Source organism: Oncorhynchus masou, unplaced genomic scaffold, assembly GCF_036934945.1.
Source record: "Oncorhynchus masou masou isolate Uvic2021 unplaced genomic scaffold, UVic_Omas_1.1 unplaced_scaffold_1013, whole genome shotgun sequence".
In the NCBI taxonomy this organism is placed as follows: domain Eukaryota; kingdom Metazoa; phylum Chordata; class Actinopteri; order Salmoniformes; family Salmonidae; genus Oncorhynchus; species Oncorhynchus masou.
The window spans coordinates 103180-247358 of NW_026999833.1; the positions used below are offsets into that span (position 1 = coordinate 103180).

General features: G+C 45.1%; 1 protein-coding gene and 2 long non-coding RNA genes across 3 annotated transcripts; 1 reads left to right on the forward strand and 2 right to left on the reverse strand.

Moving 5' to 3' along the window:
* Window positions 1-19748: 19748 nt before the first annotated feature.
* Window positions 19749-23444, forward strand: LOC135528676 (uncharacterized). The gene is made up of 2 exons (XR_010453570.1): window positions 19749-20772; window positions 21956-23444. It is a non-coding gene; the product is annotated as an uncharacterized LOC135528676 (long non-coding RNA).
* Window positions 23445-51131: 27687 nt separating this feature from the next.
* Window positions 51132-99998, reverse strand: LOC135528677 (adhesion G protein-coupled receptor B3-like). Its single transcript, XM_064957791.1, has 9 exons — window positions 99918-99998; window positions 92225-92323; window positions 89068-89239; window positions 86312-86425; window positions 83200-83239; window positions 71140-71936; window positions 62324-62359; window positions 61278-61382; window positions 51132-52473 (listed from the first exon to the last, which is right to left on the reverse strand). Exons 1-9 carry the CDS (start codon window positions 99995-99997, stop codon window positions 52285-52287), a joined length of 1632 nt encoding a protein of 543 aa, XP_064813863.1. The 5' UTR covers window position 99998; the 3' UTR covers window positions 51132-52284.
* A 3145-nt stretch (window positions 99999-103143) lies between these two features.
* On the reverse strand, window positions 103144-114671 carry LOC135528678 (uncharacterized). Its single transcript, XR_010453571.1, has 3 exons — window positions 114502-114671; window positions 105624-105693; window positions 103144-103210 (listed from the first exon to the last, which is right to left on the reverse strand). It is a non-coding gene; the product is annotated as an uncharacterized LOC135528678 (long non-coding RNA).
* Between the last annotated feature and the right edge of the window lie 29508 nt (window positions 114672-144179).

The following is a 144179-nucleotide window of genomic DNA, read 5'->3' on the forward strand; positions in this document are numbered from 1 at the left end:
TGAGCAGGTGCTGAGTGCCAAGCTTCTCCATTATCTCCTCTAAGGTCATTACCACGGCTATTACTCACTCACTCAGCATATAATACAGACTAACGTTTCTTAGGCTGGTCTGAAATGGCACTAATGGTCTAATGCCACTGAGGATTTCACAAAAAGATAGGAAGCTATTTTGAAAAGAGTCTCTCTCTCTCCGGTCTCTCTCTCTCTGTCTGTCTCTCCTTACCTCCTCCCCATCGCCCACCTTTTCTTATCTTTGTTAGGAATCTGATTAGGTGCTATTGGGAATAGTGCTATCAGACTTCTGAGTGGCACCAGGTTTAGATGAACAGCCTGGGGTGGCGGGGAGAGATGGCAGTGCTGGGCTGGGGAGGGGGGGATTTTGGCCCTGCTGCTATTGGGTTGAGACCGTTTATTTTGGATTGAGAAAGTCCCTTAATTAACACCTTTAGGATTAAAACGGACGTGGAAGGCGAGGGCCCCAATTTAGGTTGTCATTCAGGTTTCAGGTTTTGTTTGTCTAAAATTGATTTTTGGGGGTTAGACCTTAAGACCTTAAAAACGTCTAAACTTGAGGGCATAGTTAGGCATTTAGCTGAATCAATTATTTATTGAATTGAGGCCATGCAGATGTCAATCAAAGATGTATCCAAGGGTTGCAAAGGGAAACTATTACTGGAAACTTTCAAAGTTTACAAGTAAACTACCAGAATTTTGGTAACTTTTATATCAAATATATAACATAAGATGGTTTTAAAATAAACATAACCCTACATATAAACCAACAACAAGGTTGGAGTTAAAACCTACAGGAGGGTCGTTCTCCAGGAGCAGGGTTGATCCAGGGTTAGGATCAGCACTTTATTTTAAGATTGTGAAATGTCAGAATAATAGCAGAGAGAATTATTTATTTCGGCTTTTATTTCTTTCATCACATTGCCAGTGTGTCAGAAGTTTACATACACTCAATTGGTATTTGGTAGCATTGCCTTTAAATTGTTTAACTTGGGTCAAACGTTTCGGGTAGCCTTCCACAAGCTTCCCACAATAAGTTGAGTGAATTTTGGCCCATTCCTCCTGACAGAGCTGGTGTAACTGAGTCAGGTTTGTAGGCCTCCTTGCTCGCACACGCTTTTTCAGTTCTGCCCACAAATGTTCTATGGGATTGAGGTCAGGGCTTTGTGATGGCCACTCCAATACCTTGACTTTGTTGTCCTTAACTCAAGCCATTTTGCCACAGCTTTGGGGTTTGCTTTGGGCCATTGTCCATTAGGAAGACCAATTTGCGACCATGCTTTAATTTCCTGACTGATGTCTTCAGATGTTTCTTCAATATATCCACATCATTTTCCCACCTCATGATGCCATCATTTTTGTGAAGTGCAACAGTCCCCCGTGCAGCAAAGCACCCCCACAACATGATGCTGCCACGCCCGTGCTTCACGGTTGGGATGGTGTTCTTCGGCTTGCAAGCCTCCCCCTTTTTCCTCCAAACATAACGATGGTCATTACGGCCAAACAGTTCTATTTTTGTTTCATCAAGCCAGAGGACATTTCTTCAAAAAGTACGAACTTTGTCGCCATGTGCAGTTGCAAACCGTAGTCTGACTATTTTATGGCGGGTTTGGGGCAGTGGCTTCTTCCTTGCTGAGCGGACTTTCAGGTTGTGTCGATATAGGACTTGTTTTACTGTGGATATAGATACTTTTGTACCTGTTTCCTCCAGCATCTTCACAAGGTCCTTTGCTGTTGTTCTGGGATTGATTTGCACTTTTCACACCAAAGTACGTTCAGCTCTAGGAGAGAACGCGTCTCCTTCCTGAGCGGTATGACGGCTGCGTGGTCCCATGGTGTTTATACTTGCGTACTATTGTTTGTACAGATGAACGTGGTATATTCAGGCGTTTGGAAATTGCTCCCAAGGATGAACCAGACTTGTGGAGGTCTACAATGTTTTTTCTGAGGTCTTGGCTGATTTCTTTTGATTTTCCATAACATCAAGCAAAGAGTCACTGAGTTTGAAGGTAGGCCTTGAAATGCATCCTCAGGTACACCTCCAACTGACTCAATGATGCCAATTAGCCTATCAGAAGCTTCGACAAGCCGTGACACCTTTTTCTGGGATTTTCCAAGCTGTTTAAAGGCACAGTCAAATTAGTGTATGTTATCTTCTGACCCACTGGAATTGTGATACAGGGAATTATAAGTGAAATAACCTGTCAACGATTGTTGGAAAAATGACTTGTGTCATGCACGAAGTAGATGTCCGAATGAACTTGCCAAAACTATAATTTGTTCACAAGAAATTTGTGGAATGGTTGAAAAACAAGTTTTAATGATTCCAACCTAAGTGTATGTAAACATATGACTTCAACTGTATAAAAATGGGCAGGCCATTATTTTGCCTGTCATGGCTATGCCCCCATAGAATGACAATGCCCCCATCACTGAATGGTTTGATGAGCATGACAACGATGACACCATATGCCATGGCTGTCTGTCAACGGATCTCAACACTTATGGAAGATTCTGGAGCGGCGCCTCAGACAGCATTTTCAACCACTATCAACAAAACACCAGATTATGGTCATTATCGTGGAATAATGGTGTCAAATCCCTCCAATAGAGTTCCAGACACTTGTACAATCTTTGCCAAGGTGCATTGAAGCTGTTCTGGCTCGTGGTAAACCAACGTCCTGTTAAGAGTCTTTATGTTGGTGTTTCCTTTATTTTGTTGTTTCCTTTATTTTGGCAGTTACCTGTATATCATCACTTTGGAAGACAAATGCTCCTTCAGAAGTGCAAACAGCAGAAGGAAACATGAGAAAACAATGCTGCATCGACTGCAGTGACTGTGCTTAGCTTGAGGAGACTGATGCAGTAACATGATGTTTTATATATATCTATTGCTGCCTCAGAGAAGGCAGGTGGGCCATTCTACAGGACAATATGAGCATCCCTCTTCCCAACAAATCAATTAGAATTGTGTCACTATCAAGAGGATTGTCTTTTGAATTGTATGACAATAGAATGTGTCAGTCAAGACTCCCTTCACTTTGTTCTTAGAGAAAGGAGGCCATCATGTCATCTTGCCTCTAGCTTGTCAAAACGGTGTGCTGTTATTCCAAGGCTTGTCTGTTTGTTTATGAATACGGAATACAGATTGATACATCCGGAGACCCTGACAATGGAGTAATTCAATATGATTAGGGGGAGTCATGTGTTTTGCTTGACGTCTGTATTGGTACAGGAATTTAAAAAATGTGTTTTAAAGATTCACTTTGAGCTTTTGACTGTTGCAAACAATGACAACCCACTCCCTAATAATTAACAGTCACTTACATAACTGTTGACAATGTCAACCCACTCCCTAATAATTAAGTCACTTACATAACTGTTAACAATGACAACCCACTCCCTAATAATTAACAGTCACTTACATAACTGTTGACAATGTCAACCCACTCCCTAATAATTAACAGTCACTTACATAACTGTTGACAATGACAACCCACTCCCTAATAATTAACAGTCACTTACATAACTGTTAACAATGACAACCCACTCCCTAATAATTAACAGTCACTTACATAACTGTTGACAATGTCAACCCACTCCCTAATAATTAACAGTCACTTACATAACTGTTGACAATGACAACCCACTCCCTAATAATTAACAGTCACTTACATAAGTGTTGACAATGACAACCCACTCCCTAATAATTAACAGTCACTTACATAACTGTTGACAATGTCAACCCACTCCCTAATAATTAACAGTCACTTACATAACTGTTGACAATGACAACCCACTCTCTAATAATTAACAGTCACTTACATAACTGTTGACAATGACAACCCACTCCCTAATAATTAACAGTAACTTACATAACTGTTGACAATGACAACCCACTCCCTAATAATTAACAGTCACTTACATAACTGTTAACAATGACAACCCACTCCCTAATAATTAACAGTCACTTACATAACTGTTGACAATGACAACCCACTCCTAATAATTAACAGTCACTTACATAACTGTTGACAATGACAACCCACTCCCTAATAATTAACAGTCACTTACATAACTGTTGACAATGACAACCCACTCTCTAATAATTAACAGTCACTTACATAACTGTTGACAATGTCAACCCACTCTCTAATAATTAACAGTCACTTACATAACTGTTGACAATGACAACCCACTCCCAAATAATTAATGGCCCCACAACTCTGACATTTCCAGCACCATGCTCTGAAGATACTAAGGGCCAGAATAAATTGTTTTTCTTTCAAGTTTTTATTACACTCATATAGTGGTCAATACAAACTGAATTCCATGAGCATACAACATATCAGAAAAAACATACAAACAGGTCAAAACAAAAGCAATTGTAAAAGGAGCTGAAGGATGGATTGTTTCTCTGGAAGTTGAAGCAGTTCAGATTGTATCAAGTGTGGAGGAAGTGTTGATGGTCTCGGAGGGAGCCAGTCAGTCGGCGTCAGAGACCTCAGCAACGGACCTCGCTGTCGCCTCACGTTCTCCGTCCTCCGGGTTTGCAGATGGTTAGCTAGATAGCCACTCCTCTCCACCAGCACTGGTTAGCACCCACTTGGCTGATGCTACTCAACAGCAGCCACAAAGGCACTGGAAGCTCACCACACGAGGTTCAAGGTCTCTACGAGGCATTGCAGTCCTCTCTCTTCTCTCCCCCTCAAGCTGTTGTCATGGAAATCCAAACTAACAGTCCTGCAGATAGCCTGCTTGCTAGTTTAACTTGCTAAGTGATTTGGATCATCAAAATGATTTTGTAAATGCAAATTCACTTAAAAAAATAACAGAAACAATTCCATAAAAAATAAAAGTAAACACCTAATGATGAAAAATATGTATAAAATGAACAGGAGCAATCACGATGCCGTTACAAAATGTTTTATTTAAAACTCTACACTGACCCATGCCATTGGTTCCTTCATAGAATTACTAGAACAGGAAAACAACTTAGACGACAGCAGTTAGACAGTACACTCAATATGGTCGCCGGTCCACCCATCACATATATTAACTTGACTTGGAATGTCCGTTTTAGAAATTCTAATTATTTGCTGCCATTGTCTAGAGATCACTAGGAGAGGTCATCTAGAGCATAGTCCATTCTCAGAGCCTCCATTGTCTAGCGATCACTAGGAGAGGTCATCTAGAGCATAGTCCATTCTCAGAGCCTCCATTTTCAAGAGATCACTAGGAGGGGTCATCTAGAGCATAGTCCATTCTCAGAGCCTCCATTGTCAAGAGATCACTAGGAGGGGTCATCTAGAGCATAGTCCATTCTCAGAGCCTCCATTGTCTAGAGATCACTAGGAGAGGTCATCTGGAGCATAGTCCATTCTCAGAGCCTCCATTGTCTAGCGATCACTAGGAGAGGTCATCTAGAGCATAGTCCATTCTCAGAGCCTCCATTGTCTAGAGATCACTAGGAGAGGTCATCTAGAGCATAGTCCATTCTCAGAGCCTCCATTGTCTAGAGATCACTAGGAGGGGTCATCTAGAGTATAGTCAATTCTCAGAGCCTCCATTTTCAAGAGATCACTAGAAGGGGTCATCTAGAGCATAGTCCATTCTCAGAGCCTCCATTGTCAAGAAATCACTAGGAGGGGTCATCTAGAGCATAGTCCATTCTCAGAGCCTCCATTGTCTAGAGATCCCTAGGAAAGGTCATCTAGAGCATAGTCCATTCTCAGAGCCTGCATTGTCTAGAGATCCCTAGGAAAGGTAATCTAGAGCATAGTCCATTCTCAGAGCCTCCATTGTCTAGAGAACACTAGGAGAGGTCATCTAGAGCATAGAGAGTTTCCATTGTCATCACTAGGAGGGGTCATCTAGCATAGTCCATTCTCAGAGCCTCCATTGTCTAGAGAACACTAGGAGAGGTCATCTAGAGCATAGTCCATTCTCAGAGCCTCCATTGTCTAGAGAACACTAGGAGGGGTCATCTAGAGCATAGTCCATTCTCAGAGCCTCCATTGTCTAGAGAACACTAGGAGAGGTCATCTAGAGCATAGTCCATTCTCAGAGCCTCCATTGTCTAGAGAACACTAGGAGAGGTCATCTAGAGCATAGTCCATTCTCAGAGCCTCCATTGTCTAGAGAACACTAGGAGAGGTCATCTAGAGCATAGTCCATTCTCAGAGCCTCCATTGTCTAGAGAACACTAGGAGAGGTCATCTAGAGCATAGTCCATTCCCTGAGCCCTCATTGTCTAGAGAACACTAGGAGAGGTCATCTAGAGCATAGTCCATTCCCTGAGCCTCCATTGTCTAGAGAACACTAGGAGAGGTCATCTAGAGCATAGTCCATTCTCAGAGCCTCCATTGTCTAGAGAACACTAGGAGAGGTCATCTAGAGCATAGTCCATTCTCAGAGCCTCCATTGTCTAGAGAACACTAGGAGAGGTCATCTAGAGCATAGTCCATTCCCTGAGCCTCCATTGTCTAGAGAACACTAGGAGAGGTCATCTAGAGCATAGTCCATTCCCTGAGCCTCCATTGTCTAGAGAACACTAGGAGAGGTCATCTAGAGCATAGTCCATTCTCAGAGCCTCCATTGTCTAGAGAACACTAGGAGAGGTCATCTAGAGCATAGTCCATTCCCTGAGCCTCCATTGTCTAGAGAACACTAGGAGAGGTCATCTAGAGCATAGTCCATTCTCAGAGCCTCCATTGTCTAGAGAACACTAGGAGAGGTCATCTAGAGCATAGTCCATTCTCAGAGCCTCCATTGTCTAGAGAACACTAGGTGAGGTCATCTAGAGCATAGTCCATTCCCTGAGCCTTCATAAATGAAGACCACTGATCTGGACATTACAGAGAACTCACTGACAGCATCCTAAATGACACCCTATTCCCTATTTAATCCATTACTTTTGACCAGAGCCCATAGGGTCCTACTACCATCAGGGCCCTGGTCAAAAGTAGAGCACTAGATAAGGTGCCATTTAGGACACCGACATTGTTCCCACTTCAACAGGATTCAGCCAGACTTATCTATGGCCGACATGAAAACGTCAGATGTGCCTTTATAAAGATGATTCTCTGTTAGATCTACTCCTGTGTCTTAGTGAGCCTGTAAACTACAGCAGGGTGAATCCCTCACACCACAGCGAGGCTGCTGTCTGTCTGTGGTCTTCATCCTGATAAGCTTTCATTTCTCCCATCGGAGCCCAGAGCTTTATCCCCAAATGGCAGTTTGACAAGCAACATCTGCGTTTATTGAGTCAAGTGGTCTTTCCTGCTCAGTTCCCTGAACAGAATATATTTCCCTCAGATAGTAAAGTGCTACTAGAATCAAATCAAATAAAATAAATTCAGTCAGCATCAGGTGAAACAGCACCTCTGTTCAGTCAGCATCAGGTGAAACAGCACCTCTGTTCAGTCAGCATCAGGTGAAACAGCACCTCTGTTCAGTCAGCATCCGGTGAAACAGCACCTCTGTTCAGTCAGCATCAGGTGAAACAGCACCTCTGTTCAGTCAGCATCCGGTGAAACAGCACCTCTGTTCAGTCAGCATTAGGTGAAACAGCACCTCTGTTCAGTCAGCATCAGGTGAAACAGCACCTCTGTTCAGTCAGCATCAGGTGAAACAGCACCTCTGTTCAGTCAGCATCAGGTGAAACAGCACCTCTGTTCAGTCAGCATCAGGTGAAACAGCACCTCTGTTCAGTCAGCATCAGGTGAAACAGCACCTCTGTTCAGTCAGCATCAGGTGAAATCCGCACCACTGTTCAGTCAGCATCAGGTGAAACAGCACCTCTGTTCAGTCAGCATCAGGTGAAACAGCACCTCTGTTCAGTCAGCATCAGGTGAAACAGCACCTCTGTTCAGTCAGCATCAGGTGAAACAGCACCTCTGTTCAGTCAGCATCAGGTAAACAGCACCTTGTTTTGCATGAGGTGAAACAGCACCTCTGTTCAGTCAGCAAGGTGAAACAGCACCTCTGTTCAGTCAGGATCAGGTGAAATCCGCACCACTGGTCACCCCAGGCATTTGGTGGAGGGCCATTGTTTTTGTTTTGTTGATGAAACAGTTAAAGATCTGTAACATATTGAGGCTGGTGGAGGGCCAGGTGAGGATGAGGGAGTCAGTTAAAGATCTGTAACATATTGAGGCTGGTGGAGGGCCAGGTGAGGATGAGGGAGTCAGTTAAAGATCTGGAACATATTGAGGCTGGTGGAGGGCCAGGTGAGGATGAGGGAGTCAGTTAAAGATCTGGAACATATTGAGGCTGTGGAGGGCCAGGTGAGGATGAGGGAGTCAGTTAAAGATCTGTAACATATTGAGGCTGGTGGAGGGCCAGGTGAGGATGAGGGAGTCAGTTAAAGATCTGGAACATATTGAGGCTGGTGGAGGGCCAGGTGAGGATGAGGGAGTCAGTTAAAGATCTGGAACATATTGAGGCTGGTGGAGGGCCAGGTGAGGATGAGGGAGTCAGTTAAAGATCTGGAACATATTGAGACTGGTGGAGGGCCAGGTGAGGATGAGGGAGTCAGTTAAAGATCTGGAACATATTCATATATTTCACATGTAATTATGGCCAAGCACTTCAACCCCCTCGCTCTAGACCCGGGTTCAAATACTATTTGCAATCATGTCAATTAATGTAACTGTGCTTGATTGAACTTGCCTGCTGCCATAGAACCATTAGAAAAGTATCAAAACTGCAAATCTGAACTTCAGGTGTCACTCCCTGACCTTAGAGAGCCTTTTTATTTCTCTATTTTTAGGTCAGGGTGTGATTTGGGTGGGCATTCTAGTTTGTCTATTTCTTTGTTGGCCGAGTATGGTTCCCAATCAGAGGCAGCTGTCTATTGTTGTCTCTGATTTGGGATCGTATTTAGGCAGCCCTTTTTCCCACCTTCAGTTGTGGGATCTTGTTTGTGTGTAGTGGCTTTCTGCACTACATATAGCTTTACGTTCATTTTGCATTTTGTTGTTTTTTGTTGCATTTAAAATAAAAGTATAATGTTACATCTACCACGCTGCACCTTGGTCTCCTTCTACCAATGGATGTAACCGAAGATGCCACCACCAAGGAACAAGCAATGTGGCCAGGAGGAGCAGGGATCCTAGGCCCGGGAGAAAAGTGAGTGGAGGACATCATGGACATGGGAGGAGGTTATGGTAGGGGACAAGACCCTGCCATGGAAGCAGGCGGAGGCAGCAAAGGAGGACCAACGGCGACTCCGAAGTTCACGAACACGAGGGAAGCCCGAGAGGGGCACACCGGTTGGTCGGTGAAGCCGAGGGGCGAGTTTGACTGGAGGGTTGTCTGTCTCAGTCTTCTTGTCTGTCTCAGTCCAGACTGGAGGGTTACTCTCTTCTTGTCTGTCTCAGTCCAGACGGGAGGGTTACTCTCTTCTTGTCTGTCTCTCAGTCCAGACTGGAGTGTTACTCTCTTCTTGTCTGTCTCTCAGTCTAGACTGGAGTGTTACTCTCTTCTTGTCTCTCTCAGTCTAGACTGGAGGGTTACTCTCTTCTTGTCTGTCTCTCAGTCTAGACTGGAAGGTTACTGTCTTGTCTGGCTCAGTCTGGTATGCAGTCTCACACTTTATAATGACCTCACTTTATAATGACGTGTGTGTGTGTGTGTGTGTGTGTGTGTGTGTGTGTGTGTGTGTGTGTGTGTGTGTGTGTGTGTGTGTGTGTGTGTGCGCTCTCCATGGAGATGGGGTGTGTGTGTGTGCTCTCCATGGAGATGGGATGTGATTGTGTGTGTGTGTGTGCTCCATGGAGATGGGGTGTGTGTGTGTGTGTGTGCTCTCCATGGAGATGGGGTGTGATTGTGTGTGTGTGTGCTCTCCATGGAGATGGGATATGCAGACCGACTGACTCTGACACTTCTCTAGCGGAGTTCTGATCAGGTAGACTGATGAGGGGACTTCATGGAATACATCTCACCATTCACACTGATTACTCTTGGTGGAGCGGCTCTTATCAGACCTGGGTTCAGATACTAATTGAAATCCTTTCAGATTCTTTGTCTGGGCATGATTGAGCTTGCCTGGCGCGATGGAACCAATAGAATAGTTTTAGGTAAATATGCAAATCCCACCCATCTGGCATTCCAGGCAGGCTTAAGCAACGCTACTATACTTTGAAAGATTTCTCACAGTAGTTCAAGTGAATCCAGGTCTACTGGGGAACTTACTTCAAGGAATAGATTCCACACTTTTGACACATTAGTCTGAGAAAAAGTTATTATTATTATTATTATTATTATTATTAATTGCAACTGACTGGTGAGAAAGCCACACACACACACACACATACACATTCACATACATACACACACACACACACCCTCTCTTCCTTATTTGACTTGAACAGACCAGACATGTTGCACTTTCTTTCAATTATTTAATTAAATGTCACTTTCCATCCTTCCTGCCCCTTTTTATTTTGAACATCACATTTGGTGTGACCATTGGACATTTCCCAGAAAGATTCACTCACAATTTTAACAGATTAGTAGAGCACTTCCGCTGTCAATTTTGTTGTTGAACCTTGTAATGCTATGAAAGCTTTTAACTAGGGAAGAAGGGGAGGGAGAGAGGGGGAGAGAGACTCTCTTGGGGCCCAGAAAGTCTGGTCTAGTAGAGTACTGTATCATGTCCAGGACCAGTGTGTGTTTTGATGGAGGAGAACGGAATTCAAAATGGAAGGAACCTTGAATGCTGGAACTAGTGTCCTTATTAGTACTGTGGGAAATATTGTCCTTGTTAGTACTGTGGGAAATAGTGTCCTTATTAGTACTGTGGGAAATAGTGTCCTTGTTAGTTCTGTGGGAAAGACTGTGATCCCCTTATAGATCTACTTGGCTGTCTGTATGTGTGTGTGTGTATAAAAGCTACCATACATAATGTATCATGTAAGAGAAGCCAGCCAGGCTCACCTTCCTCTCTCTCACCTCCCCTCACACGCACTCCCCTCGCCTCTGCATCTTTACTGAAGGTTGAATTACCTGATGTTCAAAAGTGGTCTGTGTTCCTCCTCTAGTCTAGGAACGGTAACAGTGCTCTCTCCACACACACGCACGCACACGGAACTGGAACAGTAGAGGTGTATTTCAAGGTGAAGTGGGTCAGGGGTGTACACAGTAATTTGTTTAGGCAGACCACTGTAGAGAGCCATCTGTGGAGGCGGAGACTCTGAGCCCTGTAATTCAGCAGGGCAGCTGGGGTGCTGCAGATGGCCGAAGAGGTGGAGAAAAAATAACCGGGAGAAGAGTTGGTTGTGGAGGAGAGAGAGGGGAGGAGGTGCAGGACAAAGAGAGAGGGAAGGTGGTGCAGGACACAGGTGCAGGACAAAGAGAGAGGGAAGGTGGTGCAGGACGGAACTGGAAGAGAGAGGGAAGTGGTGCAGGACAAGAGGGAAGGTGGTGCAGGACAGGGTCAGGGGGTGGTGCAGCACAGAAGGTGGTGCAGGACAGAGAGAGACCAGGTGGTGCAGGACTGTGGGACAAAGAGGAGGGAAGGTGGTGCAGGACAAAGAGAGAGGGAGGAGGTGCAGGACAAAGAGAGAGGGAAGGTGGTGCAGACAGGGAGGGAAGGTGGTGCAGGACAGAGAGAGAGGGAAGGTGGTGAGGACGGAGAGAAGGGGAAGTGGGCAGGACAAAAGAGAGGGAAGGTGTGCAGGACAAAGAGAGAGGGGAGGAGGTGCAGGACAAAGAGAGAGGGAAGGTGGTGCAGGACAAAGAGAGAGGGGAGGAGGTGCAGGACAAAGAGAGAGGGAAGGTGGTGCAGGACAGAGAGAGAGGGAAGGTGGTGCAGGACGGAGAGAGAGGGGAAGTGGTGCAGGACAAAGAGAGAGGGAAGGTGGTGCAGGACAAAGAGAGAGGGGAAGTGGTGCAGGACAGAGAGAGAGGGGAAGTGGTGCAGGACAAAGAGGGGAGGTGGTGGGAGAAACAGGATGGCTGGGTTGCTTTCCTATCATCTAAGTTAGTCCCTCATTGTTTACTGACATTAGAAATGGCTGTATTAGAAATAGAGGTATGAACATTTAAACCAAGTTGGGATCCTTAACCTTACGAAAAATCCCTCCCACAAAATGTAAATCACATTGCAGTTGTCACAAAGCCTATTATTTTCTGGTTTAATAGTCTAACTAGACGATAGTCTATAAAGGCCTGGGGAAAGCTGTCATTTAAATTAAACCAGAGAGGAAGTGGCGAACTTTGGTGAATTTGCGAAAAGACATTGTGACATGATTGACACTTTCTTCACATTTTTATCAGACCAATTGTGTTTATCTGACTGTTATTGAAATGTTCAAACAATAATAACACAATCAATTGTTGACTAAAGTCAAGAAGATGAATGCACAGTGCATTATTATAGGAAAGCATATCACATATCCGTGGTGGTAGATGGCCTCCCTTATCACCGCACAAACAATAATTGGGCCAGTTACGTAAGTGACAAGCTTCCATGATCAATGGGAAGTGTGAGAATCAAACTGATTAAGTAAAGTGAGCTTCGCTTTCAAAGGTTGGTCAAAGAGTATTCCCTCCAGTGTTCGGCTCTCTCACACACACACACAGGGACGACCATGTGTTTACGGTCCAGATAACAGCACTTGCTATTTACAAAATAAATCATGATAAAGGAGACATGCCAGTACTAACTGCTACTATACAATACAGCACACATAGCTAACTGCTATAATACAATACTTCACACGTAGCTAACTGCTACAATACAATACCGCACACATAGCTAACTGCTATAATACAATACTTCACACGTAGCTAACTGCTACAATACAATACTTCACACGTAGCTAACTGCTACAATACAATACCGCACACGTAGCTAACTGCTACAATACAATACTTCACATGTAGCTAACTGCTACAATACAATACAGCACACATAGCTAACTGCTATAATACAATACTTCACACGTAGCTAACTGCTACAATACAATACCGCACACATAGCTAACTGCTATAATACAATACGCACACGTAGCTAACTGCTACAATACAATACTTCACACGTAGCTAACTGCTACAATACAATACAATACCGCACACGTAGCTAACTGCTACAATACAATACTTCACATGTAGCTAACTGCTACAATACAATACTTCACACGTAGCTAACTGCTACATTACAATACTTCACACGTAGCTAACTGCTATAATACAATACTTCACACGTAGCTAACTGCTACAATACAATACTTCACACGTAGCTAACTGCTACAATACAATACCGCACACGTAGCTAACTGCTACAATACAATACTTCACACGTAGCTAACTGCACCAATACAATACCGCACACATAGCTAACTGCTACAATACAATACCGCACACATAGCTAACTGCTACAATACAATACCGCACACATAGCTAACTGCTACAATACAATACGTCATGCGTAGCTAACTGCTACAATACAATACCGCACACATAGCTAACTGCTACAATACAATACCGCACACATAGCTAACTGCTACAATACAATACCGCACACATAGCTAACTGCTACAATACAATACCGCACACATAGCTAACTGCTACAATACAATACCGCACACATAGCTAACTGCTATAATACAATACCGCACATAGCTAACTGCTACAATACAATACCGCACACATAGCTAACTGCTACAATACAATACCGCACACATAGCTAACTGCTACAATACAATACCGCACACATAGCTAACTGCTATAATACAATACCTCACACATAGCTAACTGCTACAATACAATACCGCACACATAGCTAACTGCTACAATACAATACCGCACACATAGCTAACTGCTACAATACAATACCGCACACATAGCTAACTGCTACAATACAATACCGCACACATAGCTAACTGCTACAATACAATACCGCACACATAGCTAACTGCTACAATACAATACCGCACACATAGCTAACTGCTATAATACAATACCGCACACATAGCTAACTGCTACAATACAATACCGCACACATAGCTAACTGCTACAATACAATACCGCACACATAGCTAACTGCTACAATACAATACCGCACACATAGCTAACTGCTATAATTCAATACCTCACACATAGCTATCTGCTATGATACAATACCTCACACATAGCTATCTGCTATGATACAATATTTCACAAGTAGCTAACTGCTACATTACAATACCTCACACATAGCTATCTGCTATGATACAATACCTCACACATAGCTATCTGCTATGATACAATATTTCACAAGTAGCTAACTGCAACAATGCAATACTTCACACGTAGCTAACTGCTGAAATACATGCTAAGCCGTCTTCAGTAGGCTCCAAGCACTGGTTTCTTTATTTTATGTTCTTCATTTTATGTCAGGGACCGAGCACAGTATTGAACAAATATTGCACCATATTTAGCTAAATATCTAATTACTATATTGCATCTCCAGCTTTTAGAATGGGCCTCAAATGTTATCCCATCCTCATCTCTTGACCCTTGTTGAATGCTTTCTCTCCAGAGTTGGGTTTATTTTTAAGTCCCTGGCAAAGCCTGTTTCCAATCGCATTGTTTGTACTTGTACTTAAGGTCTACCCATTCCTCTGCCCAACAGTATCTGTCCCTACAGCTCCTATTTATTACATCACAACTCCTTTCATTTCCTTCTTATCCATGTAAACTCCCTACCTTTCCCTCCCTGGGACCGGCTCATCAGGTAAGACTGGGGATTCCCCAAACTCTGACAATAGGACAACTCTGAAGCCTAAGGGCAATCTGACCGTCTCCTCTCTCTCCTCTTTTCTCCTCCTCCTCTTCCTTCCTGCCTCTCCTCCTCTCCATTTACAGCTGAATAGAGCAACTGACTGGCCACTCTCTTAGGCTCTATCCCAAATTGCACCGTATTTACTATAGAGTGCACTACTTATGACCCAGGCCCATAGGGCTCTCATCAGAAGTAGTTGAGAATGTAAGGACTAGAGTTCCATTTGGACAACAGCCTTAGCCTGTCATGGATACCTCAGGCCTGCAGACAAGTGAATTACACAGTTTACCCACTTCTTTTCAAATGCTATTTTTTTTTTCTTGTCTTTCTTTTTTGTTGCACTGTGGCGATTGGAGAGCAGCTTAGCTATTACCCAGGATTCTCCTTGTCTGCACACACCCCACACACACACACACACACACACACACACACACACACACACACACACACACACACACACACATAATGAACCTTCTTTAGAGCTGCAGCGACAGTCTCAGACGTTTTGCATGGTTAGTTCGTCGTGGGATTTCTGTGACTTGGATCTTCTTTTCTTTGCAGACACTTTGAAGTGACCTTAAATCTCCTGGCCAGATTCAGTATATCATAGTCAAACTGTTTTTCTATCGTGTTGGTTAAAGTTTGGGTTTTCTTCCTTAAAGGTCAGTCATTCTTTTATTTGTTTAAAATTCTAAAGAAAACAGCAGCAGTTGCTAGCTTGCCCATCCAGTCCCTCACCTCTCGGTCTTTAAAACACATTGCATAGATATAGATGGAAGCTTACAGTACATTAACTGTGATTAAAACATCCTATATTAGGTAGATACTTAAATTCCCATGCTTGTTCAATAAACCATAAACAATTAATGAACATGCACCTGCAGAACGGTCGTTAATTAAGACTCTAACAGCTTACAATTAAGTACAATTAGGTGGGCAATTAAGGTCACAGTTATGAAAACTTAGGACACTAAAGAGGCCTTTCTACTGACTCTGAAAAACACCAAAAGAAAGATGCCCAGGGTCCCTGCTCATCTGTGTGAACGTGCCTTAGACATGCTGCAAGGAGTCATGCAGATGTGGCCATGTCCGTACTGTGAGATGCCTAAGACAGCGCTACAGGGAGATGGGACGGACAGCTGATCATCCTCGCAGTGGTAGACCATGTATAACAACACCTGCACAGGATCAGTACATCCGGACATCACACCTGCAGGACAGGTAGAGGATGGCAACAACAAACACCTGAGTTACACCAGGAATGCACAATCCCTCCATAAGTGCTCAGACTGTCCCCAATAGGCTGAGAGAGGCTGGATTGAGGGCTTGTAGGCCTGTTGTAAGGCAGGTCCTCACCAGACATCACCGGCAACAACGTCGCCTATGGGCACAAACCCACCGTCGCTGGACCAGACAGGACTGGCAGAAAGTGCTCTTCATGACGAGTCGCGGTTTTGTCTCACCAGTTGTGATGGTCGGATTCGCGTTTATTGTCGACGGAATGAGCGTTACACCGAGGCCTGTACTCTGGGGCGAGATCGATTTGGATGTGGAGGGTCTGTCATGGTCTGGGGCGGTGTGTCACAGCATCATCGGACTGAGCTTGTTGTCATTGCAGGCAATCTCAACGCTGTGTGTTACAGGGAAGACAACCTCCTCCCTCATGTGGTACCCTTCCTACAGGCTCATCCTGACATGACCCTCCAGCATGACAATACCACCAGCCATACTGCTCATTCTGTGCATGATTTCCTCTAAGACAGGAGTGTCAGTGTTCTGGCCAGCGAAGAGCCCAGATCACAATCCCATGGAGCACATCTGCGACCTGTTGGATCGGAGGGTGAGGGCTAGGGCCATTCCCTCCAGAAATGTCCGGGAACTTGCAGGTGCCTTGGTGGAAGAGTGCGGTAACATCTCGCAGCGATAACTGGCAAATCTGCACTGCAGTACTTAATGCAGCTGATAGCCACACCAGATACTGACTGTTACTTTTGATTTTGACCCCCATCCTTTGTTCAGGGACACATTATTCCATTTCTGTTAGTCACATGGCTGGGGAACTTGTTCAGTTTATGTCTCAGTTGTTGAATCTTGTTATGCTCATACAAATATTTACACATGTTAAGTTTGCTGAAAATAAACGCAGTTGACAGTGAGAGGACGTTTCTTTTTTGCTGAGTTTATTACATGTAGGTATGCAGTACATTATGACATACGAGTGGTGTTTAAGATTCTGTCGACTGTGACTTCACAATGGAAGTTATCCAGGGATCAGCCCTGTCCACAGTGACAGTGACACAGCTTTCTACTTTACAAGAAGAGTTGTAGGCTCTTTCAGTTACCGTGACACAGTTAGCCCGAGGCTGGGTTCCTCTATGGCGTTAACAGCCCCTCTAAGGCACATCAGTCAGGACAGGGGCACTTAAAGTTCCATTCTGGGATTTGAAAAACAACAAAACGGTAGCCCTGCCACTTGTTTTGGTATACAGCTAAAGGATGGGCTAGGGAAATGTAACCCCTCGCAAATTCAAAAGGAATTCATTTAAAAAAAAATTTTTATTAAGAATCCATAGGTGCATATCAACAATTGGAATGACCATTGAACAGATTCTCAGATTGTCGTCTTAAGTGAGGACAGGGCCATCGTTAGTTACACAGTTGCACAGCAAGTGCTTTGCTTGGGTAATAAGACTGCATGCAAGTATTTGTATTTGTTAGGGATCCCCATTAGTTTCTACTAAGACAGCAGCTACTCTTCCTGGGGTTTATTATGGTTCCCCATTAGTTCCTACTAAGACAGCAACTACTCTCCCTGGGGTTTATTATGGATCCCCATTAGTTCCTACTAAGGCAGCAGCTACTCTTCCTGGGGTTTATTATGGATCCCCATTAGTTCCTACTAAGACAGCAGCTACTCTTCCTCGGGTTTATTATGGATCCCCATTAGTTTCTACTAAGACAGCAGCTACTCTTCCTCGGGTTTATTATGGATCCCCATTAGTTCCTACTAAGGCAGCAGCTACTCTTCCTGGGGTTTATTATGGATCCCCATTAGTTCCTGCCAAGGCAGCAGCTACTCTTCCTGGGGTTTATTATGGATCCCCATTAGTTCCTGCCAAGGCAGCAGCTACTCTTCCTGGGGTTTATTATGGATCCCCATTAGTTCCTGCCAAGGCAGCAGCTACTCTTCCTGGGGTTTATTATGGATCCCCATTAGTTCCTGCCAAGGCAGCAGCTACTCTTCCTGGGGTTTATTATGGATCCCCATTAGTTCCTGCCAAGGCAGCAGCTACTCTTCCTGGGGTTTATTATGGATCCCTATTAGTTCCTGCCAAGGCAGCAGCTACTCTTCCTGGGGTTTATTATGGATCCCCATTAGTTCCTGCCAAGGCAGCAGCTACTCTTCCTGGGGTTTATTATGGATTATTAGTTCCTACTAAGATACTCTTCCTCAGGTTTATTATGGATTATTAGTTCCTGCCAAGGCAGCAGCTACTCTTCCTGGGGTTTATTATGGATCCCTATTAGTTCCTGCCAAGGCAGCAGCTACTCTTCCTGGGGTTTATTATGGATCCCCATTAGTTCCTGCCAAGGCAGCAGCTACTCTTCCTGGGGTTTATTATGGATCCCCATTAATTCCTGCCAAGGCAGCAGCTACTCTTCCTGGGGTTTATTATGGATCCCTATTGCCAAGGCAGCAGTTCCTGGGGTTTATTATGGATCCCCATTAGTTCCTGCAGCAGCTACTCTTCCTGGGGTTTATTATGGATCCCCATTAGTTCCTGCCAAGGCAGCAGCTACTCTTCCTGGGGTTCAAACACATTAAGACACTTACATTACATATAAAGCAAAAGATAAAACAGTACATCATATGACATTATTACACCACTACATATCTACAATGCACAATGTTTTAATACCACCATACAACAATATTACAATGTATGTGTGTTTCTGTACCTTTGTGTGTGTCTCTTCACAGTCCCCACTGTTCCATAAGGTGTCTTTTTTTCTGACTTTTAAATCTGATTCTACTGCTTGCATCAGTTACCTGATGTGGAATAGAGTTCCATGTAGTCATGGCTCTATGTAGTACTGTGCACCTCCCATAGTCTGTTCTGGACTTGGGGACTGTGACTAATCCTCTTGTGGCATGTCTTTTGGGGTATGTATGGGTGTCTGAGCTGTGTGCTCGTTGTTTAGACAGACACCTTGGTACATTCAACTTGTCAACACTTCTTACAAAAACAAGTAGTGATGAAGTCAATCTCTCCTCCACTTTGAGCCAGGGGAGATTGACATGCATATTATTAATGTTAGCTCTCCGTGTACTTTTAAGTGCCAGCCATGCTGCCCTGTTCTGAGACAGCCATGCTGCCCTGTTCTGAGACAGCCATGCTGCCCTGTTCTGAGACAGCCATGCTGCCCTGTTCTGAGCCAACTGCAATTTCCCTAAGTCCCTCTTTGTGGCACCTGACCACACTGCAAGTGATTGCTTTGTCACACAATCGTACACACACTGCCACTCTGTGTTTCTTATGGACTTTCATTGACAGTTGAAACCTTCCAACTCACCCTGTTGTTTCTGACAACAACGTTTCTTCAACATGGAAAACAAAACCTACAAGTGAATAACTCCATATTCCCATTTCATGGAATACATTGCTACATACTGTAGTGAAGAACTCTCATTTTAAGTCAACTCATAACTAGAATAATAACATTGACTAAAAGCAAAGATATTCAAATATAATAATGGCCTGAAGATGTTCCACCCCCCCTCCGAAATCCTTTTACAGGGTCCAATCACACTGCTTCATCTTAACCTCGCAGTGACACTTGATGTAAACTTAATTTTCACTTAAACCTGTTCCATCTGCCTCGCCTTGGATTGAGAATATCGCCCGTGGACACAGTGTAGTTAGTTAGTTGTTACTTTGCCAGTTCTCCAACCCTCACACACTGACTCATACATAAGAACGTAGTCTAATATAAATGCATTATGATGCTGGATTCACACCAAGTTCTGCTGTTTATCTCCCTTCCCTGCTTTTGGAGTTATAATGTCAAACCCCTTTCTGACTCATAAGAAGGTACTGAAAGCATTCGTATGCTAAGTACATGCAGATTTCTGTTATTTGGTTTATTGAGTGCTTTACTTACATGCCATTAACTGTTGCATTGTATGATGGTAGTCTAAAATACATGCAGTAGGATGCTAGGTTCTTATTTCCCTATTTCCGTGTTACTTTCCTTTCTAAAAGCGTAAGAAGGTCCCTATTAGTTCTGAAACCGACAACCATTAGAATATCAATCTCAATGACAACCATTAGAATGTCCATTTCTGGTCTGCCTGTTCTTTTTACTGCATTTTGTTGATAATGGCTCCTACTTCCATCCCATTAACTGTTGCATTAACATCATGGATCAAACGGATGCTGCAGGGCCTGTAATTAATGTCGGAGGCGTCTCTTGGGGCTACCTTGTAATGGTGGTTGTGTTGGGTCACTACCAGTTAGTATAATGCCGTTAATTGCTCCCAGAATAAGATCCTTTAACATTTTAAAAACATAATGGCTGCATTTTCACAGGCAAGCCTGGTCAATAGACCAATTATTTAAAAAATTATCAGAATTGGGCTGCCTGTGTAAACGCAGCCATAGTAACTTCAGTGAACTCCTAAGGCTGGCCATGTTGTGCTGTTGTAACATATAAATATACATATAAATATATGCTTGTTTTTGTGTCATTTAATATACATTTGCCATTCCAAACACACAACACTTGAAGTCTAAACTAAGTTTAGAGAACTAAGATTATCTCCTGATGTCAAACTAATGCAGTGTTAGCAAAGACTCAATTATGTTCTTTCAATTTTTTTGTTTCTCACTTTTTCAGACGAATGCACAGTGACGAGGTCGTACCTTTTCCTCCACAAGTTCTGGTTCTTCAGTACCATCTACTACTTTGGTAACTGGGTGTTTATCGGGGTATGTGTTGTCAACCAAATCTTTGAGTTTCCAATGTTCTTGCAAAAATGTCACAGATAGTGTCAGTGCAATTTATAGTGTAAAGGCAGATCAGATTTACTGAGTACTGCTGAGTCTGCTAGAATTATAACTGCAATTAATTGATTGATTGGTTAAATTGTTTGGACATTAAAGATGACCGCCATACTAGTGTCCTACTTAAACTGCATACGCATTTATTTAAACCGTATACTCATTAACTTAAACCGCATGCTCATTTACTTAACCCATATACTAATTTACTTAAACTGCACACTCAAGTACTTAAACTGCGTACTAATTTACTTAAACTGCAAACCAATTTACTTAAACCGCGTACACATTTACATAAACTGTGTACTCATTTAAACCGCATACTCATTTACTTAAACTGCATACTCATTTACTTAAACTGCATACTCATTTAAACCGCATACTCATTTACTTAAACTGCATACTCATTTACTTAAACTGCGTACTCATTTACTTAAACTGCGTACTCATTTACTTAAACCGCATCCTCATTTACTTAAACCGCATCCTCATTTACTTAAACCGCATACTCATTTACTTAAACCGCGTACTCATGTATTTTAACTGCGTACTAATTTAAACTGCGTACTCATTTACTTAAACTGCATACTCATTTACTTAAACCGCAAACCAATTTACTTAAACCGCGTACTCATTTACTTAATCTGCGTACTCATTTACTTAATCTGCGTACTCATTTACTTAAACTGCGTACTCATTTACTTAAACAGTACTCATTTACTTAAACCGCGTACTCATGTATTTTAACTGCGTACTAATTTAAACGTGGTGTTTGATTGTAAATGTCCATGTTTTCCACCTGTAGGTTCTCCTCATTGGCCTGGTGGTGTTTGATTGTAAATGTCCATGTTTTCCACCTGTAGGTTCTCCTCATTGACCGGGTGGTGTTTGATTGATTGTAAATGTCCATGTTTTCCACCTGTAGGTTCTCCTCATTAACCTGGTGGTGTTTGATTGTACATGTCCATGTTTTCCACCTGTAGGTTCTCCTCATTGACCTGGTGGTGTTTGATTGTAAATGTCCATGTTTTCCACCTGTAGGTTCTCCTCATTGACCTGGTGGTGTTTGATTGATTGATTGATTGTAACTTTCCATGTTTTCCCCCTGTAGGTTTTCCTCATCGGCCTGTTGGTGTCATGTTGTAAGGGAAGGAAATCAGTGATCGAAGGAGAGGTGGAGGCAGATGACTCTGACATGAGTGAAGACGAATACATTCACTGACAAGACCACAGCCTGCCAGACCTGGGTTCAAATACTATTTGAAATGTTTTAAATACTTTTGAGCATTTGCTTTAGCCTGCCTGGGAGTGCCGGGTGGGCGGGGTTTGCATGTTCTGGACTTTTCTATGGGTTCACCTGCAAAAGGCAAGCTTAATCAAATACAATTGAAATATTTTAAAACATTTTAAACAGTGTGCCCTAATGAATATGACCCAGGTCTGCTACCTGCATAGACCAGGAGACATTTAAACCGGATTGGTTTCTGTTACAGCTGGTTTGCTATAACATAAGAATATGACATTTGGATTGTTCATACAAGGCAGTAAAACTTTAATTTGAACTGTTGTTTTCTGGTTTCTGCCTGAGATTGGTTAATATTCCACAACGTTGTGTTGATACTGATGTATTATAATGGGAGAGGGTGTTGGGAGGTAGCTTTTTTCTATTAGGGCAACTTTTTGTTTTTTGTTCAGTCAAGTGTCTTTGTTCAAAGCAGTATGTAAACCCTGAATGTATCCCAAATGGCACCCTATTTCAAATATAGTGCACTTCTTTTGACCAAAGCCCTATTGGACCCTGGTCAAAAGTAGTGCACTAAATAGGGAATAGTGTTCCATTTGAGATGCAACCCTGTTTGTGTTACTATGGGTATGTGCCTGTTGTTTCAAATGTCATCTCCACCAATTCCATATCTTTATGTTTTTCCAAAAAGAAAGATTTAGTGTTGCAAAATTCTGGTATATTTTCCAAAATGAAATGATTCTGAATTTCCTGCTTATTTCCCTCACTATTCTGGGAATCTTCAAATGGGGATGAAAAAGACAGAAAAACCATGTGATTTGTGGAAAGATCCCAACATTTTCCAACCCTAAGAAAGATCCCTGGTTGAGAACCAAACGGTGAGTTATTCAACAAGCCTGTGGTACTGGATGTTTTGGATCCTGAAAAGACAAGATGTTGTTGGGGAAACATAGTCCAGGATTACTTTGTTTCTTATTTATTTGAACTCAGCACATTTTTGTTGACATGTACATTTCTGTAATATATGGCTGGATAAATGTTTATTTTAGCCTTTAACAGATTTATTATTTTTAAGATTACTAACTTAGCACATTCAGCATGTTAACTTACAGCAACAAATATGGACATGTATTTGATACCATATTGATAATGCACATTGCTGAGTTAAAATATATATTCTCTTATCCCTGATTTTGGTGGTGTTTGTTTGGGCTTAACTTGACTAACTGTTGTTGCGTTGATGTATTGATTTTCTGTAAAGTTATCTTAACATGAACTGAGCATAATATCACTTGACTACTGATCACGATGTCAATTTACTTTATGAATTTGGAATAAATTATGAATTCTGAATTGACTATTGCTATGTTTATGTTGTTAATCTATCAATTTCTAGCGTTAATTCAGGGATTGCTTTGAACCTCCAACTTGGGGTTGGCGTAGCCATTTGTTTTTCAAGGACTAGACATTAGTGATATTTATTGTGTCCTCTTTAAAACTGTTGATAATAAAGAGGTTGGCCCATCTTATTTTGTGTGCCATGCACTTTTCATCACTGCACTAGATACCAGTGCATCGATTGAATCTGTCACTGGTCATTATTAGCCTACAAGATGGCATGTAGCTGGCTTCAGTACAGTATATATAAAAAAGTGCTGACTCATCGCAGGCTTTAGTATTTATTTACCTTCTAGTCATCACCACGGTGACGCTTAATCAATGGCTTCTAGTACTAATGCCTGTACACATATATACAATATGAAGGGTCAGCATAGTGGTGATCCCTGGGCTACATACTATAGATAAAAAGACTGGTGTTAAGATGTTAACTCTCCACTATCTCCATACACAGTGGTGATCCCTGGGATACATACTATAGATAAAAAGACTGGTGTTAAGATGTTAACTCTCCACTATCTCCATACACAGTGATGATCCCTGGGATACATACTATAGATTAAAAGACTGGTGTTAACTCTCCACTATCTCCATACACAGTGGTGATCCATGGGATACATACTATAGATAAAAAGACTGGTGTTAAGATGTTAACTCTCCACTATCTCCATACACAGTGGTGATCCCTGGGATACATACTGTAGATAGTGGAGAGTTAACATCTTAACACCAGTCTTTCTATCTCCATACACAGTGGTGATCCCTGGGATACATACTGTAGATAGAAAGACTGGTATTAAGATGTTAACTCTCCCCTGTACACTGATACACCCTCTTCATTCTCTGAAGCAGCTCAATTATCGGATGGTTGGTTGGTTGGTTGGTCCAAGAATGCACTGCAATGTGACATGAATCACATCTGTTCCAGGTGGGAACATGAAACACACACAACAGATGGGAAGGACCTGGAGAAGAAATAACAAGCACTATGGATGTGTTTACAGAAGCAGCCCAATTCTGATCTTTTGCCCATTTTTTTGGCTAAATATCGGACTGATTGGTCAAAAGACCAATTTTGTGGCGAAAGATCAGACTTGGGCTTCCTGTGTTAACACAGCCTATGTAGAAGTCTTTACCTAGCATCACCTTGGAGGAAATGACAACTGGTCCTACAGTAATAACTCTTCTTTTATGGTCATCCTTTGTTATTGTGTGGTTTTGTTGAGTTATGGAACAATGAGCCGATTCCTTCCACAGGCTTTCTTTGATAGGTTTTTCATAAGACACCGAAGGTCATCTTTCATTTCAGATAGGGGGTCAAAGGTGGGACAGAAATACTGACACGGGAAAACAATACAAGGCTCAAATCAAATCACAGTTTATTGGTTCATACACATATATTTTCAGATGTTGTTTATTGCAGGTTCAAATGTTTATATTTCTAACTCCAACAGTGCAGTAAAACTTCCAATACAAAACAATACACACATACAAATGTACAGTCAAGTTTCTGTTTCTGTTTTAGAACACACTTAGGAAGTGACTTAATATGTCAATATTCTGCACAGGTCACGTTTGTTTATTCTTGTTTGTCCAGTTTTCTATTCCATTGTTGTGGTCCTTTGCGATGGATAGAGACTGAAGAATACCTTTCTCACTATGAGAGACACTCAACGTCCTTCTACAACAGACATCCTGACCAGAGGGACCTTTAGGCTATGCTCAGAAATGTTTTCTTTGTGGTTTTTACAGACCCCAGAGCTTGCAGTACTCACAAACAGGCTGGCTGAGATCACTACACTTAAAAATAGGTCCATTTGTGTTGTTCCTTTGAGAGACCAGCATGGGGTTAGTGGTTCCCCCAGTTAAATCAACTCAACAACTTTGACATGTTGCCTTTCACTGCATAACATCCTCATTGTTTGATGAACGGATGAATGGAAGGATTACTAGTATTCTAAACAGTAATGGACTCTGACTTCACTGAGCTGAAAACAAGACTTATTACATGTACTGTGGATGGATGAACAGCCAATCTTTCACAACGTTGCTGGAGGCCTATTGGTTTCACGTTAGCTTACATTACATTGTCTATCTTGGCTTTTTGGGTCAGCTTTTTCCCCCATCTTTCAATAGCCAATAGTGTTCTAAGGCTCTTGTATATCACATGAAACGAAACATAAAGCTACAAGCCTTACGGCGTTAACGTCTGAGTCTATCACAACGTGTTCTCCATTTATAGGTTGCCATGGTATATTCTCAATTGCTCTGACAAGATGTACCCTACACGGTACCTAAACGTCTTCCAGCTTTATCATTATTTTGGAAGTTTTCTTCACCTACCAGAAAAAGTACAATGTTAGGGATGTCTTGTTGGGAGATGTATGGTACATTATATATATTATACTGTGTTAGGGATGTCTTGTTGGGAGATGTATGGTACATTATATATATATTAGACTGGGTTAGGGATGTCTTGTTGGGAGATGTATGGTACATTATATATATATTAGACTGGGTTAGGGATGTCTTGTTGGGAGATGTATGGTACATGATATATATTATACTGTGTTAGGGAAGTCTTGTTGGGAGATGTATGGTACATTATATATATATTAGACTGGAGTAGGGAAGTCTTGTTGGGAGATGTATGGTACATGATATATATTATACTGTGTTAGGGAAGTCTTGTTGAGAGATGTATGGTACATGATATATATTATAATGTGTTAGGGATGTCTTGTTGGGAGATGTATGGTACATGATATATATTATACTGTGTTAGTGGTGTCTTGTTAAGAGATGTATGGTACATGATATATATTATAATGTGTTAGGGATGTCTTGTTGGGAGATGTATGGTACATTATATATATTATACTGTGTTAGGGATGTCTTGTTAAGATATGTATGGTACATGATATATATTATAATGTGTTAGGGATGTCTTGTTGGGAGATGTATGGTACATTATATATAATAGACTGGGTTAGGGATGTCTTGTTGGGAGATGTATGGTACATGATATATATTATACTGTGTTAGGGAAGTCTTGTTGGGAGATGTATGGTACATGGTATATATATTAGACTGTGTTAGGGATGTCTTGTTGGGAGATGTGTGGTACATGATATATATAATACTGTGTTAGTGATGTCTTGTTGAGAGATGTATGGTACATTATATATATATATTAGACTGGAGTAGGGATGTCTTGTTGGGAGATGTATGGTACATGATATATATATTAGACTGGGTTAGGGATGTCTTGTTGGGAGATGTATGGTACATTATATATATTAGACTGGGTTAGGGATGTCTTGTTGGGAGATGTATGGTACATGATATATATTATAATGTGTTAGGGATGTCATTTTTCCAACAATTGTTTACAGACAGATTATATCACTTATAATTCACTGTATCACCATGGGACAACGCAGCCGTCATACCGCCCAGGAAGGAGACACATTCTGTCTCTTGGAGATTAACGTACTTTGGTGCGAAAGGTGCAAATCAATCCCAGAACAACAGCAACTGTTTGTGTTGTCTTGTGGCCTGGTACCAGAATCTCTTGCACTGACTCTGGACTCAACCAACTCACTCACACCTACTCCACCCACTCACTCACACCTACTCCACCCACTCACTCACACCTACTCCACACACTCACATACACTGACACCTATTCCACCCACTCACTCACACCTACTCCACCCACTCACTCACACCTACTCCACCCACTCACTCACACCTACTCCACCCACTCACTCACACCTACTCCACCCACTCACTCACACCTACTCCACCCACTCACTCACACCTACTCCACCCACTCACATACACTGACACCTCAACAAGCATTACACGCACACTACATCCATTAACACACACATGACATGCACACACACGCATACTGACACACACACACACACACACACACACACACACACACACACACACTCACTCACTCACTCACTCACTCACTCACTCACTCACTCACTCACTCACTCACTCACTCACTCACTCACTCACTCACTCACACTCACTCACTCACTCACTCACACACTCACTTTACCCCTACGTATAAGTACATAATTACCTCGTACCCCTGCACATCGACTCTGTACTGCTTATCTATCCTGTTGCCTAGTCACTTTACCCCTACGTATAAGTACATCATTACCTCGTACCCCTGCACATCGACTCTGTACTGCTTATCTATCCTGTTGCCTAGTCACTTTACCCCTACGTATAAGTACATCATTACCTCGTACCCCTGCACATCGACTCTGTACTGCTTATCTATCCTGTTGCCTAGTCACTTTACCCCTACGTATAAGTACATCATTACCTCGTACCCCTGCACATCGACTCTGTACTGCTTATCTATCCTGATGCCTAGTCACTTTACCCCTACGTATAAGTACATCATTACCTCGTACCCCTGCACATCGACTCTGTACTGCTTATCTATCCTGTTGCCTAGTCACTTTACCCCTACGTATAAGTACATCATTACCTCGTACCCCTGCACATCGACTCTGTACTGCTTATCTATCCTGTTGCCTAGTCACTTTACCCCGACGTATAAGTACATCATTACCTCGTACCCCTGCACATCGACTCTGTACTGCTTGTCTATCCTGTTGCCTAGTCACTTTACCCCTACGTATATAAGTACATCATTACCTCGTACCCCTGCACATCGACTCTGTACTGCTTATCTATCATGTTGCCTAGTCACTTTACCCCTACATATATGTACATCATTACCTCGTACCCCTGCACATCGACTCTGTACTGCTTATCTATCCTGTTGCCTAGTCACTTTACCCCTACGTATATAAGTACATAATTACCTCGTACCCCTGCACATCGACTCTGTACTGCTACTCCCTATATGTAGCCATTTTATTTACTCATTATTGTTATTCATTGTGTTTTCTTTCCTCGTTTCACTATTTCTATTTAAAATATATATTTTGTATCTTTATCTTTAACTCTGCATTGTTGGGAAGGGACTAGTAAGTGAGCACTGTTAGTCTACCTGTCACTTTACCCTTACGTATATAAGTACATAATTACCTCGTACCCCTGCACATCGACTCTGTACTGCTTATCTATCCAGTTGCCTAGTCACTTTACCCCTACGTATAAGTACATCATTACCTCGTACCCCTGCACATCGACTCTGTACTGCTTATCTATCCTGTTGCCTAGTCACTTTACCCCTACGTATAAGTACATCATTACCTCGTACCCCTGCACATCGACTCTGTACTGCTTATCTATCCTTTTGCCTAGTCACTTTACCCCTACGTATAAGTACATCATTACCTCGTACCCCTGCACATCGACTCTGTACTGCTTATCTATCCTGTTGCCTAGTCACTTTACCCCTACGTATAAGTACATCATTACCTCGTACCCCTGCACATCGACTCTGTACTGCTTGTCTATCCTGTTGCCTAGTCACTTTACCCCTACGTATATAAGTACATCATTACCTCGTACCCTGCACATCGACTCTGTACTGCTTATCTATCATGTTGCCTAGTCACTTTACCCCTACATATATGTACATCATTACCTCGTACCCCTGCACATCGACTCTGTACTGCTTATCTATCCTGTTGCCTAGTCACTTTACCCCTACGTATAAGTACATCATTACCTCGTACCCCTGCACATCGACTCTGTACTGCTTATCTATCCTGTTGCCTAGTCACTTTACCCCTACGTATATAAGTACATAATTACCTCGTACCCCTGCACATCGACTCTGTACTGCTACTCCCTATATGTAGCCATTTTATTTACTCATTATTGTTATTCATTGTGTTTTCTTTCCTCGTTTCACTATTTCTATTTAAAATATATATTTTGTATCTTTATCTTTAACTCTGCATTGTTGGGAAGGGACTAGTAAGTGAGCACTGTTAGTCTACCTGTCACTTTACCCCTACGTATATAAGTACATAATTACCTCGTACCCCTGCACATCGACTCTGTACTGCTTATCTATCCTGTTGCCTAGTCACTTTACCCCTACGTATAAGTACATCATTACCTCGTACCCCTGCACATCGACTCTGTACTGCTTATCTATCCTGTTGCCTAGTCACTTTACCCCTACGTATAAGTACATCATTACCTCGTACCCCTGCACATCGACTCTGTACTGCTTATCTATCCTGTTGCCTAGTCACTTTACCCCTACGTATAAGTACATCATTACCTCGTACCCCTGCACATCGACTCTGTACTGCTTATCTATCCTGTTGCCTAGTCACTTTACCCCTACGTATAAGTACATCATTACCTCGTACCCCTGCACATCGACTCTGTACTGCTTATCTATCCTGTTGCCTAGTCACTTTACCCCTACGTATAAGTACATCATTACCTCGTACCCCTGCACTTCGACTCTGTACTGCTTATCTATCCTGTTGCCTAGTCACTTTACCCCTACGTATATGTACATAATTACCTCGTACCCCTGCACATCGACTCTGTACTGCTTGTCTATCCTGTTGCCTAGTCACTTTACCCCTACGTATATAAGTACATCATTACCTCGTACCCCTGCACATCGACTCTGTACTGCTTATCTATCATGTTGCCTAGTCACTTTACCCCTACATATATGTACATCATTACCTCGTACCCCTGCACATCGACTCTGTACTGCTTATCTATCCTGTTGCCTAGTCACTTTACCCCTACGTATAAGTACATCATTACCTCGTACCCCTGCACATCGACTCTGTACTGCTTATCTATCCTGTTGCCTAGTCACTTTACCCCTACGTATATAAGTACATAATTACCTCGTACCCCTGCACATCGACTCTGTACTGCTACTCCCTATATGTAGCCATTTTATTTACTCATTATTGTTATTCATTGTGTTTTCTTTCCTCGTTTCACTATTTCTATTTAAAATATATATTTTGTATCTTTATCTTTAACTCTGCATTGTTGGGAAGGGACTAGTAAGTGAGCACTGTTAGTCTACCTGTCACTTTACCCCTACGTATATAAGTACATAATTACCTCGTACCCCTGCACATCGACTCTGTACTGCTTATCTATCCTGTTGCCTAGTCACTTTACCCCTACGTATAAGTACATCATTACCTCGTACCCCTGCACATCGACTCTGTACTGCTTATCTATCCTGTTGCCTAGTCACTTTACCCCTACGTATAAGTACATCATTACCTCGTACCCCTGCACATCGACTCTGTACTGCTTATCTATCCTGTTGCCTAGTCACTTTACCCCTACGTATAAGTACATCATTACCTCGTACCCCTGCACATCGACTCTGTACTGCTTATCTATCCTGTTGCCTAGTCACTTTACCCCTACGTATAAGTACATCATTACCTCGTACCCCTGCACAGATCTGGCACCATGCCATAGTGGACTACAGTAGGGTCCCTCCACTGAGACCCCTACAGACAGCACTAACAGATCTGGCACCAGGCCATAGTGGACTACAGTAGGGTCCCTCCACTGAGACCCCTACAGACAGCACTAACAGATCTGGCACCAGGCCATAGTGGACTACAGTAGGGTCCCTCCACTGAGACCCCTACAGACAGCACTAACAGATCTGGCACCAGGCCATAGTGGACTACAGTAGGGTCCCTCCACTGAGACGCCTGCTGTCTGATGACAGACTTCTAGTTCACACTACGTTTCCACTGTGTTACTCTCGCCTTCAGCAGGCCTCTGGAGAGTTGAACACTGGCAACGAGAGGGGAATTCAGGCAAGGCAGGGCAGGAGCAGTGTGGTTATGTTGATGCTGTGTTTTACAGCCCCTGGTTAACCTCTCTGCCCTCTACAACCGCTGGGAACTGACACAGTCTACCATAGTCATTTCCCCAATGAAGACTATTTGGCCCTGTCAACAAGCCTGTCAACATGCCACAGCTACATTTTCCCAGAGCTAGATAGTTGTACATACTGTATACTGAAGTCAATATATCACAGCTACATTTTCCCAGAGCTAGATAGTTGTACATACTGTATACTGAAGTCAATATATCACAGCTACATTTTCCCAGAGCTAGATAGTTGTACATACTGTATACTGAAGTCAATATATCACAGCTACATTTTCCCAGAGCTAGATAGTTGCACATACGGTGTACTGAAGTCAATATGGATGTAGTACACAGGCCTGTATGTTTCAGTATGCACGCTAGCATACCACTTACAATGCTAGTCCAATACATCGATAAATAATCACAATGCTAGTCCAATACATCGATAAATAATCACAATGCTAGCCCAATGCATCGATAAATAATCACAATGCTAGCCCAATGCATCGATAACTAATCACAATGCATTGTGATTAGTTATCTATGTATTGGGCTAGCATTGTGATTAGTTATCGATGTATTGGGCTAGCCCTAACTAACACTTGACTTTTTATTATTTTCCCTGACCTTACTAGCTGATAGCTACTTTACTGAGGAAAAGTGTACCTACTATGACCATGAAATGTGGTTGTCCCACCTAGCTATCTTAAGATGCATTTTGACTCGCTCTGGATAAGAGCCTCTGCTAACTGACTAAAATGTTCAAATTTAAATTGTAATAGTCTTGAAGCATTCTAAGTGGTATGCTAGTGTGGGGCCTGCGATAGTGTGTTGCTGAGCTCCCTGCAATTTTAGGAGACTAATTTTAGATATATCTGTTAGAACAAGTTTGGTGAGAAGTGAGAACAACATTTAAGTGCCTGAAGTCTGCCTACTCTCTCAGGCACATTGCCAATTCAGAAATAGCACACAATGCCACGGTGTTGTATTCATTTCCATCTCCCTATCGAAGAAGACATTAGTTCTTCAGTAGGTCAGGTCAAAAGGAAGACGAATCCATGGAATCGTTGATGCGGGACTAAATCAGCAAGATATCAAATCTGGGTTTAAATACTATTCAATATCTTTCAAATACTTTGAGCATTTGTTTTAGCCTGCCTTGAGTGCCAGATGAGCGGAGATTATACTTTTGCGACTATTCTATTGGTTCCGTGTTGCTGTGAGCCAGTGTTTACTTGCTAGTCAACTCAACGACCCCAGGCGGGGGCTTTCTACTCAGACTGCATTAGAAGGTGGAGGATGAGGACTTTTACACACACAAATCAACAGAAACGGCCATTTGAATAAATGATCAATAGCGTGTCTGAAGAGATGGACATTTTAACACAATTATGAAATGGAAGAATGTCACTATCAGTTTGTTCAGATGCAGAGAGAGCAGCCTACTTGGAGGACATAGGCTTGTTATTATCACTGACCAACATGTCTCAATTCAACCTCTTTGCCTTGAAACGGATTTGAATAATCCTCCTGGTAACATCATTATCGTTCGGCTGCAGGAAGGTCACCCACCAAGCTTCCTGCAGTGGCTACTGCTACCTTTCACTAGAAAGGTGAGCAATTGAATGTGTTTCTTTGAATCTCCCCTGGAAATAAGTTGTAAGCTACTATTGGTCTGGAATTTACTGAAGACCGCTTTTCTATAGTCAGGCAGAAGAGTGAGAGAGGGAGTGAGAGAGGAAGTGATCTATGAACGGTGTAGGATTGGAAGGGGTTTGAGCCTTGTTCTATAGAGAACCCCCACAAGAGTACATTTACTGGGATCAACGGGGGGCATCCGCCAATCAAGCTCAATCAAACATAGATCAAGTATTTGAATTGATTGGAAATAGTATTTGAACCCAGGTCTGCAACATACTGCTTGTGGTGAGAGTTGGCCTAATGGTTGCCATGGTGACAGTGATAATTACTAGAGAGATGGAGGTCACAAAAATAGAAAACCACTTCCCTATACACAGCTTTCTCTCTCTGCCATTCGTGCGTGCGTGCGTGCCTGCCTGCCTGCCTTTCTCTCTCTGCCATTCGTGCCTGCCTGCCTGCCTGCCTTTCTCTCTCTGCCATTCGTGCCTGCCTGCCTTTCTCTCTCTGCCATTCCTGCCATGCCATGCCATGCCATGCCCTGCCCTGCCTGCCTGCCTGCCTGCGTTGAGGAGGGGTCTTTGACGACCAATTTCTGTAGCGATCAAAGGGGACCAGTATGCTGATTAGATATATAGTAAACCTATTAGGTCTCCATCATCCCAGTAATGGTTTACTACAGTACTCTAACCACAAAACATTCATGATATATTCACAAGCATTCTATTAACATGTACAAGATAGTGTTCTTTACATGTCAGCTTCATGCCTAAACAAAGAGATGAAGAGATGAGCAGGTTGACAATCACCTGGTGTCACTTCACTTGGCATGAGGTCACACTCCGTTTCCCAAATGGCACCCTATTCCCTACACAGTGCACTACTTTTTACCAGAGCCCTATGAGCCCTGTATTGCACTATAGCCTCCCCTCCAGTCGGGCAGATGGCATCTCTTAACTTCAAAGAATCTCTCTCTCTCTCTCTCTCTCGCTCTCTCTCTCTCTCTCTCTCTCTCTCTCTCTCTCTCTCTCTCTCTCTCTCTCCTCCCTCCCTCCCCCTCCCTCCCTCCCTCCCTCCCTCCCTCCCTCCCTCCCTCCCTCCCTCCCTCCCTCCCTCCCTCTCTCTCTCTCTCTCTCTCTCTCTCTCTCTCTCCCTCCCTCCCTCCCTCCCTCCCTCCCTCCCTCCCTCCCTCCCTCCCTCCCTCCCTCCCTCCCTCCCTCCCTCCCTCCCTCCCTCCCTCCCTCCCTCCCTCCCTCCCTCCCTCCCTCCCTCCCTCCCTCGTTCCCTCTCTCTCTCGTTCTCTCTCTCTCTCTCACTCACTCTCTCTCTCTCTCCCCCCCTCCCTCCCTCCCTCCCTCCCTCCCTCCCTCCCTCTCTCTCTCTCTTCCCTCCCTCCCTCCCTCCCTCTCCTTGTCAGGAGTGAACATCTTCCCCTGGCTGTGCTAGTCCTTACATTAATGTCTGTGTCATTCAATATAGTTCATGAGGTGATTCTATATTTTTGAAACTCATAAACTAAACTTAAACATGAATGAGGTGCATACCATAGATATAAAACCATAGATATAAAACCATTATTACTTAATGGTACATACAGTACAAACTAGGCTATTCTATTCCATATTAAAAACTTCTTCAGGATTGGTGGGTCCCCTGCGGGACGGTTGAGCTAACGTAGGTTAATGTGATTAGCATGAGGTTGTAAGTAACAAGAACATTTCCCAGGACATATCTGATATTGGCAGAAAGGTTAAATTCTTGTTAATCTAACTGCAATGTCCAATTTACAGTAGCTATTACAGTGAAAGAATGCCATGATGTTATTTGAGGAGAGTGCACAGTTTTGAACTTGAACAGTTATTAATAAACAAATTAGGCACATTTGGGCAGTCTTTATACCAAATTTGGAACGTAAATGCAATAGTTCATTGGATCAGTCTGGATCAGTCTAAAACATTGCACAAACACTGCCATCCAGTGGCCATCTAGTGGCCAAAATCTAAATTGCAACTGGATTGGAATAATACATTATGGCCTTTCTCTTGCATTTCAAAGATAATTGTACAAAATTATTTTTTTTTTCTTTGTATTATCTTTCACCAGATCTAATGTGTTATATTCTCCTACATTCCTTTCACATTTCCACAAACTTCAAAGTGTTTACTTTCAAATGATAATGAAGAGAACATGCATATCCTTGCTTCAGGGCCTGAGCTACAGGCAGTTAGATTTGGGTATGTCCTTTCAGATGAAAATTGAAAGAAAGGGGCCAATCCTTAAGCATGATACACTGCTTTACTGCAGGCTGCTTTCCAAGGTCCTGAATACACTGAAGCACTGACTGGTCTGAATAACCCCAGTCAAAGGCTCTGATGTCTCATAACACAACACTGAAACACTGGTCTGAATAACCCCAGTCAAAGGCTCTGATGTCTCATAACACAACACTGAAACACTGGTCTGAATACCCCCAATCAGAGGCTCTGATGTCTCATAACACAACACTGAAACACTGGTCTGAATACCCCCAATCAGAGGCTCTGATGTCTCATAACACAACACTGAAACACTGGTCTGAATAACCCCAATCAGAGGCTCTGATGTCTCATAACACAACACTGAAACACTGGTCTGAATACCCCCAGTCAAAGGCTCTGATGTCTCATAACACAACACTGAAACACTGGTCTGAATAACCCCAATCAGAGGCTCTGATGTCTCATAACACAACACTGAAACACTGACTGGTCTGAATAACCCCAATCAGAGGCTCTGATGTCTCATAACACAACACTGAAACACTGGTCTGAATAACCCCAATCAGAGGCTCACAGTTTGCAGTAACTTAATAGGATGTAGCTCTTTAACCCTTAAGGATTAAGGTAAGTTCTACACAAGTACTCAAATGTGTAAAATGCCGTACCAAAGCATTTGTAATGATCTCAGTATAAGGCTCAGCAGAAGCCCACAGACCACAACCTTTATAATACACTAAGGACCAGAGAGGAGAGATGATAAATATATGCTTCAGTAACTAAGTAACTAACTAACTAACAACTCCCTCAATACAACAGATGGAAGGGAGAGACTGTGCACACACACACACACACACACACACACACACACACACACACACACACACACACACACACACACACACACACACACACACACACACACACACACACACACGCAGACTGACAACACACTTTTACACTCAGAATTGGCTGCTGTTACTCTGTTCTTTATTTTACTCTTATTATTATCTATCCTGAAGCCAAGTCAATTTATCCTGCCTTCCTGCTTTACCTCAAATACCTCAGACCACATTGATCTGGTACTGGTACTCCCTGTATATAGCTCCACATTGATCTGGTACTGGTACTCCCTGTATATAGCTCCACATTGATCTGGTACTGGTACTCCCTGTATATAGCTCCACATTGATCTGGTACTGGTACTCCCTGTATATATCTCCACATTGATCTGGTACTGGTACTCCCTGTATATAGCTCCACATTGATCTGGTACTGGTACTCCCTGTATATAGCTCCACATTGATCTGGTACTGGTACTCCCTGTATATAGCTCCACATTGATCTGGTACTGGTACTCCCTGTATATAGCTCCACATTGATCTGGTACTGGTACTCCCTGTATATAGCTCCACATTGATCTGGTACTGGTACTCCCTGTATATAGCTCCACATTGATCTGGTACTCCCTGTATATAGCTCCACATTGATCTGGTACTCCCTGTATATAGCTCCACATTGATCTGGTGGCTAGTATTTGATGGCTAGTATGTTTTCATTGACATTATTAAAATGATGACTTTATGTTGATGAAAGACATTATTATAAGGATGACTTTATGTTGATGGATGACATTATTATAAGGATGACATTATTATAAGGATGACTTTATGTTGATGGATGACATTATTATAAGGATGACTTTATGTTGATGGATGACATTATTATAAGGATGACATTATTATAAGGATGACTTTATGGTGATGGATGACATTATTATAAGGATGACTTTATGTTGATGGATGACATTATCATAAGGATTACATTATTATAAGGATGACTTTATGTTGATGAAAGACATTATTATAAGGATGACTTTATGTTGATGGATGACATTATTATAAAGATGACTTAATGTTGATGGATGACATTATCATAAGGATGACTATAAGGATGACTTTATGTTGATGGATGACATTATCATAAGGATGACTATAAGGATGACTTTATGTTGATGGATGACATTATCATAAGGATGACTTTATGTTGATGGATGACATTATTATAAGGATGACTTTATAAGGATGACTTTATGTTGATGGATGACATTATTATAAGGATGACTTAATGTTGATGGATGACATTATTATAAGGATGACATTATAATAAGGAGGAAATTATGATACGGATGTCACGCCCTGACCTTATAGAGCCTTTTTATGTCTCTATTTGGTTTGGTCAGGGTGTGATTTGAGGTGGGCATTCTATGTTTTTGATTTCTATGATGTTGTATTTCTATGATTTGGCCGGGTATGGTTCTCAATCAGGGACAGCTGTCTATCGTTGTCTCTGATTGGGAACCATACTTAGGTATCCCTCCTTTCAGTGTGGGAAGTTAACTTTGTTTGTGGCATTTTGCCCTGTAAGCTTCACGGTTGTTTTCTTGTTTGTTGTTTTGTTGGTGTCATTTTTATAATAAAAGGAAAATGTACGCTTAACGCTGCACCTTGGTCCACTTCTTTCAACGGCCGTGACAACGGATGACAATATAAGGAAAACATTATTATAAGGATGACATTAATATAAGGAAGACATTATGTTGACGGATGACATTATTATAAGGATGACATTATTATAAGGATGACATTATGTTGATGGATGACATTATTATAAGGATGACATTATTAAAAGGATGACATTATGTTGATGGATGACATTATTATAAGGATGACATTATTAAAAGGATGGCATTATATTGAAGGATGACATTATTATAAGGATGATATTATGTTGAAGGATGACATTATTTTTAGGATTACATTATTATAAGGATGACATTGTGTTGAGGGATGACATTATTCTAAGGATGGTATTATTGAAAGGATGACATTATTATAAGGATGACATTATAAGGATGGCAGTATTATAAGGATGACATTATAAGGATGACAGTATTATATGGATGACATTATAAGGATGACATTATGATAAGGATGACATTATAAGGATGACAGTATGATAAGGATGACATTATAATAAGGATGACATTATGTTGATGGATGACATTATAAGGATGACATTATGATAAGGATGACATTATAATAAGGATGACATTATGTTGATGGATGACATTATAAGGATGACATTATGATAAGGATGACATTATAATAAGGATGACATTATGTTGATGGATGACATTATAAGGATGACATTATGATAAGGATGACATTATAAGGATGACAGTATTATAAGGTTGACATTATGTTAACATTATAAGGATGACATTATTATAAGGATGACATTATGTTGATGGATGACATTATAAGGATGACATTATTGAAAGGATGACATTATTATAAGGGTGACATTATAAGGATGACATTATTATAAGGATGACATTATAAGGATGACATTATAAGGATGACAGTATTATATGGATGACATTATTATAAGGATGACATTATGTTGATGGATGACATTATAAGGATGACATTATGATAAGGATGACATTATAATAAGGATGACATTATAAGGATGACATTATTATAAGGATGACATTATAAGGATGACATTATGTTGATGGATGACATTATAAGGATGACATTATGATAAGGATGACATTATAATAAGGATGACATTATAAGGATGACAGTATTATAAGGTTGACATTATGTTAACATTATAAGGATGACATGTTGATGGATTTGGCTTTAGGGGAGAGGTTGCAGAGGTGTCTGGTCACACCAGGATACAGTGGAGGGTCGGAGGGGGAGGCTCAGGTTCCTCCCGCCCACCTTTCTCTCAAATGCACTTACTGTATTGAAAAGCAAAGGATGAGACAGTATTATTATATTTGATGGACGGGGTCTAGAGAAGAGGTAGAAGGGGTCTGGTCACATGAAAACAGAGAGGAGGGTTGGAGGGGAGGCGTAGGTTTCTTTCTCACGTATTTCTCCCAACTGTACTTACTCTGCAAAGGATGATATTATTACTCATGTTATTATTTTTGATGGACGGGGGTCTAGAGAAGAGGTAGACGGGGTCTGCTGTGGTCATACGAGGACACAGAGAAGGGGTGGATGGTGGGGGCTTGGTAGGAGATATGGGTGTTTTTCTGAGCAGATGCTCACTTCAGTCTGTGAACGTAAACATGTGTGTTGAAGCGCATGCGTGTGTGGGGGTGGGTGGGTGCCCGCATGCGTGCATGGGTCTGGTGTGCGTGCGTCCATCCGTGTGTGTATGTGTATTTGTGCGTATGTTTTTGTGTGTGTGTGTGCACGTGCATGGGTGTGTGTGTGTCTGTGTGTGTGTTCGTACGTGGGTGAGTGTGTGTTATTGTGCGTGTGTGCGTGTGTGTTTGTGTGTGTATGTGTGTGTATGTGTGTGTATTTGTGCGTGTTTGTGTGTATGTGTGTGTATGTGTGTGTATGTGTGTGTATTTGTGCGTGTGTGTGTGTGTTTGTGTGTATGTGTGTGTGTATGTGTGTGTATTTGTGTGTATTTGTGCGTGTGTATTTGTGTGTATTTGTGCGTGTGTGTTTGTGTGTATTTGTGCGTGTGTGTGTGTGTTTTGACAGACAGATGACTGGTATTAAACCAGGCCAATGAACAGTGATGAATTAATGGAGTGTAGTAAATAACACGTTTCATCAGGGATCCAAATGTGCAGTGAAACGTCCTTGTTTATTTCAGGATAAAAGCCATTGGCTGAAGTGGCATCCATTCTGACAGAAAATAACCCATGACATTGAGGCTTCTTTGAAGAATACAAGGCGCCCTGGTTCAACAGTGTTATTTCTACTAGCAGAAAGTAGAATAGCAAAGCTACTCTGAAACATGTATCCTCTTACCAAAGAAACCCTGATCCAGTGGCCATGGCTGATTGTTGAATTAGCTGGAAAAGGTGTATAATTATGATGAATATGCCAACCAACAGTAGCCTACCTGTACACTACCTGTTTTTTTTAATTTATTTTACCTTTATTTAACTAGGCAAGTCAGTTAAGAACAAATTCTTATTTTCAATGACGGCCTAGGAACAGTGGGTTAACTGCCTGTTCAGGGGCAGAACTACAGATTTGTACCTTGTTAGCTCAGGGGTTTGAACTTGCAACCTTCCGGTTACTAGTCCAATGCTCTAACCACTAGGCTACCCTGCCTGTACAACCAATCCATGTGTATAAGAGAAAAAACATTTTCTCAATCCCCTTCTAAAATACTGTTGAAACCATTGCACTTCTGAACACCAAAATAAATACAAGTTTTAATTTGAAGATTTAACCAAAATCAGTTGAAGCTGAAAAGAGCGGACTACCTATTTTAAAAGTGACATAGAATGAGCCCAGGTACAGAATGAACAGACAATTTCCTGTGATCTGGCCATTACACAGGGAACTCCCACTAGATCTATGGTGACTTTAATGCATACTAATGTCTGTCAATCAGAAGTTGGGGACTTCTAGACTGGGCGGAAAAGCTTTGAGGGTTTTGGGCACCAGGGGAATATGTCGATGACAGTGGGGTGAGCTTTGGATCACCGTTTTAAATGGCCGGCCGGCTGCTGGAGATCGTTGTTGTAGGGGACAAAGGGAGATGACTTTAACTTAGCCTGGGCTTTCAGCCCCTCCAGCGGGGCCTGAGGAGGTCGAGTGCTGTCAGGTACAGCCACAGGAAGACCATATGACTTTTCCACATCCTACCTCCTTTTCCTTTCCTCTACCTCCTCCTCTCACTCCTCCCCCTCCTCTATCTCCTCATCTCCTCCCCCATCAGATTGGCAGGCTTTCAATAATGTAGGCTCACCTTCTCCTTCTCCTTTTCTTCGTCTGTCTCCTCCTCCTTTTCTTCCTCTGTCTCCTCCTCCTTTTCTTCCTCTGTCTCCTCCTCCTTTTCTTCCTCTGTCTCCTCCTCCATTTCTTCCTCTGTCTCCTCCTCCTTTTCTTCATCTGTCTCCTCCTCCTTTTCTTCCTCTGTCTCCTCCTCCTTTTCTTCCTCTGTCTCCTCCTCCATTTCTTCCTCTGTCTCCTCCTCCTTTTCTTCATCTGTCTCCTCCTCCTTTTCTTCCTCTGTCTCCTCCTCCTTTTCTTTGTCTGTCTCCTCCTCCTTTTCTTCCTCTGTCTCCTCCTCCTTTTCTTCCTCTGTCTCCTCCTCCTTTTCTTCCTCTGTCTCCTCCTCCTTTTCTTCCTCTGTCTCCTCCTCCTTTTCTTCCTCTGTCTCCTTCTCCTGCTGGTGGGTGGATGTCTCTTCCCCTGAGAGGTAACACTGATGCTCTTTCAGTGTCTGCTGTCGTAATGCAGGCTAGGCCAGACCGGGCCCATCAGACAGGACAAACAAGATATCCCCCCCCCACACACACACAGAGACAAACACACAGAATGCAGGCTGCTAGACTGACAAACAGGGAGAGTAAGTGTCATGTCTTGTTATGTCTGTTCCTGTCCTTTCTCTTCATTCTCTCTCTCTGCTGGTCTTTTTAGGTTACCTTCTCTGTCTCTCATCCCTCAGCTGTTCTACATTTCCCCTAACTAGCTCATTCTCTCTTTCCCCACCTGTTCTCTCTTCCCCCTCTGATTAGGTCTCTATTTCTTTCTCTGTTCCTGCTACTTTCAGTGTCTGATTCTTGTTTGTGTTTTTTGATGCCAGAAGCAAGCTGTCGTCTCGTTTGCTTCCACCTTGTCCTGTCCTGTCGGAGTCTGCATGGCAGGTGCAACCTGCATTATACTACGTTCTTTGTTCCATTGACTACGTTGGAAGAGGATTTATGCCATTCCTGTTTTTTATTAAAGAACTCTGTTTTCTGTTAAAAACGCGTTTGGGTCTTCACTCAAGTTCATAACAGAAGAATCAGACCAAGAATGGACCCAGCGGCTCCGGACCCTTTTCACTCCGCCGTCGAGATCCAGGGAGCGATGCTAGGCAGACACGAGGAGGAATTGTGTGCTGCTCAACATGCCGTTGAGACCCTGGCCGTCCAAGTCTCCGACCTCTCAAGACGGGTTCACCAACTCCACCTCGATCCACCGCCCACTTCCAGGGTTTCCGAGTCTCCGGAGCCCAGGATCAACAACCCGCCGTGTTACTCTGGGGAGCCCACTGAGTGCCGCTCATTCCTCACTCAGTGTGATGTGGTGTTCTCTCTCCAGCCCAACACTTACTCCAGGAGCGCAGCCCGCATCGCCTACGTCATTTCTCTCCTTACCGGACGGGCGCGTGAGTGGGGCACGGCAGTCTGGGAGGCGAGGGCTGAGTGTATTAACCAGTATCAGGACTTTAAGGAGGAGATGATACGGGTTTTTGACCGTTCTGTTTTTGGCGAGGAGGCTTCCAGGGCCCTGTCTTCCCTATGTCAGGGGAATAGATCCATAACGGATTATTCTATTGAGTTTCGCACTCTCGCTGCCTCTAGTGACTGGAACGAGCCGGCTTTGCTCGCTCGTTTTCTGGAGGGTCTCCACGTCGAGGTTAAGGATGAGATCCTCTCCCGGGAGGTTCCTTCCAGTCTGGACTCCTTAATAGCTCGCTATTCGCATAGAGCGACGGTTTGATCTTCGTCGCCGAGCTCGTGGAAAGGAGCTCACGTTCTCCGTTGCTCCCCTCTCCACATCACTGCCACCTGCCGCATCACTGCCACCCTCCTCCGCCGGCTCGGATGCTGAGCCTATGCAGCTGGGGGGTATTCGCATCTCGGCCAAGGAGAGGGAACGGAGAATCACCAATCGCCTCTGTCTCTACTGCGGCTCCGCTGGTCATTTTGTCACCTCATGTCCAGTAAAAGCCAGAGCTCATCAGTAAGAGGAGGGCTACTGGTGAGCGCAACTACTCAGGCCTCTCCTTCTGGATCACGCACTACCTTTCCGGTCCATCTCCGCTGGCCCGGTTCATCTGCTTCCTGCAGTGCCTTGATAGACTCTGGGGCGGAGGGCTGTTTTATGGACGAGACCTGGGCTCGGGAACATGACATTCCTCTCAGACAGTTAGGGGAGCCCAGGGCCTTGTTCGCTTTAGATGGTAGTTCTCTCCCCAAGATTCAGCGTGAGACGCTGCCTTTAACCCTCACTGTCTCTGGTAATCATAGCGAAACCATTTCTTTTTTAATTTTTCGTTCACCTTTTACACCTGTTGTTTTGGGTCATCCCTGGCTAGTGCGCCATAACCCTTCTATTAATTGGTCTAGTAATACTATCCTATCCTGGAATGTTTCTTGTCATGTAACCTGTTTAATGTCTGCTATCCCTCCTGTTTCCTCTGTCTCTTCTTCACAGGAGGAGCCTGGCGATTTGACAGGGGTGCCGGAGGAGTATCACGATCTGCGCACGGTGTTCAGTCGTTCCAAGGCCACTTCTCTCCCTCCACACCGGTCGTATGACTGTAGTATTGATCTCCTTCCGGAACTACTCCCCCGGGGTAGATTATACTCTCTGTCGGCTCCCGAACGTAAGGCTCTCGAGGATTATTTGTCGGTTTCGCTCGACGCCGGTACCATAGTCTCCTCCTCCTCCCCGCCGGCGCGGGGTTCTTTTTTGTTCAGAAGAAGGACGGGTCCCTGCGCCCATGCGTGGATTATCGAGGGCTGAATGACATAACAGTTAAGAATCGTTATCCGCTTCCTCTTATGTCTTCAGCCTTCGAGATCCTGCAGGGAGCCAGGTTTTTCACCAAATTGGACCTTCGTAACGCCTACCATCTCGTGCGCATCAGGGAGGGGGACGAGTGGAAGACGGCGTTTAACACTCCGTTAGGGCACTTTGAATACCGGGTTCTTCCTTTCGGCCTCGTTAACGCTCCAGCTGTCTTTCAGGCACTAGTTAACGACGTCCTGAGAGACATGCTGAACATTTTTGTTTTCGTTTACATGGATGATATCCTGATTTTTTCACCGTCTCTCTCGATTCATGTTCAGCACGTGCGACGCGTCCTCCAGCGCCTTTTGGAGAACTGTCTTTATGTGAAGGCTGAGAAGTGCACTTTTCATGCCGCCTCTGTCCCTTTTCTCGGTTCCGTTATTTCCGCTGAGGGCATTAAGATGGATCCCGCTAAGGTCCAGGCTGTCATTGATTGGCCCGTTCCTAAGTCACGCGTCGAGCTGCAGCGCTTTCTGGGCTTCGCTAATTTCTACCGTCGTTTCATCCGTAATTTCGGTCAGGTGGCAGCTCCTCTCACAGCCCTTACTTCTGTTAAGACGTGCTTTAAGTGGTCCGTTTCCGCCCAGGGAGCTTTTGATCTTCTTAAGAATCGTTTTACATCCGCACCTATTCTTGTTACACCTGACATCTCTAGACAGTTTGTTGTTGAGGTTGACGCGTCAGAGGTGGGCGTGGGAGCCATTCTTTCTCAGCGCTCTCTCTCTGACGGCAAGGTCCATCCTTGCGCGTTTTTCTCTCATCGCTTATCGCCGTCAGAACGTAACTATGATGTTGGTAATCGCGAACTGCTCGCCATCCGCTTAGCCCTAGGCGAATGGCGACAGTGGTTGGAGGGGGCGACCGTTCCTTTTGTCGTTTGGACTGACCATAGGAACCTTGAGTACATCCGTTCAGCCAAACGACTTAATGCGCGTCAGGCTCGTTGGGCTCTGTTTTTCGCTCGTTTCGAGTTTGTTATTTCTTATCGTCCGGGCTCAAAAAACACCAAACCTGATGCTTTATCTCGTCTCTTCAGTTCTTCTGAGGTCTCCACCGACCCCGATGGGATTCTCCCTGAGGGGCGTGTTGTCGGGTTGACTGTCTGGGGAATTGAGAGGCAGGTAAAGCAAGCACTCGCTCACACTCCGTCGCCGCGAGCTTGTCCTAGGAACCTTCTGTTCGTTCCCGTTCCTACTCGTCCGGCCGTTCTTCAGTGGGCCCACTCTGCCAAGTTAGCCGGCCACCCCGGCCTTCGGGTACGCTCGCTTCCTTTCGCCAGCGTTTCTGGTGGCCCACTCGGGAACGTGACGCGTCGATTTGTCGCCGCTTGTTCGGTCTGCGCGCAGACTAAATCTGGGAACTCTCCTCCTGCCGGCCGTCTCAGACCGCTTCCCATTCCCTCTCGACCGTGGTCTCACATCGCTTTAGATTTTATCACCGGACTGCCTTCATCAGCGGGGAAGACAGTTATTCTTACGGTTGTCGATAGATTCTCTAAGGCGGCTCATTTCATTCCTCTCGATAAGCTCCCTTCTGCTAAGGAGACGGCTCAGATCATTATCGAGAATGTTTTCCGAATTCATGGCCTTCCGTCTGACGTCGTTTCCGACAGAGGCCCGCAGTTCACGTCTCAATTTTGGAGGGAGTTTTGCCGTTTGATTGGGGCTTCCGTCAGTCTCTCGTCCGGCTTTCATCCCCAGTCTAACGGTCAAGCCGAACGGGCCAATCAGACTGTTGGTCGCATTTTACGCAGTCTTTCTTTTCGTAACCCTGCGTCTTGGTCAGAACAGCTCCCCTGGGCAGAGTACGCCCACAACTCGCTTCCCTCGTCTGCTACCGGTCTATCCCCTTTTCAGTGTAGCCTCGGGTACCAGCCTCCGCTGTTCTCATCTCAGCTCGCCGAGTCCTGCGTCCCCTCCGCTCAGGCTTTTGTCCAGCGTTGCGAGCGCACCTGGAAGGGGGTCAGGTCGGCACTTTGCCGTAATAGGCGCAGACTGTGAGGGCCGCTAATAAGCGTAGGACCAAGAGTCCTAGATATTGTTGCGGTCAGAGAGTATGGCTCTCCACTCAGAACCTTCCCCTTAAGACAGCTTCTCGCAAGTTGGCCCCGCGGTTCATTGGTCCGTTCCGTATTTCCCAGGTCATTAATCCTGTCGCAGTGCGACTTCTTCTCCCAGCTATCTTCGTCGCGTTCACCCGGTCTTCCATGTCTCCTGTGTTAAGCCCGTTCTTCGCGCCCCGCTCGTCCCCCCCCATCCTTGTCGAGGGCGCACCCATCTACAGGGTTCGTAAGATTTTGGACATGCGCCCTCGGGGCCGTGGTCATCAGTACCTAGTGGATTGGGAGGGGTACGGTCCTGAGGAGAGGAGTTGGGTTCCCTCTCGGGACGTGCTGGACCGTTCGCTGATCGATGATTTCCTCCGTTGCCGCCAGGTTTCCTCCTCGAGTGCGCCAGGAGGCGCTCGGTGAGTGGGGGGTACTGTCATGTCTTGTTATGTCTGTTCCTGTCCTTTCTCTTCATTCTCTCTCTCTGCTGGTCTTTTTAGGTTACCTTCTCTGTCTCTCATCCCTCAGCTGTTCTACATTTCCCCTAACTAGCTCATTCTCTCTTTCCCCACCTGTTCTCTCTTCCCCCTCTGATTAGGTCTCTATTTCTTTCTCTGTTCCTGCTACTTTCAGTGTCTGATTCTTGTTTGTGTTTTTTGATGCCAGAAGCAAGCTGTCGTCTCGTTTGCTTCCACCTTGTCCTGTCCTGTCGGAGTCTGCATGGCAGGTGCAACCTGCATTATACTACGTTCTTTTGTTCCATTGACTACGTTGGAAGAGGATTTATGCCATTCCTGTTTTTTATTAAAGAACTCTGTTTTCTGTTAAAACCGCGTTTGGGTCTTCACTCAAGTTCATAACAGTAAGAGGTGAGGTGACAGATTAAAGGAGGGCAGCGATGACTACTAATCTCCAACCCCTGACATTTATTTCAGAGGACAGTGACAGTGAAGACAGAGTAGAAGGGCTCTGGGGCCAGTCATTTAAAACATATGGGGACATCCACTTCTGCACTGCAATTCATAGCTGCTCTATGTCACCTGTCTTCCTGTATTTAAAATAATGACAGAAATCTGCCAGTCCTTTTTAATTTGATTCCTAAAGAAACTACACAATCTGCTCATGATGTAGGATTCCACTGAGATGTGATAAATGATTTGACCCCTAACTATAAACTATTTTTCAACACTGCATCAAAACCATTACTGAATATGCAGTATACCACCACCAACATAAACCACCACCAACATATAACAGTATATATTTAAGCAATAAGGCACGAGGGGGTGTGGTATATGGCCAATACACCCCGCTAAGGGCTGTTCTTAGGCACGACGCATCGTATATACCACAAACCCCTGAGGTGCCTTGTTGCTGTTATAAACTGCTTACCAACGTAATTAAAGCAGTAAAAATAAATGTTTTGTCATACCCGTGGTATACAGTCTGATATATCACGGCTGTCAGCCAATCAGCATTCAGGGCTCTTACCACCCAGTTTATAAGTGCTTGTATAACTCTCTGACTGACCTAATAACTGTAGGTCTCCACTACCTCATATTAATGTTCTGTTCAATATCTCTCTGACCGTTCCTAATAGTAACTGTAGGTCTCCACTACCTCATATTAATGTTCTGTTCAGTATCTCTCTGACCGTTCCTAATAGTAACTGTAGGTCTCCACTACCTCATATTAATGTTCTGTTCAATATCTCTCTGACTGTTCCTAATAGTAACTGTAGGTCTCCACTACCTCATATTAATGTTCTGTTCAGTATCTCTCTGACCGTTCCTAATAGTAACTGTAGGTCTCCACTACCTCATATTAATGTTCTGTTCAATATCTCTCTGACCGTTCCTAATAGTAACTGTAGGTCTCCACTACCTCATATTAATGTTCTGTTCAATATCTCTCTGACCGTTCCTAATAGTAACTGTAGGTCTCCACTACCTCATATTAATGTTCTGTTCAATATCTCTCTGACCGTTCCTAATAGTAACTGTAAGTCTCCACTACCTCATATCAATGTTCTGTTCAGTATCTCTCTGACCGTTCCTAATAGTAACTGTAGGTCTCCACTACCTCATATTAATGTTCTGTTCAATATCTCTCTGACCGTTCCTAATAGTAACTGTAGGTCTCCACTACCTCATATTAATGTTCTGTTCAATATCTCTCTGACCGTTCCTAATAGTAACTGTAGGTCTCCACTACCTCATATTAATGTTCTGTTCAATATCTCTCTGACCGTTCCTAATAGTAACTGTAGGTCTCCACTACCTCATATGAATGTTCTGTTCAGTATCTCTCTGACTGTTCCTAATAGTAACTGTAGGTCTCCACTACCTCATATTAATGTTCTGTTCAATATCTCTCTGACCGTTCCTAATAGTAACTGTAGGTCTCCACTACCTCATATTAATGTTCTGTTCTTTCCATAGGTTTACACCACTGTATATCAATGTACAGTATAATGTCTTCACTCGTGTCTGTGACACGCTAACAACATTAATACAATGTTGTTACTAGTGTAATTGCAGAACTATTACAGAGGTATCAGAGAAACGTGGGTCTCTAGTCAGTCTGGATGGCTGAAGCGTTACAGATAAAAATGTAAAGGTCATTTCCCATTGAGTTGACATATGCAGCGTTTACCGTGGATGAAGTCTGATGGGGCAGCAGGTAGGTAGCCTAGTGGTTAGAGTGCTGGGCCAGTAACCAGCAGATAGGTGGCCTAGTGGTTAGAGTGCTGGGCCAGTAACCAGCAGATAGGTAGCCTAGTGGTTAGAGTGCTGGGCCAGTAACCAGCAGGTAGCCTAGTGGTTAGAGTGCTGGGCCAGTAACCAGCAGATAGGTAGCCTAGTGGTTAGAGTGCTGGGCCAGTAACCAGCAGATAGGTAGCCTAGTGGTTAGAGCGTTGGGCCAGTAACCAGCAGGTAGGTAGCCTAGTGGTTAGAGTGCTGGGCCAGTAACCAGCAGGTAGCCTAGTGGTTAGAGTGCTGGGCCAGTAACCAGCAGATAGGTAGCCTAGTGGTTAGAGTGCTGGGCCAGTAACCAGCAGATAGATAGCCTAGTGGTTAGAGCGTTGGGCCAGTAACCAGCAGGTAGGTAGCCTAGTGGTTAGAGTGCTGGGCCAGTAACCAGCAGATAGGTAGCCTAGTGGTTAGAGTGCTGGGCCAGTAACCAGCAGATAGGTAGCCTAGTGGTTAGAGCGCTGGGCCAGTAACCAGCAGATAGGTAGCCTAGTGGTTAGAGCGTTGGGCCAGTAACCAGCAGATAGGTAGCCTAGTGGTTAGAGAGTTGGGCCAGTAACCAGCAGGTAGGTAGCCTAGTGGTTAGAGCGTTGGGCCAGTAACCAGCAGATAGGTAGACTAGTGGTTAGAGCGTTGGGCCAGTAACCAGCAGATAAGTAGCCTAGTGGTTAGAGAGTTGGGCCAGTAACCAGCAGGTAGGTAGCCTAGTGGTTAGAGAGTTGGGCCAGTAACCAGCAGATAGGTAGACTAGTGGTTAGAGCGTTGGGCCAGTAACCAGCAGATAGGTAGCCTAGTGGTTAGAGAGTTGGGCCAGTAACCAGCAGATAGGTAGACTAGTGGTTAGAGAGTTGGGCCAGTAACCAGCAGATAGGTAGACTAGTGGTTAGAGCGTTGGGCCAGTAACCAGCAGATAAGTAGCCTAGTGGTTAGAGAGTTGGGCCAGTAACCAGCAGATAGGTAGACTAGTGGTTAGAGCGTTGGGCCAGTAACCAGCAGATAGGTAGACTAGTGGTTAGAGAGTTGGGCCAGTAACCAGAAGGCTGCTGGGTCGGAGCCCCTAGCTGACAAGGTAAAAATCTGTCTTTCTGCCACTGAGCAAGGCAGTTAACCCACTGTTTCCTGGGCGCTGAAGACGTGGATGTTGACTAAGGCAGCCCCCCCCCCCGCACCACTCTGATTCGGGGGGGTTGGGTTAAATGCAGAAGACACATTTCAGTTGAATACATTCAGTTGGACAACTGACGAGGTATCCCCATTTCCAAGTCTCCGCTAACGCTGGGAACTTTGCCTTTACATTTCTATCATGCTGAACTTCCACGATATGGATGGAATATTGTATGAAGTGTAAGCCTAACTTCTTTCATTTCACATGTAGGTTCTGTTCATTCTGGTCGTTCTGTCCAACCTAATGTGGGTTTGTTAATGGAAGGTCAAAAACAAAGCAAAAATGGCAGAACCAGATGCAATACATCTTAATAAGCCTTGTTTACACCTTGCACTAGCATGTAGGTTTCGTGATCTGATCAATATGATACCCATCACTATCTGATCAAGGTTTGTCGCATCTACACATGGTATTAAAATGTCTCTGATCCATCCACAGTGTCTGCAATGTAAACAGGTATACTTGTATGTAAATTATTTCACAAATAGTTTTTCAAAATAAGATACATGCATTTGTTTTAAGACATGTTGTGCCATAAGTCAATCATGCCACCTGTCAATGATTTCAGATCTGTCTACACTTGTAAGATATCCAGACACAATGTACCCCGACTGCCTCTGGAATTGGTCAGGAAGATCTGATCACAAGAAGATCACAATGAGTCTTTATAATGTCTACACCTGTCAAAAGATTTGGGCAAAATCAGAATGTGGAAAAGATCAGAACAAAGGACACATGGGGCGGCAGGGTAGCCTAGTGGTTAGAGCGTTGGACTAGTAACCGGAAGGGTGCATGCTCAAACCCCTGAGCTGACAAGATACGAATCTGTCCTCCTGCCCCTGAACAAGCAGAACGACACACTGTTCCTAGGCCGTCATTGAAAATAAGAATTTGTTCTTAACTGACTTGCCTAGTTAAATAAAAAATGTTAGCACAAGGTATAAACGGGGCTTCTGAGGAGAACCTGTTGGTTTAAAGAGCAATACATCTGACAAAGGCATGACCACCAGATAGACTTGACACGTTCTCTGAAGCAGTATGAACATGGCTTCTGAGGAGAACCTGTTGGTTTAAAGAGCAATACATCTGACAAAGGCATGACCACCAGATAGACTTGACACGTTCTCTGAAGCAGTATGAACATGGCTTCTGAGGAGAACCTGTTGGTTTAAAGAGCAATACATCTGACAAAGGCATGACCACCAGATAGACTTGACACGTTCTCTGAAGCAGTATGAACATGGCTTCTGAGGAGAACCTGTTGGTTTAAAGAGCAATACATCTGACAAAGGCATGACCACCAGATAGACTTGACACGTTCTCTGAAGCAGTACGAACATATTTCCTCTTTTATTTACATTCCTTGTTCAAATGTTAACATTTTATAACGCTATAACGCTTGATCAAGTTGGCATTTTTTTCTCATTAAAATAAATTGGCACAAGTAAAACATATGTAGACAAAAGTTTATTTACACCATACAACATTTTTCATTTTTAAATATTTTATACAGGGCTGCAGATGAGAGAGTTTTAGCCGAGATTCTTCAAGCAAGATTCTGCAGTATTAAAGTTTGTGAAATATATTATTCATATAAAAGTGAGTATTACCTTTATTGCATTTAAAGCAATGAAGAATGTAGCTTTGACAAACATTCATTTTTATATGACAGAAAAATCCTCTTTGCCTGCCACTCTCGCTCATATATATTTTTTATATTATAAAGTAAAAAGTATAGTAATGGCCAAACAGACTTGTTATAAACTTTTTAAAAACCTGCATAAATATATACATTGTGCTTCCAGGGTCCAGTTTTGTGAAATATAAAACTGGACCCAACGAAGCTGGGATTGACATTGTATTATGTCTTCATTTAGCTTTTGAGGTTTATTCATCTAGAAAGATTTTCACCTTTTTGAAACCAATTCTTCTTACCATGGGTACTCTGAAACACATGATGGTAAATATTGTACACCCACCTGGCTGGCCCGCTGCACTAAGTACACTAGTGAGAATACAAAAAGTAACACTGATGATTTTTGTTGTATTTTTTGTTGTATTTTTTTCCTCCTGTCCTCTGTGTTTTCTTCTTAAATGGTATTGGCACATCATGTCCTTGTCATCCTCCTTTAGAATCCAGATATGTACTAGGCCAAGGCTGTTAGGACAGTCTGTCCATTTTTTCAGTGCAAAATACATCCTTTCCCCTTTCCTCCATGTCCTGGTTATCATTTTTCTCCTGGTTTTCCTCTTCCTGGTTTTTACTTCCTGGAAGTCTCCTTCCTGGTGTCCATCCAAAATGTCACCCTATTCCCTATATAGTGCACTACTTTTGACCAGAGCCCTATTAGTCCTGTTCAAAAGAGCCCTTTGGGTACTGGTGAAAAAGAGGCCTATAGGACCTGGTCATAAGTAGTGCACTTCATTGGGAATAGGGTGCCATTTTGGACTCATTTCCTGGTTTGTTTAGATCAGATCAGATCAGACCTCTGTCTGGAAGTCTCCTTCCTGGACGTCTAAGGGGAGATTGACACACTTCTCCCACTCTGCTGCGGTCATCTCCAGAGAGTCCTTGGGGTCAGGGTCTAGTGCATTCATACTGGCGTAGTTCTGGTACTCGCAGGCTGGGTTGTAGCTCTCCCAGGGGTTCTTGTTGGCCATGGCCTTGTCCTTGGGAGGACAGGGACAGGGACAGGTTAGCAGCAGATATGGACAGGGACATAGCAGGACATAGCAGGTAGCATGCCTTACAGTCACTAAACATGGTTCACTATAAATTGTTACTATATGTTATACCACATGTACTTTATATGTAATATATAGGATAGGGTCAGGGATATATACATACAGGGATATGTGAGGGTTATTAATTAGAAGGGAGCATGCCTCACTGTCACTGGTTACAGTTCTTCTTCTTAAACATTGGGTAACATTGGTTGATAATAACTTTAATGAATAAGCATGAATAAACTGTTTATAAATACATTTGAATTTCATCACTTTAAAACATTTATAAACATTAATATGAAAGTTATAATGGATTATCCATGAAAGTTATTATAAAGTGTAGCAAAACAATGGATTATGCAGAGACTTTGAATCGTGCTGTAGTGCCTCTATGCATTGATCACCTCAACTAATGTTCTGGTAGAGCATATTAATGGTGTAATGGTTCTATGAGAAGTGTAAGTGACAAAAGGTAATGGTAAGTATCTCAACTGTGAATAATATGGTTAGATTATATCATGGAAGAAATCAAATGAATAGTGTGTTCCCTTACAGCTGAATAACGGTGAAGAGGGACCAGAGGACGAGCTTCCACTGTGTCTGACTGTGTGCCGTTCTGTTCCCATAATCTGGATGTACTCTCACTGACACTCACAAAGAGACTAGTAGGGAGTCAAATAGGACAGCGAGCTATCAGAGCTGTTACTATGCAGTCAGGGAACACACAATGGTCACTAATGTTGTCTGTAGCTCTGGAGCCTGCCAGCTATTCAGCCAGCCTAGCCAGCACTGCAGTACATTTAATCTGCCAGCCTAGCCAGCACTGCAGTACATTTAATCTGCCAGCCTAGCCAGCACTGCAGTACATTTAATCAGCCAGCCTAGCCAGCACTGCAGTACATTTAATCAGCCAGCCTAGCCAGCACTGCAGTACATTTAATCAGCCAGCCTAGCCAGCACTGCAGTACATTTAATCAGCCAGCCTAGCCAGCACTGCAGTACATTTAATCAGCCAGCCTAGCCAGCCAGCACTGCAGTACATTTAATCAGCCAGCCTAGCCAGCACTGCAGTACATTTAATCAGCCAGCCTAGCCAGCACTGCAGTACATTTAATCAGCCAGCCTAGCCAGCACTGCAGTACATTTAATCAGCCAGCCTAGCCAGCACTGCAGTACATTTAATCAGCCAGCCTAGCCAGCACTGCAGTACATTTAATCAGCCAGCCTAGCCAGCACTGCAGTACATTTAATCAGCCAGCCATTTAATCAGCCAGCCAGCACTGTAGTACATTTAATCAGCCAGCCTAGCCAGCACTGCAGTACATTTAATCAGCCAGCCTAGCCAGCACTGCAGTACATTTAATCAGCCAGCCCAGCCTGCACTGCAGTACATTTATTATAGAAGAAAAAAAGAAAACAAAGGGATGTAGTTTTCTATATAAATGTCCTTGTGGTGGTTACTAAGCAACAAGCAGAGAATTACACTGTGCAGTGGGGCTGATTGAAATGAGAGAAGAGAGAGAAGATTACATGACATGGCAGGCCGAGGGGCTAACTGCCTGCCTGCTACTTGCAGCAGAGCTGACACTATTTCACACAACAATAGGCCTGAGTGTGTTTTGGTCAACAGGCCAATTTCCCAGGTTACAGTGCAGAAAGCAATGCAGAAAGCATTCACTCAGTAGTGATCAATCCTGAATGACCATGTCTGGTCTCTTGAATGATACACATCTGGATTTGAATGGATGAACACTAATTTGCTGGGTGGTGGTAAAGAGAGCCAAGCAAGATCCTTTTCTCGATTCCTTGCATCCTTGTCCGAGTGGAGGGACCTTGGACCTTCTCCTTCAATATGGTTGAGAAGTAGGCCTGCTAGGTATAGGGCCATGTCACTGAACCCCCCCACCAGTAGCAGCTGGCAGGCCTGAGGTATGGCCATGTCACTGAACCCCATCACCAGAGCAGCTGGCAGGCCTGCTAGGTATAGGGCCATGTACATGAACCCCCCACCAGTAGCAGCTGGCAGGCCTGCTAGGTATAGGGCCATGTCACTGAACCCCCCACCAGTAGCAGCTGACAGGCCTGCTAGGTATAGGGCCATGTCACTGAACCCCCTCACCAGTAGCAGCTGGCAGGCCTGCTAGGTATAGGGCCATGTCACTGAACCCCATCACCAGTAGCAGCTGGCAGGCCTGTTAGGTATAGGGCCATGTCACTGATCACCAGTAGCAGCTGGCAGGCCTGCTAGGTATAGGGCCATGTCACTGAACCCCATCACCAGTAGCAGCTGACAGGCCTGTTAGGTATAGGGCCATGTCACTGAACCCCATCACCAGTAGCAGCTGGCAGGCCTGCTAGGTATAGGGCCATGTCACTGAACCCCCTCACCAGTAGCAGCTGGCAGGCCTGCTAGGTATAGGACCATGTCACTGAACCCCATCACCAGTAGCAGCTGGCAGGCCTGCTAGGTATAGGGCCATGTCACTGAACCCCATCACCAGTAGCAGCTGACAGGCCTGCTAGGTATAGGGCCATGTCACTGAACCCCATCACCAGTAGCATCTGGCAGGCCTGCTAGGTATAGGGCCATGTCACTGAACCCCCTCACCAGTAGCAGCTGGCAGGCCTGCTAGGTATAGGGCCATGTCACTGAACCCCCTCACCAGTAGCAGCTGGCAGGCCTGCTAGGTATAGGGCCATGTCACTGAACCCCCACCAGTAGCAGCTGACAGGCCTGCTAGGTATAGGGCCATGTCACTGAACCCCTCACCAGTAGCAGCTGGCAGGCCTGTTAGGTATAGGGCCATGTCACTGAACCCCTCACCAGTAGCAGCTGGCAGGCCTGCTAGGTATAGGGCCATGTCACTGAACCCCTCACCAGTAGCAGCTGACAGGCCTGCTAGGTATAGGGCCATGTCACTGAACCCCTCACCAGTAGCAGCTGGCAGGCCTGCTAGGTATAGGGCCATGTCACTGAACCCCCCACCAGTAGCAGCTGGCAGGCCTGCTAGGTATAGGGCCATGTCACTGAACCCCCCACCAGTAGCAGCTGGCAGGCCTGCTAGGTATAGGGCCATGTCACTGAACCCCATCACCAGTAGCAGCTGACAGGCCTGCTAGGTATAGGGCCATGTCACTGAACCCCCCACCAGTAGCAGCTGACAGGCCTGCTAGGTATAGGGCCATGTCACTGAACCCCCCACCAGTAGCAGCTGGCAGGCCTGCTAGGTATAGGGCCATGTCACTGAACCCCCTCACCAGTAGCAGCTGGCAGGCCTGCTAGGTATAGGGCCATGTCACTGAACCCCCTCACCAGTAGCAGCTGACAGGCCTGTTAGGTATAGGACCATGTCACTGAACCCCCTCACCAGTAGCAGCTGACAGGCCTGCTAGGTATAGGACCATGTCACTGAACCCCCTCACCAGTAGCATCTGACAGGCCTGTTAGGTATAGGGCCATGTCACTGAACCCCATCACCAGTAGCAGCTGACAGGCCTGCTAGGTATAGGACCATGTCACTGAACCCCCTCACCAGTAGCATCTGACAGGCCTGTTAGGTATAGGGCCATGTCACTGAACCCCCTCACCAGTAGCAGCTGACAGGCCTGTTAGGTATAGGACCATGTCACTGAACCCCCTCACCAGTAGCATCTGACAGGCCTGTTAGGTATAGGGCCATGTCACTGAACCCCATCACCAGTAGCAGCTGGCAGGCCTGCTAGGTATAGGGCCATGTCACTGAACCCCCTCACCAGTAGCAGCTGACAGGCCTGCTAGGTATAGGGCCATGTCACTGAACCCCATCACCAGTAGCAGCTGACAGGCCTGTTAGGTATAGGGCCATGTCACTGAACCCCATCACCAGTAGCAGCTGGCAGGCCTGCTAGGTATAGGGCCATGTCACTGAACCCCATCACCAGTAGCAGCTGGCAGGCCTGCTAGGTATAGGGCCATGTCACTGAACCCCATCACCAGTAGCAGCTGGCAGGCCTGCTAGGTATAGGGCCATGTCACTGAACCCCCCCACCAGTAGCATCTGACAGGCCTGTTAGGTATAGGGCCATGTCACTGAACCCCATCACCAGTAGCAGCTGGCAGGCCTGCTAGGTATAGGACCATGTCACTGAACCCCATCACCAGTAGCATCTGACAGGCCTGCTAGGTATAGGGCCATGTCACTGAACCCCTCACCAGTAGCAGCTGGTAGGCCTGTTAGGTATAGGGCCATGTCACTGAACCCCATCACCAGTAGCAGCTGGTAGGCCTGTTAGGTATAGGGCCATGTCACTGAACCCCCTCACCAGTAGCAGCTGGCAGGCCTGCTAGGTATAGGGCCATGTCACTGAACCCCCTCACCAGTAGCAGCAGGCCTGCTAGGTATAGGGCCATGTCACTGAACCCCATCACCAGTAGCAGCTGACAGGCCTGCTAGGTATAGGGCCATGTCACTGAACCCCATCACCAGTAGCATCTGACAGGCCTGTTAGGTATAGGGCCATGTCACTGAACCCCTCACCAGTAGCAGCTGGCAGGCCTGCTAGGTATAGGGCCATGTCACTGAACCCCCTCACCAGTAGCAGCTGCAGGCCTGCTAGGTATAGGGCCATGTCACTGAACCCCCTCACCAGTAGCAGCTGACAGGCCTGCTAGGTATAGGGCCATGTCACTGAACCCCCCACCAGTAGCAGCTGGCAGGCCTGCTAGGTATAGGGCCATGTCACTGAACCCCCTCACCAGTAGCAGCTGGCAGGCCTGTTAGGTATAGGGCCATGTCACTGAACCCCCTCACCAGTAGCAGCTGGCAGGCCTGTTAGGTATAGGGCCATGTCACTGAACCCCCTCACCAGTAGCAGCTGGCAGGCCTGCTAGGTATAGGGCCATGTCACTGAACCCCCTCACCAGTAGCAGCTGGCAGGCCTGCTAGGTATAGGGCCATGTCACTGAACCCCCTCACCAGTAGCAGCTGGCAGGCCTGTTAGGTATAGGGCCATGTCACTGAACCCCCTCACCAGTAGCAGCTGGCAGGCCTGCTAGGTATAGGGCCATGTCACTGAACCCCATCACCAGTAGCAGCTGACAGGCCTGTTAGGTATAGGGCCATGTCACTGAACCCCATCACCAGTAGCAGCTGACAGGCCTGCTAGGTATAGGGCCATGTCACTGAACCCCATCACCAGTAGCAGCTGACAGGCCTGCTAGGTATAGGGCCATGTCACTGAACCCCATCACCAGTAGCAGCTGGCAGGCCTGCTAGGTATAGGGCCATGTCACTGAACCCCCTCACCAGTAGCAGCTGACAGGCCTGCTAGGTATAGGGCCATGTCACTGAACCCCCTCACCAGTAGCAGCTGGCAGGCCTGCTAGGTATAGGGCCATGTTGAACCCCATCACCAGTAGCAGCTGGCAGGCCTGCTAGGTATAGGGCCATGTCACTGAACCCCTCACCAGTAGCAGCTGGCAGGCCTGCTAGGTATAGGGCCATGTCACTGAACCCCATCACCAGTAGCAGCTGGCAGGCCTGCTAGGTATAGGGCCATGTCACTGAACCCCCTCACCAGTAGCAGCTGGCAGGCCTGCTAGGTATAGGGCCATGTCACTGAACCCCATCACCAGTAGCAGCTGGCAGGCCTGCTAGGTATAGGACCATGTCACTGAACCCCATCACCAGTAGCATCTGACAGGCCTGCTAGGTATAGGGCCATGTCACTGAACCCCCTCACCAGTAGCAGCTGGTAGGCCTGTTAGGTATAGGGCCATGTCACTGAACCCCATCACCAGTAGCAGCTGGCAGGCCTGCTAGGTATAGGGCCATGTCACTGAACCCCATCACCAGTAGCAGCTGGCAGGCCTGCTAGGTATAGGGCCATGTCACTGAACCCCATCACCAGTAGCAGCTGGCAGGCCTGCTAGGTATAGGGCCATGTCACTGAACCCCCTCACCAGTAGCAGCTGGCAGGCCTGCTAGGTATAGGGCCATGTCACTGAACCCCCTCACCAGTAGCAGCTGACAGGCCTGTTAGGTATAGGGCCATGTCACTGAACCCCTCACCAGTAGCAGCTGGCAGGCCTGCTAGGTATAGGGCCATGTCACTGAACCCCCCACCAGTAGCAGCTGGCAGGCCTGCTAGGTATAGGACCATGTCACTGAACCCCATCACCAGTAGCAGCTGGCAGGCCTGCTAGGTATAGGGCCATGTCACTGAACCCCTCACCAGTAGCAGCTGGCAGGCCTGCTAGGTATAGGGCCATGTCACTGAACCCCCTCACCAGTAGCAGCTGGCAGGCCTGCTAGGTATAGGGCCATGTCACTGAACCCCATCACCAGTAGCAGCTGGCAGGCCTGCTAGGTATAGGGCCATGTCACTGAACCCCCCACCAGTAGCAGCTGGCAGGCCTGCTAGGTATAGGACCATGTCACTGAACCCCATCACCAGTAGCAGCTGGCAGGCCTGCTAGGTATAGGGCCATGTCACTGAACCCCTCACCAGTAGCAGCTGACAGGCCTGCTAGGTATGCCATGTCACTGAACCCCCTCACCAGTAGCAGCTGGCAGGCCTGCTAGGTATAGGGCCATGTCACTGAACCCCATCACCAGTAGCAGCTGGCAGGCCTGCTAGGTATAGGGCCATGTCACTGAACCCCCTCACCAGTAGCATCTGACAGGCCTGCTAGGTATAGGGCCATGTCACTGAACCCCCTCACCAGTAGCAGCTGGCAGGCCTGTTAGGTATAGGGCCATGTCACTGAACCCCCTCACCAGTAGCAGCTGGCAGGCCTGCTAGGTATAGGGCCATGTCACTGAACCCCCTCACCAGTAGCAGCTGACAGGCCTGCTAGGTATAGGGCCATGTCACTGAACCCCATCACCAGTAGCAGCTGACAGGCCTGCTAGGTATAGGGCCATGTCACTGAACCCCTCACCAGTAGCAGCTGGCAGGCCTGCTAGGTATAGGGCCATGTCACTGAACCCCATCACCAGTAGCATCTGACAGGCCTGTTAGGTATAGGGCCATGTCACTGAACCCCGTCACCAGTAGCAGCTGGCAGGCCTGCTAGGTATAGGGCCATGTCACTGAACCCCCTCACCAGTAGCAGCTGACAGGCCTGTTAGGTATAGGGCCATGTCACTGAACCCCCTCACCAGTAGCAGCTGACAGGCCTGCTAGGTATAGGGCCATGTCACTGAACCCCCTCACCAGTAGCAGCTGGCAGGCCTGCTAGGTATAGGGCCATGTCACTGAACCCCATCACCAGTAGCAGCTGGCAGGCCTGCTAGGTATAGGGCCATGTCACTGAACCCCTCACCAGTAGCAGCTGACAGGCCTGTTAGGTATAGGGCCATGTCACTGAACCCCCTCACCAGTAGCAGCTGGCAGGCCTGCTAGGTATAGGGCCATGTCACTGAACCCCCACCAGTAGCAGCTGGCAGGCCTGCTAGGTATAGGGCCATGTCACTGAACCCCATCACCAGTAGCAGCTGACAGGCCTGCTAGGTATAGGGCCATGTCACTGAACCCCATCACCAGTAGCAGCTGGCAGGCCTGCTAGGTATAGGGCCATGTCACTGAACCCCATCACCAGTAGCATCTGACAGGCCTGTTAGGTATAGGGCCATGTCACTGAACCCCATCACCAGTAGCAGCTGGCAGGCCTGCTAGGTATAGGACCATGTCACTGAACCCCATCACCAGTAGCAGCTGACAGGCCTGCTAGGTATAGGGCCATGTCACTGAACCCCTCACCAGTAGCAAGGCCTGTTAGGTATAGGGCCATGTCACTGAACCCCATCACCAGTAGCAGCTGACAGGCCTGTTAGGTATAGGGCCATGTCACTGAACCCCCTCACCAGTAGCAGCTGGCAGGCCTGCTAGGTATAGGGCCATGTCACTGAACCCCATCACCAGTAGCAGCTGGCAGGCCTGCTAGGTATAGGACCATGTCACTGAACCCCATCACCAGTAGCAGCTGGCAGGCCTGCTAGGTATAGGGCCATGTCACTGAACCCCATCACCAGTAGCAGCTGGCAGGCCTGCTAGGTATAGGGCCATGTCACTGAACCCCCTCACCAGTAGCAGCTGGCAGGCCTGCTAGGTATAGGGCCATGTCACTGAACCCCTCACCAGTAGCAGCTGGCAGGCCTGCTAGGTATAGGGCCATGTCACTGAACCCCATCACCAGTAGCAGCTGGCAGGCCTGCTAGGTATAGGGCCATGTCACTGAACCCCATCACCAGTAGCAGCTGGCAGGCCTGCTAGGTATAGGGCCATGTCACTGAACCCCATCACCAGTAGCAGCTGACAGGCCTGCTAGGTATAGGGCCATGTCACTGAACCCCCTCACCAGTAGCAGCTGGCAGGCCTGCTAGGTATAGGGCCATGTCACTGAACCCCATCACCAGTAGCAGCTGGCAGGCCTGCTAGGTATAGGGCCATGTCACTGAACCCCCTCACCAGTAGCAGCTGGCAGGCCTGCTAGGTATAGGGCCATGTCACTGGATCTGTTCATTTGCTCAATGACTCACTACGTGTGTTGCTGAGCGAATGGACATCTAAAAAATACTATATATCCTGACTTTATCTTGTTTTGTACTCTAATTGGTCGACAACCACCAGCTTCAACCAATAACCCCACCTGGATCTTCTCCTGCTCTGTAATTGGTCTACAACAGACGACCGCTGACCAATCATCTCCCTCCTTCACCATTTCCTGTTACTGCTGATTTCCTGTTCCTGGTATTATTACTCACCATGCTGCCCATATTTGGTATGTCTTGAAATCGATCCAGGGTTTGAAATTTCTGATTCAGTTCTTGGAACAGCTCCATGTGTCTTTTCCTGGTGTGCATGACTTTCTGCAATGGCAAGTGGTTCGTTTTGGTTTGGAAATCAAAGCCAATAATAGGATGGAGATTATAATGCAATGAATTATCCTCTCCAACCAGTGCACCTTTCTGAATAGCATTTAATCTGCCACTGGTATTACGGCAAGCCTGTGACATATTAAAGGGGCCAATGTCTTTTAAGGATTTTTTTGCATATAATGTAAGCCAGTTGAGTAATTACATTTATGACCAATTTTATTATCAAATCTACCTTTTGCATTTATGCAGAATAGTCAGATGACACAAATTTGATGGAGAAATGGAATAAACCCACAAAAGTGCTGTGAGACATGTATGTCTTGGGCTGTCAGCCAATGTCATATTTACCATAGAAAAAGTGCAGAAGTCAGGTGTGAAATGTGCATGTGACCTCATAAAGCAAAACAGTTTTCAAATCAACTCATAGCCAATGGATGTATGTCGGAGATGGAGGGGAACTACATGAGCAGGGGAGATTTGCTGGCGGCCCTGTACGGGTTTAGATTGACAGCGTTGCTTTTACTTTAACTACGCCACACATCAATACATCTGTTATGTGTCAAAACCATGTTACTCCAATAAGCTTAAGTGCTACACAAGGTAGTAGTCAAATTAAAGGGTAGGGTAAACACAAATGCTCAGTGTAACAACAGTAGTAAATTAAAGGGTAGGGTAAACACAAATGCTCAGTGTAACAACAGTAGTAAATTAAAGGGTAGGGTAAACACAAATGCTCAGTGTAACAACAGTAGTAAATTAAAGGGTAGGGTAAACACAAATGCTCAGTGTAACAACAGTAGTAAATTAAAGGGTAGGGCAAACACAAATGCTCAGTGTAACAACAATAGTCAATTAAAGGGTAGGGCGAACACAAATGCTCAGTGCAACAAAAGCCTGAAGCATGCACTTGGCCAAACAGTAAGTTGACTTACTTCAAAGTCCAGATCTTGGTAGCGCGACTTTCTTCTCTGAAGACAAAAGAAACATATTGCGGATAATTAGACAGTCTGTTAACATGAGGGGTCATTAACTTCTGAATACTATAGAAATTATAATTATATTAATGAACACTAAATAAGATTCTAACCATGACAAAATAAGCCCATTTTATTTTACGGCAACAACGTGACGATCTTCTCACTTGAACACAGCTACACATTAATTCTGTATTTACCTCTGCCACAATTTCTCAGTGGAACATAACAACAAACAAAACCTTTATTTACTTAAACCAACACTTCAACAGTCTTCTCTTCTCCAGCCTACCTCTAAGGTTAAATCAACACTTCAACAGTCTTCTCCTCTCCAGCCTACCTCTAAGGTCAAATCAACACTTCAACAGTCTTCTCTTCTCCAGCCTACCTCTAAGGTTATCCAACACTTCAACAGTCTTCTCTTCTCCAGCCTACCTCTAAGGTTATCCAACCACTTCAACAGTCTTCTCTTCTCCAGCCTACCTCTAAGGTTATCCACCACTTCAACAGTCTTCTCTTCTCCAGCCTACCTCTAAGGTTATCCACCACTTCAACAGTCTTCTCTTCTCCAGCCTACCTCTAAGGTTATCCACCACTTCAACAGTCTTCTCTTCTCCAGCCTACCTCTAAGGTTATCCACCACTTCAACAGTCTTCTCTTCTCCAGCCTACCTCTAAGGTTATCCACCACTTCAACAGTCTTCTCTTCTCCAGCCTACCTCTAAGGTTATCCACCACTTCAACAGTCTTCTCTTCTCCAGCCTACCTCTAAGGTTATCCACCACTTCAACAGTCTTCTCTTCTCCAGCCTACCTCTAAGGTTATCCACCACTTCAACAGTCTTCTCTTCTCCAGCCTACCTCTAAGGTTATCCAACACTTCAACAGTCTTCTCTTCTCCAGCCTACCTCTAAGGTTATCCACCACTTCAACAGTCTTCTCCACTCCAGCCTACCTCTAAGGTTATCCAACACTTCAACAGTCTTCTCTTCTCCAGCCTACCTCTAAGGTTATCCAACACTTCAACAGTCTTCTCTTCTCCAGCCTACCTCTAAGGTTATCCACCACTTCAACAGTCTTCTCCACTCCAGCCTACCTCTAAGGTTATCCAACACTTCAACAGTCTTCTCTTCTCCAGCCTACCTCTAAGGTTATCCACCACTTCAACAGTCTTCTCTTCTCCAGCCTACCTCTAAGGTTATCCAACACTTCAACAGTCTTCTTCTCCAGCCTACCTCTAAGGTTATCCACCACTTCAACAGTCTTCTCTTCTCCAGCCTACCTCTAAGGTTATCCACCACTTCAACAGTCTTCTCTTCTCCAGCCTACCTCTAAGGTTATCCACCACTTCAACAGTCTTCTCTTCTCCAGCCTACCTCTAAGGTTATCCACCACTTCAACAGTCTTCTCTTCTCCAGCCTACCTCTAAGGTTAAATCCAACACTTCAACAGTCTTCTCCACTCCAGCCTACCTCTAAGGTTATCCACCACTTCAACAGTCTTCTCTTCTCCAGCCTACCTCTAAGGTTATCCAACACTTCAACAGTCTTCTCCACTCCAGCCTACCTCTAAGGTTATCCAACACTTCAACAGTCTTCTCTTCTCCAGCCTACCTCTAAGGTTATCCAACACTTCAACAGTCTTCTCTTCTCCAGCCTACCTCTAAGGTTATCCACCACTTCAACAGTCTTCTCTTCTCCAGCCTACCTCTAAGGTTATCCAACACTTCAACAGTCTTCTCTTCTCCAGCCTACCTCTAAGGTTATCCAACACTTCAACAGTCTTCTCTTCTCCAGCCTACCTCTAAGGTTATCCAACACTTCAACAGTCTTCTCTTCTCCAGCCTACCTCTAAGGTTATCCAACACTTCAACAGTCTTCTCTTCTCCAGCCTACCTCTAAGGTTATCCAACACTTCAACAGTCTTCCTTCTCCAGCCTACCTCTAAGGTTATCCACCACTTCAACAGTCTTCTCTTCTCCAGCCTACCTCTAAGGTTATCCAACACTTCAACAGTCTTCTCTTCTCCAGCCTACCTCTAAGGTTATCCAACACTTCAACAGTCTTCTCTTCTCCAGCCTACCTCTAAGGTTATCCACCACTTCAACAGTCTTCTCTTCTCCAGCCTACCTCTAAGGTTATCCAACACTTCAACAGTCTTCTCTTCTCCAGCCTACCTCTAAGGTTATCCACCACTTCAACAGTCTTCTCTTCTCCAGCCTACCTCTAAGGTTATCCAACACTTCAACAGTCTTCTCCACTCCAGCCTACCTCTAAGGTTATCCAACACTTCAACAGTCTTCTCTTCTCCAGCCTACCTCTAAGGTTATCCAACACTTCAACAGTCTTCTCTTCTCCAGCCTACCTCTAAGGTTATCCACCACTTCAACAGTCTTCTCTTCTCCAGCCTACCTCTAAGGTTAAATCAACACTTCAACAGTATTCTCCTTCTCCAGCCTACCTCTAAGGTTATCCACCACTTCAACAGTCTTCTCTTCTCCAGCCTACCTCTAAGGTTATCCAACACTTCAACAGTCTTCTCTTCTCCAGCCTACCTCTAAGGTTATCCACCACTTCAACAGTCTTCTCTTCTCCAGCCTACCTCTAAGGTTATCCAACACTTCAACAGTCTTCTCTTCTCCAGCCTACCTCTAAGGTTATCCAACACTTCAACAGTCTTCTCTTCTCCAGCCTACCTCTAAGGTTATCCACCACTTCAACACTTCTCCAGCCTACCTCTAAGGTTATCTTCAACAGTCTTCTCTTCTCCAGCCTACCTCTAAGGTTATCCACCACTTCAACAGTCTTCTCTTCTCCAGCCTACCTCTAAGGTTATCCACCACTTCAACAGTCTTCTCTTCTCCAGCCTACCTCTAAGGTTATCCAACACTTCAACAGTCTTCTCTTCTCCAGCCTACCTCTAAGGTTATCCACCACTTCAACAGTCTTCTCTTCTCCAGCCTACCTCTAAGGTTATCCAACACTTCAACAGTCTTCTCTTCTCCAGCCTACCTCTAAGGTTATCCACCACTTCAACAGTCTTCTCCACTCCAGCCTACCTCTAAGGTTATCCACCACTTCAACAGTCTTCTCCACTCCAGCCTACCTCTAAGGTTATCCACCACTTCAACAGTCTTCTCTTCTCCAGCCTACCTCTAAGGTTATCCAACACTTCAACAGTCTTCTCTTCTCCAGCCTACCTCTAAGGTTATCCACCACTTCAACAGTCTTCTTCTCCAGCCTACCTCTAAGGTTATCCAACACTTCAACAGTCTTCTCTTCTCCAGCCTACCTCTAAGGTTATCCAACACTTCAACAGTCTTCTCTTCTCCAGCCTACCTCTAAGGTTATCCAACACTTCAACAGTCTTCTCTTCTCCAGCCTACCTCTAAGGTTATCCAACACTTCAACAGTCTTCTCCACTCCAGCCTACCTCTAAGGTTATCCACCACTTCAACAGTCTTCTCTTCTCCAGCCTACCTCTAAGGTTATCCAACACTTCAACAGTCTTCTCTTCTCCAGCCTACCTCTAAGGTTATCCAACACTTCAACAGTCTTCTCTTCTCCAGCCTACCTCTAAGGTTATCCAACACTTCAACAGTCTTCTCTTCTCCAGCCTACCTCTAAGGTTATCCAACACTTCAACAGTCTTCTCTTCTCCAGCCTACCTCTAAGGTTATCCACCACTTCAACAGTCTTCTCTTCTCCAGCCTACCTCTAAGGTTATCCACCACTTCAACAGTCTTCTCTTCTCCAGCCTACCTCTAAGGTTATCCAACACTTCAACAGTCTTCTCTTCTCCAGCCTACCTCTAAGGTTATCCACCACTTCAACAGTCTTCTCTTCTCCAGCCTACCTCTAAGGTTATCCAACACTTCAACAGTCTTCTCTTCTCCAGCCTACCTCTAAGGTTATCCAACACTTCAACAGTCTTCTCTTCTCCAGCCTACCTCTAAGGTTATCCACCACTTCAACAGTCTTCTTCTCCAGCCTACCTCTAAGGTTATCCACCACTTCAACAGTCTTCTCTTCTCCAGCCTACCTCTAAGGTTATCCACCACTTCAACAGTCTTCTCTTCTCCAGCCTACCTCTAAGGTTATCCAACACTTCAACAGACTTCTCCACTCCAGCCTACCTCTAAGGTTATCCACCACTTCAACAGTCTTCTCTTCTCCAGCCTACCTCTAAGGTTATCCAACACTTCAACAGTCTTCTCTTCTCCAGCCTACCTCTAAGGTTATCCACCACTTCAACAGTCTTCTCTTCTCCAGCCTACCTCTAAGGTTATCCAACACTTCAACAGACTTCTCCACTCCAGCCTACCTCTAAGGTTATCCACCACTTCAACAGTCTTCTCTTCTCCAGCCTACCTCTAAGGTTATCCACCACTTCAACAGTCTTCTCTTCTCCAGCCTACCTCTAAGGTTATCCAACACTTAAACAGTCTTCTCTTCTCCAGCCTACCTCTAAGGTTATCCACCACTTCAACAGTCTTCTCTTCTCCAGCCTACCTCTAAGGTTATCCAACACTTCAACAGTCTTCTCTTCTCCAGCCTACCTCTAAGGTTATCCACCACTTCAACAGTCTTCTCCACTCCAGCCTACCTCTAAGGTTATCCAACACTTCAACAGTCTTCTCTTCTCCAGCCTACCTCTAAGGTTATCCACCACCAACACTTCAACAGTCTTCTCTTCTCCAGCCTACCTCTAAGGTTATCCACCACTTCAACAGTCTTCTCTTCTCCAGCCTACCTCTAAGGTTATCCACCACTTCAACAGTCTTCTCCACTCCAGCCTACCTCTAAGGTTATCCACCACTTCAACAGTCTTCTCTTCTCCAGCCTACCTCTAAGGTTATCCACCACTTCAACAGTCTTCTCTTCTCCAGCCTACCTCTAAGGTTATCCAACACTTCAACAGACTTCTCTTCTCCAGCCTACCTCTAAGGTTATCCACCACTTCAACAGTCTTCTCTTCTCCAGCCTACCTCTAAGGTTATCCAACACTTCAACAGTCTTCTCTTCTCCAGCCTACCTCTAAGGTTATCCACCACTTCAACAGTCTTCTCTTCTCCAGCCTACCTCTAAGGTTATCCAACACTTCAACAGACTTCTCCACTCAACAGCCTACCTCTAAGGTTATCCACCACTTCAACAGTCTTCTCTTCTCCAGCCTACCTCTAAGGTTATCCACCACTTCAACAGTCTTCTCTTCTCCAGCCTACCTCTAAGGTTATCCAACACTTCAACAGTCTTCTCTTCTCCAGCCTACCTCTAAGGTTATCCACCACTTCAACAGTCTTCTCTTCTCCAGCCTACCTCTAAGGTTATCCAACACTTCAACAGTCTTCTCTTCTCCAGCCTACCTCTAAGGTTATCCACCACTTCAACAGTCTTCTCCACTCCAGCCTACCTCTAAGGTTATCCAACACTTCAACAGTCTTCTCTTCTCCAGCCTACCTCTAAGGTTATCCAACACTTCAACAGTCTTCTCTTCTCCAGCCTACCTCTAAGGTTATCCACCACTTCAACAGTCTTCTCTTCTCCAGCCTACCTCTAAGGTTATCCAACACTTCAACAGACTTCTCCACTCCAGCCTACCTCTAAGGTTATCCACCACTTCAACAGTCTTCTCTTCTCCAGCCTACCTCTAAGGTTATCCACCACTTCAACAGTCTTCTCTTCTCCAGCCTACCTCTAAGGTTATCCAACAGTCTTCTTAAACTAAGGTTATCTTCAACTCTTCTCCAGCCTACCTCTAAGGTTATCCACCACTTCAACAGTCTTCTCTTCTCCAGCCTACCTCTAAGGTTATCCAACACTTCAACAGTCTTCTCTTCTCCAGCCTACCTCTAAGGTTATCCACCACTTCAACAGTCTTCTCCATCCAGCCTACCTCCAGCCTACCTCTAAGGTTATCCAACACTTCAACAGTCTTCTCTTCTCCAGCCTACCTCTAAGGTTATCCAACACTTCAACACTCTTCTCTTCTCCAGCCTACCTCTAAGGTTATCCACCACTTCAACAGTCTTCTCACTCCAGCCTACCTCTAAGGTTATCCAACACTTCAACAGTCTTCTCTTCTCCAGCCTACCTCTAAGGTTATCCACCACCAACACTTCAACTCCAGCCTACTCTAAGGTTATCTTCTCTTCTCCAGCCTACCTCTAAGGTTATCCAACACTTCAACAGTCTTCTCTTCTCCAGCCTACCTCTAAGGTTATCCACCACTTCAGCAGTCTTCTCTTCTCCAGCCTACCTCTAAGGTTATCCAACACTTCAACAGTCTTCTCTTCTCCAGCCTACCTCTAAGGTTATCCACCACTTCAACAGTCTTCTCCACTCCAGCCTACCTCTAAGGTTATCCAACACTTCAACAGTCTTCTCTTCTCCAGCCTACCTCTAAGGTCATCCACCACTTCAACAGTCTTCTCTTCTCCAGCCTACCTCTAAGGTTATCCAACACTTCAACAGACTTCTCCACTCCAGCCTACCTCTAAGGTTATCCAACACTTCAACAGTCTTCTCTTCTCCAGCCTACCTCTAAGGTTATCCACCACTTCAACAGTCTTCTCTTCTCCAGCCTACCTCTAAGGTTATCCACCACTTCAACAGTCTTCTCTTCTCCAGCCTACCTCTAAGGTTAAATCAACACTTCAACAGTATTCTCCACTCCAGCCTACCTCTAAGGTTATCCACCACTTCAACAGTCTTCTCTTCTCCAGCCTACCTCTAAGGTTATCCAACACTTCAACAGACTTCTCCACTCCAGCCTACCTCTAAGGTTATCCAACACTTCAACAGTCTTCTCTTCTCCAGCCTACCTCTAAGGTTATCCAACACTTCAACAGTCTTCTCTTCTCCAGCCTACCTCTAAGGTTATCCACCACTTCAACAGTCTTCTCCACTCCAGCCTACCTCTAAGGTTATCCAACACTTCAACAGTCTTCTCTTCTCCAGCCTACCTCTAAGGTTATCCAACACTTCAACAGTCTTCTCTTCTCCAGCCTACCTCTAAGGTTATCCACCACCAACACTTCAACAGTCTTCTCTTCTCCAGCCTACCTCTAAGGTTATCCACCACTTCAACAGTATTCTCTAAGGTTTCTCCAGCCTACCTCTAAGGTTATCCAACACTTCAACAGTCTTCTCTTCTCCAGCCTACCTCTAAGGTTATCCACCACTTCAACAGTCTTCTCTTCTCCAGCCTACTTCTCTACTCTAAGGTTATCCAACACTTCAACAGTCTTCTCTTCTCCAGCCTACCTCTAAGGTTATCCACCACTTCAACAGTCTTCTCTTCTCCAGCCTACCTCTAAGGTTATCCACCACTTCAACAGTCTTCTCTTCTCCAGCCTACCTCTAAGGTTATCCAACACTTCAACAGTCTTCTCTTCTCCAGCCTACCTCTAAGGTTATCCAACACTTCAACAGTCTTCTCTTCTCCAGCCTCCAGCCTACCTCTAAGGTTATCCACCACTTCAACAGTCTTCTCTTCTCCAGCCTACCTCTAAGGTTATCCAACACTTCAACAGTTTTCTCTTCTCCAGCCTACCTCTAAGGTTATCCACCACTTCAACAGTCTTCTCCACTCCAGCCTACCTCTAAAATTATCCAACACTTCAACAGTCTTCTCTTCTCCAGCCTACCTCTAAGGTTATCCACCACTTCAACAGTCTTCTCTTCTCCAGCCTACCTCTAAGGTTATCCACCACTTCAACAGTCTTCTCCACTCCAGCCTACCTCTAAGGTTATCCAACACTTCAACAGTCTTCTCTTCTCCAGCCTACCTCTAAGGTTATCCAACACTTCAACAGTCTTCTCTTCTCCAGCCTACCTCTAAGGTTGTCCACCACTTCAACAGTCTTCTCTTCTCCAGCCTACCTCTAAGGTTATCCACCACTTCAACAGTCTTCTCTTCTCCAGCCTACCTCTAAGGTTATCCAACACTTCAGCAGTCTTCTCCACTCCAGCCTACCTCTAAGGTTATCCAACACTTCAACAGTCTTCTCTTCTCCAGCCTACCTCTAAGGTTATCCAACACTTCAGCAGTCTTCTCCACTCCAGCCTACCTCTAAGGTTATCCAACACTTCAACAGTCTTCTCTTCTCCAGCCTACCTCTAAGGTTATCCAACACTTCAACAGTCTTCTCTTCTCCAGCCTACCTCTAAGGTTATCCAACACTTCAACAGTCTTCTCTTCTCCAGCCTACCTCTAAGGTTGTCCACCACTTCAACAGTCTTCTCTTCTCCAGCCTACCTCTAAGGTTATTCACCACTTCAACAGTCTTCTCTTCTCCAGCCTACCTCTAAGGTTATCCAACACTTCAGCAGTCTTCTCCACTCCAGCCTACCTCTAAGGTTATCCAACACTTCAACAGTCTTCTCTTCTCCAGCCTACCTCTAAGGTTATCCACCACTTCAGCAGTCTTCTCTTCTCCAGCCTACCTCTAAGGTTATCCAACACTTCAACAGACTTCTCCACTCCAGCCTACCTCTAAGGTTATCCACCACTTCAACAGTATTCTCCACTCCAGCCTACCTCTAAGGTTATCCAACACTTCAACAGTCTTCTCTTCTCCAGCCTACCTCTAAGGTTATCCAACACTTCAGCAGTCTTCTCCACTCCAGCCTACCTCTAAGGTTATCCACCACTTCAACAGTCTTCTCTTCTCCAGCCTACCTCTAAGGTTATCCACCACTTCAGCAGTCTTCTCCACTCCAGCCTACCTCTAAGGTTATCCAACACTTCAACAGTCTTCTCCACGCCAGCCTACCTCTAAGGAGCTCATGGATATGGTGGATCCCGTCTCGCTCCTCGACAGCCCTCCAGTCTCTTCCATCTCAGCCAGGAAGTTCTTGACAGCGGTTCGGGGTTCAAAGGGCAGGTTCTGCTGCATGTGTTCCTGTCCTCCTCCTGACCCATACTGCTGCTGTAGGTTCTGATCCATGTTCACCCCCATGTTCATGTGCTCCATGACCCCAATCCCACCCATCCCCGTCGGGCTCATGCTGAAGTCCGGTGCCATCTTGTAGTGTTGCATCATCCTATCATGGGGCAGCGTATCTCCCATGCCCAGGCCCATGTTCATCTTGGTGGAGCTATCGTCCTTCAGGAGAGTGGGAAGTGTGTTACAGTTCCCAGATCCTGCTGCCGCCGCCGAAGCTCGTGGCATCACAATGTAGTCTGTCTCCATCATCTGGCCTTGGGGTGAATGTCCGCCCATACCGCCCATACCACCCATGCTGCCCATGTCGTGGCCACTGCCCATCCCGCCATGCCCGTGCCCGCCCATATCCTGGTCGGACTGACGGAGAGCATCATCGGTGCACAGGTAGACGGTGCGGCGCATGTCGGACACGCTGTCGCCCAGGCAGCCCTCACCCATGTCCCCCATGGGGCCCATGTGCATGCCGGGCTGCTGGATCATCACCTTGGAGATGATGTTGCCGGGTAAGGTGGAGTAGTTGAGCCCCTCGGGACCCTTCTCATCCTCCTCGTCATTCAGAGAGATGCGGGATAGGGTGCCGGTGATGGTCGCCGCGCGACAAGAGCCCATGTCTTTGTGGAGAGCTGTGGAGAGGAGAGAAAGGGGAGTTAGTGGGGAATGAATACACCATACTGACAGACAGGGTGGTTAGTGGAATGCAGGCACCATACTGACAGACTTGGGAGTTAGTGGGGAATGAATGCACCATACTGACTGACATGGGAGTTAGTGGGGAATGAATGCACCATACTGACTGACATGGGAGTTAGTGGGGAATGAATGCACCATACTGACAGACTTGGGAGTTAGTGGGGAATGAATGCACAATACTGACTGACAGGGGAGTTAGTGGAATGAATGCACCATACTGACTGACATGGTGGTTAGTGGGGAATGAATGCACCATACTGACAGACAGGGGAGTTAGTGGAATGCAGGCACCATACTGACAGACTTGGGAGTTAGTGGGGAATGAATGCACCATACTGACTGACAGGGGAGTTAGTGGAATGAATGCACCATACTGACTGACATGGTGGTTAGTGGGGAATGAATGGACCATACTGACAGACAGGGTGGTTAGTGGGGAATGAATGCACCATACTGACAGACAGGGGAGTTAGTGGGGAATGAATGCACCATACTGACTGACAGGGGAGTTAGTGGAATGAATGTACCATACTGACTGACATGGTGGTTAGTGGGGAATGAATGCACCATACTGACTGACATGGGAGTTAGTGGAATGAATGCACCATACTGACTGACAGGGGAGTTAGTGGAATGAATGCACCATACTGACAGACATGGGAGTTAGTGGGGAATGAATGGACCATACTGACAGACATGGGAATTAGTGGGGAATGAATGGACCATACTGACAGACAGGGGAGTTAGTGGGGAATGAATGGACCATACTGACAGACAGGGGAGTTAGTGGGGAATGAATGGACCATACTGACAGACAGGGAGTTAGTGGGGAATGAATGGACCATACTGACAGACAGGGGAGTTAGTGGGGAATGAATGGACCATACTGACAGACAGGGGAGTTAGTGGGGAATGAATGCACCATTCTGACAGACAGGGGAGTTAGTGGGGAATGAATGGACCATACTGACAGACAGGGGAGTTAGTGGAATGAATGCACCATACTGACAGACATGGGAGTTAGTGGAATGAATGGACCATACTGACAGACAGTGGAGTTAGTGGGGAATGAATGGACCATTCTGACAGACAGGGGAGTTTGTGGGGAATGAATGCACCATACTGACAGACAGGGGAGTTAGTTGGGAATGAATGGACCATACTGACAGACAGGGGAGTTAGTGGAATGAATGGACCATACTGACAGACAGGGGAGTTTGTGGAATGAATGCACCATACTGACAGACATGGTGGTTAGTGGAATGAATGCACCATACTGACAGACATGGTGGTTAGTGGAATGAATGGACCATACTGACAGACATGGGAGTTAGTGGAATGAATGCACCATACTGACAGACAGGGGAGTTAGTGGAATGAATGCACCATACTGACAGACAGGGGAGTTAGTGGGGAATGAATGGACCATACTGACAGACATGGGAGTTAGTGGAATGAATGGACCATACTGACAGACAGGGGAGTTAGTGGAATGAATGGACCATACTGACAGACAGGGGAGTTAGTGGAATGAATGGACCATACTGACAGACAGGGGAGTTAGTGGAATGAATGGACCATACTGACAGACAGGGGAGTTAGTGGAATGAATGGACCATACTGACAGACAGGGGAGTTAGTGGGGAATGAATGGACCATACTGACAGACAGGGGAGTTAGTGGAATGAATGGACCATACTGACAGACAGGGAGTTAGTGGGGAATGAATGGACCATACTGACAGACAGGGGAGTTAGTGGGGAATGAATGGACCATACTGACAGACAGGGGAGTTAGTGGGGAATGAATGGACCATACTGAGAACTAATCTGTCAGTCTGTTCTGTATGATCTGTTTATTTCATATTGTATGCTTATTTTAAATCATTCTGATTTCAAACCATTGTTGCATTTCCTTTTGATGAATATATGTAAAAATGTAAATAATGCCAGGACACTTCGCACAAATTGAAACAATGAACCGGATGTGCCCATTTTACAGTGTAATGACTATTTCCTCATACAGTTGGGAAGAAACCGACAAAACTTGACTACCAATCTCTTCAAATAGGACGCAGGGACACTACTTCAAAAGAGCCACTATAGAGGATTAGATGTTCCTGATATAACTAAGCACAGAGCCGACAAGCCTCCGAGGAGGACTTTCCTCAAATTCGCCCTGAAATCCCGGATACCTAAGACACCTTTTTATCTTATTACGGTTTGGTTCACCTTGGAAAACCCCCAAAACCCCAGACACATAACCAGGAGAGGCTAGCTTTTTGTTCAAAAGCTCACTTGTCAGAAGTCAGAAATACCCTCTGTTTGGGGACAGAACATCCTGTCCTGCTGTTCTCTGTGCATCTCTTCACCACTGCAGAGCTGATGTCTGCGTCCCAAATGGTAGCATATTCACTACATAATGCACTACTTTTGGTGAGAGCTGGTCCCTATTGGTCCTGGTCGAAAGTAGTGCACTAGGAAGGGTGCCATTTGGAATGCATTTGCGGCCATTTTAATCTTGGCCTTCTGAATCCTCCACAGGGGAATTGCCTGTTCGAAAACCAACAGGCTGCAAGGAGAACACAAGGTCAGCAGTGTGTGTGTGTGTGTGTGTGTGTGTGTGTGTGTGTGTGTGTGTGTGTGTGTGTGTGTGTGTGTGTGTGTGTGTGTGTGTGTGTGTGTGTGCGTGTGTGCGTGTGTGCGTGTGTGCGTGCGTGCGTGCGTGCGTGCGTGTCTGCGTGTGTGCGTGTGTGTGTGTGTGTGTGTGTGTCCAGCCCAGAGCAGAGCAGCACGGCCAGAAACAGAAAACATAACACTTCCCTTTTTGTTTTCAGCCTGAATCACCACAGAGTGGAGCAGGGAGATAAACAGTGGTGCAGAGAGAGAGAGGAAGGAGGGGGTAGGGGGTGGGGGTAGAGGGTAGGGGGTAGGGGTAGAATGTAGGGGGTAGGGGTAGGGGGTAGTGGTAGAGGGTAGGGGGTAGGGGTAGGAGGTAGAGGGTAGGGTAGAGGGTAGAGGGTAGGGGGTAGCGGTAGGGGGAGGGGTAGAGGGTAAGGGTAGAGGGTAGGGGGTAGGGGTGGGGGTGGGTAGTTGTAGAGGGTAGGGGGTAGGGGTAGAGGGTAGGGGGTAGGGGTAGGGGGTAGGGGGGTAGGGGTAGAGGGTAGGGGTAGAGGGTAGTGGGTAGGGGTAGGGGGAGGGGGTGAGGTAGAGGGTAGGGGGTAGGGGTAGAGGGTAGGGGGTAGGGGGTGGGGGTAGGGGTAGGGGGTGGGGTAGAGGGTAGGGGGTAGGGGTCGAGGGTAGGGGTAGGGGTGGGGGTAGGGGGGTAGGGGGTAGAGGGAGGGCGTGGGGTAGAGTGTAGGGGTAGGGGTAGAGGGTAGGGGTAGGGGTAGGGGTAGAGGGTAGGGTTAGGGGTAGTGGTGGGGGTAGGGGGTAGAGGGTAGTGGTGGGGGGTAGGGGTAGGGGGGTAGAGGGTAGGGGGTAGGGGTAGAGGGTGATGGAGGTGGAGGTCGTATGACTGCATGGCCAGAGGGATGGGCAGGCAGGCGTGGGATTATTCCTGGTATATATTCTTGGCACAGTTATTATTGTTTCCTGGTATGTATTCCTGGTGTTATTCCAGATAGATAACAGAATTTGGATTTGACTTTTTATTCATTACTTTTATCCTAAACACTAGAACTGCTAAAGCAGTCATTTTATATTACTCTGCCACGTTTTAAGTCTTTAAGTCTTAATATCAACAACAGAACTGGAGTTATAACCAGTTTTAAGAAGGCATGTCATTTTTTGGAAAGGTTTTCCCCTGTTGCCCCTCCTTCTCCCAACAGTAGGGCCTGCTCCACTCCTTCTCCCAACAGTAGGGCCTGTTGCCCCTCCTTCTCCCAACAGTAGGGCCTGCTCCACTCCTTCTCCCAACAGTAGGGCCTGCTCCACTCCTTCTCCCAACAGTAGGGCCTGCTCCCTCCTTCTCCCAACAGTAGGGCCTGCTCCACTCCTTCTCCCAACAGTAGGGCCTGCTCCACTCCTTCTCCCAACAGTAGGGCCTGCTCCACTCCTTCTCCCAACAGTAGGGCCTGTTGCCCCTCCTTCTCCCAACAGTAGGGCCTGTTGCCCCTCCTTCTCCCAACAGTAGGGCCTGCTCCACTCCTTCTCCCAACAGTAGGGCCTGCTCCACTCCTTCTCCCAACAGTAGGACCTGTTGCCACTCCTTCTCCCAACAGTAGTGCCTGTTGCCCCTCCTTCTCCCAACAGTAGAGCCTGCTCCCTCCTTCTCCCAACAGTAGGGCCTGCTCCCTCCTTCTCCCAACAGTAGGGCCTGCCCACTCCTTCTCCCAACAGTAGGGCCTGTTGCCCCTCCTTCTCCCAACAGTAGTGCCTGTTGCCCCTCCTTCTCCCAACAGTAGGGCCTGCTCCACTCCTTCTCCCAACAGTAGGGCCTGCTCCACTCCACTGCCCAGCTGATAATCACTCCACATTTGCCTGAAAACTGAACCTAAACTATACCAAAACTAATTTCACACATATAACAACAAATTAAATAAATTAAGTAAAGTATGGGGGAGTTGATGAGTGAGGGGAAGCGAACAATGAATAATTATGTAATCACCAATTGTGAATGAAGAACAGGGCGGGCCATTCTATTGTAATGATCTATTGTAATGATTATAGGCCTAATCTGAAAATGGTGTGTTCCCTCTATCAGTTCACCAAATTAAAGCAGTCTTATCAGTCTACTCTGGACGACTTGGAGTAGGCTACACAGGGAGAGCATGCGTAAGCAGTAGGCTACACAACTGAGCACGTAATTAGAGTATACCAGCGAGAGCATGCGTAGGCTACACAGGGAGAGCAACAAATTAGAGTAGGCTACACAGGGAGAGCATGCGTAATTAGAGTAGGCTACACAGGGAGAGCATGTGTAATTAGAGTAGGCTACACAGGGAGAGCATGCGTAATTAGAGTAGGCTACACAGGGAGAGCATGCGTAATTAGAGTAGGCTACACAGGGAGAGCATGCGTAATTAGAATAGGCTACACAGGGAGAGCATGTGTAATTAGAGTAGACTACACAGGGAGAGCATGCGTAATTAGAGTAGGCTACACAGGGAGAGCATGTGTAATTAGAGTAGGCTACACAGGGAGAGCATGCGTAATTAGAGTAGGCTACACAGGGAGAGCATGTGTAATTAGAGTAGACTACACAGGGAGAGCATGCGTAATTAGAGTAGGCTACACGGGGAGAGCATGCGTAATTAGAGTAGGCTACACAGGGAGAGCATGCATAATTAGAGTAGGCTACACAGGGAGAGCATGCGTAATTAGAGTAGGCTACACAGGGAGAGCATGCGTAATTAGAGTAGGCTACACAGGAGAGCATGCGTAATTAGAGTAGGCTACACAGGGAGAGCATGTGTAATTAGAGTAGGCTACACAGGGAGAGCATGCGTAATTAGAGTAGGCTACACAGGGAGAGCATGTGTAATTAGAGTAGGCTACACAGGGAGAGCATGCGTAATTAGAGTAGGCTACACAGGGAGAGCATGTGTAATTAGAGTAGGCTACACAGGGAGAGCATGTGTAATTAGAGTAGGCTACACAGGGAGAGCATGCATAATTAGAGTAGGCTACACAGGGAGAGCATGCGTAATTAGAGTAGGCTACACAGGGAGAGCATGTGTAATTAGAGTAGGCTACACAGGGAGAGCATGCGTAATTAGAGTAGCCTACACAGGGAGAGCATGCGTAATTAGAGTAGGCTACACAGGGAGAGCATGCATAATTAGAGTAGGCTACACAGGGAGAGCATGCGTAATTAGAGTAGGCTACACAGGGAGAGCATGCGTAATTAGAGTAGGCTACACAGGAGAGCATGCGTAATTAGAGTAGGCTACACAGGAGAGCATGCGTAATTAGAGTAGGCTACACAGGGAGAGCATGCGTAATTAGAGTAGGCTACAGGGAGAGCATGCGTAATTAGAGTAGGCTACACAGGGAGAGCATGCGTAATTAGAGTAGGCTACACAGGGAGAGCATGTGTAATTAGAGCAGGCTACACAGGGAGAGCATGTGTAATTAGAGTAGCTACACAGGGAGAGCATGCGTAATTAGAGCAGGCTACACAGGGAGAGCATGCGTAATTATACACTACGGTTCAAAAGTTTGGGGTCACTTAGAAATGTCCTTGTTCTTGAAAGAAAATCAATTTTTTGAGGACAAGTACATTAGTGTCTAGTTTGAGAAACAGACGCCTCACAAGTCCTCAACTGGCAGCCTCATTAAATAGTACAACAATAGACTGACGAGTTTCAGAAGAAAAGTATTTGTTTCTGGCCATTTTGAGCCTGTAATCGAACCCACAAATGCTGATGCTCCGGATACTCAACTAGTCTAAAAAAGGACAGTTTTATTGATTCTTTAATCAGGACAACAGTTTTCAGCTGTGCTAACATACATGCAAAAGGCTTTTCTAATAATCAATTAGCCTTTTAAAAGGATAAACTTGGATTAGCTAACATAACGTGCCATTGAAACACAGGACTGATGGTTGCTGATAATGGGCCTCTGTATGCCTATGTAGATATTCTATTAAAAATCAGCCGTTTCCAGCTACAATAGTCATTTACAACAATAACAATGTCTACACTGTATTTCTGATCAATATGATGTTATTTTAATGGACAAAAAAATAGCTTTTCTTTCAAAAACAATGACATTTCTAAGTGACCCCAAACTTTTGAACGGTAGTGTAAATGCTGAATGGCTTTCAATATCTGGGAAAATATCCACATCGGGCAGCAGGCGCAAGTGTCAGAAAATGTGGTGATGAGGCTTGTGGAACCTTCGGGGCGGCAGGTAGCCTAGTGGTTAGAGCATTGGGCCAGGAACCAAAAAGTTGCTACATCAAATCCTCGAGCTGACAAGGTAAAACTCTGTCATTCTGCTCCTGAGCAAGGCAGTTAATCCACTGTTCCTAGGCTGTAGTTGTAAATAAAATAAAAATCTTAACTGACTTGCCTAGTCAATTAGATGTTAAAAAATAAACCCTAGGTTGGCAAGGGGAGCAATGTCACCATGGAAAATGTCTTCACTTCACTGTCATTGGTGAACTACAAGCTTGAAAAGAAAACAAGTCTGGCCGGCACCATGAACAAAGTGAGTCAAGAGCTCCCTATATAACGCACTGGCACAGCCGTGGTGTTGTGGTACAATGGTGTGGAAGAATGACAAGACAATTGGACTCAATAAAGAGAAATCCAGAGACTATTACCAACTACAACCAAACAAAGGCATGTCAAAGTGTGTCAAGCAAGTGAAAGGTACTCAAATTGTTGTCAGGACAAGGAATAACAGCTAAATTAAATCCAACTGATGTTGAAGATGTACACAAGCCGACAATAATTTGATTATTTTTTAAAACTTATATTCATTATAATGCCTTTACTGCTTTTGTGCCGAATTTCATCAAGGCCTTAAAATGATGTTGAGGCTACTGATGTTTTCATCAAGGCCTTAAAATGATGTTGAGGCTACTGAATCAGCCTTAAAATGATGTTGAGGCTACTGATGTTTTCATCAAGGCCTTAAAATGATGTTGAGGCTACTGATGTTTTCATCAAGGCCTTAAAATGATGTTGAACTGATGTTTTCATCAACTTAAAATGATTTTGAGGCTACTGATGTTTTCATCAAGGCCTTAAAATGATGTTGAGGCTACTGATGTTTTCATCAAGGCTTTAAAATGATGTTGAGGCTACTGATGTTTTCATCAAGGCCTTATATGATTTTGAGGCTACTGATGTTTTCATCAAGGCCTTAAAATGATGTTGAGGCTACTTTCATCAAGGCTTTTTGATGTTGAGGCTGCTGATGTTTTCATCAAGGCCTTAAAATGATGTTGAGGCTACTGATGTTTTCATCAAGGCCTTAAAATGATGTTGAGGCTACTGATGTTTTCATCAAGGCTTTAAATTGATGAGGCTACTGATGTTTTCATCAAGGCTTTAAAATGATGTTGAGGCTACTGATGTTTTCATCAAGGCCTTAAAATGATGTTGAGGCTACTGATGTTTTCATCAAGGCTTTAAAATGATGTTGAGGCTACTGATGTTTTCATCAAGGCTTTAAAATGATGTTGAGGCTACTGATGTTTTCAGCAAGGCTTTAAAATGATGTTGAGGCTACTGATGTTTTCATCAAGGCCTTAAAATGATGTTGAGGCTACTGATGTTTTCATCAAGGCCTTAAAATGATGTTGAGGCTACTGATGTTTTCATCAAGGCTTTAAAATGATGTTGAGGCTACTGATGTTTTCATCAAGGCCTTAAAATGATGTTGAGGCTACTGATGTTTTCATCAAGGCTTTAAATTGATGAGGCTACTGATGTTTTCATCAAGGCTTTAAATTGATGAGGCTACTGATGTTTTCATCAAGGCTTTAAATTGATGAGGCTACTGATGTTTTCATCAAGGCTTTAAATTGATGAGGCTACTGATGTTTTCATCAAGGCTTTAAATTGATGAGGCTACTGATGTTTTCATCAAGGCTTTAAATTGATGAGGCTACTGATGTTTTCATCAAGGCTTTAAATTGATGAGGCTGTTATCATGTTCAAATGAAATATTCATTCTGTTTCACAGTTGTTACAAAGGTACTCCACAAATAGAATTGATTGAACAATTAAATATATATATATATATTTTACATTTAGCCTACAGTAACTTCAACTAATGAAAACGCCATTGTGTTATTTCAAATAGAAAACACAAATTGTATTCTAATGTTACCCAAATGTTTATTTTTGTGATAGCATATATCAAATATATTAATTACACTGTTGGAATGTTGCAGTCAGGCCTTCTGAGTGGCACAGTGGTCTAAGGCACAACATCACAGTGCTAGCTGTGCCACCAGAGATTCTGGGTTCGAGTCCAGGCTCTGTCACAGCTGACTGTCAGTTAGCCTTAATTCTCTCACAGCATCCAGCCTGTTTGACACAAAGCTATTTTCCACATTTTAGACCACTTTTTTTTCTCAGGCCTCCATTGATTTAGTCACCCAAATCTTCACCATCCTACAAGGGTAAAAACTCCAATCAATTTTGAACAGATTATGATAGAGACCTGGGGTTAGAACCATTGGTTTTGTTAGAGGAGTATTTACACAATGAACATTTACCTATTGGTCAAAATATGTGTTTGTGATTGGACACCTTACACACTCTTAAAAACACAATACGTTAAACATGAGTCATCAACAAAACCAATGAAACCAGGGCTACAGTGCAATGCTTTCCCATCGGCCATTTTGTTAATGAACAACAAGTACAAAGGGATGTTTAAAATGATAAGCGCTGTCATTATTATTCAAATTCACGACTCTCCCACTCTATCTTACCCTTCTCTTTGAAATCAAACAATGCTTTTCATCCCACACAGAAAGCTAGCCGGCTTTCTGACGCCTAACAAATTCTCTTTTTTCACTGAAGCCTCCCTTATCACTCCTCCTCTGTGTCCCAAATGGCACCCCTATTCCCTTTATAGTGTGACCTGTGACTAGGGCCCATGGGTAAAGTAGTGAACTATATAGGGAATAGGGTTCCATTTGGGATGCCAGCCTGTTCTCACATCAAATGGGTCTGTTTTGATAATTAAGCCAGCAGGCGTCCAATGTGGATAGTGGGCTGTTACACAACCTGGGAAGTTATTAGATGTTGTTGGATAGTGGGCTGTTACACAACCTGGGAAGTTGTTTGATGTTGTTGGATAGTGGGCTGTTACACAAGCTGGGAAGTTGTTTGATGTTGTTGGATAGTGGGCTGTTACACAACCTGGGAAGTTGTTTGACGTTGTTGGATAGTGGGCTGTTACACAACCTGGGAAGTTATTTGATGTTGTTGGATAGTGGGCTGTTACACAACCTGGGAAGTTATTTGATGTTGTTGGATAGTGGGCTGTTACACAACCTGGGAAGTTATTTGATGTTGTTGGATAGTGGGCTGTTACACAACCTGGGAAGTTGTTTGATGTTGTTGGATAGTGGGCTGTTACACAACCTGGGAAGTTATTTGATGTTGTTGGATAGTGGGCTGTTACACAACCTGGGAAGTTATTTGATGTTGTTGGATAGTGGGCTGTTACACAAGCTGGGAATTGTCAGTGGGCTGTTACACAACCTGGGAAGTTATTTGATGTTGTTGGATAGTGGGCTGTTTCACAAGCTGGGAAGTTATTTGATGTTGTTGGATAGTGGGCTGACACAAGCTGGGAAGTTATTTGATGTTGTTGGATAGTGGGCTGTTACACAACCTGGGAAGTTATTAGATGTTGTTGGATAGTGGGCTGTCCGAAGTTGTTTGATGTTGTTGGATAGTGGGCTGTTACACAAGCTGGGAAGTTGTTTGATGTTGTTGGATAGTGGGCTGTTACACAACCTGGGAAGTTGTTTGACGTTGTTGGATAGTGGGCTGTTACACAACCTGGGAAGTTATTTGATGTTGTTGGATATGCTGTTACACAACCTGGGAAGTTATTTGATGTTGTTGGATAGTGGGCTGTTACACAACCTGGGAAGTTATTTGATGTTGTTGGATAGTGGGCTGTTACACAAGCTGGGAAGTTGTTTGATGTTGTTGGATAGTGGGCTGTTACACAACCTGGGAAGTTATTTGATGTTGTTGGATAGTGGGCTGTTACACAACCTGGGAAGTTATTTGATGTTGTTGGATAGTGCTGACAAGCTGGGAAGTTGTTTGATGTTGTTGGATAGTGGGCTGTTACACAACCTGGGAAGTTATTTGATGTTGTTGGATAGTGTGACATAACCTGGGAAGTTATTTGATGTTGTTGGATAGTGGGCTGTTACACAACCTGGGAAGTTATTAGATGTTGTTGGATAGTGGGCTGTTACACAACCTGGGAAGTTATTTGATGTTGTTGGATAGTGGGCTGTTACACAACCTGGGAAGTTATTTGATGTTGTTGGATAGTGGGCTGTTACACAACCTGGGAAGTTGTTTGACGTTGTTGGATAGTGGGCTGTTACACAACCTGGGAAGTTATTAGATGTTGTTGGATAGTGGGCTGTTACACAACCTGGGAAGTTATTTGATGTTGTTGGATAGTGGGCTGCTTTAATTTCAATAGGAAATGTAATCAGGAGCTCATTAATTGAACGTGACACCTGTCTGTTTGTTACCTGATCGACAGGCGATGTCAACGTCTTTCTCAAAGTCCGTCTGTTGGGAGAGAAAAGACAACAGTGGTGAAAATACGGTCAGACATAGATGTAGACATAGATGTAGACATAGATGTAGACATAGATGTTATGTATCTGTTATGTTGTGTATCTGTTATGTTATGTATCTGTTATGTATCTGTTATGTTATGTATCTGTTATGTTATGTATCTGTTATGTATCTGTTATGTTATGTATATGTTATGTATCTGTTATGTTATGTATCTGTTATGTTATGTATCTGTTATGTATCTGTTATGTTATGTATCTGTTATGTTATGTATCTGTTATGTATCTGTTATGTATCTGTTATGTATCTGTTATGTTATGTATCTGTTATGTTATGTATCTGTTATGTATCTGTTATGTTATGTATCTGTTAAGTATCTGTTATGTTGTGTATCTGTTATGATATGTTATGTATCTGTTATGTTATGTATCTGTTATGTATCTGTTATGTATCTGTTATGTATCTGTTATGTTATGTATCTGTTAAGTATCTGTTATGTTGTGTATCTGTTATGTTATGTTATGTATCTGTTATGTTATGTATCTGTTATGGTATGTATCTGTTATGTATCTGTTATGTTATGTATCTGTTATGTTATGTATCTGTTATGGTATGTATCTGTTATGTATCTGTTATGTTATGTATCTGTTATGTTATGCATCTGCCAGTTCTTTCTGCCTTATTTGCACATTTTGGTGGACTATCCCTTTAATAGGGCTTGTCTCTTTAAGAAAAAAAAGTATCAGTTTGGGGAAATGTTTGGTGTGTAACTGGCTGAGGTTCTATTTGTGTGGAAAACTTTTTAAGCACAGGAGGCTGCTGAGTGGAGGCCAGCTTATAGTAATAGCTGGAATGGATTAAATGGAATGGCATCAAACACAAGGAATCCATGTGTTTGATGTGTTGGATACCAATCCATAAATTCCGTTCCATCCATTACTAATAGCCCATCCTCAATTAAGGAGCCACCGGCCGTCTGTGCTTTTAAGCAACCTAGATCTATCCATTCCAGGGAATTCCTTTAGTTTGTTATTGTTGATTTTTACTCATATTTGTAAGATGAGCTGAGCTGTTGTGAGGAAATCTACCCAGGGCCAGATTTCCCACTCCCTCAACCATCCGGTGAGATCTGTCCTGCTGATTGTATTTTTATTTGAATGACTTGTATTTTTGCATTTTGAAGGGGGATTTCTTATTTAGACTTTTTCATTGACTTTCGGACTATTTTTCATTGGGATTCTATTTGGGATTTAGACTTCCTGAACTTTATTTTGTGTCTATTAGAAATGGTTTTGTGAAAGGATACACATACTATGACCATATGCTTATGTTGCTCACTGTATTCATTTTGTCTCTGTCTTGCCTTGGTCACCCTCATATAAACACAGCATCTCTTTTAACTTTAATATTGTAGCATGGTTTGAGATCAGAGATGATTGGTACAATATGATATCATAAAAGAAACCTAGAACAACTCCAGCCACATGCAGTGATGAGATGAATTAAGTCAATAGAACAATCCCAATAACAAGCTCTTTTGACATCTGATTAAACATGTCATCTTTATATAGGAGTTTCATTGCATCTATCTATTTCCTTTCCCTGTTTGGGTCAGTTACTGTCAACTTAATGGTCCTATTCTCCCTGCTCCGTTCCCAACTATATAGCAACACGCCTGCATATAACAGGGAATTTGTAGCACTAAAACAGCGATTGGGAACGAATCACTGTTTGTTCTCTGCAAATGATTCTATTGAACCGGGGGCACTCTGACAGCCAACACACCATTCTACAACAGTGGAAATTAATTCAATCTGTGTAGGAGGATATTAGAATACAATGCTGGGTAGATCAGACGATAGTTATGATGAGCGAAGGTCGTTGGCAGTTGGCGTTCTGCTGGATCAAGAGATTTGGTGTGGCGTTACAAAGGTCATTCAAACAACTGGTGCTTTATTACTGTGTGTGTGTGTGTGTGTGTGTGTGTGTGTGTGTGTGTGTGTGTGTGTGTGTGTGTGTGTGTGTGTGTGTGTGTGTGTGTGTGTGTGTGTGTGTGTGTGTGTGTGTGTGTGTGTGTGCATGCGTGCGTGTGTGTGACAATGGAGAGGGGCTTGGTAAAATGATGAAAATTGAAGCTTGACGAAAGTGACAAATGAGTTTAATCAAAATGAATCCAGGAAGTTGGAAAACGGATCTCATTTATTAAAGTGTGTGTGTGTATGCTTGTGCATGTGTGTGATCTGTTCCAGGGGCCAGGGCCACGTGCTGGTCTACACTGAGTGTAATTACAGTGGAACTCAAGCAGATACAGTAAAACGACGGGTAACAATGCCTCATCCAGACCAACCAGCAGATTTGGTATTTCAGTTGACTTCCTTCATTGACTGAATTGAAATGGAATGGATCCCAACCCTGCTATGAAGGCTTGTCTTGAGGGTTTGTAATACTATACCTTTTCACACTGAGCTGAGCCAAGGCGATCCCTGCCGAGCCGTACTGCACTGGCCTGGTTAGGCATCCACCACAGTTGCTGGAAACATACTGGAAAGGACAATGTGAAAAGAATGTCTCCTAGCCAGAGCCAGCACAGTACGGTTCAGTTCAACCCTATAGTGTGAATCAGCTGCTAGAAGCAAATCCTAACCTACATTTAAGTGGAATTTTCACTTGGTTTGTGTTCCAAATGGCACCCTATTCCCTATCGGCCCTGGTCAAAAATAGTGCACTATATAGGGAATAGGGTGCCATTTCAGACTTAGTCTCATTGACATCAATTCATATTTTACTCGTGATCATGTGGATGTGCTCCTTTGTTTCAAATATAAAAGCAGGTATAGGCTTTGGTTGAGCACAGAGGAGGCTGGTGAGGGGAGGACGGTACATATAATGGATGGAATGAATTAACTGGATTGGTATCGAACACATGGACACCAGGTGTTTGATGTGTTTGAGACCATTCCATTTATTTCTGTTCCAGCCATTACCCCGAGCCCGTCCTCCCCATTGAAAATGCAGACCAGCCACCACTGGGTTGAGGGTTATACAGTACTGGTGTTATCGTACCATAATCTGAGCATGACCGTTGGGGAAAGTGCCAGTGTTGTCAGCGTTGAGGGGGTCCTGACAGTTTCTGGGGTCCTGACAGTTTCTGAGACGACATCTGAAAGCATCTTGGACCTGCGGAAAGCGAAGCACCATAGACGTAGTATTAGACACTTGACATTTAGTATTCTATGATATATAATGTGTATTTTAGTTTCTGACAGGCTATGGCCATGACACTAGAGAGTAAAAACATCCTCTATTGTTCCTGCAGTAACCTCTTGACCTTGCTCACAGTGATTACAGCTACATTCAAAGGGGAGGGGCAGGTTAATAGGAAAGTGATGTATTAGAGCGCTTGACATAAGTATAATATTATATATCATGTGTATTTTAGTTTCTGAAAACATCCTCTATTGTTTCTGCTGTAACCTCTTGACCTTGCTCACAGTGATGACAGCTACAGATTACAGGGGGGGGGGGGCAGGTTAGCAGGAAAGTGATGTACAGTGCCTTGCAAAAGTATTCATCCCCCTTGGTGTTTTTCCTACTTTGTTGCATTACAACCTGTAATTTAACTGTATTTTTATTTGGATTTCATGTAATGGACATACACAAAACAGTGCAAATTGGTGAATTGAAATTAAATTTTTTTAAATGGTGCGTGCATATGTATTCACCCCCTTTGCTCTGAAGCCCCTATATAAGATCTGGTGAAACCATGATGTGTGAAACCACATCATATGATCTGTCACATTATCCCTGTTCTAAAGGCCCCAGAGTCTGCAACACCACTAAGCAAGGGGCACCACCAAGCAAGTGGAACCATGAAGATCAAGGAGCTCTCCAAACAGGTCAGGGACAAAGTTTTGGAGAAGTACAGATCATGGTTGGGTTATAAAATAATATCCCAAACTTCGAACATCCCACGGAGCACCATTAAATCCATTATTAAAAAATTGAAAGAATATGGCACCACAACAAACCTGCCAAGAGAGGGCCGCCCACCAAAACTCACGGACCAGGCAAGGAGGGCATTAATCAGAGAGGCAACAAAGAGACCAAAGATAACCCTGAAGGAGCTGCAAAGCTCCACAGCGGAGATTGGAGTATCTGTCCATAAAACCACTTTAAGCTGTACACTCCACAGAGCTGGGCTTTACGGAAGAGTGGCCAGAAAAAGCCATTGCTTAAAGAAAAAAATAAGCAAACATGTTTGGTGTTCACCAAAAGGCATGTGGGAGACTCCCCAAATATATGGAAGAAGGTATTCTGGTCAGATGAGATTAAAATTTAGCTTTTTGACCATCAAGGAAAACACTATGTCTGGCACAAACCCAACACCTCTCATCATCCTGAGAACCCCATCCACACAGTGAAGCATGGTGGTGGCAGCAACATGCTGTGGGGATGTTTTTAATTGGCAGGGACTGGAAAACTGGTCAGAATTGAAGGAATGATGGGTGGCTCTAAATACAGGGAAATTCTTGCTTCAGCCTTCCAGAGATTTGAGACTGGGACGGAGGTTCACCTTCCAGCAGGACAATGACTCTAAGCATACAGCTAAAGCAACACTCGAGTGGGGAAACATTTAAATGTCTTGGAATGGCCTAGTCAAAGCCCAGACCTCAATCCAATTGAGAATCTGTGGTATAACTTAAAGATTGTCGTACACCAGTGGAACTCATCCAACTTGAAAGAGCTGGAGAAGTTTTCCCTTGAAGAATGGGCAAAAATCCCAGTGGCTAGATGTGTATAGAGACATACCCCAAGAGACTTGCAGATATAATTGCTGCAAAAGCTCTACAAAGTATTGACTTTGGGGGGGGGGGGTGAATAGTTATGCACACTCAAATGTTCTATTTTATTTGTCTTATTTCTTGTTTGTTTCACAATAAAACATATTTTGCATCATCAAAGTGGTAGGCATGTTGTGTAAATAAAATGATACAACGCCCCCAACATATATTTTAATTCCAGGTTGTAAGGCAACAAAATAGGAAAAATGCCAAAGGGGGTGAATACTTTCGCAAGTCACTGTAAACAAAACATCTGGCATTAATCTGGGCCAGATCACTAATCTCCTAATAAATACTGTAGTTAGGGCCAAATGGGAAACGTGTGTGTGTGTGTGTGTGTGTGTGTGTGTGTGTGTGTGTGTGTGTGTGTGTGTGTGTGTGTGTGTGTGTGTGTGTGTGTGTGTGTGCGTGCGTGCGTGCGTGCGTGCGTGCGTGCGTGCGCGTGTGTGTGTCCACAAGAGATAAGAGGGATTAAACATGTTTAAGGGTCAACAAAACGTTGTGACACAGGGCCATGTTCATTTGGCACCAAGTGTAAAATGGGGTGATTCTATCTGAATTGGTCCAATAAGAAACATTCATTTTTATATCCTGTTGGAAATTATTTTGGGGGGTAATTTTGATATGTTGTGCACTATGAACAGAATCCTACTGAAAGAGTAACCCATTATCCCCAACCCATACATACCTCCCCTTGTCCTTCCCTCACTTCCCCAAGACATCTTTCACCCTCCCCCCCCCACCTTTCCTCACTTCCCCAATACTTCCCTCTCCCCTCTCCCCTCTCCCACTCTCCTTCTCCTTCCCACACTTCCCCAATACCTCCCTCTCCCTCCTCTCTCCCCTCTCCCCTCTCCCCTCTCCCCTCTCCCTCTCCTTCCCCAATACCTCCTTCTCCCTCCTCTCCCCTCTCCTTCCCTCACTTCCTCAATATACCTCCCTCTCCCTCCTCTCTCCCTCTTCCTCTCTCTTCCTTACCTCTTTCCTCAGGATACAGTGCACCATGACGATGACAAAGCCCTGCAACGAGTCGAAGACAGAGAAGAGGATCTGAAATAGGATGGAGCGCTTGTCTGTCATGGCCAGCACCGCAGACATCCAGGTCAGAGCCAGCAGAGGCAGAACCACACAGGAACTCCACAGAGAGGCCCTGACAGCGGGAGGGGAGAGAGGAGGAAAGGATAGAGGGGGATGGGAGAGAGGGGGCGGGAGAAGGGAGGGGAGAGAGTGGGCGGGAGAGGGGAAAGGGAAGGAGAGGGTGGGAGAGGGGAAACAGGGGGAGACAGGGGATAGAGGTTAACCTGGCACACATCAGATCACATAAGACATTACTGCCTGGCCAGACTACTACAGTGGTCTTTCTTGTAGATAGAAGACATTACTGCCTGGCCAGACTACTACAGTGGTCTTTCTTGTAGATAGAAGACATTACTGCCTGGCCAGACTACTACAGTGGTCTTTCTTGTAGATAGAATACATTACTGCCTGGCCAGACTAATGACTCACAAAGCCAGCAGTTCAGTTTACAAATACAGAAGCACCAGAACCATCATCTACTGTGTAAGGACACATAGTATCTTACCAGATAGTGTTCTGTTGTCTCTCTAACATGCAAGACATTACTGTCTGACTGCCCAGTCCTCTACTATAGGTCTAATATTACTGTCTGACTGCCCAGTACTCTACTATAGGTCTAACATTACTGTCTGACTGCCCAGTACTCTACTATAGGTCTAACATTACTGTCTGACTGCCCAGTACTCTACTATAGGTCTAACATTACTGTCTGACTGCCCAGTACTCTACTATAGGTCTAACATTACTGTCTGACTGCCCAGTCCTCTACTATAGGTCTAATATCACTGTCTGACTGCCCAGTACTCGACTATAGGTCTAATATCACTGTCTGACTGCCCAGTACTCGACTATAGGTCTAACATTACTGTCTGACTGCCCAGTACTCTACTATAGGTCTAATATTACTGTCTGACTGCCCAGTCCTCTACTATAGGTCTAACATCACTGTCTGACTGCCCAGTACTCGACTATAGGTCTAACATTACTGTCTGACTGCCCAGTACTCTACTATAGGTCTAATATTACTGTCTGACTGCCCAGTCCTCTACTATAGGTCTAACATTACTGTCTGACTGCCCAGTCCTCTACTATAGGTCTAACATTACTGTCTGACTGCCCAGTACTCTACTATAGGTCTAATATCACTGTCTGACTGCCCAGTACTCTACTATAGGTCTAATATTACTGACTGACTGCCCAGTACTCTACTATAGGTCTAACATTACTGTCTGACTGCCCAGTACTCTACTATAGGTCTAACATTACTGTCTGACTGCCCAGTACTCTACTATAGGTCTAATATCACTGTCTGACTGTCCAGTACTCTACTATAGGTCTAACATTACTGTCTGACTGCCCAGTACTCTACTATAGGTCTAACATTACTGTCTGACTGCCCAGTACTCTACTATAGGTCTAATATTACTGTCTGACTGCCCAGTACTCTACTATAGGTCTAACATTACTGTCTGACTGCCCAGTACTCTACTATAGGTCTAATATCACTGTCTGACTGCCCAGTACTCTACTATAGGTCTAATATTACTGTCTGACTGCCCAGTACTCTACTATAGGTCTAACATTACTGTCTGACTGCCCAGTACTCTACTATAGGTCTAATATCACTGTCTGACTGCCCAGTACTCTACTATAGGTCTAATATTACTGTCTGACTGCCCAGTACTCTACTATAGGTCTAACATTACTGTCTGACTGTCCAGTACTCTACTATAGGTCTAACATTACTGTCTGACTGCCCAGTACTCTACTATAGGTCTAACATTACTGTCTGACTGCCCAGTACTCTACTATAGGTCTAACATTACTGTCTGACTGCCCAGTACTCTACTATAGGTCTAACATTACTGTCTGACTGCCCAGTACTCTACTATAGGTCTAATATTACTGTCTGACTGCCCAGTACTCTACTATAGGTCTAACATTACTGTCTGACTGCCCAGTACTCTACTATAGGTCTAACATTACTGTCTGACTGCCCAGTACTCTACTATAGGTCTAACATTACTGTCTGACTGCCCAGTACTCTACTATAGGTCTAACATTACTGTCTGACTGCCCAGCACTCTACTATAGGTCTAACATTACTGTCTGACTGCCCAGTACTCTACTATAGGTCTAACATTACTGTCTGACTGCCCAGTACTCTACTATAGGTCTAATATTACTGTCTGACTGCCCAGTACTCTACTATAGGTCTAACATTACTGTCTGACTGCCCAGTACTCTACTATAGGTCTAACATTACTGTCTGACTGCCCAGTACTCTACTATAGGTCTAACATTACTGTCTGACTGCCCAGTACTCTACTATAGGTCTAACATTACTGTCTGACTGCCCAGTACTCTACTATAGGTCTAACATTACTGTCTGACTGCCCAGTACTCTACTATAGGTCTAATATTACTGTCTGACTGCCCAGTACTCTACTATAGGTCTAACATTACTGTCTGACTGCCCAGTACTCTACTATAGGTCTAACATTACTGTCTGACTGCCCAGTACTCTACTATAGGTCTAACATTACTGTCTGACTGCCCAGTACTCTACTATAGGTCTAACATTACTGTCTGACTGCCCAGTACTCTACTATAGGTCTAACATTACTGTCTGACTGCCCAGTACTCTACTATAGGTCTAACATTACTGTCTGACTGCCCAGTACTCTACTATAGGTCTAATATTACTGTCTGACTGCCCAGTACTCTACTATAGGTCTAACATTACTGTCTGACTGCCCAGTACTCTACTACAGGTCTAACATTAGCTATCTATGCAAGGACACATTTTCCATCCTGTTTATTCTCTGTAGATCTTCCAAGGTCTTGGTCCAGACACACAGACCATCAGACCAGTCATACACACACACACACACATACACACACATACACATACACATACACACACATACACATACACACACACACACACACACACACACACACACACACACAGAGATCATGAGACCGGTCATGCACACACAGTTAATCTCATGAATTCCCAGTGCCAGGCATCGATGTACTGTAAGAGAGAACTTACATGGCATTACTGGCTGTAGTTGCAGAGAGAGCAGTGGTGGACACCACACCACATTTGGCACATTTCAGAGTCAACCCTGTATGGGGCTCGTTCATCGGTCTGTGGGACAACAAACAACAAAACAACAGGAAATAGTGTTTAGTGTTTAGTGAAGAAGTAGCACTATGTCGAGCATAGCATTCCTTCTGTTCTCTCATACACCATGTGGACACTAGTGATGATAGTAGTGAAGAAGCAGCACTATGTCTAGAATAGCATTCCTTCTGTTCTCTCATACAACATGTGGACACTGGTGATGACAGTAGTGAAGAAGCAGCACTATGTCTAGCATAGCATTCCTTCTGTTCTCTCATACAACATGTGGACACCAGTGATGACAGTAGTGAAGAAGCAGCACAATTTCTAGCATAGCATTCCTTCTGTTCTCTCATACAACATGTGGACACTAGTGATGATAGTAGTGAAGAAGCAGCACTACACCATCCCAACGTTCTCTATCATATTAGCAGAATCTAGGGCCAATTTGTCTGTGTTTTTAACCCTTGTGTGGTGTTCATGCTATTCACCCAATGTTCACGGGTCTGATGGACACAACATTTTGTGTTTTTAAAACAATACAGCTATAACAATTTATGTAAAAAATACTTCATACTTAATACTTAGATGTTGACTAATATCAATTACGAGCAATATAGACAGCATACATGGGTAGCCTAGTGGTTAGTGCGTTGGACTAGTAACTGGAAGGTTGCAAGTTCAAACCCCTGAGCTGACAAGGTACACATCTGTTGTTCTGCCCCTGAACAGGCAGTCAACCCACTGTTCCTAGGCCGTCATTGAAATTAAGAATTTGTTCTTAAACTGACTTGCCTAGTTAAATAAAGGTAAAATAAAAATATTTGCCATTTATCTATACAAAAATTAGATTTTTATAAACAAAAATCAATTATAATCAAGACATGGGTGGAATAAATCATGTTTATCTTGAAGAAATATAAATGAAACAATGTTTTCATCACAATTGATGTTTATTGCTTTGAACTGAACACATTGGAAGGACAAATTTTCCTACAGTATTTTATGGAAATGATAAATGAGCCCCATTGAACACAAATGAAGGCCGGTCTGCACACCACATGAGGGACAGAGTTTTACTGTGTGTTTTGCAAATGTATTCCTTGCACTTGATTCATATGTACTGTGTCTTCCTGTCCTTCTTGTCCACACACATCGCAGTGCTTCTTCTTGTTGCTACCGGCTGCAATCTAGAATGATCAAAACACTAAGTTCAGGAATTTGACTAACATCTCACTCACATATTTATTTACAGCAGGCCAATGTAGGAGAGTCAGACACACACACATGCAACAGCATCACTCACACTTACTTCCGGTACTGGAGTTGTTGGTTCTGTGGGTCGGGCAGATGGGGCACCAGCATCCTCTTCCTGAATCCTCCTCATGATGGCTGCAGAAGCTGGGGTCCTTGGGATATGTTGTCTCCTCTGGATTTGGGGTCTTACCAGTGCCTTGCCCAGCTCCTCGAGAAAGAGCCGTCTCCTCTGGATTTGGGGTCTTACCAGTGCCTTCCCAGCTCCTCGAGAAAGAGCCGTCTCCTCTTGATTTGGGGTCTTACCAGTGCCTTGCCCAGCTCCTCTAGAAAGAGCCGTCTCCTCTTGATTTGGGGTCTTACCAGTGCCTTGCCCAGCTCCTCGAGAAAGAGCCGTCTCCTCTTGATTTGGGGTCTTACCAGTGGCTTGCCCAGCTCCTCTAGAAAGAGCCGTCTCCTCTTGATTTGGGGTCTTACCAGTGCCTTGCCCAGCTCCTCGAGAAAGAGCCGTCGCCTCTTGATTTGGGGTCTTACCAGTGCCTTGCTCAGCTCCTCGAGAAAGAGCCGTCTCCTCTGGATTTGGGGTTTTACCAGTGCCTTGCCCAGCTCCTCGAGAAAGAGCCGTCTCCTCTTGATTTGGGGTCTTACCCGTGCCTTGCCCAGCTCCTCGAGAAAGAGCCGTCTCCTCTGGATTTGGGGTCTTACCAGTGCCTTGCCCAGCTCCTCGAGAAAGAGCCGTCTCCTCTTGATTTGGGGTCTTACCAGTGCCTTGCCCAGCTCCGCGAGAAAGAGCCGTCTCCTCTTGATTTGGGGTCTTACCAGTGCCTTGCCCAGCTCCTCGAGAAAGAGCCGTCTCCTCTTGATTTGGGGTCTTACCAGTGCCTTGCCCAGCTCCTCGAGAAAGAGCCGTCTCCTCTTGATTTGGGGTCTTACCAGTGGCTTGCCCAGCTCCTCTAGAAAGAGCCGTCTCCTCTTGATTTGGGGTCTTACCAGTGCCTTGCCCAGCTCCTCGAGAAAGAGCCGTCGCCTCTTGATTTGGGATCTTACCAGTGCCTTGCTCAGCTCCTCGAGAAAGAGCCGTCTCCTCTGGATTTGGGGTTTACCAGTGCCTTGCCCAGCTCCTCGAGAAAGAGCCGTCTCCTCTTGATTTGGGGTCTTACCCGTGCCTTGCCCAGCTCCTCGAGAAAGAGCCGTCTCCTCTGGATTTGGGGTCTTACCAGTGCCTTGCCCAGCTCCTCGAGAAAGAGCCATCTCCTCTTGATTTGGGGTCTTACCAGTGCCTTGCCCAGCTCCCGAGAAAGAGCCGTCTCCTCTTGATTTGGGGTCTTACCAGTGCCTTGCCCAGCTCTTCGAGAAAGAGCCGTCTCCTCTGGATTTGGGGTCTTACCAGTGCCTTGCCCAGCTCCTCGAGAAAGAGCCGTCTCCTCTGGATTTGGGGTCTTACCAGTGCCTTGCCCAGCTCCTCGAGAAAGAGCCGTCTTCTCTTGATTTGGGGTCTTACCAGTGCCTTGTCCAGCTCCTCGAGAAAGAGCCGTCTCCTCTTGATTTGGGGTCTTACCAGTGCCTTGCCCAGCTCCTCGAGAAAGAGCCGTCTCCTCTGGATTTGGGGTCTTACCATTGCCTTGCCCAGCTCCTCGAGAAAGAGCCGTCTCCTCTTGATTTCGGGTCTTACCAGTGCCTTGCCCAGCTCTTCGAGAAAGAGCCGTCTCCTCTGGATTTGGGGTCTTACCAGTGCCTTGCCCAGCTCCTCGAGAAAGAGCCGTCTCCTCTTGATTTGGGGTCTTACCAGTGCCTTGCCCAGCTCCTCGAGAAAGAGCCGTCTCCTCTGGATTTGGGGTCTTACCAGTGCCTTGCCCAGCTCCTCGAGAAAGAGCCGTCTCCTCTTGATTTGGGGTCTTACCAGTGCCTTGCCCAGCTCCTCGAGAAAGAGCCGTCTCCTCTTGATTTGGGGTCTTACCAGTGCCTTGCCCAGCTCCTCGAGAAAGAGCCGTCTCCTCTGGAGCTTCCCTCTGTTCCAGTCTGGGTTCAACGCCATCCAGTTGACAAACGTGTTGTACGTCCAAGATGTTAAAAGAATATCACAAGTGGCCAGCAGGGGTTCTTCTGCTGCAGCTGTAGCCAGTCACCAGCTTGTCTTGTCCACCCCTCCTTGTAGCGTTGTAATCCATTATCATTTCTGGTTTATGATGTTCCTGGTCACATATTCTCCCATCCCTATGCAGCGTACTCATGAGTACCACATTTGTGCCTTTCTTTGACACGTAGGACAACTAGGGACGTGTCGGCCGTGAACACAAACTTAAAGGGATTGATAGGCCTCCTCCGTGCATTCAGCAGCTGAGGTGGGAGCTCTGTTCCTACCATTGTCAGCTTCCTCTTGAGGAGCTCCTGTCCCAGCTTGTGCAAAGTAAAAAAGTTATTGCATGTGATGTTGTGGCCACGGAGTCACTGTGTCACGTCCAGGACAACCCGCATCCCTTGGTTCTTCTCAGGGGCTCCCCCAGGACAACCCACATCCCTTGGTTCTTCTCAGGGGCTCCCCCACGACAACCTGCATCCCTTGGTTCTTCTCAGGGGCTCCTCCAGGACAACCCGCATCCCTTGGTTCTTCTCAGGGGCTCCCCCAGGACAACCTGCATCCCTTGGTTCTTCTCAGGGGCTCCCCAGGACAACCCACATCCCTTGGTTCTTCTCAGGGGCTTCTCCATTTGACTTCACCATTTACACTGGCAAGTTCCACACATATGAAGAAGCAGCATCACAGGCAGCCCAGATCTTGATTCTATATTTTGCAGGTTTAGACGGTATGTACTGCCTGAAGGGGCAGCGACCCCTAAATGGCATAAGCTGCTCATCAACAGTAACGTTGGGCCCGGGGTTGTAAAACAGGGGAAGGCGGTCCACCCACTTGTCACACACTGACCTGATTGCAGCTAGCTTGTCTTTCTACACTGACCTGATTGCAACTAGCTTGTCTCTCTACACTGACCTGATTGCAGCTAGCTTGTCTCTACACTGACCTGATTGCAGCTAGCTTGTCTCTCTACACTGACCTGATTGCAGCTCGCTTGTCTCTCTACATTGACCTGATTGCAGCTAGCTTGTCTCTCTACACTGACCTGAATGCAGCTAGCTTGTCTCTCTACACTGACCTGATTGCAGCTCGCTTGTCTCTCTACACTGACCTGATTGCAGCTAGCTTGTCTCTCTACACTGACCTGAATGCAGCTAGCTTGTCTCTCTGCCGCCGAGCTGGTCTGGTGTCTCGGTTATTGAAACGGATAATCCTGTAAATAATGTGGAAGTTTTACAGAGACATTGTTGCACAGAAAAGTTCTCTGCCTGTTTCTGCATCCCCACGGGGATTCTGTGGATTCTCCATTGGATCTGAAAACACCAGCAAGGATAAGAACCCCCCCCCCTAATTAAAAATGAATAAATAAACACACCTTCCCTCCAAATTAGTAAGTCCAGAATGATTTTCTGGATGGTGTCTGGGATGAACAGTTCAAAAGAAGACTATGTCCTGCACATGAGAAACCTCCATCCGCGTCGGTCCTGGTTGTATCTTTATCACATTGGCAGTCATGAGGGGTGGTCCTGGTTGTATCTTTATCACATTGGCAGTCATGAGGGACGGTCCTGGTTGTATCTTTATCACATTGGCAGTCATGAGGGGTGGTCCTGGTTGTATCTTTATCACATTGGCAGTCATGAGGGACGGTCCTGGTTGTATCTTTATCACATTGGCAGTCATGAGGGACGGTCCTGGTTGTATCTTTATCACATTGGCAACCATGAGGGGTGGCCCTAGTTACATCTTTATCACATTGGCAACCATGAGGGGTGGCCCTAGTTACATCTTTATCACATTGGCAGTCATGAGGGGTGGCCCTAGTTACATCTTTATCACATTGGCAGCCATGAGGGACGGCCATGAGGGGTGGTCCATTCCTTGGACAAGAAGACCATTCAATTTCACCATTTTTTGACATCCATATTTCTCATCCTGTAGGTTGCTGACGGACTGGTCCTGGGTATGGTTGGCTGCTGACGGGCTGGTCCTGGGGCTGGTTGCTGACGGGCTGGTCCTGGGACTGGTTGATGACGGGCTGGTCCTGGGACTGGTTGATGACGGGCTGGTCCTGGGGCTGGTTGCTGATGGGCTGGTCCTGGGACTGGTTGATGACGGGCTGGTCCTGGGGCTGGTTGCTGAAGGGCTGGTCCTGGGGCTGGTTGCTGAAGGGCTGGTCCTGGGGCTGGTTGCTGACGGGCTGGTCCTGGGGCTGGTTGCTGACGGGCTGGTCCTGGGGCTGGTTGCTGAAGGGCTGGTCCTGGGGCTGGTTGCTGATGGGCTGGTCCTGGAGCTGATTGCTGATGGGCTGGTCCTGGTTGCTGACGGGCTGGTCCTGGGGCTGGTTGGTTGCTGACAGGCTGGTCCTGGGGCTGGTTGCTGACGGGCTGGTCCTGGGGCTGGTTGCTGATGGGCTGGTCCTGGGACTGGTTGCTGATGGGCTGGTCCTGGGACTGGTTGATGACGGGCTGGTCCTGGGGCTGTTTGCTGACGGGCTGGTCCTGGGGCTGGTTGCTGAAGGGCTGGTCCTGGGGCTGGTTGCTGATGGGCTGGTCCTGGGGCTGGTTGCTGACGGGCTGGTCCTGGGGCTGGTTGCTGACGGGCTGGTCCTGGGACTGGTTGCTGATGGGCTGGTCCTGGAGCTGGCTGAGGGTCAATCTCATCCTATTCTTCCAACTCACTGTCAGAATCTGAATTGACAGAGACATGATCCTCAGATTCTGAAAATGCTTCATCTTCCAAAGTGGAAAACACTCTTTCCACACCATCTTTTCTCTCTGCAAAAATTATTTTGAAGTCTCTCTGAGCAGAGATTATTTTTTCCTTACTGATTGATTGTGGGAAGGAGCCACACATGCAAAGCTATTTCTCTGTTGTGTTCCTCACCCAATTTGCACCTGGCTGGGGGAAAGTTTGGAAATTTTTTCTTTTTTTTGATTAATGTATCGAAATAATGTATCGAAATAATATATTGCAATAACATCGTGCAGGTTCCCGCAAGACTTGCCAAGTTAAAGGTTAAATAAATAAATACAATAAATAAAACATGTATTGTGTAGTTTCACAGTGTGCACTCAATAAAAATGTGTTCTTTTACATGTTCTTCACAGAAAATGAGCCAAGGCCAAAGAGTCCAGATTGAAAAAATAATTAATTGCATTTTTCATTTAGTAAACACTGAAAATGGGTCCCACAGACCTCAACACCACACAAGGGTTAAGAAAAAACTTTAGCACCCGCAACTTTTCATGTTAGCAGTTTCCAGACAGACATGGCCAATGTTAGCGTGGGTGTTGTAGAGGGCTTTGGGATTAACACGCATCAAGACGACATAACATGACGTTAGTGACAAAAACATCACTAGGAATGGCATCCCAACTTTCTGTATCACACTAGTAGTAGTCAGGCAGGGCCACAGTGTTCTAAAAACACATGACAAGATGACATAAGGCTGGTTTAAATTAGATCTAAGGACTGTCTGTGGACAGTTGTCACATTCTAGTGGTCTACAGACATGTTGTAGACTGAGTATAAACCAGTCTTTATGTGGGGCTGTTTAAGAGGGACTCTGGTGTACCAACCAACGAGAAGACGACAGAAAATAACACATTCCAACTCGTTAGTAGTAGTCAGGGCCAATCTGGGGACCTGTGGGTGGTGGGCGTTTTAAACTATTTTCATTATGGACTGATTCTGCCACGTCTCCCCCCTACTCTCCCCACACACACACACACACACACACACACACACACACACACACACACACACACACACACACACACACACACACACACACACACACACACACACACACACACAAACGCACACACACACACACACACACACACACACACACACACACACACACACACGTCGTCTCCCCCAGAGAGATGTGACCTCTTTATGTTGATGCCTCTAATGGCCTCCCATCAGACAGAGTAAAGAACGAGGCCTAATCTCCATATGGAAAATGAAGAGATTCAGAGGGTCTGTGTGAATGTGTGGTGAGGGGGTGTCAGACTACGATGTATACTAAAGGACTGGAGAAGTAGACCACTGCAGATCTTAGGACTATACAGTCAACACTCCGGCCAACACAAGTGTTTCAATGTCCATATAAGGAAGTAGAACTAAATAAGGAAGAATAACTAGTTGCTGTCTGTCTTTGTTGTGTATCACAATGAATTTTATAAGTAGGTGCTCTCTTACCCAGCTGCTTCAGACATACTACAGGTCATAGAAATAGAATAGAATAGAGATTCTATATCTTTGCTGTAGGTGGTTTCTTACCCAGCTCGATGCTTCGGCTTCTTCTCCAGAATCCCGTCTCTGGAGACCAGCTTGTTGAACACCAGGATACCAATCACCATGTTGACCTGTTCATAGAGAAGGAACACCTTCACATATATATTCATATACCTGAGGGAAACCTGAATATATCTAGTCATAAACCTGAAGGAAACCTGAATATATTTAGTCATAAACCTGAAGGAAACTGGAATATATTTAGTCATATACCTGAAGGAAACTGGAATATATTTAGTCATATACCTGAAGGAAACTGGAATATATTTAGTCATATACCTGAAGGAAACCTGAATATATTTAGTCATGTACCTGAGGGAAACCTGAATATATTTAGTCATATACCTGAGGGAAACTTGAATATATTTAGTCATGTACCTGAGGGAAACCTGAATATATTTAGTCATATACCTGAGGGAAACTTGAATATATTTAGTCATATACCTGAGGGAAACTTGAATATATTTAGTCATATGGGGCTACCGGTTCAAAGCACTGGGCCAATAACTGAAAGGTTGCCGGTTTGAATCCCAGAGACGAATGAAAACATAACTAGTCACACTCCCTGATATTCAACTGTTTACAGAGAAAAGCAGTGTAACTGGTGGGAATCAGCCTGGCTCTCCACTCACCAACACAACTCCATTACACTAAGAGGACACTGTCAAGGTCTGAAGGGAGACATTTACATTTTCATAGAGGGGGAACAAGGTAGGATTGGGGTCACTACCATTTCAATAAAGGAAGTAAACAGAAATGTGAATTCCAACTCCAATCCTCCTAATGGAATGGACCCCAGTCCTGGACTAAGGTGAGGGAACAATGTCACGTCTAAAGACACTTGTGCACTTTAGGAAAGGTAGCTGCATTAGTATGTCAATAAGATGTCATTATCCTTGTGAAATACAGAAGGTGAATGACATCATTAGTGTACCGTACACATTCTGTCTCTCCTCTATTATGATCTCACTCCTCTATTCTGATCTCTCTCCTCTATTATGATCTCTCTCCTCTATTATGATCTCTATCCTCTATTATGATCTCTATCCTCTATTATGATCATTCTCTATTATGATCTTTCTCTAGTATAATCTCTCTCCTCTATTATGATCTCTCTTCTATTATGATCCCTCTCTTCTAGTATGATCTCTCTTCTATTATGATCTCTCTCCTCTATTATGATCTATATATTATGATCTCCCTCTATTATGATCTCTCTATATTATGATCTCTCTCTATTATGATCTCTCTCTATATTATGATCTCTCTCCTCTATTATGATCTCTCTATATTATGATCTCTCTCTATATTATGATCTCTCTCTCTATTATGTTCTCTCTATATTATGATCTCTCTCCTCTATTATGTTCTCTCTATATTATGATCTCTCTCTATATTATGATCTCTCTCTCTATTATGTTCTCTCTATATTATGACCTCTCTCCTCTATTATGTTCTCTCTATATTATGATCTCTCTCTATATTATGTTCTCTCTATATTATGATCTCTCTCCTCTATTATGTTCTCTCTATATTATGATCTCTCTTCTCTATTATGATCTCTCTCCTCTATTATGATCTTTCTATATTATGATCTCTCTCCTCTTGATCTCCCTCCTCTATTATGATCTCTCTATATTATGATCTCTCTATATTATGATCTCTCTCCTTTATTATGATCTCTCTCCTCTATTATGATCTCTACCCTCTATTATGATCTCTCTCCTCTATTATGATCTCCCTCCTCTATTATGATCTCTCTCTATTATGATCTCTCTCCTCTATTATGATCTCTCTCCTCTATTCTGATCTCTCTATATTATGATCTCTCTCCTCTATTATGATCTCTCTCCTCTATTCTGATCTCTCTATATAATGATCTCTCTCCTTTATTATGATATCTCTCCTCTATTATGATCTCTCTCCTATATTCTGATCTCTCTATATTCTGATCTCTCTATATTATGGTCTCTCTATATTATGATCTCTCTATATTATGGTCTCTCTCCTCTATTATGATCTCTCTCCTCTATTCTTACTCTCCTCTGTTGTAAAGTGACATCTAGGGCTGTATGGCTTACTCATGGCACTGACATTAAATGTACTAACTCGCAAGACCTGACCTCTATGTTCCCCTCAATCCAACACCAGAGCCTTCAGGGAGGCTTTGTCTGTCTGACAGCAGCTGCTGTTATTTTACGAAGCAAAAGCACCTCCTTAGACAAACAGTAACTCAAACTAACACCAGATTTGCAATAATTGCCCCTTGTGGGATAAATCACGTATTTTGAATATAATTTAATCAGTGCTTACTGCTTTGATGAAAAATGTCAAGATTTTGGAAGGAGGCTACACTCTTAGCAAAAAAGCTAGTCCAATAGGATCCCTTTTCCAGGTAGAATCCTTTTGAGTTCAATGTAGAACCTTCTGCAGAAAGGTTTTTTCAATGGAATCCAAAAGGGTTCTTCAAAGGGTTCTCCTATGTGCACAGCCCCAAAAACCTTTTAGGGCCGAGATAGCACCTTTTTTTCTAAGAGTGTAGACAGTGATTGTAGTAAATACTAAGAATTGACACTTCCTGAATAGTACTTAACCTAAACATACAATTATACTGCAAGCCTTCTCCCTTAGGCACTGTAATACTATAATACATACTTTAATGAGCAGTACTGTAATACTATAATACATACTTTAATGAGCAGTACTGTAATACTATAATACATACTTTAATCTACAGTACTGTAATACTATAATACATACTTTAATGAGCAGTACTGTAATACTATAATACATACTTTAATGAGCAGTACTGTAATACTATAATATGTATTTTAATCAGCAGTACTATAATACTATAATATAATATGTACTTTAATCAGCAGTACTATAATACTATAATATGTACTTTAATCAGCAGTACTATAATACTATAATATGTATTTTAATCAGCAGTACTATAATACTATAATATGTACTTTAATCAGCAGTACTATAATACTATAATATGTACTTTAATCAGCAGTACTATAATACTATATATGTACTTTAATGTATAATATGTACTTTAATTAATATGTACAGCAGTACTGTAATAATATAATATGTACTTTAATCAGCAGTACTATAATACTATAATATAATATGTACTTTAATCAGCAGTACTGTAATATACGATAATATGTACTTTAATCAGCAGTACTATAAATACATACAGAACCACTGCTGCTGCCGGTCCAACAAAGGCATACAGGAGACCACCTTCTAGAGATAGCCAGCAACTGTAGAGAGAGGAGGAGAGGAAAGGAGGAGAGGAAAAGAGAGGAGAAGAGCAGAGAGGAGAAGAGAGGAGAAGAGAAGAGGAGAGGAGTAGAGAGGAGAAGAGCAGAGTGGAGAGGGAGAGGAGAAGAGGAGAGGACAGGAGTGGAGAGGAGAAGAGCAGAGAGAAGAAGAGCAGAGAGGAGAAGAGAGTGGAGAAGAGGAGTGGAGTGGAGAAGTGTGGAGAGGAGTGGAGAAGAGTGGAGAGGAGTGGAGAAGTGTGGAGAGGAGTGGAGAAGAGTGGAGAGGAGTGGAGAAGTGTGGAGAGGAGTGGAGAAGAGAAGAGAAGTGGAGTGGATTGGATTGGAGAGGAGCGGAGAGGAGAGGAGAAGAGGAGATTAGCTAGCGAACCAACTCCCACAAAGAAATGAAACCCCAGAATCACATCAACTTAATGGTGCACAGCTGCATACAGTTGTGTTATCCTCCAGTGTCAAGGGAGTACAGGCATATGCTGTGGTTCTGCTTCAGGAAGTTTTACTGGGGAATAAAATGCTACATTCATGAGAGTTTTAAAACATGGTTTATGTACTAGTATTCAACTGGGACACAACTCAGGAGGAGATGGGGGTTTGTCAGAATCTTTTAAAATGCCCACTGGGGTTGTCTTGGGGGTTTGTCAGGTTTGTAGGGTTCACTAGCCTAGCTAACCAAGTTTTCACATTTCTTCAGAAATCATTGCATGTGGGTACATTCATGTGTGTTTTTCTTCAGAAATCATTGCATGTGGGTACATTCATGTGTGTTATTTCTTCAGAAATCATTGCATGTGGGTACATTCATGTGTGTTATTTCTACAGAAATCATTGCATGTGGGTACATTCATGTGTGTTATTTCTTCAGAAATCATTGCATGTGGGTACATTCATGTGTGTTATTTCTACAGAAATCATTGCATGTGGGTACATTCATGTGTGTTTTTTCTTCAGAAATCATTGCATGTGGGCACATTCATGTGTGTTATTTCTTCAGAAATCATTGCATGTGGGTACATTCATTTGTGTTTTTCTTCAGAAATCATTGCATGTGGGTACATTCATGTGTGTTTTTCTTCAGAAATCATTGCATGTGGGTACATTCATGTGTTTTTTCTTCAGAAATCATTGCATGTGGGTACATTCATGTGTGTTTAATATGTTATTGCTCTCAGATTGTTTTAATTCACAGATTTTAGATGTGAAATAAAACAATATTTTTTTGCAAAACGCTATATATATTCACTGTTTAGATGGAATTAAATATCTTTAACTGTGATATGTTGTTGTCCCACCCAGCTATCTTAGGATGAATGCACCACCTGTACGTCTGCCTGCATAACAGCATCTGCTTAATCACTCAAATGTCAAATGCAAATGTTTTGCATATACACTACCGTTCAAAAGTTTGGGGTCACTTAGAAATGTCTGTGTTTTTGAAAGAAAAGCCATTGTCCATTAAAATAACATCAAATTGATCAGACATACAGTGTAGACATTGTTAATGTTGTAAATGACTATTGTAGCTGGACACGGCTGTTTGGAATATCTACATAGGTGCACAGAGGCCCATTATCAGCAACCATCACTCCTGTGTTCCAATGGCACGTTGTGTTAGCTAATCCAAGTTTATCAATTTAAAAGGCTAATTGATCATTAGAAAACACTTTTGCAATTATGTTAGCACAGCTGAAAACTGTTGTTCTCGTTAAAGAAGCAATATTATTATTATTATTTTACATTTTTGTAATACTGATGTCACAAATGTACAATTTGTAAAGTTCTTTATTAAAAATGTAGTTATTTATTACATTTGCCAAAATGTGCAAAACCTAGTAGAACTACTTATTATTTAGTGAGTGAGGCGGATGTATAGTGTTTAGCAAAAAACACATGATTCTTTGTCTCTCTGAAATGAAACCATCGTGTGATAGATTTGAAACAAATACGTGTCATTGAACAACCCCTTGATTACAGACACCTGTGTGTGTCTTTTCAAAGAATATATAGTAGTGACCCGCAGTATTTGTCATTACACCCTGATGAAGACAGCTTGTCTGTCAAACATTGGTTATTCAACTCCTAGAGTGTGAGGCTCTCCTTGGTAACTGAACAAGCCCATGCCATGATTAGATGAGAGAAACACACCCATCTCTTTCATAAGTTCGTTAAACAATAAAAGCTAATTTACCAACATTTCTGCAAATGAAACTCTTCTGATTTAAATGACCATTGACACAATTAGTATGAGGCTTTACAGATGAAAACAATTGCATTTTGGGATATAGACAGTGATAACCATGAGCAAATGCCACATGCTATACATTATAATCTTTACTAAAATATCAGAACTACCAAGGTGACACATAGGTAGAAAGTGAGAAGTGAGAAAAGAACATACTATTGGGGTGTCCCATAGCCTTTTGCTTTGGTGAATCCCATTGACACGGCAACCACCAGGGCAGGTAATCCTGAAAAAGACAAGAATGAACACATGAACAATAAGACAGGTAGTTCTGAATGCTTGTTTCATTGTGCCGTACAGCCGTCATACAGAATGTGATACAGAATGTCATACAGAATGTCATACAGTCATCATACAGAACGTCATACAGTCATCATACAGAATGTGATACAGAATGTGATACAGAATGTGATACAGAATGTCATACAGTCATCATACAGAATGTCATACAGAATGTGATACAGAATGTCATACAGAATGTCATACAGAATGTCATACAGAACGTCATACAGTCATCATACAGAATGTGATACAGAATGTGATACAGAATGTGATACAGAATGTCATACAGAATGTCATACAGAATGTCATACAGAATGTCATACAGAATGTGATACAGAATGTTGTCCAGAATGTGCAGGTTAACTATCTCCTTCATCATTAGCTCCATAGAGGCAGTGTTCTGCAGATAGAACTCCAGTCAAGATAAGAAGCTTAGTGTATTTAAAGATAGAATCCTTAGTTGCTAGATCCATTTTTGGTTTTTATAAATTAATGATATATACCCATTGATTATTGAAGAATAAAACTTATAAATGCCTCATGAGCTTAGTTCAACTGTCGTATCCCGTCAGAACCAGGAATAGAAGTCTGATTTACCCCAATGTTTGTACACAATGTGAATGTAAACAAAACACTGTTTAGCCTCAGAAAATGATTCCGTTTACTAATTCAAACAGCAGTTTCCGTAGTGTAGTGTTTATCACGTTTGCCTCACACGAGAAAGGTCCCCAGTGCAAAAACACATTTCTCTGATACATACGAGAAGCACCTGATTTGTAACAGAGAATGCTGCTTTTCTTGAATACCTCATCATGGGAATTACATGCAAAGAATATCAGTGAAATTCTTATTACTCCTTGTAGATTCTTGAACCCTCAGTTTCAGAAGAGTCGAGTGCTTTTCATGCTTGACTCACACAAGACATGTCTGTGGTTCAAAACCAGGTCCACCAGAGATCTCTGACACGTGAGAAGGCCCTGATTTGTAATGAATGCCTCATAATGGAAGTAAATTTAAATGCAAATAATATCAGTAATATCCAGTTGTAGCTGCTTCTGCCAGCAGTTTCCGTAGCGTAGTGGTTATGATGGTCGCCCCACATGAGAAATGACCTTTTATTAAACTAGGCAAGTCAGTTACAAACAAATTCATATTTACAATGACGGCCTACCGGGGAACAGTGAGTTAACTGCCTTGTTCAGGAGCTGAACGACAGATTTTTACCTTGTCATCTCAGGGATTCGATCAAGCAACCTTCTGGTTACTGACACAATGCTCTAACCACTAGGCTACCTGCTGGTTACTGGCCCAATGCTCTAACCACTAGGCTACCTGCTGGTTACTGGCCCAATGCTCTAACCACTAGGCTACCTGCTGGTTACTGGCCCAACGCTCTAACCACTAGGCTACCTGCTGGTTACTGGCCCAATGCTCTAACCACTAGGCTACCTGCTGGTTACTGGCCCAACGCTGTAACCACTAGGCTACCTGCTGGTTACTGGCCCAACGCTCTAACCACTAGGCTACCTGCTGGTTACTGGCCCAACGCTCTAACCACTAGGCTACCTGCTGGTTACTGGCCCAACGCTCTAACCACTAGGCTACCTGCTGGTTACTGGCCCAACGCTCTAACCACTAGGCTACCTGCTGGTTACTGGCCCAACGCTCTAACCACTAGGCTACCTGCTGGTTACTGGCCCAACGCTCTAACCACTAGGCTACCTGCTGGTTACTGGCCCAACGCTCTAACCACTAGGCTACCTGCTGGTTACTGACACAAAGCTCTAACCACTAGGCTACCTGCTGGTTACTGGCCCAACGCTCTAACCACTAGGCTACCTGCTGTTTACTGGCCCAACGCTGTAACCACTAGGCTACCTGCTGGTTACTGGCCCAACGCTCTAACCACTAGGCTACCTGCTGGTTACTGACACAAAGCTCTAACCACTAGGCTACCTGCTGGTTACTGACACAAAGCTCTAACCACTAGGCTACCTGCTGGTTACTGACACAAAGCTCTAACCACTAGGCTACCTGCTGGTTACTGGCCCAACGCTCTAACCACTAGGCTACCTGCTGGTTACTGGCCCAACGCTCTAACCACTAGGCTACCTGCTGGTTACTGGCCCAATGCTCTAACCACTAGGCTACCTGCTGGTTACTGACACAAAGCTCTAACCACTCGGCTACCTGTCGCCCCAAAAACTATATTTTATAACTTGACTTCATGGAGGGTCAGTCCTTACATCCGTAGATACATCTATGCACACACACACACACACACCCAGCCTGGGAAGGATCTACTGATGCAGTCACATTTCCTGGAGGTGGGGACGGAGACCTTGTGGTCATCCACTCGTCTCTCCCAGTGCTGAAGAGGTAAATGGGCCTCTAATGTACGGCGCTATGGCATAAATCACGTAGCCTCCAGAGCTCTGATCTACACACACGTTCATGTAAGCACACACACCAACGTTGCTTGATTTACTGTAAAAAAGCTCATATTTACAATCTGAACAAGATGAGAAAATCCATTCCTACTTTAAACTATAAACCCCACAGAGACGTTAGATTATACTGAACACCTGCAGTACAACAAACAACATGTAATGTTGATGCTTGAGGATTGTATTGGTTCTTCCCATAAGTTTCATAACTGTAGACTCATACTTTCATAGAAAACAAACCCATGTTTCTGACAGTATCGTATCCTCACAGAACTGCTACAATGGATGAGTCTACAGAGCTGCTACAATGGATGAGTCTACAGAGCTGCTACAATGGATGAGTCTACAGAGATGCTACAATGGATGAGTCTACAGAGCTGCTACAATGGATGAGTCTGCAGAGATGTTACAATGGATGAGTCTACAGAGATGGTACAATGGATGAGTCTACAGAGATGTTACAATGGATGAGTCTACAGAGCTGCTACAATGGATGAGTCTACAGAGATGCTACAATGGATGAGTCTACATAGATGCTACAATGGATAGGTCTACAGGGCTGCTACAATGGATGAGTTTACAGAGCTGCTACAATGGATGAGTCTACAAAGATGCTACAATGGATGAGTCTACAGAGATGCTACAATGGATGAGTCTACAGAGATGCTACAATGGATGAGTCTACAGAGATGCTACAATGGATGAGTCTACAGAGATGCTACAACAGATGAGTCTACAGAGATGCTACAATGGATGAGTCTACCGAGATGCTACAACAGATGAGTCTACAGAGATGCTACAATGGATGAGTCTACAGAGATGCTACAACAGATGAGTCTACAGAGATGCTACAATGGATGAGTTTACTGTCATTTGTTCTCAGAGACATCCTCTCATATTAAGTTCTGTGCAGTTGCAGGACAAAAATGATACAGAGATGCTACAACGGATGATACATCAATGGATTCTACAGAGATTCAATGGATTCTCAGAGTCTAATGGATGACCAGATACAATGGATGATCTACAAAACCTTCTAACATCGACCAAGACCACAACAGATTTTATCAGAGATTTACGGATGAGTTACAGAGATGTCAATGGATGAGTGTACAGAGATGCAACGGATGAGTCTACAGAGATGCTACAATGGATGAGTCTACAGAGATGCTCAATGGATGAGTTTACTGTCATTTGTTCTCAGAGACATCCTCTCATATTCTCTGTGCAGTTGCAGGACAAAAAATACAGCACAGATACATCTATTTTCTCTCGTCTAACATGACCATACAACTCTCTAACCTGTCTCTGTCTCTGTCTCTGTCTCTGTTTATCATTTACATTTAGACTGTCTCTCTCCATCTCCCTCTCTTCTCTCTCTCTCTGTCTGTCTCTCTCCCTCCCTCTCTCTCTCTCTCCCTCCCTCTCCCTCCCTCCCTCCCTCCTCCCTCCCTCCCTCTCTCCTCTCCTCCCTCTCTCCCTCTGTCTCTCTCTCTCTCTCTCTCTCTCTCTCTCTCTCTCTCTCTATTCAATTTCAATTTCAATTTGCTTTATCGGTAACATTGCACCTATTGTAGTTCGGCCTAGAACTGCAATGACGAATGAAGAGAGAGAGTCTTGTTTGTTGCTAGGTAACAGGAGGAATGAGTGTGTGGGCTCTTTCGTAATCAATTGGATTCTTAATAGAGATTTGGGAAGTGTCTTTGCTGTAAGTAAGAGGTCCTTGGATGAGACGTCCGTAGAGGTTTTCACAGACCCACCTGTACCCGAATACCTGAGACCTGATCCGGGACCAAAGCCGGTCTGGATCCAGAATTCTAAATACTGTCGGATCTGATATGAATGTCATGGGTCTCTGGTATGGTCATTTTAACTGATTTGTCCAGAAGGACCCATAGAGATCAGAACACGACTGCTGCAGTAGAGACAGAGCGAAATGGTAGAATTTATGCTGCTGCTCTTTGCTTTTCACGAGAGGGGCGCATGTAGCATGTTGTTGTTGTTGGCCAATCAGAAGTCATCAAAGCGGCAATAGGCTACAGTCATAGAGCCTCTGTGTGGGACACAAGTTAGGAGATATCTAATCAATGGAAGATGTCATTAAAATGATGGAATCAGCATTTGTTAATTCAACATCAACATATGTTAAAATGGAGTGTTTCTATGATTTGTAGTAAAGAAGATACAGGAAGTGAAGTGTTTCCAATGACACCATCCATGTGCATCTTGTAATTTTACATCGCCTTCTAATTGGTTGGTCACTGGAAACACCTATCTTCTTTTTTTTACTACAAAATATAGAAACGCGCCATTTTCACATGTTGATGTTGGGATGATGAAGATTAAAAAATGGTAAAAATGTTTTAATTTCCCTTCAAAGGAAAAGGACAGGCAACGACGACCCAGAGCCAAAAGGTAGCCTGCTACATTATATTCTGAATGGAGTTGTTGTTTGTAGGAAGAGAAAGTGCCTGCAGCCTCAGTGAAGCTAGCTAGCTAGCTTAACTAGCTTCTGCCTGTTTGATGCAGTCAAGACAGATACTACGTCATCATATTGGATGATAATTAGCATAGCTAGCTAGCTAATTAGTCTGCCTGTTTGATGCAGCCAAGAGTTGTCATCTTGGATGATAATGAGGTATCTAGCTAGCTTAACTATCTTCTCCCTGTTTGATGCAGCCAAGACAGATACTACGTCATCATATTGGATGATAATTAGCATAGCTAGCTAGCTTAACTATCTTCTCCCTGTTTGATGCAGCCAAGACAGATACTACGTCATCATATTGGATGATAATTAGCATAGAGAGACAACTATCTTCTCCCTGTTTGATGCAGCCAAGACAGATACTAAGTCATCATATTGGATGATAATTAGCCTAGCTAGCTAGCTATTAGTCTACTTCAGCGAGAGTTGGCTTGGTTGGTTGAGGTATCTCGTCTCTCCCTGCCCGGCCCTGTTCCTGAGTCACTTGCTCCACTCACAGTAGCCTACACACACAGCCCGGCCCCTGCTACAGCATCACCTCTCTCTCCCTCCACTCACAGTAGCCTACACACACAGCCCGGCCCCTGCTACAGCATCACCTCTCTCTCCCTCCACTCACAGTAGCCTACACACACAGCCCGGCCCCTGCTAGAGAGTCATCTCTCTCCCTCCTCTCACAGTAGCCTACACACACAGCCGGCCCCTGCTACAGCATCAGTCCATTCTCTCTCCCTCCTCTCTCAGTAGCCTCACACAGCTCCTCTCCCTGCTCTCTCTCTCTCTTCTCTCATTCTCTCTGGCCTGATGTATATCATATAGACATACTTAATAATAATCATACATACACTACTTTCCTTTATGACTTTGTGTTCCGTTTAGCTTGCTGTAGCCTGAAAAACAACAACAACAGACAAGCCCCTGCTAAAACAGAGAGGCCTTCTCTGAATCTCACAGTAGCCTACACTCCAGCACGAAACCACCTGCCAGAGCCAGCTAGTCAATCTCCCTACAGCCCAAGAAGTCCATTTACAGAGCCCTAGGAGAGTTGGAATGGAGGGAGCACATCATCACTGCAACATAGAACATAGCTGACAGTAGGCCTGACAGAGACAACACATCCCAGATGAAGAGAGAGAGACCTCTCTCTCCCTCCTCTCACAGTAGCCTACACACACAGCCCGGCCCCTGCTAGAGAGTCACTGTATAAATAGTCACATTAAAGAACAGAGCTACGAACCAATAGAGAGAGACCAAGACATTTCAGAGTCATGACCCATGAGACAGAGACACTCACCCATCCCAGACAGAGACACTCTCCCCATCCCAGACAGAGACACTCACCCCATCCCAGACAGAGACACTCACCCCATCCCAGACAGAGACACTCACCCCATCCCAGACAGAGACACTCACCCCATCCCAGACAGAGTTCTCATTTAGCCCCATCCCAGACAGAGACACTCACCCCATCCCAGACAGAGACACTCACCCCATCCCAGACAGAGACACTCACCCCATCCCAGACAGAGACAGCTCACCCCATCCCAGACAGGAAACCACCCCATCCCAGACAGAGACACTCTCCCCATCCCAGACAGAGACACTCTCCCCATCCCAGATCCCAGAGACACTCACCCCATCCCAGACAGAGACACTCTCCCATCCCAGACAGGAGACACTCACCCCATCCCAGACAACAACATCACCCCATGGAGACAGAGACACTCACCCCATCCCAGACAGAGACACTCACCCCATCCCAGACAGAGACACTCTCCCCATCCCAGACAGAGACACTCACCCCATCCCAGACAGAGACACTCACCCCATCCCAGACAGAGACACTCACCCCATCCCAGACAGAGACACTCTTCCCATCCCAGACAGAGACACTCACCCCATCCCAGACAGAGACACTCACCCCATCCCAGACAGAGACACTCTCCCCATCCCAGACAGAGACACTCACCCCATCCCAGACAGAGACACTCACCCCATCCCAGACAGAGACACTCACCCCATCCCAGACAGAGACACTCTCCCCATCCCAGACAGAGACACTCACCCCATCCCAGACAGAGACACTCACCCCATCCCAGACAGAGACACTCACCCCATCCCAGACAGAGACACTCTCCCCATCCCAGACAGAGACACTCTCCCCATCCCAGACAGAGACACTCACCCCATCCCAGACAGAGACACTCACCCCATCCCAGACAGAGACACTCACCCCATCCCAGACAGAGACACTCACCCCATCCCAGACAGAGACACTCTCCCCATCCCAGACAGAGACACTCACCCCATCCCAGACAGAGACACTCACCCCATCCCAGACAGAGACACTCACCCCATCCCAGACAGAGACACTCACCCCATCCCAGACAGAGACACTCACCCCATCCCAGACAGAGACACTCACCCCATCCCAGACAGAGACACTCACCCCATCCCAGACAGAGACACTCACCCCATCCCAGACAGAGACACTCTCCCCATCCCAGACAGAGACACTCTCCCCATCCCAGACAGAGACACTCACCCCATCCCAGACAGAGACACTCACCCCATCCTAGACAGAGACACTCACCCCATCCCAGACAGAGACACTCACCCCATCCCAGACAGAGACACTCACCCCATCCCAGACAGAGACACTCACCCCATCCCAGACAGAGACACTCTCCCCATCCCAGACAGAGACACTCTCCCCATCCCAGACAGAGACACTCTCCCCATCCCAGACAGAGACACTCACCCCATCCCAGACAGAGACACTCACCCCATCCCAGACAGAGACACTCACCCCATCCCAGACAGAGACACTCACCCCATCCCAGACAGAGACACTCACCCCATCCCAGACAGAGACACTCACCCCATCCCAGACAGAGACACTCTCCCCATCCCAGACAGAGACACTCACCCCATCCCAGACAGAGACACTCACCCCATCCCAGACAGAGACACTCACCCCATCCCAGACAGAGACACTCACCCCATCCCAGACAGAGACACTCACCCCATCCCAGACAGAGACACTCACCCCATCCCAGACAGAGACACTCTCCCCATCCCAGACAGAGACACTCACCCCATCCCAGACAGAGACACTCACCCCATCCCAGACAGAGACACTCACCCCATCCCAGACAGAGACACTCACCCCATCCCAGACAGAGACACTCACCCCATCCCAGACAGAGACACTCACCCCATCCCAGACAGAGACACTCACCCCATCCCAGACAGAGACACTCTCCCCATCCCAGACAGAGACACTCTCCCCATCCCAGACAGAGACACTCACCCCATCCCAGACAGAGACACTCACCCCATCCCAGACAGAGACACTCACCCCATCCCAGACAGAGACACTCACCCCATCCCAGACAGAGACACTCTCCCCATCCCAGACAGAGACACTCACCCCATCCCAGACAGAGACACTCACCCCATCCCAGACAGAGACACTCACCCCATCCCAGACAGAGACACTCACCCCATCCCAGACAGAGACACTCACCCCATCCCAGACAGAGACACTCACCCCACCCCAGACAGAGACACTCACCCCATCCCAGACAGAGACACTCTCCCCATCCCAGACAGAGACACTCACCCCACCCCAGACAGAGACACTCACCCCATCCCAGACAGAGACACTCAGCCCATCCCAGACAGAGACACTCACCCCATCCCAGACAGAGACACTCACCCCATCCCAGACAGAGACACTCTCCCCATCCCAGACAGAGACACTCAGCCCATCCCAGACAGAGACACTCACCCCATCCCAGACAGAGACACTCACCCCATCCCAGACAGAGGAACCTCTTCCTGATGAGCCTGGTGCGGACCTTCCCAGTGACGGCCATGTAGGACTGCCAAGCCTCCGTCAGGACCCAGCAGAACGACGCCAGAAAGAAGAAGTGAAGGAAGGCTGTTGTCATGGTACAGACACCCTGTTCATGACCAAGAAAAGGGACAATGAGGTTCTGGATGGTAAAACCTTGTGAAGAACATGAGTGAGCGGGACAGCAATGGCCAACAACATCAACTTCATAGACCAGTATTCACAAAGCGTCTCAGAGTGGGATAAACTGATATAGGATCCGTTTTATCTTTTACATAATAATACTTGCCGTTATATGGACGAGGAGGACCTGATTCTAGATCAGCACATACAAGCCTAAGATTATTAGAAGAATTGACTATGTAATGTTACCCTGTCTCTAACAGTAATGGTACCCTGTCTCTAACAGTAATGTTACCCTGTCTCTAACAGTAATGGTACCCTGTCTCTAACAGTAATGGTACCCTGTCTCTAACAGTAATGGTACCCTGTCTCTAACAGTAATGGTACCCTGTCTCCAACAGTAATGGTACCCTGTCTCTAACAGTAATGTTACCCTGTCTCTAACAGTAATGGTACCCTGTCTCTAACAGTAATGGTACCCTGTCTCTAACAGTAATGGTACCCTGTCTCTAACAGTAATGGTACCCTGTCTCTAACAGTAATGGTACCCTGTCTCTAACAGTAATGGTACCCTGTCTCTAACAATAATGGTACCCTGTCTCTAACAGTAATGGTACCCTGTCTCTAACAGTAATGATACCCTGTCTCTAACAGTAATGGTACCCTGTCTCTAACAGTAATGGTACCCTGTCTCTAACAGTAATGGTACCCTGTCTCTAACAGTAATGGTACCCTGTCTCTAACAGTAATGGTACCCTGTCTCTAACAGTAATGGTACCCTGTCTCTAACAGTAATGGTACCCTGTCTCTAACAGTAATGGTACCCTGTCTCTAACAGTAATGGTACCCTGTCTCTAACAGTAATGGTACCCTGTCTCTAACAGTAATGGTACCCTGTCTCTAACAGTAATGGTACCCTGTCTCTAACAGTAATGGTACCCTGTCTCTAACAGTAATGGTACCCTGTCTCTAACAGTAATGGTACCATGTCTCTAACAGTAATGGTACCCTGTCTCTAACAGTAATGGTACCCTGTCTCTGACAGTAATGGTACCCTGTCTCTAACAATAATGGTACCCTGTCTCTAACAGTAATGGTACCCTGTCTCTAACAGTAATGGTACCCTGTCTCTAACAGTAATGGTACCCTGTCTCTAACAGTAATGGTACCCTGTCTCTAACAGTAATGGTACCCTGTCTCTAACAGTAATGGTACCCTGTCTCTAACAGTAATGGTACCCTGTCTCTAACAGTAATGGTACCCTGTCCCTGAACATTAAGTGAATATGAGTGTTGGTTAGAATCAATGACTGCAGCAACAGTAATGGTACCCAGACAGACAGACAGACAGACAGTACCAGACAGACAGACTAACAGTTAATGGTACCCTGTTGAGGGTAAGGGTAAGGGGAAGGAGTTGTCTTAACAGTAAGGGTTACCCTGGGTTAACAGTAATGGTTGAGGGTAAGGGTTAGGGGTAGGTGTTAGGTTGAGTTAATGGTAGTTGGTTAAGGGTAATGGTTAGGGGTTGGAGTTAGGTTGAGGGTAAGGGTTAACAGTTATGGTTGAGGGTAACAGTTAATGGTAGGAGTTAGTTTGACAGTAAGGGTTAGGGGTAGGAGTTAGGTTGAGGGTAGGGGTGTCTCTAACAGTTAGGTTGAGGGTAAAGGTTAAGAGTAGGAGTTAGGTTGTCTCTAAGGATTAGGGGTAGGAGTTAAGTTGAGGGTAAGGGTTAGGGGTAGGAGTTAGGTTGAGGGTAAGGGTTAACAGTAGGAGTTAGGTTGAGGGTAAGGGTTTGGGGTAGGAGTTATGGTTACAGTCGTACAGTGTTAGGGTTTGGGGTTTGTAGTAAGGTTAGGCTTTGGGTTAAGGGCAGAGTTATGGTTGATTTAAGGTAGGGGTTAGGGAAAATTTGATTTTGAATGGAAATGTCAAGTCTCGTAACAGTAATGGGACCAAGTCTCTAGCAGTAATGGTACATTTCTGTTTATTAGGTAAATGTCGCCAACAAAACAACAAAACAAAGTAATGGACCGTGTCTCTAACTAAGGTACGATGCCTCTAACAAAGTCAACTACCCACACTGAAACAGGAAATGGGCTACTCTACAGTATGGTTCCCAATCAGAGACAATGATGGACACTGTCCTGATTGAGAACCATACCCGGTCCCTACATAGAAATAATGAAACAGAAAACAAAACATAGAATGCCCACTCCCACATCACACCCTGTCCTAACCAAATAGAGAAATAAAATGGCTCTCTAAGGTCAGGGGTGACAGGAAATCAATGATTTGGTCCCCACAAGGATAGCAAACAAAACTGGTGTGTGTGTGTGTGTGTGTGTGTGTGTGTGTAACAGTGTGGTGTGTGTGTGTAACAGTAATGTGTGTGTGTGTGTGTGTGTGTGTGGTGTGTGTGTGTGTGTGTAATGGTACGCTTGTCCATCACTATTCTTCCTCTAAGCAGATAAAGCAACAGCCTAAAGTTTGGGGTGAATCCCTGGAAAAGAGGATCAGTGAATTAAGGTAGCCTTAATAAGCAGTGAAAGGGAAGTGACATGTACAGTGGGTAGTGAGAGGATTAACTGCTGTCAGTTCAGACACTCTATGGTTTCACTATTTCCTGGTTTTGAGCTGTGGTTATTACACAAAGTAAGGGGAAACAGTTGAGCATGTGTCAGCTCCTACCCAAATCTAAGACATCCACACTGTACTGTATAGTGATTAGATTAACATTCAACACATCCATCCTCTTGAATTAGAAAAGATACTTCATTTTAAAAAACAGAAAACTGCACCCCCATCACATAGTTTGCTGTTACGCTGAGGATGGGGCTGGAGATCTTTCATTGAAATGACCAATGAACAGCAGTATATATTGCAGATTGCACCTTTAATGTTGATGGAAGCCACTGGAGGTACTCTAACCCATGTTGATGGGAGCCACTGGAGGTACTCTAACCCATATTGATGGACGCCACTAACAGTAATGGTACCCATGTCCAGGAGGATTTTAATACTGGAGATACCCTGACTAACCCAGTAATGGAAGCCACTGGAGATACTCTAACATGTTGATGGAAGCCACTGGAGATACTGACTAACCCATGTTGATGGAAGCCACTGAGGTACTGACTAACCATGTCCAGGAGGGTTTTAATCACTGGAGAATGACCCTAACTCTAACATGTTGATGGAAGCCACTGGAACAGTAATGGTAACCCATGTTGATGGAAGCCACTGGAGAATGGTAACCCATGTTGATGGAAGCCACTGGAGATACTGACTAACCCATGTTGATGGAAGCCACTGGAGATACTGACTAACCCATGTCCAGGAGGATTTTAATCACTGGAATGGAATAACCCATGTTGATGGAAGCCAGAGATACTGAATAACCCATGTTGATGGAAGTACTGGAGATACTGACTAACCCATGTAATGGAGGGATTTTAATCACTAGAGATACTGACTAACCCATGTTGATGGAAGCCACTGGAGATACTGACTAACCCATGTCCAGGAGGGATTTTAATCACTGGAGATACTGACTAACCCATGTTGATGGAAGCCACTGGAGATACTGACTAACCCATGTTGATGGAAGCCACTGGAGATACTGACTAACCCATGTCCAGGAGGGATTTTAATCACTGGAGATACTGACTAACCCATGTTGATGGAAGCCACTGGAGATACTGACTAACCCATGTCCAGGATGGGATTTTAATCACTGGAGATACTGACTAACCCATGTTGATGGAAGCCACTGGAGATACTGACTAACCCATGTCCAGGCCATGTGAGAAAATGAAGTGATGTTTACCCATGGCCAGGAGTAATTTTAATCACGCCTTTGTGGACGCGGCTGGCAAATGTTTTCCCTGAATTCATGCACATGGTCCTCTTTTCAACTCTTATACAACTGCCTGCTTTAGAACGTAGATAGCACACCAATGTCTATTACAGTAATGGATCTCCCTATACCTCTCAGTTTGCATCACTATCATTTAAAATAGAGTCATGTTTTCTCAGTTCGAGGAGATGAGCACGAAGACATGTAATGTGTGTTTTTGGAATGAGGGTATGGAACCCATTCATATTTGTATTCATCTGCATGTGTTTCGTAATGCTCCCTGTCATTTTAGGTCATTTATTGGACTATATGAAGGGCTCCCTCAAAACATAGACCTTGGTCTCAATGGGGCTCCCCTTGCCTAAATAAAGGTTAAAAGGTTAAAATATATTAATAACCACATCTGTTTGCGTGAGTCATGTCAGATGTATTTAGCAAAGCAAATCTAAACAGAAAGACATTACCTTATTCAAAGTAATTAAAAATAGATTGCTGTATTCTGATTTCCCCCCAGGGTGTGTGTGTGTTGGTGTGTGTGTGTGTGTGTGTGTGTGTGTGTGTGTGTGTGTGTGTGTGTGTGTGTGTGTGTGTGTGTGTGTGCGTGTGTAGTTGTGTTTGTGTGTGTTGCATAATGCTGCATTACATAAAGTCTCTTCCTCCTCTCTTCCTCCTCCTCCTTTTCTCGATCTTTCTTCTTATGGTTTCAGTGACAGTATATATGAACCAGACAGCCTGGCAGACTGTTGAATGAGTCTTATAACACATTCTCTCTCCACACAGCAGACAGTAGAGGTTTTGAAGGACAACTATAACACATTATCTCTCCACACAGCAGACAGTAGGTCTAGAGACAGGTGTTGAAGGAGAACTATAACACATTCTCTCTCCACACAGCAGACAGTAGGTCTAGAGACAGGTGTTGAAGGAGAACTATAACACATTCTCTCTCCACACAGCAGACAGTAGGTCCAGAGGAAGGTGTTGAAGGAGACTATAACACATTCTCTCTCCACACAGCAGACAGTAGTTTAGAGACAGGTGTTGAAGGAGACTATACATTCTCTCTCCACACAGCAGACAGTAGGTCTAGAGACAGGTGTTGAAGGAGTATAACACATTAGGTTCCACACAGCAGACAGTAGATCTAGAGACAGGTGTTGAAGGAGACTATAACACATTCTCTCTCCACACAGCAGACAGTAGAGGTGTTGAAGGACAACTATAACACATTTCTTCCACACAGCAGACAGTAGGTCTAGACAGGTGTTGAAGGAGACTATAACACATTCTCTCTCCACACAGCAGACAGTAGGTCTAGAGACAGGTGTTGAAGGAGACTATAACATATTCTCTCTCCACACAGCAGACAGTAGGTCTAGAGACAGGTGTTGAAGGAGACTATAACACATTCTCTCTCCACACAGCAGACAGTAGGTCTAGAGACAGGTGTTGAAGGAGAACTATAACACATTCTCTCTCCACACAGCAGACAGTAGAGGTGTTGAAGGACAACTATAACACATTCTCTCTCCACACAGCAGACAGTAGTTCTAGAGACAGGTGTTGAAGGAGACCTATAACACATTCTCTCTCCACACAGCAGACAGTAGGTCTAGAGACAGGTGTTGAAGGAGACTATAACATATTCTCTCTCCACACAGCAGACAGTAGGTCTAGAGACAGGTGTTGAAGGAGACCTATAACACATTCTCTCTCCACACAGCAGACAGTAGGTCTAGAGACAGGTGTTGAAGGATAACTATAACACATTCTCTCTCCACACAGCAGACAGTAGGTCTAGAGACAGGTGTTGAAGGAGAACTATAACACATTCTCTCTCCACACAGCAGACAGTAGGTCTAGAGACAGGTGTTGAAGGAGACTATAACACATTCTCTCTCCACACAGCAGACAGTAGGTCTAGAGACAGGTGTTGAAGGAGACTATAACACATTCTCTCTCCACACAGCAGACAGTAAAGGTGTTGAAGGACAACTATAACACATTCTCTCTCCACACAGCAGACAGTAGGTCTAGAGACAGGTGTTGAAGGAGACTATAACACATTCTCTCTCCACACAGCAGACAGTAGAGGTGTTGAAGGACAACTATAACACATTCTCTCTCCACACAGCAGACAGTAGGTCTAGAGACAGGTGTTGAAGGAGAACGATAACACATTCTCTCTCCACGCAGCAGACAGTAGGTCTAGAGACAGGTGTTGAAGGAGACTATAACACATTCTCTCTCCACACAGCAGACAGTAGGTCTAGAGACAGGTGTTGAAGGAGACCTATAACACATTCTCTCTCCACACAGCAGACAGTAGGTCTAGAGACAGGTGTTGAAGGAGACTATAACACATTCTCTCTCCACACAGCAGACAGTAGGTTAGAGACAGGTGTTGAAGGAGACTATAACATATTCTCTCTCCACACAGCAGACAGTAGGTCTAGAGACAGGTGTTGAAGGACAACTATAACACATTCTCTCTCCACACAGCAGACAGTAGGTCTAGAGACAGGTGTTGAAGGAGACCTATGGAGGTACATTCTCTCTCCACACAGCAGACAGTAGGTCTAGAGACAGGTGTTGAAGGAGACTATAACACATTCTCTCTCCACACAGCAGACAGTAGATCTAGAGACAGGTGTTGAAGGAGACATAACATATTCTCTCTCACACAGCAGACAGTAGGTCTAGAGACAGGTGTTGAAGGACAACTATAAATATATATATCACATTCTCTCTCCACACAGCAGACAGTAGGTCTAGAGACAGTTGTTGAAAGACTATAACACATTTCTCTCCACACAGCAGACAGTAGGTCTAGAGAAGGTGTTGAAGGATAACTATAACACATTCTCTTTCCACACAGCAGACAGTAGAGGTGTTGAAGGACAACTATAACACATTCTTTCCACACAGCAGACAGTAGATCTAGAGACAGGTGTTGAAGGAGACTATAACATATTCTCTCTCCACACAGCAGACAGTAGGTCTAGAGACAGGTGTTGAAGGACAATTATAACACATTCTCTCTCCTACAGCAGACAGTAGGTCTAGAGACAGGTGTTAAGGAGAACTATAACACATTTCTCTCCACACAGCAGACAGTAGATTTAGAGACAGGTGTTGAAGGAGAGATAACACATTCTCTCTCCACACAGCAGACAGTAGGTCTAGAGACAGGTGTTGAAGGAGACTATAACATATTCTCTCTCCACACAGCAGACAGTGGTCTAGAGACAGGTGTTGAAGGAGACTATAACACATTCTCTCTCCACACAGCAGACAGTAGGTCTAGAGACAGGTGTTGAAGGAGACTATAACACATTCTCTCTCCACACAGCAGACAGTAGAGGTGTTGAAGGACAACTATAACACATTCTCTCTCCAGACAGCAGACAGTAGGTCTAGAGACAGGTGTTGAAGGAGAACTTATAACACATTCTCTCTCCACGCAGCAGACAGTAGGTCTAGAGACAGGTGTTGAAGGAGACTATAACACATTCTCTCTCCACACAGCAGACAGTAGGTCTAGAGACAGGTGTTGAAGGAGACCTATAACACATTCTCTCTCCACACAGCAGACAGTAGGTCTAGAGACAGGTGTTGAAGGAGACTATAACACATTCTCTCTCCACACAGCAGACAGTAGGTCTAGAGACAGGTGTTGAAGGAGACTATAACATATTCTCTCTCCACACAGCAGACAGTAGGTCTAGAGACAGGTGTTGAAGGACAACTATAACACATTCTCTCTCCACACAGCAGACAGTAGGTCTAGAGACAGGTGTTGAAGGAGACCTATAACACATTCTCTCTCCACACAGCAGACAGTAGGTCTAGAGACAGGTGTTGAAGGAGAACTATAACACATTCTCTCTCCACACAGCAGACAGTAGATCTAGAGACAGGTGTTGAAGGAGACTATAACATATTCTCTCTCCACACAGCAGACAGTAGGTCTAGAGACAGGTGTTGAAGGACAACTATAAATATATATATCACATTCTCTCTCCACACAGCAGACAGTAGGTCTAGAGACAGTTGTTGAAGGAGACTATAACACATTCTCTCTCCACACAGCAGACAGTAGGTCTAGAGACAGGTGTTGAAGGATAACTATAACACATTCTCTCTCCACACAGCAGACAGTAGAGGTGTTGAAGGACAACTATAACACATTCTCTCTCCACACAGCAGACAGTAGATCTAGAGACAGGTGTTGAAGGAGACTATAACATATTCTCTCTCCACACAGCAGACAGTAGGTCTAGAGACAGGTGTTGAAGGACAATTATAACACATTCTCTCTCCACACAGCAGACAGTAGGTCTAGAGACAGGTGTTGAAGGAGAACTATAACACATTCTCTCTCCACACAGCAGACAGTAGATCTAGAGACAGGTGTTGAAGGAGACTATAACACATTCTCTCTCCACACAGCAGACAGTAGGTCTAGAGACAGGTGTTGAAGGAGACTATAACATATTCTCTCTCCACACAGCAGACAGTAGGTCTAGAGACAGGTGTTGAAGGAGACTATAACACATTCTCTCTCCACACAGCAGACAGTAGGTCTAGAGACAGGTGTTGAAGGAGACTATAACACATTCTCTCTCCACACAGCAGACAGTAGGTCTAGACAGGTGTTGAAGGAGAACTATAACACATTCTCTCTCCACACAGCAGACAGTAGGTCTAGAGACAGGTGTTGAAGGAGACTATAACACATTCTCTCTCCACACAGCAGACAGTAGGTCTAGAGACAGGTGTTGAAAGGGAACTATAACACATTCTCTCTCCACACAGCAGCAAACCAGTGTACCATCTACAGAGATACAGTTGAAAGATGTTTTTGTTCAGGAAACACCAAGAGAACATGATAATGAACCTCTTTGTTAGTCTAAAGCTGCATCCCAGATCGCACACTTTATAGTGCACTCCTTTTGCCCAGAACCCTATGTGCCCTTTGGGTGCCATTTTGGACGGGACCTGTATTTCACGGCTGAGACAGCCACCTCCAGAGATGATGCCAGAACACCAATCTCCATTTCAAATATTGTTGATATAATTATGTTTTCTTCTTATCCAACATTACCTGCACGAGGCTGTGTGTCTTATTGACATGCTAATGCTACCGTGTGTGTGCGAGTGTCTGTTTTGTGTGTGTGACTGTGTGTGTGTGCACGCGCTCGCGGGTGCTTGTCAATGTGTGTGTGTGTGCATGTTTGTGTGTGCACGTGTGTGTGTGTGTGTGTGTGTGTGTGTGTGTGTGTGTGTGTGTGTGTGTGTGTGTGTGTGTGTGTGTGTGTGTGTGTGTGTGTGTGTGTGTGTGTGTGTGTGTGTGTGTGTGTGTGTGTGTGTGTTTGTGTGTGTGTGTGCAAAGAAAAAGGACGCTTCAAAGCACACGTGAAACCTCCCAAGACAACCCTGCCATCTGATCTGGCCCTGTACACTACTCACTGATAAGACACAGCTTTTGTTGTTCTGTCTGCATCACACCCCATTCACACAGCTGTTGTTGTTCTGTCTGCATCACACACATTCACACAGCTGTTGTTGTTCTGTCTGCATCACACACCATTCACACAGCTGTTGTTGTTCTGTCTGCATCACACCCCACACACAGCTGTTGTTGTTCTGTCTGCATCACACCCCATTCAACAGCTGTTGTTGTTCTGTCTGCATCACACACCATTCACAAAGCTGTTGTTGTTCTGTCTGCATCACACCCCATTCACACAGCTGTTGTTGTTCTGTCTGCATCACACCCCATTCACACAGCTGTTGTTGTTCTGTCTGCATCACACGCATGGTGAAACATACTATGTCAATGCTTTGAACGCCCACCTTATTGATATTGGAAATTAGGGTTTGGGTTAGGGCTGACCCTTACCCTAACTCTTAAACGCAGACCAAAGTGTTTGAAAATTACACATGCATATTTACATGTTAGAGCTGTGCTGAATGCCTCCTTCACATTGATGAACTCCCAAATGGCACCCTATTCACTACATAGTGCACTACCTTTGACCAGAGCCCATAGGTAAAGTAGAGCAATATGTAGGGAATAGGGTGCCATTTGGGACTCAATATTAAGAAGCCTTACAGCTCAGCTCTAACATGTAAATATGCATATTCTCTTTTCAAAGGTTTGGTCTGCATATAAGCCTATTTCCAGTTTAACATGGTGGGCGTTGAAAGCAGTGATGCTGCAGGGTGGTAATACAGACACTGCTATTACTAATTGGCACATAGGCCTATGTAAGCCGGGATAAAACAAAACATCAAAACAACCTAACAATGTGTAAATGACGTAGGCACTGTAGTTTGTGACAGATGCCTTAGATCCCAAGGCCAATTACCATAACAATGTCAAACAACGTTTAGTTTCTTTTAACTCAACACAGGCATTTCAGTTGCAATGGTTATTTCTGTTCTTTTACATTATGCATTGGTATGACTACTGTATCTGAAATCAATAAAACTACCATGGTTGGTTTCCTCAATGCTCATGTTACCATGTTCTGTTATTGTCATGAAATGGTACAACTACTGTTTCTTGGATATTCTAGTAAAACCGATCCCTGGGAACAACTGGTGGAACAGGAAGTATGACATCACAGCTCTTGAGTTGTCAAGGACCCGAGAGAGGAGAAGATGGCAGACAGCTGGAGGAAGAGATGTGTCAGACATCCTTGTGACCCGGAGGTGACAAAATAGTGACAGGTGTCTGATCTGCGTGTGGTGAACAAGGACATCTGGAGGGATGAACAGAGAGAGGCTGTAGGGATGAACAGAGTGACTGGAGGGATGAGCAGAGAGAGGCTGGAGGGATGAGCAGCGGCTGGAGGGATGAGCATCGGCTGGAGGGATGAGCAGAGGCTGGAGGGATGAGCAGAGAGAGGCTGGAGGGATGAGCAGAGAGATGCTGGAGGGATGAACAGAGAGACTGGAGGGATGAACAGAGAGAGGTTGGAGGGATGAACAGAGAGAGGCTGGAGGGATGAACAGAGAGAGGCTGGAGGGATGAGCAGAAGCTGGAGGGATGAGCAGAGGCTGGAGGGGTGAGCAGAGAGAGGCTGGAGGGATGAGCAGAGGCTGGAGGGATGAACAGAGAGAGGCTGGAGGGATGAGCAGAGGCTGGAGGGATGAACAGAGAGAGAATGGAGGGATGAACAGAGAGTGGAGGGATGAACAGAGAGAGGCTGGAGGGATGAACAGAGAGTGGAGGGATGAACAGAGAGTGGAGGGATGAGCAGAGAGAGGTTGGAGGGATGAGCAGAGAGAGGCTGGAGGGATGAGCAGAGAGAGGCTGGAGGGATGAGCAGAGAGAGGCTGGAGGGATGAGCAGAAGCTGGAGGGATGAGCAAAGAGAGGCTGGAGGGATGAACAGAGAGTGGTGGGATGAGCAGAGAGAGGCTGGAGGGATGAACAGAGAGTCTGGAGGGATGAACAGAGAGAGGCTGTAGGGATGAGCAGCGGCTGGAGGGATGAGCAGAGGCTGGAGGGATGAGCAGAGGCTGGAGGGATGAGCAGAGATAGGCTGGAGGGATGAGCAGAGAGATGCTGGAGGGATGAACAGAGACACTGGAGGGATGAACAGAGAGAGGTTGGAGGGATGAACAGAGAGAGTCTGGAGGGATGAACAGAGAGAGGCTGGAGGGATGAGCAGAAGCTGGAGGGATGAGCAGAGGCTGGAGGGGTGAGCAGAGAGAGGCTGGAGGGATGAGCAGAGGCTGGAGGGATGAACAGAGAGAGGCTGGAGGGATGAGCAGAGGCTGGAGGGATGAACAGAGAGAGGCTGGAGGGATGAGCAGAGAGAGGTTGGAGGGATGAGCAGAGAGAGGCTGGAGGGATGAGCAGAGAGAGGCTGGAGGGATGAGCAGAGAGAGGCTGGAGGGATGAGCAGAAGCTGGAGGGATGAGCAGAGAGAGGCTGGAGGGATGAACAGAGAGTGGTGGGATGAGCAGAGAGAGGCTGGAGGGATGAACAGAGAGTCTGGAGGGATGAACAGAGAGAGACTGGAGGGATGAACAGAGAGAGGCTGGAGGGATGAACAGAGAGACTGGAGGGATGAACAGAGAGAGACTAGAGGGATGAACAGAGAGAGACTGGTGGGATGAACAGAGAGAGGCTGGAGGAATGAACAGAGAGAGGTTGGAGGGATGAACAGAGAGAGGCTGGAGGGATGAACGGCGAGTCTGGAGGGATGAACAGAGAGAGGCTGGAGGGATAAACAGAGAGAGGCTAGAGGGATGAACAGAGCGAGGCTGGAGGGATGAGCAGAAGCTGGAGGGATGAGCAGAGGCTGGAGGGGTGAGCAGAGAGAGGCTGGAGGGATGAGCAGAGGCTGGAGGGATGAACAGAGAGAGGCTGGAGGGATGAGCAGAGAGAGGTTGGAGGGATGAGCAGAGAGAGGCTGGAGGGATGAGCAGAGAGAGGCTGGAGGGATGAGCAGAGAGAGGCTGGAGGGATGAAGCTGGAGGGATGAGCAGAGAGTGGCTGGAGGATGAACAGAGATGGGATGAGCAGAGAGAGGCTGGAGGAATGAACAGAGAGTCTGGAGGGATGAACAGAGAGAGACTGGAGGGATGAACAGAGAGAGGCTGGAGGGATGGACAGAGAGACTGGAGGGATGAACAGAGAGAGACTAGAGGGATGAACAGAGAGAGACTGGTGGGATGAACAGAGAGAGGCTGGAGGAATGAACAGAGAGAGGTTGGAGGGATGAACAGAGAGAGGCTGGAGGGATGAACAGAGAGAGGCTTGAGGGATGAACAGAGAGAGGCTGCAGGGATGAACAGCGAGAGGCTAGAGAGATGAACAGAGCGAGGCTGGAGGGATGAACAGCGAGAGGCTAGAGGGATGAACAGAGAGAGGCTGGAGGGATGAACAGAGCGAGGCTGGAGGGATGAACAGCGAGAGGCTAGAGGGATGAACAGAGAGAGGCTGGAGGGATGAACAGAGAGATGCTGGAGGGATGAACAGAGAGAGGCTGGAGGAATGAACAGAGAGTCTGGAGGGATGAACAGAGAGAGGCTGGCAGTACTGTAGACTCACAAACTCACGACAAAACTTGGATTCTCAGGGCTTTAAAGGTCCACAGTGTACGTCAAGAGTAGGTCCTAATGAATTCTTAAATTCTATGCACAAGCCTAGTATACTGTGAGCACAACAAGACGTAGTTATTAACATGATGTACAACCCTGACATGCTGAGTCCTTCCCTGCCATGATGGATGGCATCAAAGATGTGTATAACAGCACATTGGATATTTGATGATTCATCTTTCACTGACAGGTACAAGTCCACTGAGCATCTTAGGGAAGCCAACCCTGCCACCCGGTTCCTCAGACAGGAGAGATCAAGATGTACATTCTGGTCTGAAAGCACTGCTTTGATGAAGCTGTGAAGGGGGTTACCATAGAGATCCTATTAAATATTCTAATTACACGGGGTTACCATAGAGATCCTATTAAATATTCTAATTACAGGGGGTTACTCTTGACATAGCACTTAGGAACAGTAAGCCATATGATGTGCTTTGTGAGAATGTTCATACTGCAGAAGTAGATGTTGAAGAATACCTTTAAGTGTGTCTGTATGTATGGGGGGAATGTGTATGGATTCATCTAGTGAGTGCATACATTTTTGTTCATACTGGTTCCCCATGTTCCCCGTTCATACTGGTTCCCCATGGGAACACAACTCTGACCCTGACGTTTCAAATGCCATGCTCTACCAACTGAGCTACACGGGACCATGTATGGGTGAGAAATGTGTATGGTTTCATCATACACTAATCAGTGTTACTGTCAACACCAACTACAAACTTCATTTCCCCATTGCAGTCTGGAATAATGACTTTGTCTCTCTGAGACCTGGGCCACATTTAGTATGGCACAGTGGCTGAGTTTACACAGGCAGCCCAAATCTGATCTCAGTGGAAACCGAGTGTATATCTGATCCATCCATCCCCTCAGTACTAATCTCAGTAGTAATCTCAGTACTAACCTCATTGGTAACCTAGTGGTAACCTAGTGGTAACCTCAATGGTAACCTAGTGGTAACCTCAGTGGTAACCTAGTGGTAACATCAATGGTAACCTAGTGGTAACATCAATGGTAACCTAGTGGTAACCTCAGTGGTAACCTAGTGGTAACATCAATGGTAACCTAGTGGTAACATCAATGGTAACCTAGTGGTAACCTCAGTGGTAACCTAGTGGTAACATCAATGGTAACCTAGTGGTAACATCAATGGTAACCTAGTGGTAACATCAATGGTAACCTAGTGGTAACCTAGTGGTAACCTCAGTGGTAACCTAGTGGTAACATCAATGGTAACCTAGTGGTAACCTCAGTGGTAACCTAGTGGTAACATCAATGGTAACCTAGTGGTAACATCAATGGTCAGTGGTAACCTCAGTGGTAACCTAGTGGTAACATCAATGGTAACCTGGTGGTAACATCAATGGTAACCTAGTGGTAACATCAATGGTAACCTAGTGGTAACATCAATGGTAACCTAGTGGTAACATCAATGGTAACCTAGTGGTAACATCAATGGTAACCTAGTGGTAACATCAATGGTAACCTAGTGGTAACATCAATGGTAACCTAGTGGTAACCTCAGTGGTAACCTAGTGGTAACCTAGTGGTAACATCAATGGTAACCTAGTGGTAACCTCAGTGGTAACCTAGTGGTAACCTAGTGGTAACCTCATTGGCAACCTCAGTAGTAACCTCAGTGGTTACCTCATTGGTAAACTCATTGGTAACCTCAGAGGTTATCTCATTGGTAACCTAGTGGTAACCTCAGTGATAACCTCATTGGCAACCTCAGTAGTAACCTCAGTGATTACCTCATTGGTAACCTAGTGGTAACCTCAGTGATTACCTCATTGGTAACCTAGTGGTAACCTCATTGATAGTAGTAACGTCAGTGGTAACCTAGTGAAACTCTCGTCCATCCACCTACTAAATACACTATGTACATAGAGTACATTTAGAAACACCTACTAACAACACTATGTCTATAGAGTATATCTAGAAACACCTACTAAACACACTATGTCTATAGAGTATATCTAGAAACACCTACTAAACACACTATGTCTATAGAGTATATCTAGAAACACCTACTAAACACACTATGTCTATTTTTTTTATTTTATTTTTATGTCTATAGAGTACATCTAGAAACACCTACTAAACACACTATGTCTATAGAGTATATCTAGAAACACCTACTAAACACACTATGTACATAGAGTACATCTAGAAACACCTACTAACAACACTATGTACATAGAGTACATCTAGAAACACCTACTAACAACACTAGAATGTATAGAGGCAACATAAGAGCAACAGAGTGCATGGATGGATGGATGGATGGATGGATGGATAGATAGATGGATGGATAGATGGGGGAGGGAGGGAGGGAGGGAGGGAGGGAGGGAGGGAGGGAGGGAGGGAGGGAGGGAGGGAGGGAGGGAGGGAGGGAGGGAGGGAGGGAGGGAGGGAGGGAGGGAGGGAGGGAGGGAGGGAGGGAGGGTGGAGAATAAGACGGAGTTGAAACCCAGAGAACATGGTGCCCTTTAGAAAGGCAAATTGCCGGGAGATGTTGAGTCTAATGTGTTGGTATCCATGGTGACAGGGGAACGACAGGAAGCAGGGACCAGGTCTGCCGTAAAAAGGATAAGAGGAGTGAGGGGGGTGGGGGGGTGTGCAGGAATCCTGTTCAATGAAGGGAGCTCCAACTAAAAGGTTCAATCAGCCCTGGACTAACTGGTCATTTCAGCAGAGCTGAGGTCCATTTAGGAAGCAGTGCGGAGGACGTGGAGCAGAACAGTGGTATTTACTGATGTCACAATGTACGTCATCAGAGCAGGAGTGTGTCATGCAGTGTTTCTACACGCTTGTATACATGTTAGTTCTGTGTCTTGTTGAGGTTCCTGTATACAAGTAACCACAACAAGACACAGAACTAACATGTAGCATTCCTACACCCTTGTATAGAGTAACCACAACAAGACACAGAACTAACATGTTGCATTCCTACACCCTTGTATAGAGTAACCACAACAAGACACAGAACTAACATGTAGCATTCCTACACCCTTGTATAGAGTAACCACAACAAGACACATAACTAACATGTAGCATTCCTACACCCTTGTATAGAGTAACCACAACAAGACACAGAACTAACATGTAGCATTCCTACACCCTTGTATAGAGTAACCACAACAAGACACAGAACTAACATGTAGCATTCCTACACCCTTGTATAGAGTAACCACAACAAGACACAGAACTAACATGTAGCATTCCTACACCCTTGTATAGAGTAACCACAACAAGACACAGAACTAACATGTTGCATTCCTACACCCTTGTATAGAGTAACCACAACAAGACACAGAACTAACATGTAGCATTCCTACACCCTTGTATACAGTAACCACGACAAGACACAGAACTAACATGTAGCATTCCTACACCCTTGTATACAGTAACCACAACAAGACACAGAACTAACAGTGGTCAAGCATTCCTACACCCTTGTTTAGGGAGTAAGGGACGGGCCTCAAGTCACAGAACTAAAGGGCTGGGCATTCCTACATTTATAGGTAGAGAAGACACAGAATAACATGTAGCATTGAGCTCCATGTTGAATGTCAGGACAAGACACAGAACTAACATGTAAGCATTCCTACACCCTTGTATAGAGTAAGGACGACAAGACACAGAATAACATGTTGCATTCCTACAGGAGGAGGAGAGTAACCACGACAAGACACAGAACTAACATGTTGCATTCCTACACCCTTGTATAGAGTAACCACAACAAGACACAGAACTAACATGTAACATTCCTACACCCTTGTAGAAGGGAGGAGTAAGGGACAACAAGACACAGAACTAACATGAAGCATTCCTACAGGGGAGTATAGAGTAACCACAACAAGACACAGAACTAACATGTTGCATTCCTACACCCTTTATAGAGTAACCACAACAAGACACAGAACTAACATCACCAGCACCACTACCATCACCACCACCACAACCACTACCATCACACAGAACTACCATCACCACCACCACAACCACTACCATCACAACAAGACACAGAACTAACATGTAGCATTCACAATCACACCCTTCACTACCATAACAATCACCACACAGAACTAACATGTAGCATTCCAACACCCTTCATAGAGTAACCACAACAAGACACAGAACTAACATGTAGCATTCCACACCCTTGTATACAGTAACCACAACAAGACACAGAACTAACATGTTGCATTTCACTACCATCACAATCAGCCATATTATACCAAACAAAGTGGTCAAACTGCCCATTTGTTGTTTTAGGGAGTTCAGGGACGGGCCTCAATGTCACCATCAGGAATCAAGAGGGCTGGGCAGGTTTGGATTTAGAGGTAGAGATGACTACATGTGATAACCATCACAATGAGCTCCATGTTGAATGTCAGGACAAGGGCTGTTGTCTGATGTACCATCAAAAGGTCTAGGACAGGGAGGGAGGAAGGACAAAGGACAGAGGATACAATCACCAGGGAGGGACAACCATCACAATCACCAGGGGGAGGACCATCACAAGGGAGGAGGGAGGGAATGGAGGGGAGGGGAGGAGGAGGGACCAGGGGGAGGGGATCACAAGTATGGAGAAGGGATGAGGGGACTAGGGAGGAGGGAGGGAAGGGAGGACCATCACAATCACCAGGGGGACAAGTATGGACCAGGGAGGAGGGAGGAGGGAGGGAAGGGAGGATGCAAGGAGGATATGAGAATCAGGAAGGACAGGGGGAGGGGAGGAGGAGGAATCAGGGACCAGCGGGGAGATTACCATCAGAATCACCACCACCATTACCATCACCTACACCACAACAACTACCATCACCATCACCACTACCATCACCACCACCACAACCACTACCATCACAATCACCAGCACCACTACCATCACCACAACCACTACCATCACCACCACCACAACCACTACCATCACAATCACCACCAGCACAACCATTACCATCACAATCACCACCCTCACTACCATCACAATCACCACCCCCACTACCATCACCACCACCACAACCACTATCATCACAATCACCACCAGCACAACCATTACCAACACAATCACCACCCTCACTACCATCACAATCACCACCACCACAACCATCACAATCACCACCCTCACTACCATCACAATCAGCACTCTCACTACCATCACAATCACCACCAGCACGACCATTACCATCACAATCACCACCCTCACAACCATCACATCACCTTACCCCACTACCATCACAAACACCACCCACCATCACAATCACCACCCCCACCCCCACTACCATCACAATCACCACCCCCACTACCATCACAATCACCACCACCACAACCATCACAATCACCACCCTCACTACCATCACCACCACCACAACCACTATCATCACAATCACCACCAGCACAACCATTACCAACACAATCACCACCCTCACTACCATCACAATCACCACCACCACAACCATCACAATCACCACCCTCACTACCATCACATTCAGCACTCTCACTACCATCACAATCACCACCAGCACAACCATTACCATCACCACCACCACAACCACTACCATCACAATCACCACCAGCACTGACCATTACCATCACAATCACTTCACCCAGTCACAACCATCACAATGGACCTTCCCCACTACCATCACAAACACCACCCTCACTACCATCACAATCACCACCCCCACCCCCACTACCATCACAATCACCACCAGCACAACCATTACCATCCCCATCACCACCCCCACTACCATCACAATCACCACCCTCACTACCATCACAATCACCACACCCCACTACCATCACAATCACCACCAGCACAACCATTACCATCACCATCACCACAACCATTACCATCACCACCACAACAACCACTACCATCACCACCACAACCACTACCATCATCACCACAACAACCACTACCTTCACCACCACCACAACCACTACCATCACAATCACCACCAGCCAACCATTACCATCACAATCACCACCCCCACTACCATCACCACCAACACAACCATTACCATCACAATCACCACCCCCACTACCATCACAATCACCACCACCACAACCATTACCATCACCACCAACACAACAACTACCATCACCACCACCACAACAACTACCATTACCATCACCACAACCACTACCATCCCAGTCACCACAACCATTACCATCACAATCACCACCCCCACTACCATCACCACAAGCACTACCATCACCATCACCACAACCACAACCATCACCATCACCACTACCACCACCACCATCATCACCATCATTACCATCACAATCACAATCACCATCACCATTACCACCATCAGTACCACCACCACTACCCATCACCACCACCACCATCACAATCACCATCACCACCCCCACACCATCACCATCACTACCCCCACAACCACTATCACCACCACCACCACCATCACCATCACCACCGCGTCACAATCACCACCACCACTACCACCATTTCATAAAGCTAAAGCATACCTCTGATTTGTCTGTTTTTACACACAAGTCCCTCTTCCTGCTTTCATATTTATGAGGACTATGAGGCCTAGTCCTTTGAGATGTGAACATTCATATCATAACTCAACTACTGCACAATAGAAGCATAAAAGCCCCCAGAGCACTCACCAGAACAATTATTCATAGGAATATCAAGCTACTGTGAGCTTAGAATAACAGAACTGTTAGACAAATAGTGACTCTAGGCCCCCAGTCAGACTGCAACTGTAATATGTGGATGTCCTTCTAGGCCCCCAGTCAGACTGCAACTGTAATATGTGGATGTCCTTCTAGGCCCCCAGTCAGACTGTAACTGTAATATGTGGATGTCCTTCTAGGCCCCCAGTCAGACTGCAACTGTAATATGTGGATGTCCTTCTAGGCCCCCAGTCAGACTGCAACTGTAATATGTGGATGTCCTTCTATGCCCCCAGTCAGACTGCAACTGTAATATGTGGATGTCCTTCTAGGCCCCCAGTCAGACTGTAACTGTAATATGTGGATGTCCTTCTAGGCCCCCAGTCAGACTGTAACTGTAATATGTGGATGTCCTTCTAGGCCCCCAGAACAGACTGTAATATGTGGATGTCCTTCTATGCCCCCAGTCAGACTGTAACTGTAATATGTGGATGTCCTTCTAGGCCCCCAGTCAGACTGTAGCTGTAATATGTGGATGTCCTTCTAGGCCCCCAGTCAGACTGTAGCTGTAATATGTGGATGTCCTTCTATGCCCCAAGTCAGACTGCAACTGTAATATGTGGATGTCCTTCTAGGCCCCCAGTCAGACTGTAACTGTAATATGTGGATGTCCTTCTAGGCCCCCAGTCAGACTGCAACTGTAATATGTGGATGTCCTTCTAGGCCCCCAGTCAGACTGTAACTGTAATATGTGGATGTCCTTCTATGCCCCAAGTCAGACTGCAACTGTAATATGTGGATGTCCTTCTAGGCCCCCAGTCAGACTGTAACTGTAATATGTGGATGTCCTTCTAGGCCCCCAGTCAGACTGTAGCTGTAATATGTGGATGTCCTTCTAGGCCCCCAGTCAGACTGTAACTGTAATATGTGGATGTCCTTCTAGGCCCCCAGTAAGACTGCAACTGTAATATGTGGATGTCCTTCTAGGCCCCCAGTCAGACTGTAACTGTAATATGTGGATGTCCTTCTAGGCCCCCAGTCAGACTGCAACTGTAATATGTGGATGTCCTTCTAGGCCCCCAGTCAGACTGTAACTGTAATATGTGGATGTCCTTCTAGGCCCCCAGTCAGACTGTAGCTGTAATATGTGGATGTCCTTCTAGGCCCCCAGTCAGACTGTAAGCTGTAATATGTGGATGTCCTTCTAGGCCCCCAGTCAGACTGTAACTGTAATATGTGGATGTCCTTCTAGGCCCCCAGTCAGACTGTAACTGTAATATGTGGATGTCCTTCTAGGCCCCCAGTCAGACTGTAACTGTAATATGTGGATGTCCTTCTAGGCCCCCAGTCAGACTGTAACTGTAATATGTGGATGTCCTTCTAGGCCCCCAGTCAGACTGTAACTGTAATATGTGGATGTCCTTCTAGGCCCCCAGTCAGACTGCAACTGTAATATGTGGATGTCCTTCTAGGTCCCCAGTCAGACTGCAACTGTAATATGTGGATGTCCTTCTAGGCCCCCAGTCAGACTGCAACTGTAATATGTGGATGTCCTTCTAGGCCCCCAGTCAGACTGTAACTGTAATATGTGGATGTCCTTCTAGGCCCCCAGTCAGACTGTAACTGTAATATGTGGATGTCCTTCTAGGCCCCCAGTCAGACTGTAACTGTAATATGTGGATGTCCTTCTAGGCCCCCAGAACAGACTGTAATATGTGGATGTCCTTCTAGGCCCCCAGTCAGACTGTAACTGTAATATGTGGATGTCCTTCTAGGCCCCCAGTCAGACTGTAGCTGTAATATGTGGATGTCCTTCTAGGCCCCCAGTCAGACTGTAACTGTAATATGTGGATGTCCTTCTAGGCCCCGTCAGACTGTAACTGTAATATGTGGATGTCCTTCTAGGCCCCCAGTCAGACTGTAGCTGTAATATGTGGATGTCCTTCTAGGCCCCCAGTCAGACTGTAACTGTAATATGTGGATGTCCTTCTAGGCCCCGTCAGACTGTAACTGTAATATGTGGATGTCCTTCTAGGCCCCCCAGTCAGACTGTAACTGTAATATGTGGATGTCCTTCTAGGCCCCCAGTCAGACTGCAACTGTAATATGTGGATGTCCTTCTAGGCCCCCAGTCAGACTGCAACTGTAATATGTGGATGTCCTTCTAGGCCCCCAGTCAGACTGTAACTGTAATATGTGGATGTCCTTCTAGGCCCCCAGTCAGACTGTAACTGTAATATGTGGATGTCCTTCTAGGCCCCCAGTCAGACTGTAACTGTAATATGTGGATGTCCTTCTAGGCCCCCAGTCAGACTGTAACTGTAATATGTGGATGTCCTTCTAGGCCCCCAGAACAGACTGTAATATGTGGATGTCCTTCTAGGCCCCCAGTCAGACTGTAACTGTAATATGTAGATGTCCTTCTAGGCCCCCAGTCAGACTGCAACTGTAATATGTGGATGTCCTTCTAGGCCCCCAGTCAGACTGTAGCTGTAATATGTGGATGTCCTTCTAGGCCCCCAGTCAGACTGCAACTGTAATATGTAGATGTCCTTCTAGGCCCCCAGTCAGACTGTAACTGTAATATGTGGATGTCCTTCTAGGCCCCCAGTCAGACTGTAACTGTAATATGTGGATGTCCTTCTAGGCCCCCAGTCAGACTGTAACTGTAATATGTGGATGTCATTCTAGGCCCCCAGAGACTGTAACTGTAATATGTGGATGTCCTTCTAGGCCCCCAGTCAGACTGTAACTGTAATATGTAGATGTCCTTCTAGGCCCCCAGTCAGACTGCAACTGTAATATGTGGATGTCCTTCTAGGCCCCCAGAACAGACTGTAATATGTGGATGTCCTTCTAGGCCCCCAGTCAGACTGTAACTGTAATATGTAGATGTCCTTCTAAGCCCCCAGTCAGACTGCAACTGTAATATGTGGATGTCCTTCTAGGCCCCCAGTCAGACTGCAACTGTAATATGTAGATGTCCTTCTAGGCCCCCAGTCAGACTGTAACTGTAATATGTGGATGTCCTTCTAGGCCCCCAGTCAGACTGTAACTGTAATATGTGGATGTCCTTCTAGGCCCCCAGTCAGACTGTAGCTGTAATATGTGGATGTCCTTCTAGGCCCCCAGTCAGACTGTAACTGTAATATGTGGATGTCCTTCTAGGCCCCCAGTCAGACTGTAACTGTAATATGTGGATGTCCTTCTAGGCCCCCAGTCAGACTGTAACTGTAATATGTGGATGTCCTTCTAGGCCCCCAGTCAGACTGTAACTGTAATATGTGGATGTCCTTCTAGGCCCCCAGTCAGACTGTAACTGTAATATGTAGATGTCCTTCTAGGCCCCCAGTCAGACTGTAACTGTAAATGTGGATGTCTTCTAGGCCCCCAAGACTGTAACTGTTTATATTTTCCTTCTAGGCCCCCAGTCAGATTGACTTTGAGACTTTAGGAATTCCTTGCTGAAATGTGGATGTCCACTAGGCCCCCAGTAGGGTAATATGGGCCTTGGTCAAAAGTAGTGCACTACCCAGTCAGGGTAACTTGGTCAAAAGTGTGGATACCCTTCTAGGCCCTGGTCAGAAACTGTAATAGTGCACTACCCATTAGGGCCCCAGTCAGACTGTAACTGCATTATTGAGATTAGGGTGCCATTTGGGATACATTCTTCTGTCAGTACTAAATTGAACACGGTGGTGGGACCCACAGTCGAGATTAGCCCCCTAATATTGGATGTCCTTTACTCCCAGTCTGTCTGTAACTGTTATATTTGTCTTCTGCTCCTCATTAAACAAGCCAAGCAAATATGTGGATGTCCTTCTAGGCCCCCAGTCAGACTGTAACTGTAATATGTGGATGAGCCCCCAGAGAGACTGTGTGTAGAGAGAGATGAGGCCCCCAGAGAGAACTGTAGACAGAGATGAGGCCCCCAGAGACTGAGAGACAGTGGATGACAGAGTCAGACTGTAACTGAGAGATATGTGGATGTCCTTCTAGGCCCCCAGTCAGACTGTAGATAATATGAGATGAGCCCCCAGAGAGAGTAATATGTGGATGTCCTTCTAGGCCCCCAGTCAGACTGTAACTGTAAAAGATGTCCACAGCTCAGACAGCTAGTTAGGCAAACTGCTAGGCGGAAACTGTGACACCACATCCCTGACTCTGTCTGCAAACCAAATTGGATGTCCCTATTCCCCAGTCAGACTGCACTACTTATATGGGATGTAGCCCCCTATATAGGGAAAAGTTTCCATTTGATACCCAGTCAGACTCTAGCTCTCACTGCCCTGATCCCCAAAGACATGGATGTCCTTCTGCACAACAACTGTAGCTGTAATATTTCATGAAGAATTAGTTTATAATGTAAATCAGATTGCCTGAATTTTAAACAGCAAAGCCAATTTGTTTGTGTCACCACAGCACAGCAGAGCACAGCACAGCACAGCACAGCACAGCACAGCAAAGCAGAGCACAGCACAGCTTGGCACAGCACAGCACACCCACAGGGCCCACAGCAGCACAGCATAGCCCAGCACAGCACAGCAGAGCACTGCACAGCACAGCACAGCAGAACACAGCAACAGCAGAGCACAGCACAGCACCAGCACTGCACAGCAGAGCACAGCACAGCATTAAGCACAGCAGAGCAAGCACAGCAGAGCACAGCACACCAGAGCAGAGCAGAGCAGAGAGAGCACAGCAGAGCACAGCACAGCAGAGCAGAGACAGCACAGCAGAGCACAGCAGAGCACAGCACAGCACAGCAGAGCACAGCACAGCAGAGCAGAGCAGAGAAGAGCAGAGAGCAGAGCAGAGCACAGCAGAGCAGAGCACAGCACAGCAGAGCAGAGCACAGCAGAGCAGACAGCACAGCTGTCAGCAGAGCAGAGCACATTCCCTGCAGAGCAGAGCAGTAGCACAGCACATATAGGGAAAAGTTTCCATTTGATACCCAGTCTCTCTCTCACTGCCCTGATCCCCAAAGACATCGGCTGCACAACACAAGCAGAGCACAGCACAAGCCTGAAGATAAACAGCAAAGCCAATTACGCAGCACAGCACAGCAGAGCACAGCACAGCACAGCAGAGCACAGCACAGCAGAGCAGAGCAGAGCACAGCACAGCAGAGCAGAGCACAGCAGAGCAGAGCACAGCACAGCACAGCAGAGCAGAGCACAGCAGAGCACAGCAGAGCACAGCAGAGCACAGCAGAGCAGAGCAGAGCAGAGCAGAGCACAGCACAGCAGAGCAGAGCACAGCACAGCAGAGCAGAGCACAGCGTACCGGCGCCTCGCAAGAGAGAGAGAGCGAGGAAGGGAGGGATGGAGGGAGGGGAAAATGGAGGTAGAGTGAGACAGCAAGGCAGCGTCGGGGCAATTAAACCCACACAGGAACCATGTTATCCTCCTCCCTGTTAGCATAGCACTCAAACATGCTGCCTCTTTGTCCTTTATGACTCACAGCATAGAAATATTATACAAATATTATTACAACGAATGGCAGAAAGAAAGATAAAGGGAGAGAGAGAGAAAGGAGAGAGAGAAAGAGAGAAAGGGAGAGGAGCAAGTGAGGAAAATGGAGATAGAAAGAAGAGACAGAGAAAGAGACAGGTGAGAGAAAGAGAGAAATGGGAGACAGAAGGAAAATGGAGAGAAAGAGGGAGAGAGAAAGAGAACGAGAGAGAGAAGAGACAGAGAAAGAGAAAGGTGAAAGAGAGAAATGGGAGACAGAAGGAGAACAGAGAGAAAGAAGGAGAGAGAAAGAGAGAGCGAAATAGAGAGAGAGAAGAGACAGAGAAAGAGACAAAGGTGAGAGAAAGAGAGAAATGGGAGACAGAAAGAGATCGGCGAGAAAGAGAGAGAGAGAAAGAGAACGAGAGACTAGATAATAATAAGCCCATCCCTGTTAGCCTTAGCTGCAGCACCATGGAGAGAGGACAGATATAGGATACAGGAAGTGTGTTGATCAGGAATTGGGATGCATCTCAAATGCCACCCGATTCCCTATATCAGTGGTTCCCAACTCCGGTACTCCAATAACCCCAACAGTACAGTTTTATTGTAGCCTTGGACAAACACACCTGATTCAACTTGTCAACTAATCAGGCCCTCTGAGTTGAATCAGGTTTGTTTGTCCGGGGCTGGAACACAAATGTGTGCCGTTGGGAACCACTGACCTATATAGTGTACTACTGTACATTTGACCAAGGCCCATAGGGTTCTGTTGAAAGTAGGGCACTATATAGGGAACAGGGTGGCATTTGGGATGCAGTTCTAGTGTAACAGTAATCTTCTATTGGTGCTGATAGAGGATGGAGCCTTGGCATTGGTAGCCTGACAGGAAGTTAGGTTTACACATGCACACACACATGTACACACACACGTACACATGTACACACACACGTACACATGTACAAACACACGTACACACGTACACACACACACACACACACACACACACACACACACACACACACACACACACACACACACACACACACACACACACACACACACACACACACACACACACACATACACACGCACATACACACGCACACACAGGGTGCTAAAAATGTTGTGCACTGTCCACAGGCCAGGCCATGTTCGCTAGTCTAGTGGTTATAATCAGATGCTAAACCCTCAGATATCGTATCTTATGAAAAGGGGTTTGGAGAGAAATCTGTGAGTCAGAACTGCAAAGCTTCAGGGTTTAGGAGTGCAGCACAGTGGCTGCATCCCACAATGCCACCCTATTCCCTATAAAGAGCACTACTTTTGACAAGAGCCCTATGGGGCATGGTCAAAAGTAGCGCACTATAAAGGGAATAGGGTACCATTGGGCATGCTGCCAGTGGCTATCCTTGTGTAACAGGGTAAGGCCACCAGGGATGGATGAATCTAACAAACGTCTGCTTTCATCAAAGCTTTGTAAGTCCTTTTTGGAAAATCAAAGAAGAGAAGGAGTTGTTCAGCCCAGCTGAAGAATCGTTCCCAGTGAGTCTATGACTGACATTTTGGGATATCTGTTGTTGTATAAAGAATTGTTTATATTTCTCCCTGTTGTTATTGTGTTTTTATAGTGAGAGCTTGGGCCAATAAGATTGCCAATGTATTCATTACACCTGGCAAAAACCTGAATCGTGGACTTGAAACTTAAACCATCCATCTATATGCATGTTAGGCATCCAGAGGGGATGTACTGTGGATGTTGTTAAACACATGCTAGGAGTAGATGTCCACATGCTAGGAGTAGATGTCCATGTTGTTAGACGTATTCTAAGAGTAGATGTCCATGTTGTTAAACACATGCTAAGAGTAGATGTCCATGTTATTAGACGTATTCTAAGAGTAGACATCAATGTTGTTAGACATATGCTATGAGTAGATGTCCAGGTAGCCTAGTGGTTAAGAGGTTTGGGACTATAACCAAAAGGCTGCTGGTTTGAATCCCAGAGCTGTCGATGTGCCCTTGGGCAAGGTTATTGCTCTTGTAAACGTCTGCTAAGAGTAGATGTCCATGTTGTTAGATGCCTAGTGGATTAAGTAATGTTTGGGAAAACCATGAACTGTAAGAAATGCTGTGTAGTGTGTTTCTGGACATAATATAGGAACAGGCTGACAAAGGATCTGATTAAAAGTGACAAGCCTTCAATTAACTTAGCATTGCTTCTTGAGGCTAACATCCCATTGCCTTGGAATAGGATGGCAAGAGTAGATGTCCATGCTGTGATGCTAGCCACTATGCTAACAACAAGGCATACAGAGCTGTGATGTAATGTAACAACAAGGCATACAGAGCTGTGAAAATAGCCATGAACTGCATACAGAGCTGTTTCACTAGCTAACAACAAGGTACAGAGTGTGTTGCTAGCCACATAACAACAAGGCATACAGAGCTGTGATGCTAGCCAAGGATCAAGGCAGAAAAGTGACAAGCCACTTCAAGGCAGACAGAGCTGTGATAGCCACTAGCTATCAACAAGGCATACAGAGCTGTGATCCCATTGCTTGGAATAGGATACAGAGCTGTGATGCTAGCCACTAGCTATCAACAAGGCATACAGAGCTGTGATGCTAGCCACTAGCTATCAACAAGGCAGACAGAGCTGTGATGCTAGCCACTAGCTAACAACAAGGCAGACAGAGCTGTGATGCAAGCCACTAGCTATCAACAAGGCAGACAGAGCTGTGATGCTAGCCACTCAGCTAACAACAAGGCAGATAGAGCTGTGATGCTAGCCACTAGCTATCAACAAGGTACTCTGGGCTGTGATGCTAGCCACTAGCTAACAACAAGGCAGACAGAGCTGTGATGCTAGCCACTAGCTAACAACAAGGCAGACAGAGCTGTGATGCTAGCCACTAGCTAACAGATTTCATGAATCTATGAAAAAGTACAAATAAATAAAATAACATGGGGGGCATGTTTTCCAATGATGGAAGGGACCACATGGTTACCAATGATGGAAGGGACTACATGGTTACCAATGATGGAAGGGACTACATGGTTACCAATGATGGAAGGGACTACATGGTTACCAATGATGGAAGGGACTACATGGTTACCAAAGATGGAAGGGACTACATGGTTACCAATGATCGAAGGGACCACATGGTTACCAATGATCGACGGGACCACATGGTTACCAATGATGGAAGGGACTACATGGTTACCAATGATGGAAGGGACTACATGGTTACCAATGATCGAAGGGACCACATGGTTACCAAAGATGGAAGGGACTACATGGTTACCAAAGATGGAAGGGACTACATGGTTACCAAAGATGGAAGGGACTACATGGTTACCAATGATCGAAGGGACCACATGGTTACCAAAGATGGAAGGGACTACATGGTTACCAAAGATGGAAGGGACTACATGGTTACCAAAGATGGAAGGGACTACATGGTTACCAATGATGGAAGGGACCACATGGTTACCAAAGATGGAAGGGACTACATGGTATCAATGATGGAAGGGACCACATGGTTACCAATGATGGAAGGTACCACATGGTTACCAATGATGGAAGGGACCACATGGTTACCAATGATGGAAGGGACCACATGGTTACCAATGATGGAAGGTACCACATGGTTACCAATGATGGAAGGGATTACATGGTTACCAAAGATCGAAGGGACTACATGCTAACAATTGATTGAAGGGATGACATGGTTACCAATTGATTGAAGGGACTACATGCTAATAATTGATTGAAGGGACTACAAGCTAACAATTGATTGAAGGGACTACATGCTAACAATTGATTGAAAGGACTACATGCTAACAATTGATTGAAAGGACTGCATGCTAACAATTGATTGAAGGGATGACATGGTTACCAATGATGGAAAGGACTACAATGATGGATGGGACTGGTGTAATGAATGGAGTAAAATACACTATTGCTGAATAAAATAGGCCTAATGTAGGGACCTCTGGGTTACCTGGGACATCACATCAACCACCCCCTGTGTAGTCTTTTAGAAAAAGTCACACTTAAAACCATTTTGAACTTAAAAGCATGATTAATAATGTAATTATCTGACGATGAACAAGCAGAAGACAATGTGATTCCTGTCCTATATCAATAAAATACATATCAAACTAGATTTAAATAAAACATTATCCATATGTGAATATTGTGTGCAAAGCGCTCATCAAGGCAAAGGGTGGCTACTATGAAGAATCTAAAATATAAATCTATTTTGATTTGTTGAATACATTTTGGGTTACTACATGATTCCATATGTGTTATTTCATAATTTTGATGTCTTCACTATTATTCTACAATGAAGAAAATAGTAAATATATAGAAAAACCCTTGAATGAGTAGATGTGTCCAAACTTTTGACTGGTACTGTA

Excerpts from the sequence above, each read along its gene's own strand:
- LOC135528677 (XM_064957791.1), bottom strand. The coding sequence starts at position 99,997 with ATGGTGATTGGTATCCTGGTGTTCAACAAGCTGGTCTCCAGAGACGGG. Across the intron at positions 92,324-99,917 it reads AAGCCGAAGCATCGAGCTGG|ACCGATGAACGAGCCCCATA; the intron begins GTAAGAAACCAC and ends GTTGTCCCACAG. Across the intron at positions 83,240-86,311 it reads ACGGTCATGCTCAGATTATG|ACGGACTTTGAGAAAGACGT; the intron begins GTACGATAACAC and ends CTCTCCCAACAG.